This window comes from Mytilus galloprovincialis, chromosome 6, assembly GCF_965363235.1.
Source record: "Mytilus galloprovincialis chromosome 6, xbMytGall1.hap1.1, whole genome shotgun sequence".
Taxonomy (NCBI): domain Eukaryota; kingdom Metazoa; phylum Mollusca; class Bivalvia; order Mytilida; family Mytilidae; genus Mytilus; species Mytilus galloprovincialis.
Window position 1 is genome coordinate 72,641,850 of NC_134843.1, and position 144,179 is coordinate 72,786,028.

Consider the following 144,179-nt stretch of genomic DNA (forward strand, 5'->3'; position numbering starts at 1 on the left):
TTGGGTCCACAGTTAGTTTGGAAACACCCCTTTACGCCATATTTCCATGAGACTACAAATGGTTGGGATGGTACGTCCTCCTGGCCACGTCTTGTGTAAATGTGAAAAGCATTAACACAACGAGCTGTGCTGAAGAAATATATAAAAGAAAACTTTTGACACTTACTTATAATTCTAAGATTGCAAAACAAGTAGAATCCCATAAATAATGAACTTCAAGGAAAATTAAAAACGGACAGTTTCTAACCAAATTGCTCAAACACGCCAAACAAATGCATAACAACTGTAATAGACTTGATACAGGATTTATGTAACAAGTGATGGATTACACATGGTTTTATAGCTAGCTAAACAATTCACTTGTATGACAGTTGTTTCAAATTATGTTATTTTGTCAACGATGTGTGAACAAATATATATAAAAAAGCACAAAAAGACATACAGACAAAACACAGAAGCAAAAATGAAAGACCAGAATACAAATATTTACAATAGCACAATTACATAAGGACGGGATGTATAAAGCGTACTGTAAAAATTATTAATGTATGGACAAATCAGAAAATGTTTATATGTTATAAAATATTTAAAAATATCTTTTTCGTGACGTTCGAATGAAAAACAAAATCTAACTAAAGTACAAAGTAAGTATCAGAAATGATATAATTTACATACTCCATATTACTTTACACTTTATATTACAATAACAACTCTTCAGTAATATATTCACTCAAACCAATGATAACACATATTAAATGATGTAAAATACCTTAAGGGGCCTCCAGCAGTTGAATATTTATTCATAGTGGATGTGGCATCTGCACAAATACTTTCACAAGTCTTTCCACCAGAACAAGCACGTAGTATTGCTGATGGGTATACAGCATCCTGGGCCAAGCCCATGCAGGCAGATTGTGCCATCTGATGGTCTGAGCCAACGCTGACTTGTATGTTACCAAGAGCAACTATAAAAAAAAACCACATTTTTAAATAATACAAATAATCGTCATGTATTCAACTGGATTTGATATTTCGGGTATATTAAAAAAAAGGGACGAAAGATACCAAAGGGACAGTCAAACTCATAAATCTAAAACAAACTGACAACGCCATGGCTAAAAATGAAAAAGACAACAGCACACACGACACAACATAGAAAACTAAAGAATAAACAACACGAACCCCACCAAAAAACTAGGGGTGATCTCAGGTGCTCCGGAAGGGTAAGCAGATCCTGCTCCACATGCGGCACCCGTCGTGTTGCTTATGTGATAACATTCATGAAAGGGAAGGGGATTGTAGTTACGATGTAAGGAACATATTCGATATCATTTGTGAAACGGTTATTCCATAACGGTCAACCAACTCGTGATGGCGTCCGTAATATTTACGAAGGGATGATTTCAACTTCACCATTTAAACGACTCAAAAATAGAAGTGAATATTAATCGTTTTCAATAATCGCATTGGTGAAACCAAGGAAAACCATTGATAAGAACGAACTGACAATACATATAAATGTTTTACTCCCTTTCATATTTCATTTTTCAAGTTTTTAACTTTTTAAATTGATGGCATTATAAAATATATTTATTTTACTCATATTATATCAATGTCTATTAAAAACAGAATATGTTTTTACTTGTATTTATAAAATTAAATCACGAGGTGTACCAATAAATATGAATTTATATTAAAAAAAACTTACCAAAACAAAACAACAGACAAGAAAGTGCTACACTCTCCATTTTAGCAAGGTTCTATCTTTAAACGTATGTATCTATAAGCACTATAAGTTGTTTCATTTTCATATCACGATATTTATATACTTTACCCAAGTCGTGAATTTGTATGTTTAATCTCTGATTGGTAAAATGTGAAAATCAATTTAATTGGCCAATCAAAGTCTCAAGGTTTGAGTTTGATACGCCCTGATGCTACTCTAACGAACTGCAAACAGCATGATCGGTGGACAGTCTATAAATCTATTGGATATTGAAATATTTTGTACAAAGTCAGGAACAAGCCAATTGTGTATCGAGTTAGTTTATTGGTCGATTTATTCGAGCGATTGGTTTTGTAATGGTATTTGGACTGATCCGTTTTTTAAATTGTTTTTAGTTTCATTTTTTCGTCAGTATTTTTTTTTTGTAATTAATACATCATAACATAAAATGTATACATGTTAAGTTTTCCTGTTTCGCAATATGCTTACATAATCAATTTTTAAAACAATTGTTCCTCTGATTCCTCTTGTAGTTGATGTAATTCCCTCGGATTCAGTTTGTTACCCAGATTTGTTTTCCTCTCAATCGATTTATTACTTAATAACACCGGTATATACTGTTGCCTTTATTCAATACAAATATACAATTAGTCTCATTACGTGGAGTCTCATGTTATCAAAGGAACACGAAAACCACAATTGAAAACAGAGGCATCAGCAACAAACATAATTTTGATAATATAAGAAAGAATACAAATAGAAAAATCGGACACTTTTAAATTTCAATTTGTCAGAAAATGTGACTCAACAAAATTATGAATGTAAATATTGCTGTTGACATTAAATTTATATAATACCACAGCTTTGTGTAAATGAATAAGGAATTAAAAACTGAAAACAAACAAGGGTAGTTTGAAACTCTATGTCCCAAATTCACACAGTATGTCTAAATATAAGTTGATATAATATAATAAGAAATTTATTCATACAAGCAGCGAGAAGTTAGATAAATATCAAATGCACTAGTTTTTCGTGAACTTTATGGAATCATTTATTTTTTTTGAAATCACTTACAAAAGGTGATCCGAGATATTAGCAACTTCCGTTTGAAGTAATAACTTCATACATGAATTATTTACTTGTTATATGTTATTTTTCAATTTAAACTCAATTTAGCTTGATAAGCAAAATAAATGGTTTAAAGTTGTTTTCATTTAAGGCAGATGGGGTAAATAAATTATAATCCATAGAATTTTTTAATAATTTGCCAAAATGAAGTTTATATTATGCTTTTTAAAAAAAAGTAATAAAAAGAATGGGTCACCGGGCTTTTTTTCATGCTACACGGTGTTCAAAATTGTCAAATTTTGTATAGATTATGCATGGAACCCCAATTTTCTGCAATAAAGCGTAAACTACACCATAGAATTTTGAGATAACATATGAGAAGATAGCTTTAATAGTATGCTTTCAGTTAAGAAAAAGAAAAAATGGGGTCACCGGACCTGTTTTCTTGTTACATAATAAAATAGAGAAATTACTAACACATTCTATTGTAAAAATACCTTAATATGAATTATCTGCCCTTGCATTTGAGTTGCCTCCCCTTATGTGGCAAAGTTAGAAAAAAATTGTTCAAACAAAAACTTTCTGTTTTTTGTAAAATACAATCATAAATATGATAAAACATGTCATTTTCTATGTAGAAGTGGAATTTCTTACACATGAATTATCTACTTCTCTAAAAATTTGCACATTCTATTAAAGATCTAGACCTTGTTTTCTGGTATTTCCAAATCCAAGATGGAGGAAGACACCCTATCTACCTTAATATTATTTCTTTCATCATTCCCTTATCTTGCAATATTCATATGCATTAACCATATTATTCACAAGCAAAATCATGACAAAAAATAAATTAAAAAACAGACAAGCAACAGTGCATAACGACAATTTAACGGTTGATCCATACGAACCCTCCCTAAAACAAAAGTATAATATAGATGCATCGGAAGTTTCTGCAATTCCTGTTCCATTAATGGCACAACCTAAGTATTATCAAATACATTGATGTTTTTGATTTTTTAGATTTTATACCATAGTAATGAACTAGTAAATGTCGCCTGTCGAACTCTAACACAGGGCCTTGGTTGTTCATCAACATCAAACACTACCTTTTGAACACTAATTCTGTGAGTTTGAACCCAAAATATGACATATGTTTGTATCGTTTCTGGAAAACCGACTGCTTCAATCAATTTAACCTGACAAACACAAAATAACCAACAGTGATGAAATTACATCAATTTATCCAAAATCAATACTTTTGATTAATACATGCTTTATAGTCTTGAAAAAAGTAACATAAACATTAAAAGCAGAGTAAATATCTTAAAACCAATTCAACGTTATCATTATAGCAGAAGCATGTTAACATGTAGATTGATTTACATATATCATTGTTAAGTAAACTCTATGAAATCATTTGATAAGTGTATAAACGATCACGTCATGTATTTAAATTTATCACTAGGGGCATATAATTATCAGATTATCAGACTAATAATGGTATTAATCTAAAACAGTCCTTTTAATTCATAATCTGTGGTTTCATTACTTATTTTCTCTTTTTATAGTCTTAATAAGGGTCGCTATAGAAGTGTAAATATACTGCAGTATAACAGCCTGTCGTAAAAGAAGAGGGACGAAAGATACCAAAGGGACAGTCAAACTCATAAATCTAAAACAAACTGACAACGCCATGGCTAAAAATGAAAAAGACAAACAGAAAAACAATAGTACACATGACACAACATAGAAAACTAAAGAATAAACAACACGAACCCCACCAAAAACTAGGGGTGATCGCAGGTGCTCCGGAAGGGTAAGCAGATCCTGCTTCACATGTGGCACCCGTCGTGTTGCTTATTAACTTGATAAGATTATTTGGTCCCATTTTAAAATTATCCATTTATTACACTCTTTTTAAATCTCAATGCAAAGTAGACTTTATAGTGAGAGTGTTTCTGTTGTTCCGTTGTTTTCCTCGTATATTTGATATTTGCCCTCGGTTTTAGTTTTTAACGCGGGATGACTTTTTTCTCAATAAAGTTTTGACTTTTGAACAGTGGTAAACTACTGCCGTCTTTATTTACCAATTGAAGAATGTGCACAGTAAAAAAAAAGTGTAAATAATATCGATGTAGTTAAAAATAAATACATTACATCTTAAAAGAGTGACGAAAGATAGCAGAGGGATAGTCAAACTCATATATTGAACATAACCTGACAACGACATGGCTATAAATTAAAAAACTAACAGATAAATAATAGTTCAGAAGACACAACATATAAAACTTAACTATACTTTATGACGGTATAAACGGGTGTAACAGTATAAGGGAAACAGAAACAGATAGTTTCCTTGCGATAAAGTGTTAAAAATCTGTTTACTAATTTGAATGTGCAGTTTTATTATGCTTGTCAGCAAAATTACGTAGGACAAGAACAAACAGGCGTACACAATTAAATATCAATTTATTGAAGGTCTACGAGATGTTTTGTACGAAAGCGTCTAGCTATAAAAATTAACTAAATGATCAATAATATTGTTTTTAGTGTCCTTTGTTCAAATGGCGTTAAAATAGTTTTGTAATGATTTTGTTTAAGGAGGGGACAGGGGTTAAAATAAAAAAATTTTAAACAACTGTACTATAATGAATTATGACAACTATTTGTTTTAAATTACACACGCGTACGTTGTCGTCTTAAATTATACAATAGTTATCTGTGTATTAGTTTATGACGATTGACCTCATAACATCCTTATTCTTATCACAATGTTATATTTTATATAACTCATGTGGCAAACACTATGAATTGAATTGTAATAAAATTAACGGTACCAATTTTCTTGCACCAGATGCGCATTTCGACAATACACGTCTCTTCAGTGATGCTCGTGGCCAAGATATTTGAAATCCAAAGCTTATATAAAAGATGAAGAGCTATAATCCAAAAGGTCCAAAAAGTATAGCCAAATCCGTGAAAGGAATCAGAGCTTTGCATGAGGGAGATACATTCCTTTATTTATAATCATTTCTAATATTTTGTAACAGCAAATTTTAATAACACAAAAAATCCGTATGTTCATGCCAGTACCGAAGTACTGGATACTGGGCTGGTGATACCCTCGGGGACTAATAGTCCACCAGCAGAGGCATCGACCCAGTGGTAGTAATAAAATTAACGGTACCAATTTTCTTGCACCAGATGTAATTTATACTATCACTTAAAATGTCTACTAAAAACTTACTTTTAAGTATAAAAAACATGATATACAAAGACAAGAGCTGATTATATCAATGCACTATATACTGTGGAAGGTCAATAATAATTCTCACTTAAACAAATCACCAGTGGCGCAAAGATTCTATACAATCAATTAAAATGTATACTTAAAAGGATAAAAAAAACCAAGATATATACAGACACGAGCTGATCATATTAATGCACTATATACTGGGGAAGGTCAATAATAATTCATACTTAGACAAATCACCCGTGGCAAAACGATTTTATGCAATTAGTTCAAATGTCACTAAAACTGATTTATAAACATAAAAAAAACATGATATAAACAGACACGAGCTGATTATATTAATGCTCTATATACAAGGGAATGTCACTGTACTGAACAGATATTTTCCGGACGATGCAGTTATATCGTGTCCCACAATATCATCCTGTCAATTCAGAATGCCTTTTTGTATATTGCTAGCCATTAATATAAACAGATTTAACATTTCTTTAAATGAACCTATATCCAGTATACTGTTGATTTTTTACCATATAACTAAATTGACATTTTATAATAATTTTGTCACGAAACAAATAATTGGACCTGTGATTGTATATGTAATGTCAAATCCATGACCAAGCCCCATATTTAAGAACATAAACTATGTTAGCTACAATGTTTGTTATCGAATTATATAATGATTCACGTTTATAATTGTGATGGTTAGAATAATGTCCATGTAATTCACTATGGTTTGCTAGAACAGATATCATGTGTAATTGTAAAACTTCTTTTACAAATGTATGCTTATGACCTATCATATGTTCGTGAGAGTCACACGACTCGCGTCACAGTTAGAGATGGAACTAGTTTCCCTTCTTCTGTGGTTGTTGATTGGGTTCATTTCAATATATTTTTTTTTCGATCGGTATTGTATTTTTTTTTTTTTTTTTTATGTTTTTGGTACAGTATCTGTTTTCGACGGACACATTATTTTGATATATTCTCTCCCATATTGCTCTGTTATCATTTAGATTACTTTGTCTAATTCGCAAAACAACTCCATGAAACATGATAAATACAAAAGCTAAAATAAAAAAAATCATAAATCAAACATGCAGTACAGTATGACGCAATTATTACTACGCAAAAAATTAGCTAGATAATAAATTCTGGAAATATACAACAAATATATTTTGAACCAGATAATAGTACAGAACATCAGTGTTTATATATTCAAACATATATGATAAGAAGTACGATTAAGGATATTTTTGTTTAGATTAAAACTATTTATTCATAGTGGATTGGGAAACAAGTAATTGCAACTTAGTCTAATCTCTTAACATTTTGTAGGTGCGAGTGCTTACTTGTAGCAGCATAAGCCTGCTCTGCTTTGAATTCTACAGGGGTGCCTTTTACGTGAATGAGATATAACTTATTCTTAACACGGGTCAGCCATTTATCGTCCCCTTCTTACAGACTATAATTTGTTTGCTTAATACCATACTCGTAAATGATGTCAACGGAAAACAGAAAATTCAGTCCCTGAAATTTTCTCCCCGGAAATATTTTCGTGTACCTTTATACCATATCAAAATATTCACAGAAGTGGTAGAAAAATGAATAAAACTTCTTCAATATTTTACCAGTTCTCTTTGAATAAGAGCAAATTTAAAAAGACATGGTTGAACTAATTTGAGAAGGTGACACGTTAAGATGGTCTTGAATGCACTTTACGTTTTATCAACAGATCATTTCCTGTGATATTCTGTCTTTCTTTTATTTTATAACAAACGGTACCTGAGCACGTTAATTGATTAAGGCTGTGGGGCCATTGATAGAAATCAGAAATAAGAAACAATGGGTCTATCGATACCCATGCTACGTACATATTTAAAGACCCCAATGTTGCAAAAAACTTGTCCTATCTCCATGACTAATATGTTGTTGTCCCCTCAGATAAAGCGCTAAACAATATCGTATTTCATTACACAAACAGCTTGATAAATTAATAAGGTAATGACATTTCACTTGAACTTTAGTATTTACCCTCTTGCAATTACAAAAGAGGACATCCTAGATAATCATAGGTCTGTTTTTTGTTCCTTTTGAATTTCAACCGAAGATAAAGAATTGGATCTTCCATCACTTTAATGGATAACTTAACTACATGAATGTCTTCACAAACAATGGTATATTGCTCCAAGTACATCCTTATTGTAAAATTGCTTTTTCTAGAGATGGCGTGAAACTAATGCTCCAAGACTCTTTTGTCAATTGTATTAAAGCATTTGTCTTTTCTACACTATACACAAGTATTCCAAGGATAAAACGGATACAGTTATGTCGGCCTAATATCTTAACTTACATCTAGAAATTGACAATAAGGGTCGGTTGAAAACAAAACTTTACGACAAAAGAGATGATTTTCGCATTCCATTTCTATGTAGCAACCAACATTCCAGCATGGCCAGCATACGTAGTATATTTCTCCCAATTCATTTGATACTCTAGGGTTTGTATGTCTTATCTTGATATATTTGATAGAGGGCTGCTGCTCACACGGAAGCTCTTAAACAACGTGTTTCAATGGTGGAGTTGAAGTCATCCCTTCAAATTTACGGATACCATTACTGGCTGATAGTTATAGAAAAACGTCACACAGACGTCAAAGTGTTAACTTTACACTGATAAATATTGTAAGCAAATTATATTTCAAAACTTACAAAATAGTGAGACAATTTTAATGCAGTTTTGTACCACTTTGCTACGTGAAACATAGCTGTAAATAATTTGGACAATTTCGGAAATTAGATAAACGATTCGATAAACAGAATTTCGGAACTATGGCAGTTAATTTGTCGGACAAACGTTTTGCATATTTAAAAGTAAGAAAAATCAAAACTACCAATAAGATAGTGTTGTTTTGGATAGATAACTGAACATTACCTCTTGTTGAATGTTTAACAACAAATAGCACCACGATAAACAAATCTATAGGAGCAAAGTAAAATATAAGGCTTCTATCATAATTGTATATATCGAAATGCGATGTTCCATGTGTTGTGTCGTGTTTGGTGTTGTTTCCGTTTGTCTTTTTCTTTTTTAGCCATGGCGTTGTCGGTTTGTTTTGGATTTATGAGTTTGACTCTCCCTTTGGTATCTTTCTTCCCTCTTCTTTAATAACGAACTGATACGAACAAGTATAGTTCTATAATATATGTCACAAATTCACACAGTTTGTCTGGATATATGTGTTATAAAATAACGATAAATGTATTCATACAAGTATCGAGCAATTAAATAAATATCATTTGCACTAGTATCTCGTGAATCTTATGTACACATTTCATTTTTTGAAATCACGAATCAACAATTAGATTTGAGATACAAGCATTTTCCGTTTCAAATAACAAATTTCTACATCATGTACATGAATTATATAATATGCAGTTTTTCAATTTAACTCATTTTTGCAAGATAGGCAAACGGGCTTAAATTTGTTTTCATTTGAAATTATGCCTTTAATAATTCTCTATTGTTTATTGAAATGTACATTTATCAAATGTTTATAAAGCACAAAAATGTCAGTATTCACCGCAGAAACTAACAAAACCTTTAAATAGATTTATTAAGAAGGGATATAGTTACGATACTGTTGTCAGGTCATAAAAGATTGTATATTTTGGCGTAAATATTGATTCGTGTACGTCTTTGCATCGAAACTAAACACATTTTTTCAAAAACCAGTTGTTGGCATAGCACGGGTTATGTTCTTCTCATATATGTTATGATGGTATGATACTAAACCCCTAACGGGCAGGATTGTGCCTTATATTCATATGATGAAATCATAATATTTCAATCAGTTTAATTGAAGTCTGGAACTTGCATGTCAGTTAACTGATAGTAGTCTGTTGTTATTTATGTATAATTGTCAGTTTGTTTATTTTCTTTGGTTACATCTTCTCGGACTTCTCTTCAATTGAATTTTAAATTTAAATTAGCTAGAGGTATAGGGGGAGGGTTTAGATCTCATAAACATGTTTAACTCCGCCGTATTCCTGCGCCTGTCCCAAGTCAGGAGCCTCTGGCCTTTGTTAGTCTTGTATTATTTTAATTTTAGTTTCTTGTGTACAACTTGGAAATTAGTATGGCGTTCATTATCACTGAACTAGTATATATTTGTTTAGGGGCCAGCTGAAGGACGCCTCCGGGTGCGGGAATTTCTCGTTACATTGAAGACCTGTTGATGACCTTCTGCTGTTGTTTTTTCTATGGTCGGGTTGTTGTCTCTTTGAAACGTTCCCCATTTCCATTCTCAATTTCATATGCATAAACCATATTATTTACAAACAGGTACATGTACAGATAAAAAGATCCTCTGAGATACCGGTGGAGCAAGGATTGATGTATGTAAAAAAAACATAGGAATTGGCATGACACAATAGAAACAAAACACAGAAGAGCAACAGTGCATGACGACAACTTAACTGTTGATTCATACGAACCCTAACCAAACAAAAGTTAAATATATATGCGTCAGAAGTTTCTGCAACTCCTGTTCCATTAATGGCACCTCCTTAGTATTATCAGATACGTTGATGTGACAAATACTATTTAGATTTTATACCACATTAATGAACTAGTAAATGTCGCCTCTCGAACTCCAACACAGGGCCCTGTCAGTTCGTTTATAGCAATCACTACCCCTTCAACCCTAATCTTTAAAGTTCAAACCTTAAATATGACTTATGTTTTTGTTGTTTCCGGTACAACGAGAGCTTTCAACCAACTTAATATGACAAATACGATATAACCATGAGTGATGAAATTAAATTAATAAAGTGTTATTATTTCCGTCAATAATCCGTTTACAGATTTTAATGTGCAGTTTTATTATGCTTGTCAGCAAAATTACTCTGAACAAGGCCAAAAAGGCGTAGAAAATGAAATATTATTTTTTTAAAGGTCAAAGAAAAGAGGGACGACAGATACCAAAGGGACAGTCATACTCATAAATCTAAAACAAACTGACAATGCCATGACTAAAAATGAAAAAGACGAATAGACAAACAATAGTACACATGACACAACATAGAAAACTAAAGAATTAACAACACAAACCCCACCAAAAACTTGGGGTGATCGCAGGTGCTCTGGAAGGGTAAGCAGATCCTGCTCCACATGTGGCACCCGTCGTGTTGCTTATGTGATAACAAATCTGGTAAATAGTCTAATTCGGTAGGTCACATTCATGAAAGGGAAGGGGATTGTAGGTACGACGTAAGGAACATATCCGATATCATTTGTGAAACGGTTATTCCATAACGGTCAACCGACTCGTGATGGCGTCCGTAAAATTCACGAGGGGATGATTTCAACTTCACCATTTGGAACTCTTGGTTTGATAGCTTCCTTGTGAGCAGCAACCCTCTATTAAGAAAATCTTGATCGGAAATACAAGCACTGTAATATCGTATCAATTGGGTGATATTTCTCCGTAAGCAGGTGATGCTGGAATGTTGTTACTTAGAAATGGACAGTTCACAATTGGAAAGCTGAAATCATCACGTCAATGAGACGTTTTGTACGAAAGCGTCTAGCTATAAAATTTAACTTAATGATCAATAATATTGATTCCTTGAATTATGGTGTTCTTTGTTGAAATATCATTAAAATAGGTTTATCAATTTAAGAGGTATGAATATTTTTTTTGAATATTGAAATGGTTTGGGTTTTTTTTAACAACGATACCATAATTAATTAATAATGACAACCACAATTGTTTGGAAGTAGTCTCAATATATACAAGAGTTAACTATGTAGTAGTTTATGACCATTGACTTTATAAAATCCATTCTCTGATCACAAGGTTATCAGGAAAATAATATTTCATATAACCATGATAGCTCTTGTGGCAAATAATATTATTTGAATTGCAATTTTTATTTATACAAATCAACCGTGGCAAATCTATTTAAAAAAACAAGGATATACACAGACACGTGCACGAGCTGCTTCTATTAATGCACTATAAACCGGCAAATGTGACTGCACTGAAAATATGATAGATATTTTCAAGACGATAAATTTATTTTAGAATGCCTTTGTGTATATTGCTAGTCAGATTCAAAATCTATTTCAATGGACATATAACTGAATCGACATTTTATAATAATTTTGTCACGAAACAAATAAATTGACCTGTGATTATATATGTAATGTTCTATACATGATCAAGCCCCATATTTGAGCATATAAGCTATATTTTCTACCTACAATGAATGTTATCGTATTATATAACGATCCACTATTATGGTTGTGTTGGTTAGAAAATCTTCATTTAGTTTAATATGTTTTGCTATAAAACTATATTTGTTCCATACAACCGTTAGCATGTGTAATTTTAAAATTGATAGACAGATGGAAGCAAAATGACCTATCAATTATTTGTAAGGTTAAAATAAACTGCGTCACAGGAAGAGATACAATATTATCCCCTTCTTTTTTCTATTGTATTAAAGCGCATATGGTACACTCCTTGTAAAGTTATTTTATTGCAAATAGCTCAAGTCAGAATTATTAGTTAAGTTGTATGTTGTAAGCTGGAATCAAATCATCATGAGGAGTCAACTTGTCGGAATGATGAAGAACAAGTTGCATTAAAATGTCGACTTTCTAATATAAACAATGATGAATGTTTGAATTCAACTTGTTAAGTGATAAAGTCGACAAGTTGTTTATTTGATGATGAGGTAAAAGAACGTGAATATTTTGAAATAAACATAGGTCTATTTTTAAATCGATTTCAATCTATGGTTTGTTTAATGTGCTTCATATGAGTGTGGATATCCGATGAGCTCAATTTAAAATTAAAGTCCGAGTTGATGTTCAGAGTTATTTGGTATTAAAAGAGAGAACAGCAGTCAAATTTAAGAAAAAAGTACTAAAAAAGTCAATAAATTCTTGAAGGATTCCACACAACTCTCTGTCCCGCATGAGATATAATTAGCTGCTGTCAATGTAAAATTGTAATTGTAATTTACTTTGTCTGTATATTTTTTTTCTGGAGATAATTATCTTGATCTGAAAGATTTACTTCAATACCAGTTTTATAACAATTCATGAAGATTTATAAATTATCAGTTCAAAACAGTTTTACTAATGCAAAAATAAATTGTCCTGTTCCCTTTTATCTTTGTAGAATCGAAGTGAATCGTACATAAAGGAAGCGCACAGGAAGGGATCAGTTGGCTAATCATTACCGCAGAGTAAGCTATGAAAGAAACCGAAATGACATGTACCACAACAAGAAACCTAACTATCTTAATGACGAAGACGCCGACGCCTCTCCTTAATAAAGTAAGTAGATGTGGTGTTATTGTCAATGATACAGCTAGCCACCAGAGTGTAAATGAAAAGGATGTAAGCAATCATAGATAGACGTACAGCATTAAACAAATCGTATAGTCCGGAATAAAAGTCAATCAAGTAGAAATGAAAAACAATTTAAACGTGAAATGAAGCGGCCTAATGCCCTTATGTGTATGAATGAATAAATACTTTATTAAAATGCAACCTGAATTGCCATAATATCATGAATATAATACATATGTTATGAACATTGTTATTTTCAGACAGCCTTATAGGCTTACGAAGCATTGTCAATCTTAAACCGTATTATACATGTACCAATACATTTGATTTGATATCAACTATTAAATTTTACAGCTCTTACGAAATATTGTTTTGTTAAAGTAAAAGTGTTTATGTAACATCTTGTCTTATCCTTAAACAGTCGATGCTAAAGTTTGCCACAGTTTTCGGGATGCTCGTCAACAGTTCTTTTAGTGCTTCTTCACGGGAGATTAAATAACAGAGGTGAGTTCACGTCTGAGTTCGTTCATTCTAGCAGAGTAACGGTCACATAAAAGCAAAAATAATAAAAGAACTTTGCCTTTGTGCTTCAGTTAATACTCCACACTATAGAGTTACTTCAATATTCAAACACAGTTGTCAAAGATCACTATAATTGTAATATGCAAGTATTACACACTTTATCGCGCAATTAGGACGGTTTAACATTAGAGAGTCCCTTTCAAATTGTTGTATAACGATTTTCTATATATTTTTCATATGAATCGTCCAGAGTAGTGAAATAAGCCATAGAGGGGGTTGGGGAACTCGTGGGAACAATTTAGTTGATGATATAAAGAATCACTAAAGCATGACTTGATACTCCCTTTTGGTCAACTAGCGCTCCTACCAACTTATGAAAAGTTATGGATCCGCCACTGTAGCTAAACATATAGAGGGACGAAATAAATTATTACATTAATCTAACTTAAAAATTTGACTTTTCATATAAACCAATATATACAGACTGCATGTGTGTGAGTTTGATTTTGGAGATTAAATATATCAAGGTAGCACAATACAAAGATTTTATAACTCCAACTCCCAAGTTTTAAAAAGCTATAACATTCTTAATAATGCTTGAAAATTTATAAAAGTGGTAGTTATGGATAGCTAACATATTACTCTTTCAAATTAATGCAATGTTAGTATTCGGCAACACTTATGTAATCAATTATACTGTGTCTAAAATATCTTTCACCAAATTTCATCTTTCAATTGAAATTAGGTTCTACATATGTGTTCAGATTTTAGATAGAATGTATACATTTTACACCTTATTGAACATTATCTTCTTTTATGTGGTTAGAATGTTGCACTTATTAGAGATTTATGAGAGAATAGAATACTATAGGGACAATTTGAGACACCGTTATAAAGCCCATTATGTGTTGATTAAGATTTCGTTAAAATTTTCTGTATACTGTAGTTAAAAAGTTGATAGACCTAAATTCATTGGAGTGAACTGACCAAGATTTTGCCACTAATTACATAATAATTGATTTCATAATAATTGCATAATAACAATGTTGCATTCATTTGAAAGATTAATCTTTTATCTACAAAGCTTTTTTCGGATATGATTTTTCCTGGTAACAGAGAGATAACCAATGTTGACCTAAGCTATATTTCATGTTGCCCATAATGTATTATTAAAGTTATACATTCTGGATTGGTTTTTTTTTAACAATGAAAACATATGGCCATAATTTTTTTTTTTAAATGTCTAAAATGTGACTGTGTTTAGAACAATGGGTGACAGAATTAAAAACAAAAAAGATACAAGGTACATAATTGAGGTTCCAATCTGAATTCAGACACGCCTGTGTTATAGAGTAAGTCATATATTAAACAAGCTATTTCTGAAGTAATATTCCTTTATTATAACACATAATATAACACGATAAATATATCGGTAATGAATTGTAATTTTTACTAAATTGGTTTGATACTGTTTACTGTTTAAGCGGTTGAAATCAATTCATTACTTTACGTAAGTCGCTCAAACAGAAGGTGATATGTCATTTTCAATGATTGATTGACCAACTCAAACTTTGTAATTATCAAAAACGTTTTCAAAGGAATTTGGTCATACATGTAACTATGTACCTAAACATATGGTTACGTAAAGCAAGTTATACAAAAATGGAAACAACACATTTAAAAAGTTCTTCGATTTGCATTTATAATTTGGATAAATAAGGGTTTTTAACCCCTGTGCATTTGCCCTACTGTTTATCGCGTATAACACTATAAGACCGCAAAACGAGTGAGGTATGTATAAGGAATGATGAACAAGCGGGTGACATAATTGTATACACCAAATTCAAGCATTAAATGTCTTTACAAGTAGCAGGATGAATCATGTTTGAGATTATATGATGCATACTTCAACTTGAAACAGTGTATTCTTTGACAGTAGAACTAAACATGTGTTAATCACCGGTATAGTGTACCTCAAATTAATAGTAAAGAGAGAACTTTTTTTTAAATTATTATCAGAATATGGCTTTAAAAGAGATCAATTTCAATATTATTTGGAAGTAGATGCTTTTTATGTGATTTCAGAGAAGTTTGTCTCATCCCCACAAGAATGAATGAGGATGAGGGTAAATTTTACCTTGCCCGTCTATGACGTCCAGGCACGGACGGAATGTTCAAAAGTACCCTATAGTATTTATAAGATGATAAAATATTTTTTTATATTCAATTTTGTAAATGTTGATGTTAAACATTTCAAAACAAATAAATGAAATTATAGAAATACATCATTTTTTTTACATTAACCAAATAAAGCAATTAAAATAGTAAGATCTAGTACATTTAAAGATTTTGTATCAATTTTAATCTAAATAGAGTCCTCGGAAAAATGCACAAACTACTTGATTTTCATAGCTCATAATTAACGTGTTCACAAATTAATATGATATGGTTGTTAAACCTTATAACCATCTAACAGTTTAAGACACATGATACCTCGTGTGCTTGCATTTACTTACCCAAATAGATAAACACAAAATTAAATCATAAACATTTTGACATATTGTCGACATTTTATTCATGTTAGAATTATAATACTTTCGCAAATTTCGTTTAAGATTTGACTAAATACCGATATCCCGATATCGCCAGAAAAATATGCTACATTATTCAAATAGTCAATCGAAAACTCCCACAAAATCGGATAAAAGAATAAACTTGATTAACTATCATGTCAAGCGTGTATTTGTATCTGAAAGTCTGACTGTTAACTGCACTACGTTTATTGACTGAACTAGAAAGTTCAACCTTTTGATCATTCTCTTTTTTTGCCTAAATTTTCTAAAATCTGTTCGGTTCATGCATTTTTCGTTGCGCGAACGAACTACCATACCTTCCGTGGCGAACTTCGCCCGTTGCCAGATATATATGCGAGCTTTTATATATTTTACAACTTAAATATAAACTGGAATACAAAATATAGTAGTGAAAAATATTACCTTTTACAGCATAGAAGAATTAAGCTTTAAACTAAATTAAAACAAAATGGAATACCCCTCCTCCATTCAGACCATCATGGACTTATGGTAAAAGTCGGATATAAAACAGGTACTGCTGTTGCAGTTTTATTCATCATTTATGTCATATTTGACTAAATAAAGACAACAGTAGCAGACCGCTGTTCAAAACACAAAATCGATTAAGAGCTCGAGTAAACAATTCAGTGTTACAAAGAAAAACAGAAGGAAACACAACAAATATAGGAGGATTACAGTAGAACGACATAAGCAAACGCCAGTATGCATACAAACGGATTAATGGACAGCAATTGTCATTTTTCTGTCTTGATACAGGATATTACAAGGGCTAAAAGAACTGTATAGAAGGTTGAACTTACATGGATAGACTTTTAGAAAATTACAACCAATATTTATTTAAAGTTACTAAAGATAGATTCACCTTACTGATAAAGCATGTTAACTCAAATTATTGTAATTAGAGTTAGCGCACTTTGAGAATATTCAGGTACGTTTTTACATTGCCAGTAATGTATGTTAATTTGAATGAGGTACGGCCTTCTGATTAAACGGAAAGATCAAGCTTACAAAATACCCTGTATTGATTAATATATGAACCAGGAACTTATGATAATAATTCGGCGAAATCAATACCTATTCGTCCGAAATTCTCACTAGGAAGAACTTTGACAGGTAAAATCTACACTTCTGTTTCGATATAAAGTAAGATGTGTTACACTTAATCTTGCATTTACTATTTAAAAAAGTGCAAAAAAATATAACAAAACCAAAAAAGAAGAAAACGAGAGACAAATAAAAAAAAGCATAACAGGAAAACAAGTATTAACATGATTAGTTGGATGGTATAGGGCTAATAAAACGTGATAAAGGTAGAATGGCGTGTCCTTTTCTGCGTATACCCTTGTTTAGATATATTTTTTATCAAATTATTGTTCAATATAAAGCGGCACATCTCAACATTTTAAGATTAAACTACTTTTAGTATAAAAAAAAGTTTTTTAAAGTATATATATAACATTTTCAGAAAAACCTTTTTAAAATCAGTGACAGATCATTATATTGAATTGATTGGACGAATAATGTCTTTTAGATTTTCAAGACCAAAAGCAAGTGAATCCTATTGTCGTGTGTTTAAGTGAAGGTTTGGATATAGATTCTCTAGGTGTTCGACAACTGGAAGGTTTGTTTTTAATTTTCTCTAAAGTATCGTCTGTGAGACACACAACATTGACACCTCAATCTCTATATTAAGCCTGCAATTGATTGCGGAAACATATATAAACTAAATCACTGATATATCCCTTCCATAAAAGTTAAAAAAAAACGTGAAAAAGAATGTGGTAACGTTAAAATTTTATCTATTGGTAACAAAAGTACAGTGAAGATTATTATCATACAGCAATAATTTAATTTGGGATGTAAAGCGTCTTCTGATTTTTGTTTATCATATCATAAACACAACGTTTTTTCATGATTTCCACCGGTCTAAAATGGAATTTAGAACTAAATTATAAGAAATAACTGTAATACTTTGTCAGTCTATTCGAAATAACATAAAACATGTGGTGCACACTGTTAAATAATCCGCTATTCAGCTAGGTGCACACATTTTTTATTTCTACATAGAACAAGGTATTAAATAAAACTGGAAATCAACATCAATTCTAGAAAACCTCCATTTCTTCTTACCTCTTAATTTCATGGTGTTAGTTCAATTATTTTTTAATTTGATGTAATTACCTTTTTTTTCTGTTTAGTTGTTTTTTTTCATATTCAACCTATTAATTATGTTTTACATACATATTGTGCATTATAACTTACCTTAGGAAATAAATTGCAAAACTTGATAGTATGGCTTAACCTTTTCATGATTTGTAAACATGAAAACTTAGAAACTAAGCTTACTCCATGCATGCATGGACGAAGGTAACTTACGTTAACTTAGTCCATGCATGCATGGACTAACACAACAGACTTAGTCCATGCATGCATGCACTAAGGCAACTAACCCTAACTTAGTCCATGCTTGCATGGACTAACACAACAGACTTAGTCCATGCATGCATGGACGAAGGCAACCAAGGCTAACTTAGTCCATGATTGCATGGACGAAGGCAACTAAAATTAACTTTTTTAAAGTTTAAAAAATTTATAAATGCAAAATATTTCAAAAAAATCAAATTTTTCAAAAATTAAAAAAAAAAATATTTTAAAAAAAATTTCTTTTAAAATTTAATTCATATAAAAATAAATGAAAAAAACATGAAAAATTTACAAAATTATTTTTTTCCAAAATGCTGAAAAAAGTTTAAATTCCATTTTTTTTCATTCAAAATTACACAAAAAGAAGAAAAAAATTGTTAATTATCACCACCAGATATAGGTACCCTTGGATATAGGTATAAATACCACATGAGAATATTCACGTCTGCCAAAAGATTGGAATGTGTTCACATTTCATTTCAATGGTAAAAACTCTTCACTGAACAGATCAGTTGGAGACGGTCAGTTGGAGGTGATTTGTTTAACATAACCTGGACAGTAGCTGCAATTAGTTCCTGAAAGTTCCTAATCATTTAGTAGTGGTAAGTGTTATTTTAGTTTGTTGTTATTATATCTGTAATAAACATGTTTTGTTGCACTATGATTTTTGCCTTTGTCTCAATAGCAGCTAACTTTTTGTATATATTGTACATGTACATGCATTTAGTCGTCAAATCATCAAACCAACAATGTAAGATCTGTAAATTTGCTTTCACAAATTTTTTGTTCTTCCCATGCCGGGATTCTAATCCATGCTACTGAGATATTGTGACACCAAATCTGTACAATTTTTAAACACCAGAGAAGAGCAGATGATTTAAACACTTTTGTGTAATCCAGCATTATATAAGATGTTTTTGTGTCTAATGTTATTATTGCAGTTTGAGCATTCAAAAACATGTTCATTATGTCCACTGGTTGTGTTTGGTTGCTGTCTGCCATATTAAATGGATTTCCTTTTTTTGTTATTTGCTTAAATTTGTCTATTAGCTTTCTCTTTTGAAATTAAATAAAAACAGTTCACAAATTAAGTGTGCTGGGCTTATTTTAATTAACCTTCATAAGAAACATACTAACAAAAATTTGAAAGCAAAGGATGTAGATACCATTATCTTGGGACTTAATAAGCCCATGTATAACGATCTTTAAATTCAGGCTTTTGCTCATTGTTGAAGACTTCAGGTGAACTGTACTTGTTTACATCAGTGCCCTACTATGTAGGGCTAGTAGTTGTCTCAATTGCAATCATTCAATGTATCCTTGCTTTTGTATCATTTAAAGACTTCAATTCTTTAATCATTTCAGTTAACACATTTTAATTTCAAAACATTCAACAGATATTTCCAAATAACGAATTTTGTAAACAACAGATATAATTGGTAACTGGTAATTATTTTACATTCAATATGTTTTTATATTTATCAAGAGGCATCATAATCATGTTCATTTAATTCTTTCCTTGTCAGACTGTGACTGATCTCAATTAAAACCAGTGAAAATTGCAAGTAGCTTTTGGTTTCTAGTAGTACTATTTTGATAAGATGTGTAATTTGTCGTCATTTCTTTTGATGTTCTGTCATATCCAGTCAGACTATTTCACATGTTGAACTTTACTCACAATTATATTTCATCTGTAAATGCTAAATTATGCAACTTCTAATGCAGGGAGACATGAGGGTTTAATACTAATTTTTCAAATGTATAACTAGTTTTTATCTAATACAGTATATTTTTTATATCAAAATAAAAATAACTAAAACTGAGTATTTAATAACAATATTTATTTGCAATTTTTTTCGTTATCTAACTTCAGTTTGCCTCAACTAAATGTTATGAAACTTATAAATCTAGGAAATTTGTAGAACATATTGTTGTTAATTGACCATGTTGATTTGCCATAATTTATCACATTCACACATATTCATTGCAAAAACATCTTCTTTTTCATAAGTGTCTACAGGAGCTTGTGTTTCTGTATCTTTTCTTTAAAGAATCATCATGATAGCTTCTGTTCCCTTCACATTCGAGACATAAATGAGATCTTCAGGAAAATATCTACTCCTTATATCTTAATCTGAAAAAACAAAACAAAAAATATGCTTTGACATAGTTTGACATATTTTTACAAGATTGTACATACTGAATTCAGAAATGTCTTGCCTGCTTTATGGTCATGATTGAACTTTCTGTTGCATGTTTCAATCTGAAGAATATACCACAATTAGTTCCTAAAACATATACACATGACTAAATTGTTCTTCCAACATGATTTTTATTTATTTACTAATCAAGGTGAGAGTAGACAATGAAAAGTAGATAAACATATATAGATTACCGTAGCTTCTCAACTTTAATTTGATATCAACAAAATGTATTGTGGCAATTTCTCAAATATCAGTGGTGGATCCAAGGGGAGGGTTCCGGTGGTTGAAACCCCCTTTTTTTGAGACGATCAATGCACTTGAATGGAGACATATAGTTTGAACCCCCCCTTTAGAAATGTCTGGATTCACCCCTGAATATAATACAGGTTACCTAATCATCACAGTTGGTGTATTGTAATAAACGATTAAAACTCAATACTTTGCGTTGTGTTACTTTTATGCTCAAAATCTATATCGAAGGCGCCCATACAAAGGTACAAAGTAACGTCATAAACATAAGACGTAAATACGGGAAACATAACGTTAACGTTTGCATAATATTCTCAACATACTGGGGGGCCGCAAAAGTATATCTTTGTATAAATTTCAAATATTTCTTTAAATGTCCATATATGAAACGAAAAAATATGATGGGCAATTACTGTCTCTTGAAATCACTATGATAAAATTGAAAATTAACAGTCTCTATAACGATTTTCAAATCGAACACAACATTAATGTTTAAGAATTTGTATAAGTTTTAAGATGTTTTTCGCATAGGCACTGTTCTTCTGGTATCCACTTCATTCGTCTCATCTGCTGTATTTGGTAGGTCCTCTTTGTTGATCTCTAGCGGATAAAGTTTGACGATCTGGGAAAATTGCTTTTTTCCACCGAGTTCGTGGTTTTTCGTCATAAACTTGTACAATATCTCCGACACAGATGTTGATTCTGTTGTCCCTTCTATTTTCATGAAACTCTATAACGTGATCAGTTCTCTGTTTTGTAATAACATTTATTGGTAAGGTCTCATGGTCATGTTTCCATGGCAACTTCGGTACGTATCTATTTTCATGAAATTCTACTGATGATTTTCGGTACATATTTTCATCTTCATGTTTTGTGTCGACTTCTCCTAGTGACTCTATTTTAAACTCTTCCGGTTTAGGATTTGTCAAAATGTTGAACATTCCTACTAGTCCCGATTTACGATTCACATCTGGTGATGTCGGACCAGACAACAGGTAACCAAGTTTAGACTTAACAGCTGTCGGACCTATTCCTCTAATAACGGTATCCTCTACAAAATCCCAGTAAAAATCAGCTCCTATCAGTAAAGATATTCTAAAATTGTTGTCGTTCGTGATCGGGTGCGCTAATCTTAATCCTTTTAAATGTTTGCAATCTCGGGTTTTATTTGCACTATAATTTGTAATCGGATTTGCTATAGTTGGAACTACTAAAACTTCAATGGGTATTTTCTCTCCTTCTATTGGCTCAACGTATATAATTGCTTTCGGTAAGTGTTGGACTCTAGTGCTTGTATTTCCAAATGTAGAAAGATTGATCAATTCGGTACCTTCTGCCTTTATGTCTAGTTTTGAAGCTAATTCCTCGGTCATGAAAGAACGCTGTGCTCCTTCATCGAACAATATATTCGTGTTCATTCCTTGATGTTCACTCCAAACGGGTGCTACGGCGGTTTTCAATAATATGCTAGAACAGGATTGCATTGTGGACGAATGAAAACTTGTGGCAGTGGCAACACTTTCATTGTTGACTACGGCGTTAACTGACGTATCATATCTACTTACATTAGCGGTTTTATCAAAGTACGATCTGTCGGTATTTTGGGTACATATACTAGTATGGTGATTCTTGTTACAGAATCTGCAACGAAATTGAGATCTACATTCACATGCGCGGTGCGATCCCAAGCAATTAAAGCATAAGTGCTTGTGTTTAATAATTGTTATCCGGTGTTCATAATCTGGAACCTTTAAGCATTTTGCGGGGTCGTGCATATCGTTGCAATAAATACAAGGTTTCTGACGAATGTTTGTGCTTTGGCGGTAATCTAATCTATCTTGTGTTCGCGGGTAATCTCTCGTATCGGCGCTTGTCAATAATGACGCTATAGACGGTAAATTTGCATTTACTTCTTCGGTTTCAAATCTATCTTGTATTTGCGTGTAGTCTCTATTATTGGCGATAGTAAAAAATGACGCTGTAGACGGTAAGGTGTCAATAAATACATCGGTGCGTTTCTCTCCGGCTTCTAAAATTGTGATTTCTTTCAATATCCCATATCTTAATCCTTTTAATTCCCAATTATCGGTCCCGTTTTCTCTGGCTAAGTTTTGTCTTACAGCTGACGGTAGCTTATTCAAGATGATTGGGATGAGCAGTGCGCCATATGAATCTCCCGATCTGCCTAACGATTCTAGGCCTCTTATATATGCTTCTTGTTTGTCGTAATAATTACGGAGGCTAATAAGGTTGTATTGTGGTGCGGGAAGGTCTAACAGGGCTTGCATGTAGGCATTCGTGATTTTGTGTGGCTGACCAAAACGTTCTTTTAACAATTTTATAGCTTCCGTATAATTATTATTTGTGAGCGGTAGTCCATCAATGCATCTAACGGCTTCATTACTAAGTTGCGATTTCAAATATGTGAACTTCTGTATGTCAGTGAGTGTGGGATTATAGTGTACAGATGATTCGAACGAGTCCCAAAAAGTTTGCCACATGAGTGTTTCTCCTGTAAATGTAGGTAAGGTGAGTTTCGGAAGTTGGTGATTTTGTGTAACGTTGGGCGGAACATGGTACATTTGTTGTTGAACAGAGCTAAACGTATTTTCTACTGAACTATGCTGATTTGTATTTTCCGTTGATTGATTACTCAGATTAGGTAAGGTGGTACTATTTGAAGTTGGCGAATTTGAGTATTTTTTACGAATGTGTCTTATTTTTGTATTCAGAAAGAATTTATACTCATCTGTCTGTAGAATTTCATCCTCAACATCCTCATCCTTTGTTAAATTAAGAATTTCTTCATTCAAAGCACTAATAATCTTCTGTTTTTGCGAAAGTGTTTCTAATAATTCTGTACTTTCTTCTATCTCCAAATCCTGCTCTTCTTCCGTTTTTCTCAAAAGTCTTGTTACAGCACTTTTATGGCCTGCTCTCACCGCTTTCAGTTTACTTTCCATGGCGTCACGGCACCAAAATGTATTGTAATAAACGATTAAAACTCAATACTTTGCGTTGTGTTACTTTTATGCTCAAAATCTATATCGAAGGCGCCCATACAAAGGTACAAAGTAACGTCATAAACATAAGACGTAAATACGGGAAACATAACGTTAACGTTTGCATAATATTCTCAACAGTTGGTTGACCACTATGGATAAACCATTTCACAGATGATATCGGATGTTTCTTACTTCGTACCTACAATCCCCTTTCCTTTTCATGAATGTGACCTACCGAAATAGACTATATACCAAGTTTGTAATAACATGTGCAACACGAAGGGTGCCACATGTGGAGCAGGATCTGCTTACCCTTCAGGAGACCCTGAGATCAACCCCAGTTTTTGGTGGGGTTTGTGTGGCTCAGTTTTTAGTTTTTAATGTTGTTTCTAGTGTACTATTAATTGTCTGTTTGTCTTTTTCATTTTAAGCCATGGCGTTGTCAGTTTATTTTCGATTTATGAGTTTGAATGTTGCTATGGTATATTTCACCCCTCTTATTTTTAACAGGAGGTTTTAAAATAAGCTGTAATTAGCAATGGATGTTAGTAGCCTTTTTATTCTTTTAAATTAAAACTAGTCTGAAGTACTGAACCATGTTTGATTGAAATATTTGTAGATGCTATAATGACACACTTCTTCAAACATCAGTAACAGTTATAATCATACCTTTGCTGACTTCAGCATTTGGTTATGTCTTCAGTTTCTTTTCTCATCTGTCATAGTATCAATATTATATATGTAGCATACCACCATCTTGATGCATTCTGTATTACAAATAGTTACAGCAGTTTTATCGTAGCAATCTTTTGGTGTTTTTTTTTATCAGGAACTACATGTTCTATATTCTGGAAATCTTACAATGCATGGAAAAGCTGAAATTATAAATTAGGTAAATAAATTTTAATTAATATGAAACGACACAATCAGCTTTATTAATGATAAATGTGTACCAAGTTTCAAATTGATTGGACTTTAACTTCATCAAAAACTACCTTGACTAAAAAAACTTTAACCTGAAACTGAGGGAACACTTTTAATTTCTATGTTCAGTGAACCATAAAAATGGGGTCAAAAGTCTTTCATTTTGTTTGTTTTAAAATAAGAAAGATCATGTCATAAGGAACATTTGTAGTAAGTTTCAAGTTGATTGGACTTCAGCTTCATCAAAAACTATCTTGACCAAAAACATTAACCTGAAGTGGGAAGAATGGATGGACAGACAAACAAACAGACGAAAGGATGCACAGACTAGAAAAACATAATGCTTCTCTACTATTGTAGGTAGAGCATACAAATTCATAAAAGAACTAGCAAAAAAAGGCACCAACAAAAAGAAACATATCTAAAGTAATTGTCCATTAACAGGAAACCCTTGTTTTTCCCCCTTTGTTGCTCCTAATTCATAAACAGATTGAGTCATAACTCCAATATTCCAACCCTAACTATCCTTTGGAGTTTTGTGGTGTGGAAACTTCAGGCAATTCTATAAACTGTTCTACAAATTATTGTCTGGACAATAGAAAATTGATTATTTGGGCCCCTTTTATACCCCTTTTTCCTACACCAAAGGGACCATAAATTAACCCCCAAATCAATCCAAACCTTCCTTTTTGTGGTTTCAAACTTCAAAGATTTATATTTACTTATGCTAAAACTATTGGCATTTTTTTTAATTAAACTTAAGTTATTGGCAAATTTGCAATGGATTTTATTAATACCGAAGTTATATATGTTGGTAAATTTCAAAATCACATCTTTAAGGTGGTACCCAACACTTGAACTAAAATTAATTTGGCTCGTTTAATTTTCTTAAAATTTTGACAAAGTATTTACTTTGACCCTTTGACAAAAATATAAAAATTTAAATTTTTTTGAACCAACCGTTTTATCAGAAAAATTACACTGGTTATATAGCAGTTTGACAAACACTCATTTTGATCATTGAAAAGCTTAATATCCCTTTAACAACACAACGTAATTAAAACGTTTAGCTGACTTTACAGAGTTATCTCCCTGTAGTGTTAGGTACCACCTTAAAAGTTGTGTGAAATAATTCAAATATAACTTTTGGATTACCTCCCTTACACAGCTTTCAAATTGTCTTGACTATCCTTTAACCAGAAAAATAATTGTTTTTCATCTTTTTTGCCCCTTATTCATAAATGGTTTCATCCCATAGTAGTATAGAGCATTGGGGTATAATTTCAGAAAGATCATACACTTTTACACAAGTCATTAACTTAAAACTACAAAAATGCTTGTGTTTGGCCCATCATTCTTGACTGTTTGCCCCATAACCCTAAAAATAAATTCCAACCTTCTTCAAATCTTATAATATTTAACATTGTGGTACAATTTCAGAGGAATTGAAATACTTATACACAACTTATTGTCCTGAAACTAGATAAATGCTTGTTTTGGTCCCCTTATCCTAAACCTTAGGGACCATAACCCCAAATATCAATCCCAAGCTTCCTTTTGTTGTTTTAAACATTGTGTTAAAATTCTATTCATTTCTATTAACATGATTAACTTATACTAAAGTTATTATCTGGAAACCATCCGTCTTTGAACGATGCTCAGCTGACCACAAAGACGATGTGATACCAATATAATTATATGATTGCAAAAATTTTATGGTTGTATAAAAAGGTATTCTAGACTTTAAACTAGAGGCTCTAAAGAACCTGTGTCGCTCACCTTGGTCTACATGTATGTGAATATTAAAAAATTTGTAAGGGTTCCACGGAACCCAGTGTCTCGCCTACTTCTGCTGTTAATGGCAGACTCAACAAAAATGAGGAAAAACATCAATAAAAATTTCCCTCTCGATACTGTCTTTTGATTGAAAGAAGCTTCCAAGTTTGGTAAAAAATTCAGGATAGTTTATGAATCTAATAAATGTTTTATAAACTTTAACTGCAGACTGTATGTAATGTTAACTGGAAGAAAAACTAAGTCCATTTATAAGTAAAATACGGAAAAAGTGATTTTTTTTTTTACAAAATTTTCTTCTTGATACTATCTTATGATCATAAACAAGCTTCTGTCCAAGTTTGGTACAAATCAAGGATAGTTTATGAAAGTTATTAAAATTTTAAAAACTTTAACCACAGAGTGAATGTAATGTTTCCTCGCAGAAAAACTAAGTCCATTTATAAGTAAAATACGGAAAAAATGGAATTTTATTTTTACAAAATTTACTTCTGGATACTTTCTTATGATCATAAACAAGCTTCTGTCCAAGTTTGGTAGAAATTCAGTATAGTTTAAGAAAGTTATTAAAATTTCAAAAACTTTAACCACAGAGTGAATATTTGTGGACGCCGCCGACGACGACGACGACGGAATGTAGGATCGCTTAGTCTCGCTTTTTCGACAAAAGTCGAAGGCTCGACAACAAAGGAAGCAGATGGATTCATGACAAAATTGTGTTTTGGTGATGGTGATGTGTTTGTACATCTTACTTTACTGAACATTCTTGCTGCTTAAAATTATCTCTATATATATTAAACTTGACCCAGTAGTTTTAGTGGAAAATGTTAGTAAAAATTTAAAAATTTTATGAAAATTGTTAAAAATTGACTATAAAGGACAATAACTCCATAGGGGATTAATTGACCTTGTTGACCATTTCGGTCATGTTGACTTATTTGTAAATCTTTCTTTGCTGAACATTATTGCTGTTTACAGTTTATCTCTATCTATAATAATATTAAAGATAAAAACCAAAAACAGCAAAATTTCCTTAAAATTACTAATTCAGGGGCAGCAACCCAACAATGGGTTGTCTGATTCATCTGAAAATTTCAGGTCAGATAGATCTTCACCTGTTAAACAATTATACCAATTATACCCTTGTCAGATATATGTTCTAAATGCTTTGGTTTTTGAGTTATAAGCCAAAAACTGTATTTTACCCCTATGTTCTATTTTTAGCCATGGCGGCCATCTTGGCTGGATGGCCGGATCATCTGACATATTTTTTAAACAAGATACTACAATGATAATTGTGGCCAAGTTTGGTTTAATTTGGCCCAGTAGTTTCAGAGTTCTAGAAGATTTTTGTAAAGGTAACAACGCCGGATGCAAAGTGATGGGAAAAGCTCACTAGGCCCTTTGGGCTAGGTGAGCTAAACATTACTTTTTTCTAGTTTATAACTGAGTGAAGGCAATATCATATATACCCAATAAATCATCAAATTCGAAACATATTTCTATGTTGATTAAAATGAAGCTTTTTATTATTTGATGAAAATTTTATGTTCGGAGAGCATTTTCCAGTATTCATTTAGGAATTACTTGATCATCAAAAAAGCGGTGTTTAAAATATAATACAGGGGACTCATATTCATTTTAACTTTATTTCGTGCTGCTTCTTTTGATTTTACACAGTTAAGATGGCTCAGACTTATTCAAAGTCTCTATCAGTATCAGAATGCCGTATTATTTTAATCTTTACAAAGAGTACCTCAAATTTGTCGAAAAAAATAGGGGTTCCAGACCATTTAAGCTCAAAATTTTACTTTCAAAATAGGTACAAGCATGTTAAAGGGACCATTTTCAATAAAATGAAAATAGAGGTGCTGACATATTTTTATGGGATATCAAATAAAAACTGTCTGTGACACCTCAGGTGTGACCTGGTCCAAATCTGTAATGTACAAAGCTGAAATATAGCTTCAAATATTAAGCAAATACAAGGACTTATATACATGTATGCGTCCCTGGCAAATACAAGGGTCACCAATAAGGAAAAATAAAATTTTTGCCTTAAAACCCAAATTTTGGCGGGAAAATGGTGAAATTGGGTGAAATGTCAATTTGAGCCTTTAGCAGACCTGTACAGAAATTGCTAACAAAACCACATAGAAGCACATTTCAGAGATGCAAGTAAGAATTGTATAGCTTAAAATTTATAAAAAAAACATAAATATTTAAAAGTTTATAGGAAAGGTAATTCAGTTCAATAACATGTAAATTATTCTCACTGATTTTTGTGATAATTGTCTTTTGATCGATCAATAATAAAAAAACAAACTTTTTGTTTTGATTTATAAGCTAGTACAAATGTAGTAGGCTTGGAATTAATTAATAAAAACAATGATGTCATGGATGTACGAACTGTAAATCACGAAAACAGGAATTTAATACAAGGATTTACAAGTTCGTTTAAAATTACATTTTGTATATATTCTGAGACTTGTATTAAAAAACAAAATTATTTTGTTAAAAAATACCAATGAAGATAAATTAATACATTGTACTCCAGTGTTCTAGCTACTATCATGACAGTGACTAAGCAAATAGATAATAAATTGGTTGTGGCAATACAAAAATTCAGCAAATTTTTCAACAAACTTTAACATGTAATGTTCAAATAATTAATATTATGCAACTGGAGTACAAAAAAAAAATCAGAGCAAATTGATCCAGGGCGAACAAGTACAATTGTGAGTGATAAATTTGTCCTGGTAAAATATGTCAGGACGGACAAATATTACTATATAGTATAAAAAGTCCATGGTTACAGAATTTACTAGTATATACATGTATTTAGTCCGATATTAGTTATATATGTCCCCAGACAAATTTTCCTAGGTAATCATGTCCTATAAAATCCTATAAAAGATTCAATTACTTGCATTTGCAAATTTAAATCTTATGTTTTAGTAATGTTTAAGAGTCACATAGTTAAATTTTTGATAAAATTTATGTCCCCAGACTATTAATTTTCCCACAAAGTCATGTTCATGTCATTAGAAGTCCTAGGTTTAAATGTCTATGCCTTTAATTTTTAAAAGTGAATATGAATGTAATATGTTTTAACATTGTTGACAAAACGAAAGAGTTGTGTATCAATCTGTTACAGCTAATTTCCTAAAGCATGTAGAGCAAGACTTAAGTTAGCTTGCTTGCTTTGTATTTAAATTGTACACTCATTAGGATAATATCCAATTAAATTCAAATATTAAATATACAGGTTAAACTATGCCTACATGTATATATATATATTATATAAAGATGACCATCATGTCAATCTTATTAACAAAGCTTGTATAAACAATTATACAAACAAAGAAGGCAAGCCAACCAAAGTTTTGCATTACATGCATTAGGAAATTAGCTGTAAATAAAATTTGTCTCCAGACTAATTTTCCTAGGAAATCATGTCCATGTTATATTTTCCTAGAAAATCATGTCCATGTCATTAGTATTGAACTCCTAGGTAAAAATGTCCTAGTCCAAATAATTATGACAGCTTGAAAGGCTATTATATTTTTTGTCTTTGAAGCCTTACTTCGACGAACTAAGTAAGGCGTCAAAGAAAAAAAATCTAAAAGCCTTTCAACTTACAAGACGTCATAATTTGACGAAGTAAGGCGTCAAAGAAAAAAGATATAATAGCCTATCAAGACGTCATAATTATTTGGACTAAAAATGTCCATGTCTTTTATTATCAAAATGTTATAAGCATGATAAGCAAAGGAAACTGAATATTTATGTTTTTAATAATTAGGTTATTAATGAAATATTCTTAATTTTTATTGGAAAAAAAATTCTTCTATTTTCCAATCTTATCTATAAAAAAAAAATCTTCTATTTTAAATATATTTTATGATACAAAAAAACTATTAGAAAAACAAGTCTTGTGACATATTTTCCTAGGAAAACAAGTTTAATACAAACATAAATTACTAGCTATGGACTGATTTTCCTAGAAACATTTGTCCTGGGACATTAATTCCTAGTAAAATCATGGACATGGACTTAATTACATGTAACTAGGAAAAAAGTCTGGAGAACAAATTTTACAACCGGACCAAATTTACTGTTACACTATTCCAACTAATTATGACGTCTGGCAATTTAAGGCGTCCCATAAAAAAAATAAAAATAGCCTTGCCAGACGTCATAATTATTTGGACTACTGTTACACTAAGACCACAGGCACTAGATGTTCCCCCTTTTATTAATTTCTTGATTAGCTACTGTCACGGTGTATTTGTATATACAGAAGAATTCTAGAGTTTTGTATCACTTTGACAGTCAAATCCCGACACAGTTGTAGGATGGCGTCTCAGAAAAAAATTAAAATAGCCTTGCCAGACGTCATAATTATTTGGACTACTGAGTGACACAGCAGCCCAACCAGAGACATATATACATGTATATATATATATATGTCTCTGGCCCAACCGAGACCAGATACCATTTTTATTCATGAGTTATGATCATTATCAGATATAAATGAGGGGGAGGACAGGGATAAGGGAGACATGGAGAAAGGAGGTAGGAGAAAGGGGTGGGAGAAAGGAGAGGAAGGTTGGGAAAAAGGAGAAGTTGGAGAAAAAAATAAAATATGAAAAAATAAAATATCTCTTTTTTCCGGTAAATTAAAAAAAATAAAATAAGGAGAAGAGGGGTAGGAGAAAGGAGAAGAGGGGTAGGAGAAGAGGGGTGAGAGAAGGAAAAAGAGTACCCCCCTGTCCTCCCCCTCATAAATGCATTTTCAGATCCTTTTTTCGCTTGTTCTATTAAAATCTTACCACGTAAATTCCTTAACTCTCTTTTTTATTTAATTGAATGTTGATTTTGTTTGCCTCAAAACAAACTGTTTTTCCTGTGAATAATTTTCAATCTCCTTGCTTCTAGTATGAAAAATTTGCAAATCATCTTTGACAGACGACGCGAGCACGAATCGCAACCTGTCAACAATGTTCTAAATGCACATAAAAATAGTCCGCTGTCGAGTTTTAATTTGATTTAGAATGACAAGACATTTCATCGTTCTTTGTAGAACAAACCATGATATCAATACACGTTTGTATTTTATTGATCTTTCTAGGGATGTTGCGACTTTGATAATAAATATGCGTGTAGTAATATGCCCTAACTTTTCTGTACGAAAGGAGACCGTGGTAAAGACAGAGAAAACGAAACTTGAGGATGAAGATGAAGATGTGTTGATAAGATCTGATACGTAAAATGCATAAAACTTAAATTTGGATCCATTTGATTTTTATGGGGGGGGGGGGGGCTATAATAAAATTAAAACTAAAAAAAAAAAAGGCAGGACCAGAGACATATAAAGGATACAATGTATTATATGTCTCTGGCAGGACCGAACACAGTGAAAAATAAAAAAGCTGTACAGAGATTACAGCTAAAAAAAGGCAGGACAAAATTTACATCCTAGCCCCCCCCCTAAAAATCAAATGGTAGCTAAATGGAGCTACCATTTGATTTTTATGGGGGGGGGGGGGGCTAGAATGAAAAATTTTGTCCTGCCTTTTTTTTTTAGTTGTAATCTCTGTCCTGTCTTTTTATTTTTCAGTCTATTTGGTCCTGCCTTTTTTATTTCTTAGCTTATCCTGACTTTTTTACAATAATTGTCATCCTGCCATTTTTTTTATTTTTTTTTGCCAAGTTACTCATCCTGACTTTTTTTACTCAAAATCCTGTCCTGCCTTTTTTTTCAAATTTCATCCTAGCTCCCTTGGAAATAAATTAGGTAAAGCCCCTAATTATGATTGACTTATTGCAACTGTAAAAGAGAGTACAATAAATTGAAAAATAAATTAAAAAAGGATTTTTTTCATTCCTTAATAAAACAAATAAATGAGATAAACCCAAAGAACACCAAAAAATTTTGGGGAAGCATTAATAATTACAAAAAAATTAATTGTGAGCCTGCTATTTCTGCCAAAGAATGGGAGATTCACTATAGAAATTTGCTTGCTTCAAGTAATTATGATCATGATGATACAACTGATACAAATCAAAATATAGAGAACAAAAATCACAACTTTTCTAATACATCCCTTAATGTCCCTATTACACGTAAAGAAATCAAAGACTGTATTAAGAAGTTAAAAAAGGGAAAATCTGGAGGTCCTGATTTGATAATTAATGAATTTCTAAAGGTGTGGTCAAGCACTCTAGTTTTACTTTTGACAAAACTTTTTAATAAGATACTTAACTCAGAAAAATTCCCCAAAATTTGGAACATTTCTCTATTGACATCAATTTATAAATCTGGTGACCCATCTGATTGTGGGAACTATAGAGGTATAAGCATAACAAGCTGTCTTGGTAAAGTCTTTACATCCATTTTACAAAAACGACTTAGTGATTTTCTTGAAACACATAATTTATTATTTTCAAATCAAGGTGGTTTTAGAAAAAAATTACAGAACTGTAGATCATGTCTTTATTTTAAAAACAATAATAAACAAATATTTGTTTAAATTTAAAAAGAAACTATATGTGTGTTTTGTAGATTTTAAAAAGGCTTTTGACAGTGTCTGGAGATCAGCTCTGTTCTTAAAATTACAAAATAAAGAAATACAAGGCAAATTTTATAATATACTGCATGACATGTACTCTAATACCTTATATTCATGTAAATATCAAAATATGTTTACCAAGCCTTTTCTTGATAATCAGGGTGTCAAACAAGGTGACAGTTTAAGTCCAACTTTATTTACTGTAAATTCAGAAATTATTGGGAGGTTTTGATTATTGCGAAAAATGTGACAGACTTGTAAATGCAATAATTTTAACTCGCATTTTGAAATCATTGATATGAATTAAACAGGATTTTTCTCAAAATCATTATAATTAAAATCGCATTTAAGTCTAAAATGACAAAATCACAATAATAAATGCACGCAATAATTTCTGAATTTACAGTAATATATTTGTTGATGACATAGAAAAATACTTAGATACAAACTTAACTAGTGCAGTAAAGGAGTAGGTTCATTAAGACCCCTTTTTGGCCCCAAAATATAGCAGTTTTAGAAAGTTGTGAATATGTAATCGTTAAGATATTTATCGAAAAGTAGAATGCTTTTGCTACATAAATATGGGCTGTTTTTGACAATACAACGCACATAAATTGGGTACTAGCATCATCAAGTCATGCTAATTTACTGAAATCTTCACAATTTGATCATTTAAGTTAAATTTTAAACGGTTTCCGTCTTAAATGGAAGTGGTCGCATTCGTGTTCATCCATAATATTGAACTGTAAGTTGTATTTGATGATAACACATATTATATATAAAAGTTGAGGATGAACACGGATGCGGCCACTTTCATTTTAGACAAAAACCATATGAAAAGTGACTATTTTTGACATATTTGATAGATTTTTCATATTTAAGCTTGAATTGGAGCGTTTTTAATGATGTAATCAGTTAAACTTTCCTATAAACTAATTGAATCAATTGAAATAGACACTTGAGTGTTTAAAAAGTGTCTAAAATCTTTCGTTAGATGAACTTGAAAATTTAGGCCGAAATCAGACCTTACCGGACCTACTCCTTTAAATGGTCAAAAAGTGAACCATTTATTGTATGCTGATGATTTGTTATTGATATCGGAATATGCAGATGGTCTCCAAAACTCTCTTGATTCTTTACAAAAACATAGTACTGAATGGAAACTGGACTTGAACCTTAAGAAAACGAAAATTATAATTTTCTCTAAAACTAAAAGTAAATTAAAAAAACGTTTACTTTTATTACAGTTCTAATGCAATTGAAATTGTTGATTGTTATAAATACTTAGGAGTTGATTTTCATAGCTCTGGAAAATGTATACAAGCAGTGTCAAGCCTCTCAGATAAAGCTAAAACAGCATATTTTGCATTGAAGTCAAAACTTCCATATAGTGAAAATTTGTCTGTTAAGACTTATCTCCAGCTTTTTAATTCAATGATAACTCCTATTTTAACTTATGGATCAGAAGTATGGTTATCAGAATTCAAACCAAATTTTGAAGCATTTATAGACAAAAGTAAATTAGACAAAACACAAAACTCCATATTTAAAAACATACTTGTGGTTCATGGAAAGTCTTCCAATCTAGCAGTGCGGTGTGAATTGGGCACTTTACCCATTAGCATTAAATGTTATCAACTTATGTATAAATATTATGAGCGTCTCAGTAATATTGGTGAACAGTCTGGTGGTCCGCATGAAATTTTCAAGGCTGCTTTTGAAGTGGACAAAACTCTCACAAATAGAGAAAATTCATGGTCTTATAAACTATCTGAATTAATGAAATATATTGCAATACCATTTAAAAAGCATTGTAATAGTAATTTCAAACAGAAACTAGAAGATTTCTACAAAAATAAAATTATATTTGAACTTTCTAAAATAAAAGATGGACACTGTGGTAAACTTTTATTTTTTAGTAAAATTTAAACAACAAGAATATTTAAATTTTAATATTCCTAAATACCTTTAACCCTTTCCTCCATGATGACGCCTTTTGACGCCACCCCCCTTACTCAATAATGACGCCTTTTGACGCCTATGTAGTACCTCAGTTGAAACACTTTGACTACAAAGTGTCTGCAGTTGACTTAATAAAATTGGTATCCATTATGAAAAGGAATATCATAGGAATATATATATATCCGACTCAAATTTATTTGATGAAATAGTTGTTTTTCGCAATGCCTTAATACTTTAAAGCATATGTTCAGCATTTTATCAAAAAAATCCTATGCGAATCAAGTATGCAAAAAAAAAAAATTCAATGGAGGAAAGGGTTAATTGAAAAAAACTCACTAAATTAAGAATAATGCACACTCATTAGCAATAGAATAACTGGGAGGTATGCAAGACCAAAAATACCATCTAATGAGAGATTTTGTAAATTTTGCACAGGAAAAATTGAAAATGAGATTCATTTCTTGATTGAATGTCTGCAATATAACAAAATTAGATCTAAATATAAAATTAATGATATAAATTTAAATAATTTGGATGAAAATTTTACCAAAATGTTAAATCCTATGTCTGAAAAGGAATTAAAATCTATTTGTATGTACATGTATATTGAAGAAGCTCTTGATTTGAGAGACCCCCATACCGTTTCATCAGATAATAATCCTTGACAGTAGTTTGTCCATATACATATATATATAAATATCTTAATATATTGTGTGTTTTAAGTAAATATATGAAAATCTAGAATAATACTGAAATATAAGTCTATGGTATCAATATCAGTTTATAATGTATTTGTATACATAAAATTGGCTTGACTTGTTCCATGAATCTTTATTTCATTTGTGTGTTGTTTTAATATTATTAATTATCTGTATTTGGATCACGCCTCTATTGAGCTCTTTCCAATAAAATATTGAATTGAATTGAATAAACAGGAATCTCGGGAGGGGGCACTTCCTACACATATAAGGTGTCAGCTGGGAACAGTATATTTAATACATGTACACATGTTCCCAATGCATAGTCAGATCCTTGGCCCCCCCCCCCCCCCCTTTCGTGGGAAAAAATTGGTTTATCAGAGGCGGATTTATCATTTAGGAGGGGGCCTTCCCCCCCCCCCCCCTTTTTTAGGAAAAATTTGGTTGCTTATATAGGAAATCACTGAAGTGTGACTGGAGCGGCCCCCTCTTAGGTCAGTCAGTGGGCCCCCACTTATGAAAATTTTTGGATCCGCCACTGTTTATATATAGGGAATCATTGAAGCATGACCGTAGCTTAAATTTCACATTATTATACGGTTTTCCATCAGAAGCTTTATTTTGGCTAGCATACCAATTGCTAATATATTTAGTGTGAATTAATTTGCTAGATACAATGTATGTTCAAAAATTTATATTGTCCGAAATGTTTTACTTCTTGTTTAATTTCAAAAACTTTTTCTACTAGCAAATGAGAACTGGCAGAAGAAGTTATGTTAGATTTGTGAAGCTCTTGGCTGCATTTATAAGCATCTTTCAATAGACTGAATTCAGTTGTAAGATTTTCAAATCTATACCCGTATTTTACAATTGACTTTACAATATCATAACGTAAGGGGAAAAGACTGAAGTGGGGACCCCCTCTTAGGCAGTCTATGGGCCCCCTCTTATGAAAATTTCTAGATCCGCCATTGTTTTCTAGTTTAAAAATATGTGAATAGGTGTTGAAAATATTACGAAATATATTAAGTCAACAAATTAAAAAGAAAATGTGGTACACTGTATGATTGCCAATGAGACAACTCACTATTATGTTTCTAGATAGGCAGAATCAGGGGGCCCGGTCTGACAACACCTTTTGTTAGAAAAATTTAGTTGATTGTATAGGGAATGACTCGAGTAGGGACCCCCTCTTAGGCAGTAAAAGGTCCCCCTCTTATGAAAATTTCTAGATCCACCATTGATTTCTAGTTTAAAAATATGTGAATAGGTGTTGAAATATTCAGAATATTAAGTCAACAAATTAAAAGGAAAATATGGTATACTGTATGATTGCCAATGAGACAAATCTAGTCTCTAGACAATAGACACAATTACATTAGAAATTAACAACTTTAGGTCACTGTATGGCCTTCAACAATGATAAAACCAGAAACTACTATAAGTTACAATAAGGAGGCTCGAGGGTACATGTATTAAAATTTAAGAGAAAAATAAACATTTATTTTTTCATTACAAAGGAGTAGATTCAGTAAGACCCCTTTTTGGCCCCATAATATAGCAGTTTTACAAAATTGTGAAAATGTAATCCTTAAGCTATTTATTGGAAAGTAGCATGCTTCTGCTAAATAAATATAGGATGTTTTTGACAATACAATGCATATATCAGGTACTAGCATCATTAAGTAATGCTAAATTACTGAAATCTTCAAAATTTTAGATTTTTTGGTAAATTTTAGACGGTTTCTGTCTTAAATGAAAGTGTAAATTTTCCCCTTACATTATGATATTGTTATTATTCGTGTTCATTTATATAATATTGAAATGTTAATTATACCCCATGCAACGAGTTGCGGAGGGTATAATGTTTTTGACCCGTTCGTCTGTCCGTCAGTCCTGTTTCTTGTCATCACAACTCCTTTCAAACCATGCATCAGAATTTCATGAAACCTTTTCAGATTTAATAAGGACATACTATGTAGTTGTGCATATTGACGGGAAATTGCGATTCAATTTTTTTTCTAGGTGTTACGCCCCTTTGAACTTATTTACTTTAATGTACTACTGCAACAGTTTGTCATCGCAACTCCTCTCAAACCACACAACAGAATTTCACGAAACCTTTTCAGATAATAAGGACATACTATGTAGTTCTGCATATCGACGGGAAATTGTGATTCAATTTTTTTTCTAGGAGTTGCGCCCCTTTGAACTTATTTGCTTCAATGTACTTCTGCAACAGTTTGTCATCTCAACACCTCTGAATCCACACAACAGAATTTCATGAAATTTTGTAGATAATTTAAAGGACATACTATTTAGATGTGCATATTGGCAGGAAATTAATTTTTCTTATACAATTTTTTTCTTACACTAATTTAATTTCTCCAATGACAATGTGGGGACGTTGGGTATGTGAGTGTGCTCACTAAGGTTCTTTAACCCTTTCCTCCATGGATTTTTTTTCTTTCACATACTTGATTCGCATAGGATTTTTTCAATAAAAAAAAAACATAAGGTTTAAAGTTATAATACATTGTGAAAAACGAATATTTCATCAATGAAATTCAAGTCAGAAATTCTCATGAATATCCTTTTCATATTGGATACAAACTTTTTTAAGTCTGATGCAGACATTTTGTAGTCAAAGTGTTTCAACTGAGGTACTACACAGGCGTCAAAAGGCGTCATTATGGAGTAAAGGGGGTGGCGTCAAAAAGCGTCATTATGGAGGAAAGGGTTAATTGTATTTAATGATAATACATAATATATATATACATGTAAAGGTTGAGGATGCGGCCACTTTCATTTTTTGACAAAAACCATCAGAAAAGTGACATTTTTTGGCAAATTCAATAGATTTTTCATACGAAAGCTTGAATCTGAGCGTTTTTAATGACTAAGTCAGTCAAAATCTTTCACATTAACTAGATTGAATCAATTGAAATAGACAGTTAAGAGTTTAAAAAGTGTCCAAAATCTTTCGTTAGATGAATTTGAAATTTGAGGCCAAAATCGGAACTTTTCCTACTCCTTTTATTTGTTACCTTATCATATGGTACAAAAATAATTTAAAAAAATCAATTTTTGATGGCCTCAGACGAATTGTAAAATGTAGATATCATTAAAATTGCTCAAAATTATCTCCCTTTGGTATAAAAATGCCATTTTTGGAACTCATCCGTGACCTTTATTTTTTATTATTATTTTCAATTAAGCTGTTCTTAAACTAAACTATTGTAAAATTTGAGCGATTTCTGTAATTAAGTTCTCTTATTTCGGTATTACCTCTATTTCTGCTATTAGTTCAACAGAAAAAAGGTACCTTTACAATAATGTATGCTTCTTTCGAAGGCAGGTTGTGAACGGTGACCCCATTTTTTTTTATTAAGTATAAGATTTAAGTACGTTTATCATTTTTACAGAAACAATTTTTCCTTGTAGATGTTGCAGATACATTCATACAAATGATGTTGAAGAAACAAAGAGAAAAGGAACTTGGACTGTACCATTTTGTTTGCAGCTTCTAAGGTGAAGTATACTTATTTAAATGTTTTGTAAAAATAAGAAGATGTGGTATGATTGTAAATGAAACAACTCTCCATGAGAGACCAGTGAGACAAAAATTAACAACCAAAGGTAACTGTACATCCTTCAACAATGAGCTATACAACGTCAAGGACTTGAAATTACCAATGAACAACTTTGGGCCTGATTTATTAACAAAACATTGAACAATAAACTGTTATGATATACAGCAACAAACTACTGAATTACAAGCTCCTGAATTGAGATCGAGACAGACACATGGAGTTTGTAAAACATTAAAAATGGTTGCTGGCACAAAACTCTCCTTCTAACCTATGACAGTGGTGCAACATTTCAACTAGCAAACTATAAAAATCCATTGAAAAGGGCTTAATTCTAAGATCAATACAAAGTCAAAGCACAATAAAAAATCCTAAAACAAAAACACATGAAATACACATCTGAGATTTATAGCAGTTACTGAAAGCATGTTCTAATAATCAATATTTTATCCTTGTCCTTACACAATGGGCTGAATTTCTCTTAAGGGCATACCGTACAGTTTTGATCCTGTATTTACAAGTTCGTGAAAATTTGCATATAGGCTATTTTTTACCTGATTAAATCAAATATGTAATAAAAAATATACCTTCATGTGCTACTTTTTGAGAAAAATGAGGTCGAAATTTTGTATATTTGCTCAAAATTCAGATATGTGGCCGTATTTTCTTTTTTCGAAAAAAAGACATATTTTTTTTGTTATAAAAGATAAACACAAATTGTTTTTTGTTAAAGTCATATGAAACGAGTGAGTTGTGAAAAATAATGTTTGTCCAATTCTTGAACCAATGGATGTATACATTCATAAACTTAGTCCTATGTGCACGATTTTATCATTATTTTCGCAAATATATCATATAATCGCCAATTTTTTTCTCTCTCTGTTATGATTGAACAAATATGGCTGCTCATTAAATGCCATGATTTGAAGCCGAGTTTAACCGATTGTCACCTTATAGTAAACAAATCACAAAAAGCATGGGTATTGAGCACGTGTTTAACATGTATAATCAGATATTTGTTTATTTCAATGACAGATCCATGCGTATTGTGGTCACCTGATTTTTACGAGGAGGGTTACGCTCGGGTCACTATGCATACGGAAAATATGTCGGCAAATTGCTTGCTGGCAGCAAGCAATTAAAAATAAGTACTCTTCTTCTAAATGTGGACAAATTAAAGAATTTTCCTCAGAAAAAAGTATATATGTACATAAGTTGTTTAATGAAAACTAACCATTTAGTTATAAAAAACATATGCATATTTTTTTTTAATTTGAGGTTTCTTATGACTTTAATAATCGGTAATTTCTGTATTTTATAAGTATCCTATAAAATTATGCATTTTTTATTCCGAAATAACTCGTATTTATCAAATGTTCATGAATTGAGGAAAAATATGTCATTTTTGGCTTTATGTTTATCAAAATTAAAAAAAATCCTAAATTTGGGTCACATAATCTCCCTGCAAATTGAAAGTCAAACAAATTGCTGTTTTGAAAAATGGGGTTCCATGAACTCGTTTTCAAATAAATTCAGTTTGAATGATCAAAATCAGTCGAAAAATGCATTTTTCCCTGGTATGTTAAAGTTTGATGTCGTGAAAATAACATTTTACATTAGCAACGTCATTACCTCCTCTGTTGTCTGTAACTGTATCGTATGCCCTTAAAAGCTAACCTAGACCTATAAATGAATGATTATAGCCATCACTTGATGTCATCTAAACAAATAACATATAGATGGAGAGAAATTTTAGTTTAAGTCGCAAAAATGATCAACAAGAAAAGATCATCAAATAAGTATCATGAATGGTTGAAATTGTCAGTCAACTCCTAATTATTTAATAAATTAGCCACAGAGTTTTTTGTAAGGTCTAGTTTTAATTAGGATTTTATTGTAGATAAAGGAGATAAATTTCCTCTGTTGACAAAAAAATGTTTGAGGAGTCGGAAAGTTTGACTGAAGATTAAGGATATCAAATGAAGGTAAACATAAATTTAAAGTAATGTTTATATTTGTATTAATACATGTACCTCGAGTATGCATCAAAGATGTATTGGGTAAGATGGTAATAACTGTATGTGAAACAATCAAATTTGTTTAAAGTGGGCAGTACATGTATATTAAAACATACCATCAACATTTAAAAGCACAACTAAAAATGCAATCATAAAAGCATCTGCAAAGTTTCATAGAAATCTGTGAAAGTATGACAGAGTATCCATGGTATCAGTTATTTGATGTCCATGTCAATCAAGGTGGATATTGTGTCATTGGCAATAGACAAATTTCCTATTTACATGTACCCACTTTAATCGGAACAAATTTGAGGGAAGTTAACTGTTTAATGCATATGCCATTATGTTTTCTATACATGACTAAATCATCAGAAAACAGTAAACCTTCCCCCAAAATTGCACCATTTATATTTTTGAATTTACTTCTTTCGGGTGTTTGTAGTGACAGAGTACCAGAATGTCTTACCACAGAGAAGGTATTAAAACCTGTTGAAAAAACATAGAATCCGAGTCAAAAGTTGATAATGTGAAAATAGACTATTATACCACATCATCTTATTGTCGAGCCTGCAACTTTTGTTGCAGAAAGCTCGACATATATATAATGTTCTGGGGGCCAGCAGAGGAGTTAGCTGAATTCTTAAAAGCTTTATATTTTAGAAGGATGAAGACCTGGATGCTTCATACTTTGAATATATACCAAGATGCCTCAGGTTACCAAGTTTCTCTCAGTCACATGTCCAATGCCCTTGACCTAATTTTCATGGTTGAGTGTCTACTTGAAAAAACAGTTAAGATTTTTATACGACTGCAAAAATTCAAAATTTTGGTCGTATATTGGTATGAGGTTGGCGTCGTTGTCATCCGAAGACATTTGGTTTTCACACAATAACTAGTATAAGTAAATAGAAACCTATGAAATTTAAACACAAGGTTAAAGACTAGAAAAGGAAGTTTCAAATTGATTTTGGGAGTTTTGGTCCCAACAGATTAGGAGTTAAAGGGCCCAAATAAGCATTTTTCTTGGTTTTTGCACAATAACTTTAATAGTATAAGTGAATAGAAATCTATGAAATTTTAACACAAAGTTTATGACCACAAAAGGAAGGTTGTTATTGATTTTGGGAGTTTTGGTCCCAAACAGTTAAGGAATGAGGGTCCAAAGGGTCCAAAATTAAACTTTGTTTGATTTCATCAAAAAATGAATTATTTGGGTTCTTGTATATATGTCAAATCTAACTGTATATTTAGGGTGCAATCTGACAACAGTTTTTTTCTATGACATCATATTTTGAGGGACCATCTATAATTGACCCTTAGTGGTGTTAATGTTAATGAAGATACTTGTATAAAACTAGATATCATTAGAATCAGAATTTTCTTTAGTTTATAATGAAATAAAAATAAATTGTACTTTTAATAGTACCAAAAAGTTTTATCCAGAGAAAATGGGAAAAACATTGCCTAATCTATGCATAAAAAACATGAAATCAGGCCATGTGCACACCCATGCAGACATGATACATGCACATTTTTCATATTCAAAACAGTATGAATTTCATAGGTTTTTACCTGGTCTTTCTAAAAATTTATGCTTCAGGCTACGTTCGCCTGCTTCGAAAAGAGATACAGTGGGTGCAAATAAGTTCTGCACTTTTCACTGACAAAAAAACAGGATGTTTACAGTTTGTCTCCCCTTAAAACATGTGTATTTTTTTTAAAATTATTTTAATCATTCAACCTGTTTTAATTGAAGCTAATTAACTTAATTTTACAATTAAATATAAAAAACATGATACTTTTTTACCAATTATGTTGATAAAAAGGGACTTCCCTCCAAGTCTATTTTTAGTTGGGGGAATTACCCCTAGTTTTTTATACGAAACTGTTTATAGCACCCTTAGATTTTTAATTTTTGGTCCTGTTTTCAAATTGGTCTACATTAAGGTACAAATGGTCCGAAATTAAACTTTGTTTGATTTTAACAAAAGTTGAATTCTTGGACTTCTTTGATGCTGAATCTAAACATGTACTTAGATTTTTGATTATGGACTGTCGGTCCAAATCAGGGTTCAAATTAAACTTTGTTTGATTTCAACAAAAATGGGGTTCTTTAATATGCTGAATCTAACCGTGTATTTAGATTTTTAATATTTGGGCCCGGTTATCAAATTGATCCACATTGACATGCTTGAGGTCTAAAGGGTCTAAAATTGCACATTATTTGATTTCATCAAAAATTGAATTCTTGGGGTTCTATGATCATGATGATATGCTGAATCTAACCATGTATTTATATTTTGGATATTTGACCATAATAGGTAAATGTCCAATTTAAAATTTATAAGTTTTTTTCTCGCCTTGACGGAGTAAAAAAATGAGACATAGGTATGGTGTTCCCCGCAGCGGCAGCATCAACTATGTATTAGTTTGTGATTAGGTCAATTTATGGTGAACCACTAGTGGTAGGTGAATGATATTTGGTATGCAGTTGTATAAGCATTGGCATATCTCATTTTCATGGAGATTTTTTGACTCCGCCTCCTTAGTCATGGTCTATAGACTTTAATAATTTTGCTAAGTTAATATGTATTAGTTTGTGATAAGGTCAATTCAAGGGGAACCATTAGTGGTAGGCCAATGTTAATTGGTGTTCAGTTTTATAAACATAAGCACATCTCATTTCCATGGAGAATATTTGACCCTGCCCCCTCAGTCATGGTCTATTGACTTTGAAACTTTTGCTTAGTTTACATGTATTAGTTTGTGATAATATCAGTTTAAGATGAACTGCTAATGTTAAGTCAATGATATTTGGTATGCAAATTTATTGTCATTTGAAAGTGTTGTTTTCATGGAGATTATATAGCCCCACCCCTGATCATGGTTCATTGACTTTGAAACTTTTACATAGTTTAAAAGTTAATGTTTGTGTATAAAGGGAACTACTTATTATGAGTCAATGGAAATTGGTATGCAGTTGTATTATATTTATCATTGGCACATCTCATTCCATGGAGATTGTTTAGCCATGTACCTTCAGTCATTGTTCATAGCCCTGAGACTTTGAATATTTGCATAACTTACATGTTAAAATATAGCTATTTAATTTCAACATTGCTTTATCAAAATTACATGAATATTTGCATAACTTACATGTTAAAATATTGCTATTTAATTTCAACATTGCATAATCAAAATTACATGAATATTTGCATAACTTACATGTTCAAATATTGCTATTTAATTTCAACATTGCATTATCAAAATTACAAAAAGGCGATACATATCTCTGTGATAACAGTTTATTAAGTGTAAGTTCTTAGACCACATTCATTCTGTGTCAGAAACCTATCTTGTGTCAACTATTTAATCACAATCCAAATTCAGAGCTGTATCAAGCTTAAATGTTGTGTCCATACTTGCCCCAACTGTTCAGGGTTCAACCTATGTGGTCCTTTAAAGCTGTGCCCTGCGGAGCATCTGGTTTGTAAAGTGAAATTCTCTCTTATTATAAGTAATAGGATAACTATATTTGGTATGTGAGTACCTTGCAAGGTCCTCATGGCTGTCATACAGTTTTCACTTGACCTCGCCCTCCTTTCATGGATCAGTGAACAAGGTTAAGTTTTGGTGGTCAAGTCCATATCTCAGATACTAAAAGCAATATGTCTAGTATATTTGGTGTATGGAGGACTGTAAGGTGTACATGTCCAACTGGCAGGTGTCATCTGACCTTGACCTCATTTCCATGGTTCAGTGATTATAGTTGAGTTTTTGTGGGTTTTTTTCTGTTTTTCATATACTATTTGCAAAAGGTCTAATATATTTGGTGTATGGAAATAAAAACAGAATGATTGTTAGGTGTACATTTCTAGCTGGTATGTGTCATCTGCCCTTGACCTCATTTTCATGGTCAGTGGTCAAAGTTAAGTTTTTGAGTTTTTGTCTTTTTATCTAATACTATATGCAATAAGTCTACTGCTATAATAACTATATTAGGTGTATGGAAATATATTAGTTGTATGAAAGAATTATTAGCTGTATAGATGTGTGCCTTGTATGGTTCATTTCACCTTGCCTGTCCTTGGCCTCATTTTCATGGTTTAGTGGTAAATTTTTAGTTTTTTTGGTTAATGTTAAGGTTATGTTTCAATTGTAATAAAGCTTTATTTTAAGGACTACAAAAGAAGGCGAGACATTTCAGCGTGTGGTTTTATATTAAACATTAGAAAGAAGCTACAGATTAATGTTAACTGCAAAAATACTAAAATCCTTTATTAATTAGATCATGTAGATACAGGAAATGAAAATATTTTGAAATTTTTTATCATAAAAATGGTTATGCTCATATATTCAAGTTTCACTAAATTCCAAGAAGGGTTTCCACAAATAACAATGACTGATTTTCAAAATGATCATCATGTAAAAATGAAGAGATGTGCTAAGATTGCCCATGAAAACTATCTTTATGAACAATGACAGTTCAGTGGTTTGCTTTCAGCCTTTAGCAAAAATAATTACCATATATATTGTAATAAGCTATTAATAAAAGCCCCCCATTGTAAAATGTTAAACAATTAAAAAGTAAAAAACAGCGTCCTGATTTTTATAAGTTCGAAGAATAAAATTGAGTCATATTATGGTATGATGTTGTTGTTAGCGATGTATGTCGACACATATGGTTTCCGGATAATTATAAAGTTAAAGCGAATGGATATCCATGAAATTTTACACAAGGTTTAATACCAAAAAGGAAGGTTGGGTTGATTTTTGGGGTGATGGTACCAACAGTTTAGAAATTAGGGGCAAAAAAGAAGCATTTTGGTAGTTTCCAGACATTAACTTGTGTGCCAGTGTACTAATCTCTCTGAAATTGTTCTTCAAGGTTCCATATCACAAAGGGTAGACTGGAATTGTTTAAAGGGGTAATTGCCTCAAACGTTCAGGAAATAGGGGGTCAAAAACAAGCATTTTTCTAATTTCCAGACAATATTTTGTGTTCAAGTGTATGGATTTCTTTAAAATTGTACTGCAAAGTACCATACCACAAAGGAAAAGGCTGGGATTAAGTTTTGGGGTAATTACTGAAAGGGGGTTGAAAAAAATTGGGGGAGGGGGATTTTTTTCTCCTAAAAATTTTCAACAAAATCCAAATACAGACAGTCTATCAAGCTTAAATATTGTGTCCAAACATGCACCAACTGGTCAGTCAAATAACAAGGCTTCGCTGCACATCATTTTCTTCATCATATTAATCTGACATGTTAAAGTTTGTACATTATGAAGTTACTAAATTGTTGATTTTGTGTATTTCAGATTATTATTGAAAAAAGAGCACTATGAAGTACTAGGAGAATTTGATAACATCTTGGTGAAATAGTCTGACTGATTATGACAGAACATCAAAAGAAATGACGAAAAATTACACATCTTATCAAAATAGTACTACTAGAAACTAAAAGCTACTTGCAATTTTCACTGGTTTTGAGATCAGTAATAGTCTGACAAGGAAAGAATTTAATGAACATGATTATGATGCCTCTTGATAAATATAAAAACATATTGACTGTAAAATAATTACCAGTTACCAATTACATCTGTTGTTTACAAAATTTGTTATTTGGAAATATCTGTTGAATGTTTTGAAATTAAAATGTGTTAACTTAAATGATTTAAGAATTGAAGTCTTTAAATGATACAAAAGCAAGGATACATGGAATGATTGCAATTGAGACAACTACTAGCCCTACATAATAGGGCACTGATGTAAACAAGTACAGGTCACCTGAAGTCTTCAACAATAAGCAAAAGCCTTAATTTAAAGATTTACATGGGCTTATTAAGTCCCAAGATAATGGTATCTACATCATTTGCTGTAAAAATTTTGTTGTATGTTTCTGATGAAGGTTAATTAAAATAAGCCCAGCACACCTAATTTGTGAACTGTTTTCTTTTAATTTCAAAAGAGAAAGCTAATAGACAAATTTAAGCAAAAAACATAAAAAAGGAAATCCATTTAATATGGCAGACAGCAACCAAACACAAACAGTGGACATAATGAACATTTTTTTGAGTGCTCAAACTGCACTATAACATTAGACACAAAAACATCTTATATAATGCTGGATTACACAAAAGGGTTTAAAGTATCTGCTCTTCTCTGGTGTTTAAAAATTGTACAGATTTGGTGTCACAATATCTCAGTTACATGGGTTAGAATTCCTGCATGGGAAGAACAAAAAAATTGCGAAAGCAAACTTACAGATCTTACATTTTTGGGTTGATGTTTTGACGACTTGCATGTACATGTACAATATATACAAAAAGTTAGCTGCTATTGAGACAAAGGTAAAAAATCATAAGGCAACAAATAAAATTGAGAAAGGAAATGGTGAATATGTCAAAGCGACAACCACCCGACCATAGAGCAAACAACAGCCGAAGGCAACCAATGGGTCTTCAATGTAGCGAGAATTCCCGCACCCGTAGGTGTCCTTCAGCTGGCCCCTAAAATATGCATAATGGTACAGTGATAATGGATGTCATACTAAACTCCGAATTATACACAAGAAACTAATATTTAAAATCATACAAGACTAACAAAGGCCAGAGGCTCCTGACTTGGGACAGGTGCAAAATTGCGGCGGGGTTAAACATGTTTATGAGATCTCAACCCTCCCCCTATACCTCTAGCCAATGTAGAAAAGTAAAAGAATAACAATACGCACATTAAAATTCAGTTCAAGAGAAGTCCGAGTCCGATGTCAAAAGATGTAACAAAAGAAAATAAATAAAATGACAATAATACATAAATAACAACAGACTACTAGCAGTTAACTGACATGCCAGCTCCAGACCTCAATTAAACTCATTAACCATGTTTATTATAGATATAATAACAATAAACTAAAATAATACTTACCACTTCTAAATGATTAGGAACTTTCAGGAACTAATTGCAGCTACTGTCCAGGTTATGTTAAACAAATTTTCAGCTCCGACGTGAATATTCTCATGTGGCATTTATACCTATATGCAAGGGTACCTATATCTGGTGGTGATGATACACAGTGATAATTAACCATTTTTTTCTTCTTTTTGTTTAATTTTGAAAAAAAATGGAATTTGAACTTTTTTCAGCATTTTGGAAAAAAATAATTTTGAAAATTTTTCATGTTTTTTTCATTTATATTATAAGAATTAAATTTTAAAAGATTTTTTTTTTAAATCTTTAATTATTTTTTTTTTTAATTTTTGAAAAATTTAATTTTTTTGAAATATTTTGCATTTATAAATTTTTTAAATTTTAAAGAAGTTAATTTTAGTTGCCTTCGTCCATGCAAGCATGGACTAAGTTAGCCTTGGTTGCCTTCGTCCATGCATGCATGGACTAAGTTAGGGTTAGTTGCCTTAGTGCATGCATGCATGGACTAAGTCTGTTGTGTTAGTCCATGCATGCATGGACTAAGTTAACGTTAGTTACCTTCGTCCATGCATGCATGGAGTAAGCTTAGTTTCTAAGTTTTCATGTTTACAAATCATGAAAAGGTTTAGCCATACTATCAAGTTTTGCAATTTATTTCCTAAGGTAAGTTATAATGCACAATATGTATGTAAAACATAATTAATAGGTTGAATATGAAAAAAAACAACTAAACAGAAAAAAAAGGTAATTACATCAAATTAAAAAATAATTGAACTAACACCATGAAATTAAGAGGTAAGAAGAAATGGAGGTTTTCTAGAATTGATGTTGATTTCCAGTTTTATTTAATACCTTGTTATAGACAGAAAAAAAATTACAGTCATTTCTTAAATATTAAAGTTTCTCACATTGCTTAATATTATCAAGTGGCAAACCAAATATGAAATAATTCTCTTTTCTGAGAGACAAAAGAACAAGAAGAGATACGACATCAACATTTGAAAGTATGATTGAACATCACGTCTTTACCTTATAATAACATAGCATGTGTAAAGGTTTAACAAAAATACCGAATTCCAAGATGAATCAAAATAGGGGAGGTAAATAAAAACTGACAAATAATAAAAATATTAAATAAACGGAACGAGTGGACACAACTTTCATATATCAAAATTGGTAGAGTCATTTACCGTAAGCAATTCTGTGGTAAACCTGATAATGTGAGTAAATAATAATTTACATTACATTTGTATTTGTTAGTGAGATTTGTTTTGAAAAAATGGTAATTTTTTAAAATATGTTTCAAGTCATGAGAGGAAGTTATGTTCATTAAAACATGTAAAACTAAGATTTGACTACAATTGATAATGAGAATTTATCTCCATTTATCCTTTTTTTGACCTGCTATTTATTCCTATTTTTCTAATTTTAACTCGTTTTGTCCATTTTCATTATATGTATTTCTCTTATTCTTAATTGATTTCTCCCTGTACTAACATATTGATTATTTTTATTTAATCAACGTGTGGTTCGTTTGATCTCAATGGATTTTACAATGGATAAAAAATTGATTTCCCAGGCATTCCTATTGTGTTTTCATGAAAATATTTTAACATGCCTGATGACGTCACGTAGAAAGAACCGATCTTTTTGCAGGGCGCTCTAATAAAATGGATATTGTCCGCAAATCGTCTAAACTAAATCATTAGAGAACAAATTCTACCCTTTAATTTCGTGCAATACGATATTTATCCACTGTCGGCAGTTGGATTTTAAATATTTTAAACTAAAAGCGAGCATTGCCTTTTAAAATTGAAAATTTAACTGTCGAGAGCGGAGTAGCAAGTAAATAAATATTGTTTCACACTCTATGCAGGGGTAGTTTCTTATATCTAATAAAAGTGTGGTTCGTTTGAAAGGAACGATTAAAAATGTCTTAAAATTGGTAGAATAACAGATTTCACCATCAAATCTCGTGAAATACGATATTTATCCCCTCTCGACGGTTAAATTTTAAACATTTAGAAGGGTCAGCGAGCTGTTTCTTGTTGAAAAATATCGTAGGAAACACGATGCAGTGGTCGAATATATATACATAATACTTTAAGTTTTCGGTGGTTGCTCAGTTTTCAGTTTTGTGCTTTGTTAAACCTTCGTTTTTCTTTTTGTCTTTTTCTTCTTTTTTAGCCATGGCGTTGTAATATCGTTATTATGACTTATGAGTTTGAATGTCCTTCTGATATATTTTGCATCTCTTTCGTCGATTGTTTTTTTTTTACTGGAGTAGACAATATTTAGTAATTCAAAGACGTTGTCTGGGTATTCAATGATTTTTAATTAATAATATAGCACAAAATATATGTACACAATATACAGTTGATGCATATCTTTTGATACTTAGGTAGGAACACTTTATAAGAAATATTTAGGTGAACGATTCCTGAGCTCTTTGTGTAAGGACAGTTGAGAAGAGCTGATTCCTTTACAATACTTACCTTGTATATACATATGCTTTACACAACGGACATGTGTGTCAAATATTGACAACCTATGCTAAGGACATATGTGCCATACTGAACAATAAGCGTACATTTGTCCAAACAACCTTTGGCCGATTATATGTAGCGGTTTGAAGCACTGTTAAAAGGTCTCATTGTTACGTACCTACAATTCCATATATTCAAGTCAATGCAACTCTGTTGAATAGTTGTCTCAATGGAAATTATGCATATATCCTTATATAGAGAATCATGATTATCTTTACTAACTTTAAAATTCAACATAATTGATCGAGATTAATTTGCTCACAATTTACTTAATTCACAAGCATGGCCTAGATTGATGTTGATATTTCATTTATTTAAAGTAAATTCCTGTGTGTAAATGTTAGTTACTCCTATTATAAAACTCACATTCTCTAAAAAAATATTACATTTTAATTTACACATATATGAGAACAATTTAATCTTAACAAATGCAAAAATGATAATAAAGCCACAATTGTCAATTTATGATTAATCCGTTTAAACAACATATTTCTGATTAGTTTGTATGATCTATGGTAACTTGGAATATAAAGTATTTTAGATAACATACATCGATTCGAAATCAATAAAATTCTTCCTGGTTCAATCTTATAATTTGAAAACATATCTTGAATATGCCTCTTGGAGCTGTGATGTAAAGAAAGTTTTTATTGTCCACTTATTTGTCACTGTAAAGGTATGTTATTATTTTGGGTTTTTTTTTAAATAATAAACGAAAATTGTATTAATGGCTATATCAGTCAATACTGTCAAAAGAGATACGAAATGTCTATGTTACAAATCAGAAAGGTGTTGTTAATGAAAATATTATCAGATATTGTGCAGACATATTTGATTTTAAATATTTAAATGCCATGTAGTATGTCTGCCAATGAATCATAAGACATAAGACATAAGAAATTGTATTTCACTAAAGCCCCCATATAGAGTTTGTTAGTACCACATTTTTTTAAAAACAATAAAAGTGTGAACATATTTACATTAGAACAAAATGGTAAACAAAGGTGCAATAATAGTATATATAATTAATACTGATATGTGATCACCAATCCACATTGGATCAAATGACAAAGATGCAAACTCAAGCAGTAAAACCTATACCATATATACTATATAATATAGTAAGCTATTTAAGACCATGAAATCCCAAATTATGAAGTAACTTACACTTGGAAACTGAAGACGCAATTTGTCTGGCGTACTAAATTATAATCCTGGTACCTTTGATAACTAATTACACCACTGGGTCGATGCAACTGCTGGTGGAAGTTTCGTCCCCGAGGGTATCACAAGCCCAGTAGTCAACACTTCTGTGTTGACATGAATATCAATAATGTGGTCATTTTTATAAATTTCCTGTTTACAAAACTTTGAATTTTTCGAGAAAAAAAATACGGATTTTCTTATCCCAGGCATAGATTACCTTAGCCGTATTTGGCCCAATCTTTTTGGAATTTTGGATCCTCAGTGCTCTTCAACTTTGTACTTGTTTGGCTTCATAAATATTTTGATTTGAGCGTCACTAATGAGGATTAAGTAAACGAAACGCGCGTATGACGTACTAAATGATGATCCTGGTACCTTTGATAACTATTTGTATTTCAAATGCTGTTTATGGGATTAATAGTATTATGAGTGGCTGTATGATTTACGTATATAACTTATATATCCTTTCGCATGAACAGTATTTAAGTAAATAATAAAGTCACTAAAACTGTAGTGAACAATATAAGGCATATTCTGTTTTACAGTATCAAATGGATGACATTGAAGCATTACACTTATTACGTCAGCGAAAAGATGCACTTGAACAACTACCAACACCCAACGACCCCAACTTATCGTTTAAGAAATATGAAGAAATTGTGTCCAAAACTATGACAAAGACACAAACAGATATAGAAAAAGTGTCCAAGTATGCCAAAGAAATCATAGAAGAATTCGAGAAAGTCAGAGAACTGGTGAAAAACTGCAGCGTCAAAATTGGAGAACAACTACAAGATTTAATGAAAAAAAACTTGTTAAAAGATAGTAAGCGTTTTATATCTGCACAAATTCACTCAGAAATGATACTGATAACAAATAAAATCAAAATTGTTTTCCAAAAACATTATTTGATCTGGCGTGACAATGTTTCGTTCATGAATAACAAAACCTGTGTAGGAATATGTGATAGCACATGGTTTTTGTTACATTTTTATTTACCAGCGATGCAGAAATAATTGAATACGACACTTTATAAATTCAAGTTTCATAACTTAGACAATTGAAATACTATCAATGAAATTGTAGCCAAAATCATCTAAAGTTAATATTGCCTAAGGGAATTCAAACCTTATTTTCTAATTTATTCAAAATTACAAACCGCATAATTCTAAAAAAGGTTTATGCCAAATTATTAAACTAGTGATACCATAGCGGACTGATAATTCACCAGACGCGAGATCGACCAGTGCGTGTAAAACAAAAAACAACCATCAGTATATAATTTTTGTACATCTAAAGTACATTCCTTAATTTAACTCACTCAGGAAATTCAACTCCGAAATATTTGAAAACCAATGATAACTTATTACTTTTAATAATACATGTTATTTTGAAAGAATATCATAAGAAGGTTTTTGTATCAGCATACACCAATATTCTTTCAAAAAATATGGTTTTTAATAACACCCGATTATTTCATGTGTACTTTTGACCGTTATCGAAATTTTGAAAATTAGATAGAACTTAAATGTTTCGAACATGTTTAGTATATGTGTATGTTGATTTTAAGTTGTGAACCTTTTTCGGTTTTTTTTTGCAGAGGAATTCCTGTCTTTTGGATTGCTCCATACTAGGTGAAATATTGACATATAAGTAATTTATTTCAAATGAAAACAGAAAGAAAAAAACATAAAAAAGTGAAAACATCATTTAGACAGCAACCTATTAAAACATGTTCATACTACATGTAATAAAATGCAGTTGTCAATTATAAAAGCACATTTTTTAATATATCAAAACTGATTTAAAACAGACCACCGAAGCTGACACAATGATGTGTACTCACCAATGTTAATAACTGGTTGGGGGAATGTACAAATTTTGTCGTTTAAAAAAGATTTTATACTTTTTCAAGTTATCTTGCGATTATCAGAATGATCTCAATCACATTTTTTAATTGATGATTTGATAGTCAGTGGCAATTCCTAAATATTCGACAATTAAATAAATACATTGTGTATGTTTCAAATTAATGGGCTTGAAAGACCACCCATGGACACTTGTATGTTGAGCGAACAGGCATCTTCATTTTTGTCTTTACAAAATCCACTCTTTCCTAAGAAGAAACGATGATCACCTTCGGAATCATATGATATGCTCTTTTGGGGAAATTTTTAGAAAACATCTGTAAATGCTATTCCGGAATTTTTAAAGAGAATGGTTTTCAATATAATTCAATTTAATTGTTACTTATTTTAGTAATGGCCCTGTCTGAATACCTTGTTTTTCAGAAAATTCGTTTATAAACCAGCCATTACCAGTCTTATACACATTACATCTGTTATATCGTGTTTATCCTTTTGTGGAATAACATCGATGCATCATATAACCTGAATAAAAGAAACATAAATTCGTTTAAATATGATAATTTTTGTTCTTTGTCCTTTCATTTTTCTTACTGAAATGTTGACTGCAATATCTGCATTATTATCCTGTATACATTAGTAAAGGCCATGATGGATATATAAACAGGTAAGTTTCAACTTTGTTTATTTAAGTCACACGGAGATTATATAACACCTCTCATATGCCAGTAATTAGATAAAAGAGATACATAAATATTTTGTTAAAAGTTAATCCCCCGTGTAACAAAACCCAGCATAGTACCAGTATAAAAATTGTGAATTCCGGTGTAGTGCAAATGGAGGGGTTCGTCTTCAAAAGATAGAACAGTGAACTTGAATCATAAATGTTGGAAGGCCAAAGAAAGTACAAAATTGAAGAGCGTTGCAGTTCGTGTTCAAAGATTTCACAAATTATAAAAAACCTTAACTAGACATTGCTTTGTTTTAATCTTGATCTTGCTTATGTCAATGTTTTGGTAGAATTATTTTACGTTTTCTAACGTGACAAATAATGTATTGACTGATTGTTGATAAACTCAAATTGATAATTTTCAAATTGTGTGTCCGCAATTTTTTTCCAACATTGAACTGTTTATCAAATGTTATTAAGCTACACATTAATTTGGAGTGCATTCCTCTTTTGGCTACTACTTTATAACTAAAGAAAGCAGTCAACGATTTACTCTTATATCATAACGATAATTACATTTTTAAAAGGCAAATGAAATCTTAAAATGACAAATAACTTTAGTCGAGCAATTTTACCTTAATTGTTTTATGTAAGGAAAAAAGCAAAACGTTACGTAAAAATTATCGCTGTTGACACTTTGTCTAGTTCTGTGTTATCTATGTCAAATAGGAATTATATTGGTAAGGATGATATTGATATGAACGAGCTACAACAAGTCCAGACACAGCAGAGTCTCGCAAAACAACAACAAGAACTAATGGAGTTCATAGCAAAAACAGAAACCCTCTTATCGAATATTGAAAGAAACGCTGCATTGTCTCTATCCGATATAACTGATGTAACTGATCAAATGAAGCAATGGTGTAATGTTTTCGAAACATTGGAAGAAAAGGAAATAAGGAAACGAAAAGAAAAAGAGGCAGAAGAAGGAAAGAAAAGGGAAAGTGAAGAAGAAGAAAGACAGAAAAAGGAGAACGAAGAGAGGAAGAAGAGAGAAGAAAGGGAAGGAAAGAAGTGAGCCTCATTTTGTATCTCTGACATATTGAGGTTATTTATCAGAGACTCTTTACACATTATTTATATTTTCTTTGAACTGAAAAATGAAGTATTTATGGACCAAATGCTCAATATTTTATATAAAAAAAGTTTTCATTTAAAAAAGATAATTTAGACTCTTATAGTGGGCACGATGATCAATTTTAGTATTCAGGAGATTGGCTTTGCCAGTAAACTTAATTTGCGCCCATCAAATCCCCAATTGATGCCGTCGGAGCTTAAAATTCAATTTTGTTATCTCCATTCTAATGAAACTGATACAAAACAACGTTAAAACATGTATTTAAAATCTGTCCTATAGCATCAATTTTGAAATGATGCCATGTAAATAATTAAGTGACGTTATCCAATTAAAATGAACGTTCCAAATGGTGTTGTATTAGAATTTATGTTCTACATATTTAACACTCATTCTACACCAGTTAGTGACAATTTGAATTTGACTATTATCAAAAGTAGCATCACTCCAAACTTCCTAAACATAACCACACGCGTGCTGTCGATTATGTTTTAGATAATGCATATTTTAAGGTTTTTCTTGTCGTAGAACACACCGAGGGGTGTCAGGATTGATCAAATGAAAGACCGACCGGATGGAGGTCTTTCTTTAAACAGTCCTGACACCCTGATGTGTGTTCTACGACAAGAAAAACCTTAAAATATGCATTATCTGACTTATATACCGTCAAAATAAAAAATTATAAAGATTTGTAAAATTTAGTATACTATTTTACCGACAACACTAAAGTGGGATATTCCTTTCTAATGCGTTCAGGTTTTAATACGCAATGTGGCTCATTTAGAATGTGAAATAAAACTCACTAAATAATTTAGATTTAAACCTTATAAAAAATATTATCCATACACAATTTAAATATTACTTTAACTGCATGAAGTAAGACACAAATGTATTGTTACCAATAACGGTGTATGACAAATAAAGACACATTGTAAGTACTTTATTAACCACTTAGCTTTTGAAAAAGGGGGAGGGGTATGTTATTATTTGTTATGTTATTTCTATCGCGGAAAAGTGGTTATTTTGTTAACAATTGTACTTGAATCGAATGAAAAATTCAGAAAGATAGTCTTTTGAATAGCAATACATTTTATTAAAAGATAATCAGGATATAATTATACACCCTCCGCACCCGACCCTTTCGTGAGTTACGTTAATGTTATTCAATAGAATATAAGATTATCTTATTAGTTGATCATTTGATAGAGTAAAAGGTATACATAAATTTTAAAAAGTTAAGAACTGACACGAAGACGAATATAAATACATGTAGGTCATAGTATGATTTCCTATTCAGTGTGTATCGTTCTGAACATGCATGAAAAATCTGCCACTGGACGTTAATCAAGCAACCAAAAATCAATCAACCTATACAGTTTGACTCAATAATATTTTCAAAATCTTACACACGAATATGTTAAATCTGGATTTATTTTATGAAAGTCTACATTAAAATTCATCTGACATATATGATAATGTTTCTTCATTGTAGCGATAAATAAACAAAACTTCACATTATTTGTCTCTTAAATTAAAATGCGGGACTACAATGACGGTTTCTTTTACACCTATCATCGATTGAACTTAAAAAATAAATTTCCAAATAGGCAACAAAAAACTATGAGACGAATAAAGTTTTGAAGTAAATCATAGATTGCAGGTTTATCAAGGAAAATGATGACCTCACATAGGTCATTATTTTATGCCTTGGAGCATATATCATTGAAAGATGGTATCGTCCGGGTTTTATGTAAGGGAAAAAGCAAAATGTTACGTAAAAATTATAGCTAGCTATATATCTAATTCTGTGTTATCTATGTCAAATAGGAATTATATTGGTAAGGATGATATTGATCGGAACGAGCTACAAGTCCAGACACGGCAGAGACTCATAAAACAACAACAAGAACTAATGGAGTTCATAGCAAAATCAGACACCTGCTTAGCGAATATTGAAAGAAAGAAAAGGGAAAGTGATGAGGAAGAAAGACAGAAAAAGGAGAACGACGAGAGAAAGAATACAGAAGAAAAGGAACGAAAGAGGGGAGAAGAAAAGGAAGAAAAGGAAAAAAGAAAACGAGAAAAGGAAAAAGCAACACGGCAGAAAAAAGAAGAGGAAGACCGAAAAAAAATGAGAGATTGGAAAAACTGGAAACCATTCATGTAAGTGAGCCTCATTTTGTATCTCTTTTTGAAATATTGAAGTTATTTATCAGAGACTCTTTACACCTTATATATATTTTCTTTGAACTGAAAAATGAAGTATTTATGGACCAAATGCTCAATATTTTATATCAAGAAAGTTTTCATTTAAAATAGATAATTTAGACCCTTATAGTGGACACGATGATCAATTTTAGTATTCAGGAGATGACTGAATTGTATTTTAAGCTCCGACAGCATCAATTAGGGATTTGATGGTCGCAAATTAAGTTAACTGCCTAAGCGTTAGCGGAAACAGTAAGCGTGTATTCGCGACCCTCAAATCCCCAATTGATGCCGTCGGAGCTTGAAATACAATATTGTTATCTCCATTCTAATGAAACTGACAGAAAACAACGTTAAAACATGTATTCAAAATCTGTCATATGCTGTCTGCGCTTGCGCGTACGTCCCATAGCATTAATTTTCAAATGACGCCATGTAAATAAGTGACGTTATCTAATCCAAATGAACGTTACAAACGTTGTTGCATTAGAATTTATGTTCTACATATTTAACACTCATTCTACACCAGTTAGTGACAATTTTAAATAAAACTATTATCAAAAGTAGCGTCACTACAAACTTCCTAAACAGAACCACACTAGTGCTGTCGATTATTTAAAACTAACAACTAGTGATATAAGTTAACAAGTTTCAAATTTTATGGAAATCCCAACTTGCAGGATTAATTCTGAGTTTTCATTTAGAGATAATTTCATTTTTACAGTGTTTGCTGGTTGTATAATTGAAATGGTACAAATTTCAAAGTTTGAGGTCAACGTCCGGTAGTTAAGTTTTTAATCACAGTTAAAAATTATTAAGGGGTTATAAAAAGTCTGAAAATAATATCGGAATTGTATAATATGCAAATATTTACTCCTTTAGTGAAAACATAAACAAAAGCAGTTCATTTTCGAGTCAATTTGAAAAGGAACTGTATCATATGTTTAAGGAAAATGTAGTTGGCAACAAGAAAAAGACAAAGACGAAGCAGAACATGGCATTCGATTGAAATTTTACATTACATGTACATTTACGATATACTTCTGATATGCGCGCGGTTTTCCAGGCTACTGTGAATTCCTCTAAAACAGTTGTTACAACGGCCCTTTACATGCAAAATGTACAACATTTTCAGAACAACGGAATTTCTTTGTTCCTTCCTTGATTATAAGATTCTGTATATTCAAACCTGTATCGGCTTTCCATGAGTTCTATAACTTTACACACTTTGTTCATATATCGTTTTCATTGTCATTTTTCTTTTGATATTAATTAGCGGGTAAGGTGATTCCTTTATCACTCAGACCTTTCACACGATCAACTAATTATGCAAGTCGAACTCTGTATGTTGCATCATCGATTCCTTTATTGCTTTTCAATCAGACAATGCAGTCAATAAACGCCTTCCGTGTCTATTTGTTTTGTTGACACATCGTCGTCAATATAATGGAATTTTATGAGACTGTCATACATGTGAAAGGTATAGCTAGCATTAAAACCATGTCTTATCCACCATTTTCCACAAATATTATTTATACAAAATCAGGGATATGAGAGTTGCTATCCATTCTTTTAATATGGTTTGGCTTTTGGTTTTGTCATTGATTACGATCTTTATATTTTGACCTTTTTCCACAGCAATCCTAATCACTAATAAAAACAAACAAATATGTCACAATGAAGCACAAAATGACATCTGGACCAAGCATTTTAGCAAAAAATAAAGACAAAAATACTTTTAGTTACATAGTGTTTTAGTGACCTAATATAATATATATATATATACAGAGTCAGTAAATTTCATATGCTTGAACACCATTTGAAATTTACTGATCCCATTCATATCGTATTAGGTCACGAGCACACTATGTGACAAATTTATCTTACCGACTATCTTAATTTGTTAAATTTGACTAGAGTTGTCTTATTTGCAAGGATACCACATCTTCTTATTATATATTAAAGTATCAAGTGTTCAATTTTAAGAACCAACTTCCATTGGTCACACAAAATCTAATGTCAACAATAACAATTTAATATATACAAACCTTGGTATAACAATATTAAACAGAACTTTCAATAAATTTAAATAATCAAATAGTTCAAAAGTATTAACCAAACTACTAACCGTGTATTAAAATAATCCCCGCCTCCCTACTTACCTTATATGGAATATACACGGTCTCCATGCGGACACTTTTAACCAATTATATTCCTAGAAATGTATAGAAGGTTAGATAAACAAAGGAGTAGGGGCTATAATGGCCTAAAATGGCCCCAGATTTATAAGATATTAAGAATTCTAACACAGCAGATTTTTTCTACATAAATTATTAGAATATGAGTCAATGGTTTGAAAAATATGATTTTATCTAACAAAAAAAGGTTTGATGACGTCACAATGGTAGGTGCAAATGACGTCACAATTGGAAAATAAGCAAAAATACAGAAATTTTGATGGTTTTTCTAAATTTTGACCACCAATAAGAAATTTTAACATTGTGACAAGTTTGCATATCAAACTTCGGATAAAAATCTCTTTGATGCAAGATTGGTGCGATAGTTTATTTATATTTTTCATAGCCAAGCGAAGCAATAAAAAGCTGAAATTTGCCGTCCAAATTAGACCTATTCATCTGACAAAATTTAGTTTATACATTCTTATGCCTTTATGGAACTTTATTTTGTTTTTGTTTATGGATGTAACGTGTATTCCTAATATTATTTCGGTGAGTATATCTAGTTAAATTTCTTTTAAAAAATCCGAAAGCAATGAACTACATGTGTAAAGGAGTCAATAACAATGAGAACATTTTTTTTTTTAATTATGAAATTTTAGATTTTTAGATAGACCTTCAATACAACAAAATCTGTACATTATTGAGGTGTCTTACAATTATCAATTCAAAATCTAGTGTTTGAATGGGGCAATCATCTCTCTGGTATTAGGGTCTGAATCATGATTTATGTTAGGAAAAAAGGAGGGAACGAATTTAAAAGATTATTTTGCTTAAATTTACATAATCGGCGAGAAACACGAAATTCTGATTGAAAAGGAAACTACTTTTATTCCAATTGGATGTGTCTTTGTTGGTCATGAGGATAGAAAACAAGTTCTGTAAAATTTACGGTAAGGGAACGGAAACGGCATAAGGTAGACTATCCATATATCCGTATATATATATATATATATATATATATATATATATATATATATATATATATATATATATCTTTATAAGTACGTCTGAGTCAGTAACAACCCTACAACAGATGGATCCATCGGATCGCCATCAATGATGGTGATACATGGCTGTGTACATAATGTATATACAACTCGTTTAAACATCAACCCAACAATGTTAGATCTGTAAATTTGCTTTCGCAAATTTTTGGTTCTTCCCTCGCCGGGATTCGAACCCATGCTACTGTGATATCGTGACACCAAATCGCCTGCACTTCAGCCGTCCCGCTAGACCACACGACCACCTGGGCTCTTAAAAAAAGAGCTCTCGTTGGCCGTGTGTTACCTTTCCACGTCAGTTTTAATCTAACGGCGTACTGCAGTACATGATATATAAGGCATGAAGATGTTATTGTTACAGATCAGCTAAATTATCTATAGTAAAGGATCCTACAAATTAATGTAAGATACAGTCACAGAAAATAATTATATTTATAAGTACGTCTGAGTCAGTGACAACCCTACAACAGATGTATCCATCGGATCGCCATCAATGATGGTGATACATGGCTGTGTACATAATGTATATACAACTCGTCTAAACATCAACCCAACAATGTTAGATCTGTAAATTTGCTTTCGCAAATTTTTGGTTCTTCCCTCGCCGGGATTCGAACCCATGCTACTGTGATATCGTGACACCAAATCGCCTGCACTGCAGCCGTCCCGTTAGACCACACGACCACCTGGGCTCTTAAAAAAAGAGCTTTCGTTGGCCGTGTGTTACCTTTCCACGTCAGTTTTAATCTAACGGCGTACTGCAGTACATGATATATAAGGCATGAAGATGTTATTGTTACAGATCAGCTAAATTATCTATAGTAAAGGATCCTACAAATTAATGTAAGATACAGTCACAGAAAATAATTATATTTATAAGTACGTCTGAGTCAGTGACAACCCTACAACAGATGTATCAATCGGATCGCCTTCAATATATATATATATATATATATATATATGTATATATATATAAGTGCCTATAAATAGCAGCACATGACATACAAAGCTATGGGAGTGTGGATTAATCAGTACAGAGATTAATTCAATTACACAAATACAATTATAGATTGCCTAACAATGTAATTTTAACACACTATTTAGTATGTAAATATAAGAATGTTTAAATTATTTACAAAATGATGAACATAAAAGCAATATTTCGCTAGACCAACTAGCTTTATCAAGCGTGCATCTATCCAGGTGAAATCGGATGTAGATGATAAGAAACTTTTGCAGCTCAACGTCTATGTTGCACTGAACTGCCTTTAAAATAAGAACATTTTGCAGCTCAATGTCTATGAGCTCTTGCATTTAGCTGCTTTGAAAATAAGAAAATTTTGCTGCTCAATGTACATGTTGCACTTGGATTGGTAGTTGAAGTTAGCAACGTCCACTGGCCAATATTACGGGATAAAAAGGACGATGCTTTGTTTAAAATTATTCTTTATCTTTTCTGTGTCTTTTTTCGTCTTTTTCGTTAAGACCATCAGGTTCTAAAGTGTGGAGTTGGTGGATCCTAAAGTTTTCTCTTCTCCTTCTCGCCGTGGTGTCCCACTCTGATCCCTAGAAAAAGAAAATTTAAAAGACGGAAACAAAAAACTGAAAGCATTGTTGTAAATTTGTCATCTTAAAAACTTACACGTGCTGAGGAATCTCTTTTAGGTAAAGGTTTAAACTTCTGTCCTATCCCATCAACTGTAAATAACTTTCAGCTAGACGAAGACCTAGACCAATTCGCTAGACGTTTACGCTTGAAAGATTTTTTCTACAATAGGGGCAAGAAAAACATTGAAGAAGCCGGATTAACAGATTCATATACTGACACCAATGAAGAAGTCACGCCCATCCCAAAATTTAGGAAAAAAAGTTCATGGAAACCACCAAAGAGCAAAAATGATAACTTGGAGTCATTCATTAACTACGTAAGGTCTGATATATAGTCCTGTATAACAAATACAAGAAATTATAATTTATCCAAGTCAGAAAGTATAGCTTTGAAAGCGTTAAAAGATCAAGAGGATATTGTAATAAAACCTGCCGACAAAGGGGGCGCTGTGGTTGTCATGGATAAAACAGATTATATAGCAGAGGGGAATCGACAACTTTCTAACTCCATTTTTTATAAACAATTAACCACAGATCCAACGCTTAATACTATTCGAAGGATCAACAACATCCTTCAAGAGATGTTCGACAAAAAGCATATAGACAATGACATCTTTGATTATCTCCGACCTCTTGAGAACGAAGCAAAGGCCGGACGGTTCTATATGTTGCCTAAAATACATAAAACGGGCAATCCAGGTCGACCAATTGTGTCAGCGAATAGTCATCCAACTGAAAAGATATCAAAATTTGTAGACCATCATATAAGACCTCATGTGAAAGAACTACCCTCATTCATTCAAGATACAACTGATTATCTCAAGAAAATGGAAAGCCTCAAACCTTTACCAAGCAATACTATACTTGCATCCATGGACGTGTCTTCTTTATATACCAACATTCCACAAGACGAAGGAATAGCAGCGTGTGAAGAGGCATGGAACACTCGTAGTGAAAAAAATCCTCCTACTGAGTGCCTTGTTACACTTCTGAAACTAGTACTGGAGAATTAGAACTTCTCTTTCAATGAAAAACACTATCTCCAGATAGACGGTACTAGTATGGGCACAAAAAGGGCCCCGTCATATGCCAAGATATTTATGGGCCAACTTGAAAAACGCCTCTTGGCTAGTGCTCCATATCAGCCCTTATCATGGTTCCGATTCATTGACGATATTGATTTCAAATGGACAGATTCACAAGAACATCTTAATGAATTTCTAGAACACTTCAACTCTTTCCACCATTCAATAAAATTTACATATGAATCATCTATGGAGAAAATAAACTTCCTTGATACTACGAGTTACATCAAGAACGGAACCATTATAACGGACCTCCATACCAAAAAAACGGACAAACATCAATTCCTTTCGCCTAAAAGTTGCCATCCTAAACACTGCTCCCGTGGTATCCCATTCAGCCAGGCATTGCGAATCAAGAGAATCTCTACTGAAAATACGAAAATGCTAGACTTGGACAACTTCGTAAACATCTAGTTGTTCGAGGAAACAATAACAACATCATTGATAGCGCTTTCGAAAGAGCAAACAAAACTAGTCGCCAAGAACTTCTTGAGTACAAAGATAAGAATAAAGCAGCTAACAGAACACCCCTTGTACTCACTTACCATCCTGATTTAAAAAATGTGTCATCCATTGTTCAGAAGCATTTGAAAATTATAGAAAATGATTTAAATCTAATAAAAAGTATTTTCATCACCACCAGTCATGGCCTTCAGAAGACCTAAAAACATTCGTGACAAATTAGTGACATCTGTATTAGCAAAGCAGCCTAATCAATCGCCCGGTTGCTACAAACAATGTGGTCGAAGGAATTGTTTGTGTTGTAAAGCTGCCAATACAAGCAGTTCTTTCATCAGCTCCGTTACTAAACAAAATTATACCATCTACTCTAATTCCAACTGTAAAACGGAGAACTCAATTTATATATTAACATGTGACACTTGTGGCATTCAGTATGTGGGAGAAACAATGGACAAATTTAATATTCGGCTCAATAACCATCGTTCATCGTACAAAACCAACAAAAACTGTCCTCTCACAAGACATCTTCGTTCAACGAAACATCCTTTTGATAATGTCACTTTCCAAATTATAGAAGTCAACACAGAGTGGGACACCACGGCGAGAAGGAGAAGAGAAAACTTTTGGATCCACCAACTCCACACTTTAGAACCTGATGGTCTTAACGAAAAAGACGAAAAAAGATACAGAAAAGATAAAGAATAATTTTAAACAAAGCATCGTCCTTTTTATCCCGTAATATTGGCCAGTTGACGTTGCTAACTTCAACTACCAATCCAAGTGCAACATGTACATTGAGCAGCAAAATTTTCTTATTTTCAAAGCAGCTAAATGCAAGAGCTCATAGACATTGAGCTGCAAAATTTTCTTATTTTAAAGGCAGTTCAGTGCAACATAGACGTTGAGCTGCAAAAGTTTCTTATCATCTACATCCGATTTCACCTGGATAGATGCACGCTTGATAAAGCTAGTTGGTCTAGCGAAATATTGCGTTTATTTTCATCATTTTGTAAATAATTTAAACATTCTTATATTTACATACTAAATAGTGTGTTAAAATTACATTGTTAGGCAATCTATGTATATATATACAACTCGTCTAAACATCAACCCAACAATGTTAGATCTGTAAATTTGCTTTCGCAAAGTTTTGGTTCTTCCCTCGCCGGGATTCGAACCCATGCTACTGTGATATCGTGACACCAAATCGCCTGCACTGCAGCCGTCCCGCTAGACCACACGACCACCTGGGCTCTCAAAAAAAGAGCTTTCGCTGGCCTTTTTGAGAGCCCAGGTGGTCGTGTGGTCTAGCGGGACGGCTGCAGTGCAGGCGATTTGGTGTCACGATATCACAGTAGCATGGGTTCGAATCCCGGCGAGGGAAGAACCAAAAATTTGCGAAAGCAAATTTACAGATCTAACATTGTTGGGTTGATGTTTAGACGAGTTGTATATACATTATGTACACAGCCATGTATCACCATCATTGATGGCGATCCGATGGATACATCTGTTGTAGAGTTGTCACTGACTCAGACATACTTATATGTATATATATATATATATATATATATTCATTAAATAAAATAATAAAATAAGTAAAAAGTTAACAGTTCCATTCTATCGATTTCATCCTTCCATTGGGACTCTTCAGGATAACTGATGTAGTGTCGCTATAGGCGACGTCGTTAAGGAGGTTTATGACGTTCCGTCTTGACATTTGTGGTAAAAAGCATTTTCAAATAATGCCTATTTTTAAATGTAGACGGGATGAAGCATATAGAAAAGAGATGGAACGTTATTTCATAACAACGTTCCGATCAAAATTAAATCCCGAGAACTTTTAATAACGAACAATGACGGAACGTCATAAACCTCCTTAACGACGTCGCCTATAGCGACACTACATCAGTTATCCTGAAGAGTCCCAATGGAAGGATGAAATCGATAGAATGGAACTGTTAACTTTTTACTTATTTTATTATTTTATTTAATGAATATATATATCTGCACATGTGAAAATTATTTTTTACGCCTATATATATATATATATGGATATTTGACCTTCCCATGTAAAGAAACATGTGCCTGAAGTCTGTTAGCATCCTACATGTCTGTTACCTTTTTAAAGGTTATGTTTTGAATAGTTTTATAATCATGTGTAAGAATAAAGTGTAGTTTTAAAAATGTGACCTGGTGTTGTTGTTACGCCCCATTTGTGGGCATTATGTTTTGTCCGTGCGTATGTTGTCTGTTTGTCCGATCGTCTTTGTGTCCCACTTCAGATTTAAGTTTTCGGTCAAGGTAGTTTAATCTGACATCAGACTCAGACTTCTTTTGAAATAAGTTTAACTGTGCGTTTTGTTGTGTGTTTGATTTTTTTTTTCTACTTTGGCTAGAGGTAAAGGGAGAAGGGGTTTGAGATCTTCAAAATAACATGTTTGAGCTCGTCGATTTTTGCGCCTGTCTCATTTCAGGATTTTTGGCCTTTGTAAGTCTTGCGATTTGTGCATTCATGTACTAAAGAAACATTCTTGTTTTCAACTTTTTTGATGCATATATACTGCATGTACTGAGTGCCAATGAAAACGCAACACTTTTGTTTTTCCAAAAAATGTTATAATTTTTATTTTATTTATATTAGCATGATTAGAACTTTGTATAGTTGGTTGAATATGACTTTTAAGACAATTTTCGACAACTTTACGGTTGAGTGATTTTTGGAACAAATGCGAAGTTAGGGTTATTTTGAACGAACAAAAACCGAGTTCACCGCTTTTCAACATACGCACCATTTTCACGATTTTGTCATTTAAAGCTTGGCTAATGTCATGAATTTTCCCGCCCTTATTGTTAGGAAACTGCAATAAACATCTGAGTAAATGCCAGTACTTTCCGACAACCAGCGACATGCAGTTTTGGGCATGATCCAATGAAGCCTTTCACAGTATACAATTACGAGAAGACTGTAGTTGTAGCCTCTACAATAACCCAAATCATCCACAAATTCAACCAAAATGGATCATTTAATGATAAGCCACATCCCGGGGTACAAAAAGCAAGAAACGCTCAGCAAGACCGATACATTTGGCCTTTCACATATCCGATATCGACTATGATGGCTGTCCAAAGGTCAAAGAGTTCAATGGTGGTCACGGTAGAACCTTTGGAGCAATTCAGTTGAAAGCACCATTTGCGCAGAAATTGTTTAAGAGCACCACAGACTTTCCTTAGTGACATTTAAACGGCCGTCTGGCGTAAATATCGAATTCTGTAGACCAAAAATAATTCATTATGTACAAAAAACGTCAATGGTGGTTACATAGGCATTTGGCACCCGCCTTGGCTAAAAGTCATGCTTTTCGCCGGATTTTGGTCCGATCGACCAAATTTTGCATCAGATTTGACATGTTTTTAGACGATGAAAACCACCTCCAATAACATAAAGTCAGCTTGAGTTTGCTTTGCGGGACAAGTGGAATAACATTCCTCGGGATCACATTAAAGTCCGGGAAGATCAATTCCACGGCGCTGTCGAGATTGCGCTGCACCACGGGGTTGTAACATTTTTTGTTAGGACTGTTAGTTGATGATTCGACATTGGATGTTTCGTTTACCTATTGCGCCCGAAAGATGACAATAAAACATTTTTGTTTGATATCGATCTATTGTTAAAAAAGTTAATTTTCAAGAACAATTTATTTTGAGAGATTATCATTGCTTATATAAATTTTATTTTTGAAAAACCAAGTGTTGCGTTTTCATTGGCACTCAGTTTATAATATTGTCATGATAATCAAAGACCACGTCATACGGCACTAAGATTAGTGAAGGCGAAAGATAAACAAGTCACAGTGACAAGAACTACAATAAAACAAATAATATATTTATATATAATGAATATAGAAAAAAAATTAAGAATATAGATGTATTTGAGATAGTAGCATGTACCAGTTTTGTAAAGCTATAGAATGATATTGTTATAAATCTGGACGTTTGAAATAGATAATAAAACTAAGATGAATTTCGAAAAGTCAAGCCTAACGATTCTCTACATATATCTAGAGGGGGTTACTTCAATACTTAATTGATAGGGTTGCCGCTTTTTTGTTAACTCATCCTGTTTTACATTTAAAAATATATACCTTTTAATACATTGCAAAGAAAAAAAATTACCTTTTCCTATATTGATTTGGTTTCATGTGGTTTTATGTAAAAGAGGAATACTTAAGTGTCAAAAGAGAATAATTGGTTGATAAAGACACAGCGGGCCGGGAACACCAAACAAGTTGACAGTCAAAGAAGTTATGGGAACTTTATTGTCCTTATCATATACATCTGATAGTTTTCAATTTTCACTTATTTTAAGCTTAAAAAGGTGAACTATTCCAGAGGCACGTCCGATCACCTTGTAAATGGAAGTGCTCTCCAACCCCAACCCCTAGTCTACCTGAAACATAACTACTGTAATGAAAATACACGGACATTTAAAAACACCCTTTAATGCATGTGTCTGTATCTATTTATTTTAGATAATTAATATTAAGATTTCTTAGCGATAAATACTTGTTGTTGTCTTTATATTATTCTTCTTGTCGCTGATACACGTAAGTGAGACCCCACCCAGAACTAGATGTACAATCTGTATATATCAGCAATACCCGGTGTTTTGTTTTGTTTTTTATGTTTGAATATTGCTTTCCCCTTATCATTTACTTTGGAGTTACTTTTTATAACTTGCATCTTAAATTGCCTTGCTGTTGCAACATATTTAAAATTAAATCTTGTAAAATAGAAAACAAATTGCAGTTGCCTTGGGCACAGATGTATTGCTAGGGAAAAACAACAGTGCATTTGGCATAAATGTGCATTTAATTATGTGATATTTAAATAGTGTACAAGTGTAAAGTTCACTATATGCTAAACAGGTTTAATTTCAAATATAGATATATTAAAGCTGTATAATAATCATATTTGATGAGTTTAACTCCGCAATTTTAATTGGTTGCTAGGCAACAGAATTAACAAGCTAGACCCAAAATTCAATTATTTTCAAAAGGTCAATGGTATAGACTTACAACATGACAAATTAAATGAAATTTTGGGGTACGGCCAAAAATGACCCTTACAGCCCCTATTCCTTTACGTTAGTATATGATAACACAATAACAGGATGTATCAGTAAAAAGCCACAGCATATATGTAACAAAGAAACATAAAAAGGCATATAGACAAAGCACGAAGTAAAAATGAACGACAAGTAACAAACAATAATGGAATGACGGCCATATTTAAGATACTTAACCCTTCTTTTGTTTCTTCCGGCTTTTTCTCTCTCAGTATAATGAAATATTTCATAATGTTATTAAATCAACACTGCATTGCGTTCATTGTTTTCATATCATGAAGTAGGAAATAGCAGTGTAAAAAATATAACATAGAGTGTTTATCAACATGCAAGTCTTCAAGGTTGTCACCAATTAGGAATTGATATATATATATATACATATATTAGACTCAGATAGACGTCCAGTCTCTAACGGACGTCCGTTACACAAATCGTCCAAAGCTAACTTCACATTCTCAAATCGACGTCCAATATTTTTATACTCTAATCGACATCTAATGTGACGACATGATTTGTCAAAACAACGTCCGATTGATTGTAGTCGTCTTTAATCGATGTCCAATATTAATAAATAATAAATTACTGGACTTGATTTACACTTATACATGTACATGTCTTGTAGGGTTTTTATGACACCAAAATGTTTTAATAATTTATACATACTTTTCATATAGATTTTTTGAACCCGAAATAGGTAACATGTATATTAATGTTTATCTTGATTAAAAGTTAATACAATCGATCTACATAATAGTGTGTCATTCCTATTTATAATATCCACCAGAAAGCAACCAGACGCCAAAGAAAACCAAACGACCTATAGGAGCATTATTCAGTCTTCAACAATAGACAAAATTAGGAAGTAGACTGAGACAATTGTTTTGACAGTATATTTTGGACTCTGTAAGATATTTTTCAAGAAATTTCTGAGTTTTACACCTTGAGTGAAACGTCTACGCAAACAAAATTGGCATCATGTTTTTATGTTGTGCTGTTTACACCACTGTTTTAGTTTAAGTATTTACGCACATGTTTAATCCCAACGTATTTTTTATAGGCCTGTAGTGTAGCGGTGTTCGATGGTTTATGTCTGTCATATTTGATTTTTTGCTTTTTTGGTAAATTAGACCGTTAATTTTCCAATTTAAATGGGTTTTTTTTATCATTGTTGAAAGCCGTACGGTTTATAATTTTTTTTTTAAATAGATCTTATTCTTCACACATAATATGTTTGAAGGTCTAAAGTTTTCAGTTGCTATCGGTTCAGTTGCTATCGGTTCAGTTCAATTTTGTTTTCTTTGTCCAAAATGGATGTTGATTAAGGAAGCTTAAAAACGGACGTCGATTAGAGAAGCAAAAAAAATGGATGTTGATTTGGTACGCACAACGTTGGCCGTCGATTTGGAATGTCATTGCATTGAAACGTCACATTTGGACGTCAATTTGAGGAACGGACGTCGATTAGAGACCGGACGTCGATCTGAGTCTTAAATATATAAATATGTGTATCAGTTGTTCGAACTGGTAGTCAAATGCGTTTGGTAAAAATACACTTTTTAACATTGTTGGTCTTTTGGAAAATGTTCTTTGTGCTGTATTTAGACCCTTCTATAACGAAATTATTTTTACATGCATACGTATAAAAATTGCGGTTTTTATCCAACGCAATCATAGATTTGAACGTTGTTTTCAATTTAGACTTGTTTATAAAAAAATTTCGTTTGGACTTGTATCATATTTTACATTCGTTTTATATGATCCGTTCACCCTATTTTGACTCTTTGAATTCAAGAGTCTATCCTAAATTGAGGTAAATTATATAGCTTTCCAAATACTGTCTCGATCTCTAACATCACTGAAGAGACATTTATTGTAGAAATCCGGATCTGATGTACAAATTTGTTGCATGTCAGATTTGTGGTATAACATCATTGCCGCGAGTTCATTGATTTCTGTTTAGTATTAAATCAATATTAAGATCCATTTTGTTACATCTTGTGATCATTTTTTTTTGGCAATCGCAATTGGCAGTCAGCAGGGTTTAAGAACATCAGTTGTTCGACCTGTTAGTCAAATGCGTTTTGTTAAAATATTCATTTGCTCATTTTTGGTCTTTTAGAAAATGTTGTTTATGCTGTATTTAGACCCTTCTACAACAGAATTTGTTTTTAACGCACATGTATAAACATTGCGGTTTTTATCCAACACCAATCATAGGTGTGAACGTAGTTTTCAATGTAGACTTGATATTTCCATCCGGTTTATATGATCCGTTTATCCTATTTTGACTCTTTATATTCAACAGTCTATCCTAAATTGAGGTAAGTTATATGGCTTTCCAAATGCTGTTTCGATCCCTAACCAATGTTCAATAAACCCGTCATACAAAAATATCTTTACTCATATAATTGACTGGTACAATCATGAAACATGGTCTGATGCAGATCTGAAACTATTTGTCAACAAAAATTAAAGAAAAGATACGTTGTATCTTTAAGAGAAACAAGTCTTGAAATTTGTAACTTTTTCCTGAAAATAAAACAGAGTGCATATTCTCAAAACTGAACGAAACCGAACAAACATATGACAGAATAGAAGAAGTTATAGTTTTACAATATGAATTGCACTTCATAAAATGCCGCATCAAGTGTTTGAGAACTATATAATTGTACAAAAATGAAATAGTTTGTGGAGTTGCATATGGATTATTTTTTTTCAAACTTTTAACAAACTGCATCGTTAGCAATAGCTACGAGTTGGCAAATAAGTTAGAGTTAGGTTTTGACTTTTAAATAAAAAAAATGTTTTAGCCTACCAGTACAAAAAATGTGTGAAGTCATAGAGTAAGCTCCTTTTTTTGCTCGATTTGTCACACTACTGTGTGACAACATACAATACAGCTACATTAAAAATACATGCATATATTTATAATATAATTAATTTGTATTAATAAAAAAGATCGGAATATTAGTCGATGAGAACACTTCTAATGCCAATTATACGACTTGTATCTACTCTAATACTTTTCTCTTTGATTATCACATCACACCTCTTAAATTTACATCGGCATCTACATATGTTTTGTTTTACACGTAGATCAGGATCTGTTTACCCATCCGGAGCACCTGTGATCACCCCCAGTTTTTGGTCTGGTTCGTGTTGCTTAGTTTTTAGTTTTCTTTATTTGTTTTGTGTACTTTTATTTGTCTGTTTGTCTATTTCAGTTTTACCAATGGCGTTGCCAGTATATTTTCGATTTACGACTTTGACTGTCCCTTTGGTATCTTTTGTCACTTTTTGCACCATCCAAAATTGTCTTCAAATGTTGAGAATAAAAATCAATATCATACTTTTTAATGTCTTTTATTGCATGTGTTTATCATTATTTGTTATCTAGATATTACAATTCAAAACAGAACCATTTCCGTCAAAAAATCTGCTGTGTTATATATACAATGCCAGATGGAACTCAGGAGAGTGATTTTGTCTGCCAAGGCTCTGACACAGTTGAAGATCTATATACATGTTTAGAATCGAACGAAGAACAAATTATTTCATCTGCTATCGAGATACAATCCAGGAAAGGCAAATCGATATTTGACAAGCTAGAGGTATAACTTGAATGTATATAGTATGTAGTATATTGTAAATGAAATACAATCTATCTTCTGCAATTATAATGTAACAAATAAGTCCGATCATTTGTTCTTAGTATCACCATAGCTTTTCAGTATTAGACGAACTACAATTATTGTACATCATATCTAAACGAATAAACACATATTTCGTGTATCTTTACTAAAACTTACAACACCATCAGCGATGCCACACAGTCAGTTTGCATAGATTGCAATTGGTTAAATTTGAAAGGTTGAAAAAATATTGATCAATATGTTAATATTTAATTTATAACATAATTATGATAAACATTCTTAAAAAGTAATGTATTTCAACTATATTTCAGTTGCCAATGAGAGTTTATGTGCCAGTTGTCTCTCATGATGAGAGCCTGTTACCTACACTAAAGTTTTCAAATGGTGGTAAAAAATGGAGATCCGGAAAATCCCTTCCAGAAATACACCTTCCTAAATTGAAAGTAAGTGAAATCATACCTGGACGTTGGGATGTTTGCAAGAAGAAAAACATAGGAACAAGTAAGCAAGGAAATCATGTAAAGGTCAAAATATTCCCCACTTTGAGACGATTGTTGTGAAAAGGATATCCCATTCGTTTGTATATTGAGAGAACTTTCAAAATGTCATTATGTTAAGCCTGATTATGTTTTAATTTCAATTACTATGTGGCTATATTATGTATATGTTTCCAACCGTTTCGATGTTGGAATTTTGTGGTAACTCTGTGTCCCGATTGTGATAGTTTAAACGAAACATGAGTAACACAAATATAAAATGTATATCGAGTTTAATTTTCACACTCGTTATGAATTACAAGCATAATGAAAGACGAAAGTAAAATAACAAAATGACTGTACTCCCCAAAATAAAAGTCCGAAATCAAATGGCAAAATCATAAGCCAAAATACATTAAGCAAATGGATAACAACTGTCATATTCCTAACTTGGTACAGGCATTTTAATTTCTTATGTAGAAAATGGTGGATTAAATCTGGTTTTGAAGCTAGCTAAACTCACTTGTATGACAGTCGTATCAATTCTATTACATTAACAACGATTTATGAATAAAACAAACAGACACAATAGGTACAAATCTCGCACAAATGGGCAAAAACAACAACACGAACCCAATCAAAACCTGGGGGTGATCTCAGGTGGTCCAGAATGGTAAGCAGACCCTGCTTAATATGTGGCACCCGTCGTATTGCACATGTTATTACAAAACCATTAATAGTCTAACTCTGTAGGTCATATTCGTGAAAAGCAAACGGGATTTTACCTTCAACATAAGGAACATATCCGAAATGTATGTTTGTTATTAATTGTACTAGCTAAAGATACAGATTATGGTTAAACATTTCCAAGAGGAAAGCGTTATTAAAGTGCAATTAAACCTAACATTTACATCATACTCATTTTTTGAATATTTTGTCATTTTTATTCGATCATAGTATTTATGTTTTATTATATGTCTAAAAGTTGGCATTCACATGTAGTTATCAATATTTGACATTATGACAAAAAATCATGTAATGAGATATATTATTGTCAATTTTAATAAAGCAATTAACGGTACATTTTGTACAAAGTAGTAAAACAAAAAGTCACAGTCGAAGCGTTTTGTGTCAGAATTACAAATGAAGTTTCTGCACCTTATTTGTAATTACTTTTTATGATGTTAAATCCAGATTTGTTCGACGGTCCAGCGAACTTCGCCCAGTCTGACATCGTTTCAAGTATAGAAATTAATCATTGCCATCCAGAATAAATCCCTGTATCAGTACCAATTTTTAGAGCACGATGGATATATTTCTGGACGCTTTGCAGCTAATAAGATAGCTTGTTTTCTTATCAAATCTAGGCATTGTAAATAAGAGTAAAATGCATGAGATATTATTTCATCGATTTATCTTGAATAGATAAGATTCATATTTTACTGTGAAAGAAAACAAATACATGATAAGAATGTATCTATATGGCAGAATATTGAATTACTGAAATAACACGGAATTCGGCACAATATTGAAAACAACATCCCTGTGTGCTCAAACAAAAGCCTCAAAGAGAGTGAGCTCGAGGTATGGATGATTGTATAAACCTGTAAAAAAAACACGTTCAAGGTTTAAAACATACATTTATTATAAGAAAACTTGTATACAATTAAAAACCAATTGTTCAGAGAATCTCAGTGTTTTCCTTTTTTCACTAAGGTAAGGTGGGTGTTTTAAAAAAATAACTTGCAACCGGGTGGGTTTTTTTAAATGTCCAACCTTTTTTAATTTACTGTGGGTGCACGTGGGGGTCACAGAAATAAAGATGAGTATAATATTCACATTTAATGGAGTTGAACAAACATAAATAGAAGTAGTCATATTAATTGTCAAATATTCTTTGATTTTATTTTTTAAAAAATTATATCTTTTGTCTCTTCTTTCATTTACAAATTTATGCATCAGCATGGATTTAAGGCCTTTCGGTCCAGGTTTCCGTCCTGTTTCTTGCTTTTGTGCCGTATTTTTGGCAAACAGAACAGTAGTATCCTTCCTCTGTGACTATAAGTCATTTGAAGTGTTGCTCATATTTGTCTTCACTTGCGTGTCTTTTCTGTTGTTTGGTTGATTTTTGTTCAATTTCCACAACTTCAACATAACTATCAATTTTATTTAACTTATTTGGTCTAGTATTTTCTTTATCATCATCGTCATCTGCCTTTCTTTTCCCCCGATTGATTAATGAAAACATTGAAATTTGGAGCTCGAAATTTGACAATTGGACGCCATCTTTGTCAATGAAAACAAGGCGGGATTAGTATTCAAATTTTAACGGTACGGAACCGAAAAAAATCCGGATTTTGAAAAAAAAGCCGACCACCTCCTAAAATCGAAAGGTGGTCGGCTTTCAAAAGAAGGTGGTCGGCACACCCGGCTTAAATGCCGAATGGAAAACACTGGAACAATTGAAGGTCTTTCCACCAGTTAATATCTATTTTGATATTAAAATATTAAAAATCAGTCTAAAATGTCAGTTCATATAGCTTTATGATGTATAGATATGAATTTTAAGCAAAGGTCAAAATCTAGAACGTCAAATTAACCTATGACCTTGACCTAAATTTCAAGGTCACAAACTGAGGATCTCAAATCAAAAGACCCTAGGTCTCTAATATGTATGGTTAATAAGTTATATCAATTTACACATTATTTTAGATATGATAGGGGCAAAAACTCCCGTTCATTGTCTACGCACCCTTTCAACTAAAATTATTAAGTTACGACATGTCGCAACTAACAATTTAGTCAAAATAATTTGTCGATATCTTATACGGTTTCTGGAAATGAGTGGAAATAAGCCTAATTCAAAAAATTAGAATATGACCTTGACATTTGACCTTGACCTAATTTTCATATTTTTGGACCAAGGACCTCAAATCAAAAGATCCTAGGTCTCTATCACTTATGGTGTTCCAGTTTAAAATACATTTCAAAATTTCAAATACAAAAGGGGAAATAACTCTCACATGGAACGTTCATATTGCTTCGGTCGAAATTGAACAAATCATGCGAAGGATATAATGAGCAATTTTATAAAATAAATTTGTCGTAATCTTTTACGTTTGCGAAGTAGTCGTGGACACATGGAAAACAGTGTTGGGGGAGATAACTCCTACAAAGTAAAGTATTCGGTTACACAGAGTAAATTTCAAAAGCGCATAAACTTTACGATATCATATACCAAATATCTAAGCGACATATTGAGAAACAAATGTTTATTGCAAGAACAAAATTTGGCGGAAGAAAAAAAAATAATCAGAAGAAAAACAATAATTATAGGTCTTTCCACAGAAAAGTGGAAAGACCTAATTACAGTTACGTAAAAAAAAAGAGATTGATCCGTAGTATTGTGGTTGCCTAAGGTGCAGGAGATCGTGGGTTCAAACTTAGTCCGGATCAAATCAAAATTCAAATATGTCACTTTTCACTTTTGTTAAACAGCATTTAGTATTTAGGATGAATAATATTAGCTGATCGACACAAAATCAAAATGGTGTGCCAGGGAAGGTTAATATATTTTCCTGAGGATTGTTACCTTGTGAACAAGAATTTATTTCATATAAAATTAAAATGCTATCATCCTTACGTTGCATATAATGTACCACTGGACATTATACAGCCGTGAATCGTCATAAATCAAACATAATGGTTTTTTTTTTTGTTATTTTATATTACTATGGATCTTGTCTATATACCAGCTTTGATTATTTGGAATATCTACTAGTTTTCACTTCTTCGTACTGCATTTGTATGAACATCAAGATTATTATCCTTAAATCTGTACAGGGAAGTTTTAGCTAGCTCTAATTCTATAGTTTTATTGTTGATATTTACCCCAATTTGTATCTCGTGTTATATTATGTATTAATATGACCGAACTGTCTTTGTATTTCTAATTATTGGATAAATTGTTTACACATAAATAGTATACCAAAAATTACAACGTTATTTTTCATTTACCATGTTTACCTGTAGATATTATTAAAACCGTTTTTTTTTCAAAAGTGATTATTTTCGAAGGGTTAAATATTTCGCGATTAGTGTCTTGTCATGACTTTGTTTGTACTTGTTTGTTTACTTTTTGGCCTTAAATGTCTGTCCCTAATATTTTATTAACTGTGCATTTGCTTTCAGGTATCGCAGATCTAATTTATTCGTTCATAGTGTGTTAATGTACGTTTTGTTGATTGAGTTATCCAATTGATATTTTATTTGTGGTTTTCTTTGTTGTGATGTTATGCTATTGTTTCAGAAAAAAGGAGAAGGGTTGGTACCATTAAAACGTTAAATCCCGCTGCAAACGATTGCACCTGTCCTAAGTCAGGAATCTTATGTACAGTAGTTGTCGTTTGTTTATGTAATTTATACGTGTTTCCTGTTTCTCGTTTTTTATATAGATTAGACCGTTGGTTTTCCCGTTTGAATGGTTTTACACTAGTAATGGTGGGGTCCTTTATAACGTTTTGTTCTGTTTCAGCCAAGGCTGCGTGTTGAAAGCCGTACTTTGACCTATAATGGTATACTTTTATAAATTGTTATTTGGATGGAGTGTTATCTCATTGGCACTCACACCACATCTTCCTATATCTAAGTATATTTGTAAAGATATTTGCATTTATTAGAGACTGTATTTTCAATTATTGTTTGTACCATTTTAAACTAGGGCGTTCCCTTTGTTGGAGTTGAAATACCCATTGAACAATTCGAGAACCTTCAGTGTGTTGCTGTTGCTAGACACCATCGTCACGAAATCGAAGTTGATGAAGGCGGGAAAGTTTTTGAACCGGAAATTGATAGAAATATTAAAGTTCGGTTTCCACAGAAGGCGTTTGCTGGAAAAACTGTTGTTGCTACAAAGGTATTTATTGTTAATAAATGAGGAAGCTGGTGTTGTCAATATAACATAGGTGGTAAAGCTGTCACTTGTGAATATATATATATTTATCTTACCTCCTATAGATGTATAGAGATATGATTGGTTAAACTCAAAAGACTTCACATGGTCCGAGACCACAATTGTCGTCCCTTGATTTTCGTTGTTCACGAATATAGTCCCTAGTGTTGACATTGGGTAACTTGCCATTAATTTTTATACCCCTTCCAAATTTCTTTCTCCATGTTTAATGCCTCAAATTGCGAGTAGGGGGTGAAATTACACTGTAAAAAAATTTGGGTCCAGAATTTTAAAGGAAAGTAGTGATTTGGTCCAGGTGAAAAAGGTTTAAAATAAATTAGCACTTCGGAAGCTGTCAAATGATTTCAAGACGCCCTAAACATAAAATTGTCCATATTTTGAGTTAGAGCCGATGAAGTTTTCTATAATTGTGATATAATTTGTCCCAAAAGTAGTACAACACACCGTAAAAGTTTCTTTGAGAAAGCGCAGGTGGGATTTTTTTTATTTTCATTTATGTTCTAAAAGAAATGCACTACATGTACGAAATAATTGTGGTCTCGGACCCAAGAGGTGAAATCTGTAAATATAGAATCTGTACTTTGGCAACTTCCCTAAATGATTTGATGGTTTCAATTTGTCAAATAGCATAAAACTAAAGGATTTGAACTTTTATTTTATAGAATTTCTGCAAAAATGACCAATTTAGGCATTTTATGGTCAAAATCGGCATTTATAGCTTTTTCAATATTGATGCATAAATGGCATCCTGACTTTCTATCTGACAGGTTTTCATGTGTCAATATTTGTGTTTCTATGCCTTTATCTAGTTCTTTTACTTATTTATGAACTCTGAATCTACATAAAAGAAGATTATCTCAGACAATATGTGCAAAATGTGTTGTATAAATGACCCTTGTCTAACGCCCTGTTTGGATGAAGTCAAAAGTGGGGAGCTTGGTACATAAAATTTGAATTCCATAATAAAGACCTCACTAAATTTGTATCAAAAGCACTTTACAATGTCTATTGTACCTGTTCCATTTCACATAATATCTTTCTTTTCTTCTGTAGGATATCAAGTGGTTTAAATATAAGCCTGTTGAGAATAAATTGCATGCAAGTTTTTCCCTAAAAAGGCAAAAATCTTTGTATCAGACCATACTGTTTGTAAGAAAAGTTAATTGCAAGAGTCTTCGTGTGCTCAGATCTGTTGTATCATGTGACATGAGTATAGAAATGATAAAAAAAAGACACAAATTTTATTACTTATAGCCTCAATTTGCATTTTTTAATGTAAATATGTGGCACGGCCAACATTGACCCTAATTTTTTACAGTCTTACTTGGCCTAAGACCCTTTTAAACTAATATGATATGTTATTTGTAACTTTTCTTTCCATTTAAAGTACTTTCAATACATATGTAAGGATTGTTTATAACCAAAACGCTTCACAAATTTAAAATTGCTGGAAAATATTACATCTTCATGTAAGGCCCCCCCTTCATTGAAAAACCTCAATTTTTAGGCGCAGGCTCATATAAATTTGATTTTTGAATAATTATGCTAAGTCTGATGAATCAAATGGGTACTCTATTGCTTTTAGTACATGATAAGTTATTTATTAAGGCACTTAAAATGTATTTTTTTGCAATATTTTAACTTTTAAAGCCCCAAAAGTTGATAGTTGAAATTTTTCAATTTTAACGTCAAAATTTTACACGCAAAGATGAGTATAGAACTTAACTTATTGTCTATAATATAAATCCTATTTTCATGAAACTTTGTAAGCAGTCTTACAATTTATTAAGCTTAGGTCATACTAAGTTGTTTTAAGATTTGTCAACTCTTTCTATCCTATTAGGTCCGAGACCACAATTGTCGTCCCTTGATTTTCGTTGTTCACGAATATAGTCCCTAGTGTTGACAGTGGGTTACTTGCTGTCGAGATTACCGCGGGATTACGACGTTCCTAAGTTTGTACATTACCATTGGCGACGTTGGCGACTTCAGTGACGTCGCCGTGGGCTCTTTGAGTTGTTATTAAAAGTTATGGCTGAACAGACGTGTTTGTTTAAATTAGTGAAAATATCATACTTTTAACCTCCAAATTTATGGTACCGTGACCAATGGATTTAAAGAAGCTCAAGTCGATACGATCCGGGAACAGAAGTGCTGTTACCAAACTCATTCGAAAGATAGATGCAGCGAAGCATGATATAGATTTCGATCCAGAAGAATTAACCGCAACATTTGACAACCTTATCCAGAAGCAAAAGTTATTGAACAACTTGAACGAACAGATACTTAACCTAACGGAAGCAGAAGATATAGAAGATGAAATCCTAGACTCAGATGAGTATTGTATAAATTTAGAAACAAAAATCAGACACATACGAAATTTTATTCAAGATACGCATACCACATCACAGTCACGTCAGAGCGAAACTTCATCACAAATACTAATTGTTGAACATCAACCGTTCGTCACAGCAAACCTCACAGAAAATTCATGCACGCAGCCGTTCCAAAATCCGTTCTCTCAAGCGAGTAACACAGTGAGTACTAATATAAATCCGTATACATCCGCAAGCAGTCAGAATCATTACTTACCCAAACTCACACTTCCGATATTCACAGGGAACATATTAGAGTGGCAAACTTTCTGGGATTCGTATGAATGCGCTATACATTTAAACCCTTCATTGACCAATGTCCAGAAATTTAATTACCTCAAAGCACAATTACAGAATGAAGCATTACGCACCATAGCAGGTTTTGCGCTTACTAATGCAAACTACGCAGACGCCATTATTTTGTTGAAGGAGAGATTTGGGCAAACACACAAAATTACACAAGCGTACATGCAAGCTTTATTAGAAATTACACCGCCAAGAAACAATCTTGTCAGTTTGAGGCAATTCTATGATCAAATTGAAACTTATGTAAGAGGGCTAGAATCTTTAGGCCAATCCCAAGACTCGTACGGAACACTACTTGTACCAATTATTTTGAATAAATTACCGGGAGAAATTAAAAAAAACCTTGCCCGTGAACATGGAACAGAAAACTGGTTATTACGAGACCTCCGGAAAAGTATTTGCAATGAAATAAACATAATTGATGCGGGACAAGACACTGAAACTTCTAACAATTTACCAAGTACATCATCTTTCTTTACCGGAACTAAATCAACAAAACCCCGCCAAAATCAAGCTCTGAATACAAGAAATATACGCCAGAATTTAGACACGAAACCTTGTGTATTTTGCCACGATGTACACGCACCAGCGCATTGCGCGAACGTATCTGATCCAGCGTCACGCATGAACATTGTCTTAGAACACATCGTATACATGAATGTAAGTCAAAACACTTATGCCGAAATTGCAACAAAAGACACCACACAAGTCTGTGTACTGTACGCCAATTTAACAACAAGAACCACGATAATGACAAGAGTAAACAAAGCGTGCAAAATACAAATTACAGCCAACAGCATATGAATTTTCATGGTAACAATGGACAAGCAAATCAGACATCTGTACATTTGGTAAATGACACGAATCAGAAGGAAGAGGACACGTCAATTTTATACTCATCGTCAGTCGAGATACGTACAAATGTTCTTTTAAAAACTGCAGTAGCACCCGTATGGTCAGACCACTCATGTAGAGACACCCATATACTTTTTGACGAGGGAGCACATAGATCATTTGTAACTGAAGATTTAGCTTGAAAACTTAATTTACATTCAGAGGGAACTGAAATTCTACAGTTATCATCATTTGGAGATAGAAACAAAAACGTTAGACATTTAGATAAGTCGACAGTGTTCGTAGAAACAGATGCAGGACAGAAAATACCGATACACGTTCTAATTGTACCAATGATTGCCGTACCTTTGCAGAACAATATTCGCCACATCAACAGAGGACTGAATTATTTACGGGGACTTAAGTTAGCACATCCGGTAACACAGGAAGAGTCTTTCGAAATATCGTTATTGATCGGAGCTGACTACTACTGGGACTTAGTCGAGGATGAAGTCATACGGGGAAATGGTCCAACCGTCGTGAGGTCAAAGTTAGGTTTCTTACTTTCCGGTCCAGTAAGCGACAAGAGGGATAACTCGTTGATGGGTACTAGCATTTTTAATATTCTTGTTTCTCATAAAACGGAGGAGCATGATATAGAAGCATTTTGGAGATTGGAATCGATTGGCATTAACTCGAAGGAAACAGACGAAGACGATACGGAAACATATCAAGACACTTCGATTGAACTCAGAGGTAATAAATACTTTGCAAAATTGCCATGGAAACAGGAACATGACGAACTACCATCAAACTATACAGTCACAAGAAGAAGAACAGAGAACGTTATTAAGAAACTTAGTCAAGATCCTAAACTACTAAAGAAGTATGGAGATATAATCACCGAACAGGAACGCAGAGGATTTGTTGAGACAGTAGATGAAAAAGAACAAAAAGGCGGGAAAATTCATTACATTCCACACCACCCTATACACAAGGAATCTAGCACAACTCCTATACGAATAGTATACGACTGCAGTTGTCGTCAATCACCAAGTCATCCAAGTTTAAATGATTGTCTGATGGACACACCACCAAAATTAAATGATTTGACAAAACTCAGCCAACCAGTTTGCTACATGTACTGATATTGAGAAAGCTTTCTTACATGTTGGATTGAGTGAAGAAGATAGAGATGTTACCCGATTTTTATGGCTTAGTGACCCTACAAATCCAGGAGGTCAGCTGAAAACTTATAGGTTCAAAGCAGTGTTATTTGGAGCGACGTCTTCGCCATTTATACTCAACGCCACAATACAGAAACATTTGAAACAATTCGGAAACAGTGAAACAGCTAAAATTCTAGAAAGAGACATTTACGTTGATAACATATTGTCTAGTATGAACAAAGAGGAAGATTTACTTACGTATTTCAAAGAAGCAAGGAGCTTGATGGCAGGAGCTGGATTCAACTTGAGATCATGGAGTTCAAACAGTGCTAAATTACTAAAATTAGCTAAAGAGGAAAATGTCTTAGATACGGATAAGTATACAAAAATACTTGGAATGTTGTGGAACAGTCGAAGCGACGAGATTTTTTACCCTAAGCGTGAAATTCCTACACCGGAACTACTTCAACATGTTACTAAACGAGAAGTTTTGAAATATTCTTCAAAGATTTATGATCCACTCGGCTTACTTAGTCCGGTTACAATTAGAGCGAAAATCCTGACACAAGAGTTATGGAAATGTGGATTAGATTGGGACGAACTTATACCAGATAATTTAAAGACTACGTGGATAGATTTGACCAAAGATTTGGAAAAGGCAATACAATTCACTATTCCTCGATATTATTTTAGCAAGCCATCAGCATCAACAGAATTAGTACTTCATGTATTTACAGACGCAAGTCCAAAGGCGTACGGCGCAGCAGCTTATTTGTGTAACGAAAACGAAACAACTTTAGTAATGGCGAAAACCAGAGTAGCACCAGTCAAATGTTTAACCCTCCCACAACTTGAACTTATGGCAGCAATCATCGGCGCACGACTAGCTGCACATCTTCATTCAACACTTAATTATCCAAAAATTGTATTTTGGTCAGATAGCAGCATTGTTCTTCATTGGCTAACATCTACAAAGACTTTGAAACGTTTTATAGCTAATCGAGTGAAGGAAATAACAGACTTGACGCATCCATACAAATGGCGGTATTGCCCTACTGATAACAACCCGGCAGATCTTCTTACAAGAGGACTAACAATTGAACAATTTGACCAGAGTATACTTTGGCGGAAAGGACCAAATTGGTTAACAGATAGTACAAAATGGCCAGAACTAAACAGCGCAAAAAACACCGTTTTGACCTCGCTAGTAGATGACAGCGAAAGTGAAGAGGAAATAGACAACTTGGATATGACGCACCAAAATAGTCTAGGCAGTATAACAAATATATTGGATATTTCGAACCATGGATCTTACATGAAATTACTACGTATTACCGCCGATGTCATCCGTTTTATCCGCAACTGTAGACGGGATAGGATTTCCAGAAAAAGCGGACCACTGGAGGTCAATGAAATTCAAACAGCAGTAAATACTTGGATTCTAGATTGTCAAGAGTCGACGTATACAGATGAAATGTCATATTTGAGAGGAGCACAACACAGACACACAAAAGTACCCAGAGTCCGAAAATTGGGACTTTTCTTAGACGAATCCGGTCTTATCAGATGTAACGGGAGAATATACATCGCACCAATACCAGAATCAGCGAAATTTCCGTACCTTATACCGGCAAACCATCCGTTAACTAGACTAATTGTATTGGACGCACACGAAAAATTACTTCATAGTGGAATGAATGCTACAGTCGCCTATATTAGACAAACGTTTTGGATACCAACTATTCGACAGTATGCAAAGAAATTACTCCGCAAATGCGTTATTTGCCGCAAAGTGAATGGAAAATCGTACGTTGCACCAGACCCACCACCTTTACCAAAAATCAGATTACAGGAAGCACCCCCCTTTACAGTCACTGGAGTGGACTTTACAAGAGCATTACTTGTAAGAGACGAACATAGAATTTTAACAAAAGCATATATATGCCTGTTTACCTGCGCTTCTACCAGAGCCGTTCATCTAGAGGTGGTACCGAACCTAACCGAACATTCGTTTGTTCAAGATTTTAGGCGTTTCGTAAGCCGCAAATCAATACCTAAGACACTTATATCAGATAATACAACTACTTTCATTGCAGGAGCAGAGGAACTAAAAAGATTATGTGAATCGGCAACACTAAAAGAAACGTTGTCTATACGAGGAATAGAATGGAAGTTCATACCAAAACGCGCACCTTGGTATGGTGGATTCTGGGAGAGACTTATTGCGCTAACCAAAATAAGCTTAAAAAAGACACTTGGACGAACTCAAGTTAGTATGGAAACTCTACAGACTGTCGTGACAGAAATAGAAAGAATTTTAAATGACAGGCCACTTACATATTTTTCATCAGATATCAGAGATTGCGAGACGTTAACCCCCGCTCATCTTTTGTATGGTAGAAGAATATCAGCGCTGCCATATCCGCAAATAGACATAGAGGAATTCAACGATCCAACCTATATGAATCATAAAGAACTCAACAAATGTGCACACAGACAAACTTTATTAATACAACACTACTTGACCAGATGGAAGTCCGAATACTTAACTTCATTGCGCGAATTTCACAAAACTTTAGGAAAAAACGAACAATCTATTCAAATTGGGGACATAGTTCAAATACACAATGAATCGCCTAGAGTTAATTGGAAACTAGGTATAGTAAATGAACTTATTAGAGGCAATGATGGATATGTACGAGCAGCACGGATACAGACAAGCAGTGGTGAGACATCCCGACCGATCGTTAAACTATTTCCGTTGGAGGTATCGGGGACACATTCGAATGCTACAAGCGATCACACTAACGAGCAACATGAAGACACAACGCAAAGAAGTACTAGACCGAAACGAAATACGAGCATCAAGGCCCGGGGGAAAATGCGAAAGTGGATAACCAATGTAGACGAAAATGATGAAGAAGACTAGAACTTTAACAATTTTAAAAAGGACTTTCGAAGTTAATTCAATTTTTCATTTATGTGAACAAGAACTTAGTTAATTCGATTTAGTTCATTCATGGAGATAGAGACTTTTTTGATTTGATTTATTTACAAATATGGACAGTTAATGTGAAATTTAAGATAATTTGCACTTTTTGCGGCCCCCAGTATGTCGAGATTACCGCGGGATTACGACGTTCCTAAGTTTGTACATTACCATTGACGACGTTGGCGACTTCAGTGACGTCGCCGTGGGCTCTTTGAGTTGTTATTAAAAGTTATGGCTGAACAGACGTGTTTGTTTATATTAATTTTTATACCCCTTCCAAATTTCTTTCTCCATGTTTAATGCCTCAAATTGCGAGTAGGGGGGTGAAATTACACTGTAAAAAAATTTGGGTCCTGAATTTTAAAGGAAAGTAGTGATTTGGTCCAGGTGAAAAAGGTTGAAAATAAATTAGCACTTCGGAAGCTGTCAAAAGATTTCAAGACGCCCTTAACATAAAATTGTCCGTATTTTGAGTTAGAGCCGATGAAGTTTTCTATAATTTTGATATAATTTGTCCCAAAAGTAGTTCAACACACTGTAAAAGTTTCTTTGAGAAAGCGCAGGTGGGATTTTTTTTTATTTTCATTTATGTTCTAAAAGAAATGCACTACGAAATAATTGTGGTCTCGGACCACATGGTGATTATGTATATTTGATAAAGGGTGTTCTACAAAATATCGGGTAAGCAACCATACATGTAAGGAGTTACTTCCCTTTCAAAACAATAAAGATGCCACAACCCTTTATAAAAACAACACGGTGTTGAGGAATATTTGAAAGGATTAAATAACATTAACAGTACCAATTTTCCTGCACCAGATGCGCATTTCGACAATACATGTCTCTTCAGCAGACGACGAAATGACGATGAAAGGTTGAAATAAGTTCATTAAACTTAAGTAAAGCTAACAAGTTGTTACTGTTGGCATAACTGAGTTATTTAACTTTCAAAACAAACAAATAAAAATCTGAAAGGATTCAGCAGTGGAAAAAATAAATACATGTAATACACGACTGAAATCAATTTATATAATAAATTTAAAGTTAAAATGAAGTTATAGTTGGCATCTTTTAGGTATAGACAAATGAATGTATAGGAAATTAATACTACATATTGAAGACTTGATCACTTTGATAGGCCGCTAGTAAAAATGCCACATGTGTAGATAGTCGGTAAGATTAATTCGTTACACGGCGTGCTAGTGGCCTAATACAAGACACTGGGTCAGTAACACACCCTATTACTAACAGTATATGAATCATTACCCAAAATGAAGGGGCCGTAATCTGTTTGGGAATCAATGAATATGGATCAAGCCATGTATATACAACTATAACACACATGTGACGAACTAAATAATACCAAAACTACGACCAACAACATTGCTGTTTGTTTAATTACAACTGAAATCCTTTTAATATGATTGAAAAATGAATCACAAAAGACAAACATATTTGTTTGTTTTTTTTTGTTTTTTTTTTGTTCATTCTTTGTACATTTATTCGGCCATTTTTTTTTTCTCGCCGTCATGATGTTTAGTTTATGATGTTGTTTTTACACGGTTGTGTTTACGTACATGGAGACGTAATCTATGCAGGTTTTTAAACTTGGACGCCGGAACGGTTTTTGTACGTCAAATGTTTAAGGGTCTATTGAAACTAACAATATTACTTTAAAACTGTTTAGAATTTTAATTGGTTAACTGTGAAACATTTAAAGCGTGACCAACATTAATTTTTATCTTCAACAAAATGTGGCAAAAAGGAAAAAACTGTTTTGACTTTGTTCAACTTTGTTCTACGTGGTTCAATCGTTGAATAAAATATTTGTTTAATTTGAAATTTAGTGACGTTCATAAACATAGCTGGGTAAAATATCAGAATTATCATAAGGATGTATGCACTGATTGATATTAGAGTCTGGGAGATTCGTAGAAACTCAGTATATCAAACTATAAAAAATGTAAAGATGAAAAAAGACTTTTATACGTTTACACGATACATCAACTTTGAAATTGCTGTTGTGTTGAAATTAGTTTTAAAGATGAAATACATAGATAAAAAACTTAATAATATGGTGTCATATTATTCTTAGTTTTGACATCCACAGTTTTTGTAATGTGTTGTAATTAATGAAATGCTTATTGCGTGATTAAGTATAAACTCTAATTCAAAGGCAGTACCATGGACTCATGCTGACATCGAAAATGCATCAAAGAAGCACAAAGATTTGCACAATATTAAAACAGCTGGTTCGTATATTGATATATCCTGTGAAAAAACAACTAAGGAGGATTCTGATTTAGAGATGTATGATTTTGGATGGGTTGGTAAGTTTACTTGTATAGACATGATATATATTTACAGATTGCTTTAAATAACTTGCATCAACATCCTAGTCACCAGCATTATCATCATCATCTACCTCTCTGTTATCTATTCTTATTTTCAGTTTTCTTCTTTTCCTTTTTACAACTAAAATGTTTAAAGATATGAATATCCACAGGTCCAATAAAAAAAAAATATTTATATCTTCTTTTTATATTTTAGTTGACAAAACTTTACATCAAAATCAGTCAGTCAACCAAGAAACTCTTAACAGATGTAGCAGATGGATAGTGAACAATTTAAACCCTGACGAAAATGAATTGCAATTAAATGATGTCTTCGATAGCGATTTCCTAGAAGAACTGAAGGTTTAATTAAACTTGTTTTACATGAATCATTCCTAACTATTTCGTTCCATTCAGAAAAACAAACTGTTCAGAAATCAGAATGTAATTTTTAATCAGTTTAAAACTATTTACAATCATATTAAATAGGAAACAAAACCAAGAGACAGAGGTTGTCAATGGTCAATACAATCACACATCGAAGATCAATATAATAATAATAATACAAAGTGAAAAGTGACTAATACAATACACCTGAAACTGAAGACCTAACAAGACAGAAAAATGCATTGTTCCACTCACTTAGGACTAATATATTGATTATCATTAAAGATATAGTAAGCTGATTGATCGTTTATAGAAAATTCTTCAATATAGAAATTTAAGTTTTTTGGCCGTAAGGGTAAAAAGGAAGATGTGATATTTTTGCCTATGAGACAACTCTCCACAAGATACGAAAATGACACGGAAATTAAAAACTATAGGTCACGGTACGGCTTTCAAAAATGAACAAAGCCCATACCGCATAGTCAACTATAAAAGGTCCCGAAATGACAACGTAAAACAATTCAAACGAGAAAACTAACGGCCTTATTAATATACAAAAATGAACGAAAAACGAATATGTAACACATAAACAAACGACAACTACTTATTTACAGGGTCCCTACTTGAGACAGGCACATACATACTTAATGTGGCGGGGTTAAACATGTTAGCGGGATCCCAACCCTTCCCTAACCTGGGACAGGGGTATAACAGTACAACATAAGAACAAAGTATAAAAAAAGTTGAAAAAGGCTTAACTCATCATATGGACAAAAATACAAGTGGACGTGGCAGGATACTTGTACATCCCAACAACAAAAAGACAGTAGGAACAGATCTGAGAGTACTTCCAGTTGACTGACAGCTAGTTCAAAGCCATTTACAATTTATAACAAAAATCACGCATCTAAGACTGAATTATCAATCCGTACACATCCAACATCCATTGGATTTAGTGAAAAGACGTCATAAACAGTCAGAGAAAAACATGACCTTGTGCAATGCCAAGATATAGGTATCGACAGATTGTATATTGTTTTGTAAGGGTTAGGTGAAAAGTACTTCCATCAAATCCTGTTAGATATACACAATTTCAATTTGTTTCAAATTGGTTTTACATATTTATTCTTGTGTATTAAAATTTAATTTGCAGACAAAAGAGACAGAAGGTGACAAAAGTCGTTTGATTATACGTCATTTGCATGAGACGAATTCAGATAGTGACTTCGATAAATTTTTAGTCCAGTTAACATCTTCCCAACCAAATGTGGCAACAAGAATAAATTCTGTAAAACATCAAGTGGTGTTGTCTAGAAGTCATAAAGACACGGACTCGGAGAACAACTTTGCCAGTGACTTTGATCCAGGTATTAAGGTTTATTACAACTGTTCAATATGTTTTGCACATTCATATATATTACTTTCAAGAAACAGCGGACTCGTATGGTTGTTTATTAAATATTCTCATGATTCTGTTATTCGCATCTGCTTATGTTCACTAAAATAATATTTCAATCTGTGTCATAACTTGTGATCTGAAATCCACAAATAGCGTGATGCTCTAAAGTTTAAACTCACTCAGTCAAAGTTGGCCTTGATGCATTTGTTTATTTGTTAGGTTCTGTTCGGTCATAAAGCTCTTGAATTATTTCGGTTCTTATGAAGCTTTGGCTTTCAAATATTTCACTTATCATGAATTTCGTTGATATACCTCTCTGCAATAAAGGTATGGTGGTAAAGTGATTTGCATCTGTGCCTCAGTCTTTGTGATCGCAAATTAAGACATTGTAATCATTTTTGTAGAATCCTTAAAAAAATGACGATGATTATTTCACACACCAAATTCATCTATTGGATTGATATCAAAGACACTTAAAAATTGGTAATTTTGGTTGTAGGCTTAAATTCCCTATATAAAATCCCATATAATTTCTTGCCGTCATGTTACGATCTGTATATTCTATTATCCAAGTTTTAAAGCTTGCACATATAACATCTTTGGACAAGATTAAAATAAAAACAGAAATCAATGAAAAGAGAGCATTTATTGACAGTGATAAAATACTGGTTAGAATAACAAACATTATTTTTCTTGTCGCCGGCGCATGGCTTTAAACATGTTAAATATCAATGAAGTTGATTGTATTATACCGTATCCTGATTGATCATTACATATTTATAGTTATAATGTACACCCATTAAATTCCGCAATTTATATTGGTATTAATTAATCCATTCAATATATTACAATCTATTACATGTATTAGACTATCTGTTGATACACCGGTTATCTGATAACAGAGTAAGAATATATCATCCGCTGTATCTGATAATATCATTGCTTTGTTCCATACCTGTTTTCAATAAACTTGTACATTGTATACTACAATTCGAAAACAATTCATAATGGGATCGATGAACATCACTTTTTCAACAGATTTTGAAAAGAAACAGGGTACGATTTGTGTAGTTTCAAGGGTGACAGGAAAGAGTTGGGAAGTTGTACCAGTAGAGGAATCAGAAGCACATCCTAATGCAAGGTTCTTAAAACTTCCGTCCGGCAGTGACAAATATCAGTACGTACACAATCACTTAATATAAACAAATATTTCAAAAATCAATAGTTTGTAAATAAATAGAAGTCCGAGCAATATGTGTTGATATTCATTTCTAATTAAACATTGTCCTATTTTTTCTTAAGCATTGCATTTTTGTCGCTTTTGTCTAAAGTGTTACTTAATATAGATAGATTATAATGTGATAATAAAATAAAGCAATAACATGAGTTTTTTTGGTTATGTTCTTTTAATCTGTTTGTAGAGTATTTGGGCTAGTTGTTCCGGACAACATGTCAGACGAAGATATTTGCAAAGCAGCTGAAATACTGGAAGGATTAAACTGTGTCACTACTGTGTCAATAATATGTCGTCAAAAGCATTCGAATCCGCATGAAGTCATTATTGAATGTGTCAAATCTGAAAATGTAGACACCACTATGAAACACTTGGATTCTATTGGTTATAATGATGGACCGGCTGAGAGTGCAGAGTTTGGTGTTGTTGATGGAGAAGAGATCGAAATAAAGTTTGAATCAAATCTTTATTTACAGCGTCTAAAACGTTCGCCACTGAGGATGACATTTTATAAGCATCTCAAGTCAGAGAGATATTCTGAGCATCTAGTAGTTGTTAACAAGGCTGAGCAAGGAGAAGACATATCATATCATGGATATCTTGAGTACAGCGTATCTTCAGCTCGTTTGTCCTTGAAAAGATCAGGGTCACTTGCTGTATACGTGCCAAAGGTAAATAAATCAACTACGTGTTCGCGTGTAATGCAAAACAGTGTTTAAACAACAGAAATAAAATGTTTACAAACATTTATTGAAAAGATCTCATTTAATATTGACGAAAGCATGGCAAACACATAAATAGTTAGATGTTGCAATCTTAATTTAAAGTTATACACTACAGTTTATACGAGTATATTTTCTTGGTATGTTTTTATTACAGTGAGTGGATCTCGTGTTGATTTATCATTTAAAACATGGACATGTTGCTCGATTGGCAATGAAACAACTATCCAAATTTTAAAGATAAAAGTTATAGTCTATTTATGAACTATGTATATTAGAACAGTTTTAACTTGTTTTGTTTTTCATTTATGAACATTGATGTATATCGTACATATTGTTGTTATCATTTAGCCTCTGGAGGAACTAATTGGCAACTTTCCATACACCATTGATGTTCCAGGTATTTACATTTACTTATAAATATCTGTTCACCCTTGAATGCATTCTCACTCCGAGGAAGTTGGAACTCGGAATTAGTGACTTAATATGTGATTTCTTTAAATGCTAGTTTCATTTTCTAGCTTTAAACTTATATAAGAAGTTTTCATTTATTAAACATTATATTCGTAAACAATGCATTAATCAATAATATTCCCAATGAAACCATACTGTATTTATGTGTCACTGAAAGTTATGTATATATACGTGCATAGTCAAAAGAGACCGTTTTGCTTTGAAAATTTGTTTTTGTCGTCTTGTTTTGTCGTTTCATTTTTTTGTTTGTTTTTGTTTAATAATGATGTTTTATTGTGATGTACATATCCATAAATGTGTATTCATATATGTCTAACCAACTTGTTGGTCTTGTGGTATCGTGCTCATATTATTGACAATATGCAGTTTCTGATCCTGAATATGCATATTCAAAGCCTATACACTGTATGCAATGAACACTTATCTTATATTTGGCATTACACATTTATTTCAATTATCATGTAGAAAAATATATTTGGTGAGCTCAATTAATGTAATGAATTAATTATTATACTTTGATGTCCTTCAAGTGCTATCAAGTATTTTGCCTGGAATTTTGTTTTGTTTTCTTTGTCAATTGTGTTCTCCTATTTATTTATATTGTAGTCCTGTAATGTTGTGTTGTCATTTTAATGTTATATTTCACATGGCCATACAAGAGGGAGGTTTGGCATGCCACAAAACCAGGTTCAACCGACCATTTTTTCCTTTAAAATGTCCTGTACCAAATCAGAAATATGGCCATTGTTATATTATAGTTTGCTTCTGTGAGTGTTACATTTTAACGTTGTGTTTCCGTTGTTTCGTTTGTTTTCTCTTATTTTTGAGTGTGAATTCACATTACTATAAGACGTGTCACGGTACTTATCTATCCCAAATTCATGTATTTGGTTTTGATGTTATATTTGTTATTCTCATAGGATTTTGTCTAATGCTTAGTCCGTTTCTGTGTCGTTGTTCTCTTCTTATAGTTTTAGTTTGTTACCTCGATTTTGTTTTTTGTCCGTGTATTTATGAGTTTTGAACAGCGGTATACTACTGTTGCCTTTATTTTGTACATGTTTTATACTTTTTTAATTCATGTATTGCAGTGAAAGCAATGGCTAAATTCATCGCTTGGCAGCTGACGTGTACAAATTTTAATTCCACAAAATGGGTAGGACTTGGTGGCTATCTTACCGACGGCGACTCTCATCTGTATCGTCAAATCTGTAAAAATGTCGACAAACAAGCAGCAAATGCACCTCAACGAGAGAGATGCGAACAGTACATTTTGTATTGGGCAAATCATCACGCACCATTAGAATCAGATAAGGTTATATAAATACACTTCTTGATATAAATACAAGTATGTCTTTATTCATATACAGTAACACATAAAGTGAAAAGTTTTAAAATCTGTACTATTAAATGAGTAGACCTCATTTTGTGTGTAGATTTTCTTCCTTCCACAATTAATTAATCATCGTGCATCTGTGTTCTATGCATAGTCGCATTTGTATTCCTGGCTTATCATTATTCCGTATGGTTTTTTGTGTGAGGAAAACGAAAATAAGGCGTCCGGATATTGTTTACGTCTTAGAAAGGAATTTTTAGTCTGACTAGACTTCCTGTTAGCGGTTTCTATACATTGAATATACATATACTATGAATAAAGTGTATTTGTTATCTGCTATCATTTTCAAGGTTGGTATCCACGGCAGTCACATAGTTTATTAAATAGAGGGGGTCTATATAATTTACCAATGACCGCTGTGGATTGATTAGTAAGCTGAGAATTGATAGTAAAAAGCAAATACACTTTATTTATAGCAATGAATGTTCATAATATACAGTTAAACGCTAACATTATTAATGTGTTATTGAAATTAATAGAAAACAAACAAATGACAATTTTGGTTAAAAAAAAAAGGAGAAGCCGGGCTAAAAAGCAATTGTCCTGTCCCAAAGTATCTATGACTTTTGATACCTTTTCTGTAATCCTCCAGTTATAAAAGCTTTTACAAAAATTCATCGGGTCACTAAGAATATTAACTAGAGAGGGTCTGTATGATATATTAATGACCGCCGTGGATTGATTAGTAAACTGAGATTAGATAGTACTAAGAATGTGTCTCTAGTACACGGATGCCCCATCCGCATTATCAATTTCTATGTTCAGTGAACCATGAAAATGGGGTAAAAACTCTCATTTGGAATAAAAGTTAGAAATATCATATTATAGGACACATGTGTACTAAGTTTCACGTTGATTGGACTTCAACTTCATCAAAGCTCTAATTCGGCATTAAAATAAAAAAGAGCATATCAAAGGGAACATGTGTACTAAGTGTCACGTTGATTGGACTTCAACCTCATCAAAAACTACCTCGACAAAATCTTTAACCTGGAGAGGGACAGACGAACGAACGGACGATCAGACAAAAGGACGTAAAGACCAGAAAACATAATGCCTATAAAAAGCAAATACATATAAGCTGTGGTATGATTACCAATGAGACAACTCTCCACAATAGACCAAAATGACACAGAAATTAAAAGCTATAAGTCACTGTACGGACTTCAACAATGAGCAAAGCCCATACCGCAAAGTCAGCTACAAAAGGTCCCGAAATAACAATGTAAGCCGATTCAAACGAGAAAACTAACCGCCTTACTTATATAAAAATGAACGAAAACAAATATGTAACACATAAACAAACGACAACCACTGAATTTCAGGCTCCTGATCTAGGACAGGCACACACATACTCTTTATGTATAGTAATGAATGTTCATAACATACTAAATGTATCTTCATATTTAAATTAATAGAAAACTAAAATTTGTGAATTTCGGAAAAAAGGAGGGTAGAAAAACAATTGTTCTGTCCCCAAGTATCTATGACTTTTCATACTATTCCTGAAATTGTTCCGTCATTAAATTTTTTACAAAATTTCTCTCTATAACACTTTACATACTTTCAACTACGCTCTTAATGTCCCCAATTTCGCGTGTTCTAGTGCATAATTATATATCAGTAAAACGAAATGTGACAAGTGTATGTATTGATGATAACGTACTATTAGCCTTTTGTTCAGAGGTTATCCTTTTTTTTTGTGTATACCATAGGTGTTTATTGTTTTTAGCTCACTATGTGAGTTAATGTCATCACTTGGAGTCCGTCAACGTCCGTCGTCTGTTGTCGTCTGTCGTCGTAAACTATTTTAAAAGTATTCTCCTGTTAAACTACTAGGTCAAATACCTTCAAACTTTAACTAAATGTTCCTTATGGTATCTTGTTTATAAATTGTTTCCATTTGTTACACCTATTCATTTTATGGTCAACACTCTTATTGTGTTAAATCCAAAACTTCAAAACTTTGATCCAGTCTTTTACATATACAAATATGACTTCCTATGTCCATTTCTGGCGTCAAACTTTAACGTCAGACATTTTAAAAACTTTTTGTGCGCTTCAAGATGTAAATTTTGTTAACCAAAAAAATGATATCCGGGTGAAAATGTGAGTGTTTTATATTGTGTTGGAGAAATAAATTGTGTCCGTTGTCATTGATGAAATGTACATCGTACTATCCTTTGAAATGAACAATATAAATGTCGTAAACAAAGACAATAGTAATATAACACTGTTCATGAGTCATAAATCGATTTAACTGAAACAAATCCGTGTCTCTGACCAACCACATCAACCAAAAGAGGAAACCAACGTTACAACAGAAGTACTGAACTGCTACAAAAATAAAAGTCCACATTCAAAGAGAAGGACTATTAGTACTGCAACCAGAGTTCATTTTTTAAAACTTTAATGGTCCGGAAGAACACACACCTAAATTATATTTCGATGGAAAGAGGACAACGTGTACAATAAGAAAAGTTGGGTCGTAAAAATCCAGAGTGGTCACAATTTTGTGAAATTGAGGTCAAAGGTCAGACCTAAAAATATCAATATTTCAAACACAAGAACAAAAAGGAGAAATATTCTGATATTTATTCAATAGAATGCTACAAAAACGATTCAATCATAAGCATATGCTATAAACGATGTTAAAACGACAAATTTGACTAATGATATGAAGAGCTGCCATTACAAAATGGCGTTGATTTGGAACCTTCTGATTTTTTCCATTTAAGACATAGCAAAAGAAGAAGTGGCCTTGACCTTTTCACATCCATAAACTTTCATATTGTGTATAGTTTTTCACTATAGTATATTACAGAATTATTTTCTAAAGTATAAAACACCAGTTTATCAAATTATTTCAATATTTTTTCTATCTTTGAAAAAAACAAAATTCAAGCGCTGAAACAGTGTATTTAATTTTGCATCTTAAAGGTTGTGTATTTTGTGAAAATTAGTATCTAGTTATAGATAAATACATATTGTGTATTTGCAAAGTCTGGACAGAGCAGTAATAACACAAAATATACTATAGTCACTCGAGGCGAATGCGAGGTTTAAAAAAAAAAATTGAGAGTAAAACAAAGTCAGTTTGGTGCATGAACATTTTTTTAGTAGGATAATCCTGGTAAAAAAGTTAACTCATTGATTTTTTAAGGGAAGGATGAAAAATTATACAATGCAATGCCAATTTTCTAATGTTGTAATTCAAATTCAGTCATGATCCTTATATAACTTTTAAAAGCGACACACAATAGCTCAAGTATTCATAAAATAGGGACATGAATCAATCTCTTAGTCATCATATGCGGATTCAGTACGCGTATTAGCATTACAAGACACTTCCTTTTTTTTTATAAGAACAAGTTCGGCGCAGGACAGAGTTTGTTCAAAGCAAATACAGTTTTTTTTAGTACAAATGCTATCTGGAGCGTAAATACCGTCATGATTTGGTCAAACTCGTCAGATATAGTCTTCCCTTTGCATAGGAAACACAAAAGAAATGTGAGTACAAAGTTTCGATCAATGTTCGTGACCCATATTCCCATATGCATATGCATGATGTATCTGCACTGCCAGTCCCAAATGTAAAGGGGCGAATGTTGCTATAGAAACGATTGATTTTGTAATAGCCATACATTTACGAATTTTTGTTATCTTTAGGGACAATATACGGTTCAGAAGCGCCTTTGTGTTGTTTTTCATCGATAAACTATCAAATGAACTTTTGAGCCTAGGCTCTGTGTTGAAGATCGGACCGTGACCTATAATGGTTTACTTTTATAAATTGAGACTTGGTGTGTTGTATCATTGGCACTCATTCCACATTTTCCTATATCTATTAACAAGCTATGCGGGCATCATTTCCATAGAAATACCAAAACGAGGACATAGCTCATAAGACCACTGGTGGCAGGATAAAGTAATTGTTCTTCTTTTGAAGTATGGACTTCAATTTTCCGGCAGCAGATATGGCATTCCCTAAATTGAGTTCAGAGCTAAACTCTGTAATTCATATCCCTTGGCCCCACTGTGTCTGAATTGTAAGGTGTCACAATATCTAGTTAGTTCTGGAGTTTGGCAGATTGGTAAGCATCAGAGACAATCTTGGGTAAAATTGATCGGTATATATAGAGGATGTGCTACATGAGAAAGGCTTTTTCTTATGGAAAAACAAATCACATGACTAACAATCGTTATTAATGAACTGACAGCAAGTTCAAATTCTATTTTTCAGTGACTGTTTTACTTAATTGCACAGGTGTTGACTTCAATAAGTACTTGGTTATGCATGGATAAATGATTACTCACATTAATAAGCACAACTTAAAAGACTGTTAACACGTTTAGAGGACTCAGTTTTGCGTAGTTTTCTGTTTTTTTTTAAGTTTTTCTTTTACACAAAAACCCTGTTTTCATATCCAAACTACAAGGAAGAAACTGAGCGCGAGATCGTATAAAAGTGTCAGGTTGTGAGGTTACATGTCGATCAGTTTGATCACATATATGGATTTCTGTTGTTTCTAATTTAAAGTTCCCCAAGGGTGACTGGGGAAACGAAATATGGTCACTTGGTCTTCCCCCGACCGGCAGTAAAACGAAGTTGGGAGTCCGTTTGGCTGTGCGGGATGTATCAAGTTCGCAGTCACGTCCGGTCAGAATGGGGACGTTAAATCCGCTGCCTCGTGTAAAGGGAAAGTCACGTTCTTTGCACGTTAAAAACCTTTGCATCAAGTCTTTAAGGGGTCCGTAGGTGGCATGTTGCAATGGAAAATTTCTGTCCCAATCCAATATCCCATCATTTTCCAGTGGCAGTCTAAATTTTCCCGATCATCATCCCGAATGGCCTCTATTATGACAAAACCTACCTATTGTTTTTATTGTTAGCTTGTTCTCGTCCTGAACATGCATGAAATATTTGCCACTGGACTTTAAGCAAGCAACAATCAATCAATCAATGTAATTTAAAGACGCACCAATGTTGCCTTCTGGTGCAAGTCTCATAACATCACTGATGATTCGCCCACGGAAAGCAGAATATCAAGAGAAGTTGGTTTTAGCATTACCTTGTCACACACCAAATCTCTGCGAAACTTCAATAGTACTTTTCCCCCGACCACTTGCATGCATATTAATTGCTCTGGGGTTAAACATTGACATGTATACAATGTATTTTCACACAATGTCAACTATAGTCATTATCCGGAAAAACCTCTTATCCGAAGGATTTGGTTAACTTTTATATAAAGTCAAAATTTTATTAACAAAAATATAACTTATTTACAGAAAATACACGAAAGAACTACTATATATATTCAAATCACTCAAAAATAAATTAACTTCTCCTACAAAATCTACATAATCACATCGAAACTATCAAATTGATTGTGAATGAAAAAATAAATGGTGGAGCTGATTGACGGATAGGAAATTTCCGTAATTAAAAAAGGTACAAATGATGTTTTTATTTTTGAGTTTTTGACAAAATTGTTTGGAACTTGCCCAACACAATTTGCATGCAGTATCGCAATAATATGTTGTGTCCTCTCAAATGTCAAATTCTGTTTTTGAATCATATGTTTTCTCGTTTTCAAAGAAAAACGCGTTAAATTTCTATCTAAAAAACAGCCAACTTTAAGTTTGAAAGTTTTACTTGGAGATGGTATAATATTTATGTCTTCATCATTCCGATGATCCTTGATGATATGTGCATAGAAAATATTTATGAAAATAGCGGGAAATTTAACCAAAAAATATATTTTTGGATTTTAAGGTAACTACCCAAAACCGTAAATTGAGGGGTAACCCCATTAAAGGGATAAAATACAAAAATGTGACCATAGAAACTTTTTACGACCCGACGGAAATTAAAATATAGATATTATTCTATCATTTAAAACAATTTGCAGCCGTGTGTTATTCCGGACCATTAAACTCGTTAACTAAGCGTCTTTTTCGATGTCAGTTGCAGTACTATATGTGATAACAACTGCCATATTCCTGACTTGGTACAGGACATTTAAAGAATAAATGGCGGGTGTACCTGGTTTTATAGCTAGTAATACATAACCAATAAACGATAAATGCAGTGATAACGGTCACAAAAAAGTCAGCATATTTCCACCGATGTATCAACTTCTGCCTTATGATCATACTGGTCAAAGTTTGTTATTTGTTCCAATAATTCGAGAATGTCTGCTATTATATTTCTCTGAACCCACATAGACACTTTTGAATTTAAAACGTGAGACTTATGTAACTTTTCTATGTTTAAAATTCTACTGTAGAAACTGGAGGCATATCGTATTGCAGGGAAACGATGTCAAAATGTAACTTTATACTTAAGTAGAATATATAGAATATTCACATGTAGGGTAACATTAAATTCCTTTTCAATGATCTCCATCAATAGTGTGTTCTTATTATTTGACTAATACAAGTATGGCGTATCAATAGAACAATAAAAATAATCGAAAAACAATTGAGGTAAATTATATTTAATGAACAACTGATCAAGTCAAGATCCAGAAACGATGTATATTATTATGTATAATTTACAAGTAAAGGTGCTTTTCTGTAGAAAAGCTAATATTAACATCAAATGTGTCTGTATCATACACTACAATCATTCGAATGTTGTTTAGTGCATACATCATTGGTTTTGAAGGTTGAGAAGATAATCAAGTCCCATCATAATGACAAAATGGAATCAGAGGCGCACCAGTTCATCAAACCATACCTTCCTGGAAAAGGTAGTCATATAATTTTAAAATTTATTCACTGTTTTAAGACGTAAAAAATTAACTGTAGCTATTTGGAAATCATTTTTAATTCCTTGCAACATTTTTGTCAAAATCTGAATCGTTTCGGTTATTTCGATTTCAGTGATCCTTCTTGTATATGCATGTTCAAGTATCCATATGCAATTATCTATGCAGAGCATTCATAATGGCTAACTTTTAATCACAGTTGTTTACTATCGATACAAACTGTTTTTATCACAAAATGTATGATCACACTACAGAAATGAGGCTAATCATGCTTGTAGCAAGACGCACTTCTTTACACTAGACTTGAACGACGCATAGGAGTAATTACTAAAATGTTAACTAAATAAGATAAATGCTCGAGCGGTTGGATTAGCTACCAACAATATGTAAAAAAAAAATGTTGTTATTTTTTAACGATATCGTGTTGTTTGTGTTTTGAGTACAAACCCATTTTTTATAACTTGCACTAAACAATTATTTTGTTTTTAATTGCAGGAATTTTTTCAAACGACAGCTTAGAGAAAATGGCATTCGCCATCGCTGCTGAATGGGAATCAATGGCGACAAAACTTGGTTTTGAAAAGGATGAAATAAACCAAATCAAAAGTAGTCAGCCAAGCACTGTTAAACAAACACTTAGAATGTTAGATGTGTGGCGACTGTCGGATAGCGCGATACAGAAAGGAACAGATCTTGTGAAGAGTTTCCATGAAACAGCCAAGTCAGCGAAATGTGGAGCAAAATTGCAAACTATTATATCTAAAAATATAAATTGAGCACGTGCACAAAACGCATCAACTCCTATTAAGCAGAAATTTATAGACGTTATAGTTATATAAAATTTGACTGTTGCGTATAAATGTAGATTTTAATTTATTTTTGTAAGCGTTTCAGTAGATATGTGAAGTTTCGTATCAGAAGTAACAGTTATGATATAACTTTGAATGGATTATTTTAAAATAAAGGATGTAGAAACAGATAATCGGTGTGAACTGTCCTACCGTACATGTATTCTTACGCATAAACATACAGATGTAGAGAATTGCAAATATTGTACCATTTTTGTTTTTGTCACCTTTATGTAAAAAGACAAACATTCTGTTACGTGGTTATCACTTGCACAAACTGTAATAGACTAATTAACGGTGAATTAGTAACAATAAAATAATTGTTTGGGGAGTTGGTGGTGTTCGGCGGTGAGAAGACCAACCGATTATCAAGATAACAGAAGATGGATTAATTTTATCCATATATTTGCGGGAGAAAAGTCTTTGTTATGAGTAGCACATCTAGCAATTGTTCAAAAGATACTTCTGAGCTTTAGATTTTTTTCATTTCATAAGGAGCTTTCCGTTTGAATTTTCCTCGCGGAGTTTTTGTTATTTTAATTTTTTCCTATTGTCTGTCGCTTGAAAATGTGTTTGTCAAACAACCGTTTCTGTCGAAAATATCTTCATTCCATGAAATGCAGATTGAAAGAGTCATATATTTGAGTGGTTTAATTTTTGTTTCATTTGTTTCATTTGTTTCATTCGTGAGTGAACTGATCAGGTCGTATGCCAGTTTAGGCTTTATATAAAAGAGGAACGAAAGATACCGGAGGAACAGTCAAACTCGTATATCGAAAATAACTGACAACGCCATGGCTAAAAATGAAAAAGAAAAACAGACAAATAATAGTACACAAGAAACAACATACTAGAAGACTAAACACTGAGTAACACGAACACCATCAAAAACTGGGGGTTTAGATAATATTAACCTTAGGCTATTTAATTCATTATTTCAGAATCAATTATTACTGTTTACCTTCCGGTGCACATGTGTTTACATTCTTTTACCACGGTTCTTAAAAAAAATATCGGCGAATTAGAAAACATTTTTGATAGCTTAAAGGGAAAATTCAATTAATCTTTATGTTCTGTATTGACAAATATTGTACACCAGGAACTAAAATGACAACGTTTCAAATTCTTCAGTTCTGGTCATGCGAAATTCTAATTAAGATGCTAATATTGTTATAGTTTTGGTATGCAATGAAATTTGTCACTTTTCGGTAGAAACAAGGTAAGCTGGGTACATTTTATCATACATTTGTTTAATCATGGTACAAAAAAAAATCAAAATAAAACATAAACGGTATTTAAAAAATTCTACTGAAAACAGACGTATTTTTCTTTTGTGTATGTCATTTAAATACCAAAAGTTTCAATGTCAGCTTACAGATGAGAAAACTTCGTTCGTTATTTGATAAATTATCATTTTTATAATACGCCGGGTATCTTAAAAAAAATGGTTACAGTAGTAAATTTTAAAGTACGTCCTTTTATCATTCTTTCAAAATTCAATAATCAATAATTCATTGTTCATTATTACCGTCTTAGGTCTGAACAATGACTTATGTAATAGTGTATCTTTCAGTATTCCCGCTAACCGGTCATGCCGGTGACATTGAAACAATAATTTGTTCAAAGTTCATTGATAGAGAAAGACTCGATGTCAATGTCTCCTTTATATATATGTCAGATATTAAAGATCATATGTCTTACGAGAAAGTGATATATGGGGGAAAGTTGAAGAATAAACGTTAATTTTGAACAGATAAAGCAGAAATGTGAATGGCAAAAACAATCAGCAGGATAAGAGCTATCAATTAATTATCATAGTCGAAACTATAAATCGACTCATTGATAGAACTGTATATAAAATGACTTTCAATTGGGATCTTGGTATTAATTTTGGGGGTTGCACTCCTTGTTGTATACGAAAGGTATGACCAACCAACATGCAGTTTTTTGCGTCATAACTAATGAACCGTATAGATTGCATTTCTGTGAATATAATCGACAATGCAATTTCCAATAGGAACTCCTTTTACGGCTAAAACTGTACCACTTTTACTAAGAAGTTTTGAAAAATATCATATCATAGAATGGAAAGTTCATATGCACTACCATATTTTTCAAGAGTAAACATATAGGGCTGTGCTGCATATTTTCAACGTTTATATGCCCCGAGCTTCTAAGAGTTTAAAATAAACTATCCCTATCTTGACTGTAGGATTACCACAGATTTCAATATAAACAATATGCATATGTATATTGACTTGTAACATTTCCAAGTTTTGTCTCTATCAGATGAAACCTAGAGATCATAACTGGGAACCAGTAAGTAAAAAACATAATTATCTATGAATATTCTTTATCTCCCAAAAAAAGGCGTGGTTTGAGAAACAGTTGTATTTACAAAGTGCATTCTACAACCGATTCGTTTAACTGATACTAAAATGTGTGTACTTTCAAATTTCAATGATCCGATATGTCGTTTCCGTAAAATAACGTATGAACTATTAGACCAATGATTTAAAAATTTAATATAAAATTGTTACTGATGACAAAATGACAAAATATTGACGACTTTTCAAGTTCCCAATCAGGAGTTATGACACCGGCTTCATTTCTTAAACAATTACACCAGTCAATGTCATAAAGACCTGTTTCCAAATATTTTAACATCCTCTTTTTCAACATTATGTGACTTTGTGCGGAAAAAGAGACAAAATGATTGAATTGTTTTACATTTTTCATTTCGATGTCTTTTATAGCTGACAATGTGGTATGGAATTTTCTCGTTGTTGAAGGTCGTACTATGACCTATAGTTGTTTTAATGTCTGTGTCATTTGGTCTCTTATGAAGAGTTGTCTCATTTAAAATCATACCACATCTTGTTTTTTAGTATTTACATAATCTTTTTCTAACGAAGGTCGGTGGTTTTCTCCAGGCACTCAGGCTTCCTCAACCAATAAAAACTGACCGCTATGATATAGCCTAAATGCGGTGCTTAAAAGTGGCTTGAATTCAACAAAAATAACTAAATATAGATATCAATTTTACATAATATAAATGGAAAACAAATCTGGTTCAGATCAATGAATAAGTAAAATTATGGCTAAAATTGTCATTCGATTACTTAAAGGACTTAATATGTTCCCAAACTACGATTTTACCCGTTTTGTATTACATTTATTTGTAGAACCTAAAATTTAAAAAAAAAAAAAAAAAGACAAAGGTGGTGTAGGATTCTAAAATACAAATGACAGAATTTGTTCATACTTTGCCGACACGTAGTATCTATTGATTTATGTTCAAAAATATTTTCAAAATGATACGTCACCGTGCATTTTCTCAAGCTACAGGTTGTGACAAAATGACACATTTTGTATGGATTATATACAGGAAAAAACATCATTTTTTTATTTGAAACTAAACAAAATGATAGAATTGTAAAATAAATTGTAGGAAAAGATAGCTTTCAGACAATGAAAAGATAGGGTCACCGTACGATTTGTCTGGCTAAAATACAAAATAGGAAAATTCCATGTATATTCCTTCAGAAAATGCAATGTTTTAGAGTTACCTCCCCTTAAAATGCCAATTTAAAAAACCATTTATAAACAATCAAAGATAAGCTGCACTTGTAAAAATATTAATGTTTAAGATAAGAAAATAAGTTATATTCTTATAAATTGGTTCTTTTAAATGAAAATCCACATTAAAAATCTACACCTGCATCAGATTTAGCTGACTGAATAGAAAATCTGGATAAGGTTCTCTGATTTTTACAATCCAAGATGGCGAAAGACACCCATACCACCTTAACTATAGTTAGGGTTTGCAGATGAAGTAACGCATATTCTAATTTTTTCCCCTCATTTCTAACAAATGTGCCCGTTTTTCACCACTCCCGGTCAATTTGCCTGAAATACCATGGTATTTTACCATTTTGGATATTCCTTTTTTTACCCTCACGAGCATCTTCCCGCCAAATAATTTCGGATATGAAGTTCCATAAAGAAAGCGAGCTGACGCGTATAAGTACATGTAGTATAATATCCACGCTTTTATGATGATATATATCCACTTAAATTCAAAATTGCATGAAAGTATGCATAAATATGTTTATGAATTACAGCATGTACAGAGAGTTTCAATCCAAATCTATTCGGTGTAATTAAACAGATATATCATGTTATGGAGGGGTATTTGCGAAAAATTCCAGTCTTGAGACAGAATTCACTCGCCTAGCGGCTCGGGAAATTTCACAGTCCCTTGGCTGGTATTTTTCACAAATACCCCTCGATAACATGATATATATTTGTTCAATATCCTGACCAAATGTTATATTGACGTCACCTATTTTCTGTCTATTCATGAACAATGATGAAATCACCAAAACACATCGTTTAAAGTAAAATGTATACTCCATATTTATTGCCTTTATAAATGTTAACAGAAGGAAGTCATAATCAAAGCAACTTATTAGAAATTCATGAGATAATTGAAAAGTAAACTAAATAAAACCATAATGCAGTTGTGATTTAAATTTTATGTTTTTATGTATAATAGTTAAATTATAATAAATCTTTTTTATTGAAGCATTTATGGAAACAAATATTCAATATTTAAGTAGAACAAAAGAACTATAATGCCAAATGAGAAAATCAAACTTTAAGGCTTCTAGTATATGTCTATAACATTCTTCCTACACTGGGAAGTTATAATTTTTCATCTTAAACCTAACATGACAGCGAGTTTATTACTTATATTCAAACAATATCGTTTATATTTATCTTTAATAATAAAGAAAGTGTTTGCAAATACTTATACTATTCCATTTTATCTATTCAGCATGTCACAAAAACGTCCGTACATTAATATAATAACTGTTTGTATTCTAAATTGAAAAATACGAATAAGATATACTTAAATGAAACAACATCCTCAAGAACCATCAAATCTAAAATTGATTCTAATCAAATGACGAAAGTCTTAGATGCATGAATATTTTTTATTAGTTGTTTGTTAGTGGCTTCAGTAGATGCGTACTTACTCTCAGATCTGTATTTAGTGTCTTTTTGTTGTTGAGAAATACAAGTTCCTGGTCACGTCGACTCTGTGTTTTTGTTTTATGTATTTCTATTTGTATCCATCTGATGAGTTAAGCCTTTTTCTACTGATTTTATATAGATCTTTCTTATATTGTACTGTTACACCACTGTTCCAGGTTAGGGGAGGGTTGAGATCCCGCTAACATGTTTAACCCCGCCACATTATGTATGCATGTGCCTGTCCCGAGTCTTTGTTTTTGTACATAAATTAGGCCGTTAGTTTTTCTCGTTTGAATTGTTTTACATTTGTCATTCGTCATTTTGGGGCCTTTAAAAGCTAACTACAGTATGGGCTGTGCACATATGTCAAGGTCGTACAAGTATGATGACCAATTTTATAGTTGTCAATTTCTGTTTCATTTGGTCTCTTGAAGAGAGCTGTCTCATTGACAATCATACCGCATCTTCTTTTTTATAATTGCCTTTCAATAAAACGTTTCACACCGCGAATTAAAAACAATGACATTCATGACAATTTACAAGAAAACATTATTAGGTGAAGCACCTGAAGAATGCACTTGACGTATTGCAAAATTTCAAATGAACAATTATAGCATGACGTAAAATTCAATCAGTGGTAATTTAAAACAATGCCAAAACATTAAGTCAAAAGATATATATCTTGAAATGTTTTAAATTCTTAAATCTTTCATATTATCAATCTAATCTTACATTTACATAAAACACAGGTTGTTTACATGTTTACTGGTCGACTTGGAAAACAGCATCAGGAAGTTTTCAATATAAAAATATTTTTTTTTAAATAGTTTTGCCAAGCGTTTAAATATCTGATTTTCAAATATAAATATACATGGACATGGACTTGATTAACTAGGGAAAACGTCTAGCGGACACATTTTACTTCCGAAACAAATTTACTCTTACAGTTACACTATTTCGTCCGATAGTGCGAATGATGTTACCTATTAAAAAAACGCTTAAATGCGCTGCATTTGTTTGAGCCTAAAGTATCCTAAGTCAGGAATCTGTAGTGCAGTAGTTGTCGTTTGTTTATTTGATCATAAGTGTTTTTCGATTCTCGTTTTTATATAGAAGAAACCGTTGGTTTTCCTGTTTAAATGGTTTACACATGTCATTTTGTGGCCCTTTGTAGCTTGCTGTTCGGTGGGAGCCAAGGCTCTGTGTTGAAGACCATACTTTGACCTTTAATGGTTTACTTTTACAAATTGTGGCTTGGATGAGAGAAAGTTCTATTATTTCCTGACATAATCATATAATAGACAGTCAAAACAGTAGATGAAAATCAAAGTAAATAAAATATTTGTTTAAGTGTTCAGTCAATGAGCAATTTGCAAAAGATTAACTACATTTAAATATACATAATAATTATTAAGAGATTTAAATTGGAAACTTACATTATAATACTAGTATACACGATCTTGTCTTCCTGTACGGTTTACATTGAATCGTTTATGAAGTTGATTGGTTGTTGTTTGCTTTACGTCCAGTGCCAAATATTTCATGCATAAAAAAAATATGCATGACGAGAGTAATTACGTTTTAAATAAAATAGGTAGGTCTTTGACAATATAAATGTATATGAGATACTTTTAGCTCCCTTTAGTATCTGCGAGAGTTCTATGAAACTACGGTTTATTGCACTCTTTTTTTTTTGTGTATGATATTCTTTTCCACCTACTCTATGCGTAAGTGCAGGAGTTAATTTCTTCTAGTTCTTACCGGCCAAAAAAAATATTGACATCTTGAAATTCTCAAGCCCGACAGTTGAATTAAATCCTTGAGAAAGGCGTGCGTCCGTTTGATTTCTACTGAGCGAGATAGGATATGGTATTTATAGATTATCGTTGATCATCTCAACAAGATTGTTTTTGTCGCTTGAGCCGGTACGGCGAAAGCGAGAAAAGCAATCGAGTTGACATGACCAATGATAATCTGTTTACCGCTATTTTACCTATGACGACGTTGTCAATTTCGTGTCAATTTCATTAGCAACGCCATGTGCGTCCTTAGTTTCTAGCGATAATTTTCGCTCTCAAGCGAGTAGCATGATATGAAAAATTACCACAAAACTAGATCAAAGGAAAAATGCACAAAATAGCGATGAAATTTAATATACCAGAAACATAACGTTAAGAAAATGTATGACTTTGAAGAAATGAAATGTTTAAACAGTTACTCATCTGAAGAAACATTTTCTTTTGTATAATATAGATTGAAATGCAATATTAAACCTGTATATATCCTACGCACCTTAATATTTTAATTATATGTAATATATACATTGTATTTCTTATTTAAAAGGAATACCATGCCTAGTGCGATACATAATAAGCCAGCTACATAATTGTGTGTATTCCCTTTAAACTTAAGATAATGTTTATAACTTATTAGTTTATATGACGTATTAGTCTGTCTGTAATTAACCTAACCCGGAAGAATAAGTATTCCATTAAAAAGAATTTCAAAATATTTTTAATCATTTAGAAACAAGTTTCCATATGTCGTGAAACTCTGTGATATAGCTCTTAATATTGAAGGCGGAATCTTTCAATTGGTGGTCATTATTAAGGTTTGTTGTTAACGTTTTTTTATCATGAATGAAACTGGATATATTTTATCTGAACAAGGAATTCCTAAAATTAAGAAATAAAAAAGCTAAACGAAAGCAAAATATCTTCAGAACATGTCAGATTACATGCGTTTCATATTACATTTTACAAACCTGTAATTAATGGTGTTAAGTGAGGTGACAATTACTAGTTGGAGAAGAAAGTATGATGAGGGCGCTTTATGGCCCTTAGATTTCATTGAATATAAAACACGTTCAATACAATGTATTAGAGTAGATATTTAAAATCTTTTAAACAAATGCATAAACAGCTGCGCCATAATTGCATGACGCTTCCATCTACTTTACGACTTTTTGCATGTTTGCCTTATATTTAAAAAAAAAAAGTATAATAGATCATAGATAAAAACTTAATTAAGCAAAAATTATCATTAAGACACGATCTACTACAATGTATAAAGTCACATTTTGCTGATGTAGGTAGTAGTTTGTTACTTTATACGAGTAATTGGCCAGTCCCTCAAATAAGGATTATCTTTACCCTGTATTGTATTTTGGGGGAAAACTGTAGAAGATAGAAATAAACTAAACAGATTAAATTATCAGCAATACAAAATCAGCAAAACCGCGTTTTTTGTCATGAATTATATTCTCGTATTCAATGTTGGAGAGTGTCATTCGTTGAAAATGCACATAGACCATGGTGAACATCACATGCTCTTTAGAGCCTCTAGTTTGTCATGACATTATCAGTTTGTTTCGACTTGTGAGTTTGAATGCCTCTTTAATAGCTTTTGCCTCTCTTTTAATGGCTCCAGAACATACAAATTATGTAACATCAGACATTCGGTATGTCTCACTCTAGCTATAGGTCAGAAGCATCGGTAAGGGTTTTTTGGTATTTTTTTATTGTTTTTTTTTGCCTATTGATAACGTCTGTCGGTTAAAAAAACATAAGTTGAAATTAATCTGAAATTGTATAGTATACGTTAATTGGGGGTTCTCCCTTGATGTGTACATTTTTTCCACACAGTTGATTACAAAATCATATGAGTCACTTAGATAGTAAAGAATTATAAAACAGATTCTTTTTACAGTATCAAAATGGTCGAAATCGAAGCGTTAAACTTATTACGGCAGCGAAAAGAGGCGCTTAAAAAATTACCAAATCCCGCCGACCAAAACATATCATTTGAAAAGTATGAAGAAACCGTATCAAGGACTATGACAAAGACACAGACAGATATAGAAACAGTATCCAAGTATGCAACAGAAATTATAGAAGAACTGGAAAATGTCAGAGAACTGGTGAAAAATTGCAGCATCAAAATTGGCGAACATCTACAAGAATTGATGAAAAAGAATTTGATAAAAAGTACGTTAAAGTACAAAAATGTACGAAGTTGATTGTTTTTAAGGTGAAGGTTCATTACAATAAGAATAAAAGTTGGATATTATCACGGTTGATATATTTTACTGTCAAAATTTTGTTTTGGAATAAACCGGGCAATATTCATAAGTGCCAACCATGTTTTTAGAGTCAAATATCTTATTTTGCAAGATATGTAGATTTGAACAATTCAGGATGTCAATTGAAAGCAAATTTAAACGCAAACGAGTGATAATTTTGTTTTGGTTAACTCAAGATTCACATTTTTTGTCGATAGCTTTATTTTTAGGGTGGGTGGTTGGTTGGGATTGGGGTGTTCTGCAGAATTTTTTATGATAGAGTTGAATTTGCAATTTCAGAACGAAACTTCTGCCGTTTTAAATATCCACTACTGCGGGTATTTGCAAGTAAACAATGTACCCGAATTGATGAATTTGGTGCCAAAACAAAACCTACTATACACCTGTTATTGTACTTATCCCATGATACTAGTTCACACTTTGCTTTGATAAATTATGTTATACACGTGTATTTTCTTTAATTCTTTATGCACATTTAAGAGAACATTATTACACTTGTTTTATGAAACACTTATGATATACAATTACAAAAGCAATGCATCACATGCAGTTCTTTTTTATTTCTCTGATAATCCTATCTTGATGATAAACTATACTAAATGATTTGAATTGTTTATACGCTACCACTAACGTGATGTTTTTTTTTTTAATTTTGAATCAATCTGTATTTATTTTTATTTTATTTTGCAGTTTAATTTATTACATTCTTTTGCAGTTGAGTTTTCACCAGAAGGAAGGCCGCTGAATAGGTAAACTTTAAACCATAAAATGACATATCAGAGTAGTGCTAGTATAAAGATAGGTGACAAACGTCATTAAGACAGCAACTTATTAAAACACACAATTTCACATTTAATAGAACATCGTTGGCCAAATTAGCAATGCATAGATACAAGCTTAGAAAACGCTAGGCGGTATGATGGTCAATGTGATAACTATCTATCAGTGTCCGAATAACCTGAATAAAAGATACCATACGGCCTTCTAATTACACTTTATACATGAGGCTTAGTATTTAATACATCCTGCAAAGTCGCCTCTGAGATCTGAACAAGTAGTAGCGCTCAATATAAGTTTGGGAGATCGACGGTGCGATCCCAGTCCAAACCAAAACTTTCACTTCGGCGAATTTTCGCTCAGCAGGCAGCATGTTAGGGTAAAAGCAAAGACTGGTTAAATTGGTGTCCAGTTAAAGTGGAATGCCTTCCTGTGGACTGTAACCTTTTAAACTAGCACGTTGAAAGTCCTGTACAGCGTGTAAGTCTTGTACAAATCAGGGTTCATTTGCTCACCACAGGTTCTTTTCCTAAATATAGGTATTTAATTTGCTGCGTAAAGTTAAACGGCGGTCCATCATCATAATTAATTTAAAAAAAGTATTTTAAAATGCCAATGTAAAGTAAAACTATTTTTATTCTGTGCTTGAGATATCATACCCTAATTGTGCATGTTTTATTCCAAATAGGGATGATATTGATATGAAAAAACTAGAACAAGTTCAAACCTTGCAGAGACTTGCAAAACAACAACAAGAACTTATGGAGTTCATAGCGAAAACAGAACAACTAGTTTTGAAGATTGAAAGTAATGCAGCTTTGTCATTTTCCGATTGCACTGGTGTGTCAAGTCAAATGAAACAATGGTGTGATGGATTAGAAACATTGGAAGAACAGAAGAAAAGAAAAAGGGAAGAAAAGGAAGAAGAAGAAACCCGCAAAAGAGTAAAGGAAGACGCAGAACGGAGAAAAGTAGAAGAGGAAGAACGAAAAAAGAAAGAGCAGGAGGAAGCTGAGAAACAAAGAAAAGAACAAGAAGAACGGGAAGCTGAGGAGAAAAGAAGAAAGCAAGAAGAAGAAAAGAAAAAGAGAGATTGGAAGAACTGGCCACCATTCATGTAAATTTGCTTCATTAATTTTATTACTTTGTTTAAATGTAAAGGTGTATAAAAAAAGCAGTTCATTTAAAGTCTTCCTTCCTGCAGTTATTTCATACATGGGAATAAAGGTCAATTAGTTTGTACTAAGAGAAACAAAAACAAAACGTCGAATACCATAGATTTAAATATTATGAATTCAACAATATTCAAGGGTACAAACAAATAATGAAATCATGATCTTTAAATCAGTTTAATTGAGGTATGGAGCTGGCATTTCAGTAACTGCTAGTAGTCCTTTGTTAATTTATGATCATTGCCATTTTACGTAGTTTCTTTTGTTACCTATTCTGAAATCGAACTTGGACTTCTTTTAAGATGAGTTGTTTTGCTGTGCGTATTTCTGTGTGTTTGTTTATTCTACATTGGATAGAGGTATAAAAGGAGGGTTTAGATCTCACAAAACATGTTGAAACCCGCCGTATTTTTGTCGGAGCTTCTGGCCTAGTTTGTTTTGTATGATTTTTAGCTTTAGTTCATTTATGTGTTTTAAAGTTTAGTGTGCTGTCCATTTTCATTGAATCAGTACACATACATTTTTGGCCAGTTGAACCCCTTCTCCGGGTGTGAGATTTTCTCGCTGTCTAGAAGACTTATTGGAGGCATTTACTATAGTTGTGTTCTGCTCTTTGGTCGGGTTATTGTCACTTTAAAACAAGTTTTATTAAATTGGCAAGCTATCAACAGCTTCGATTTATATTCTTTACAAATTGTGACTAAATTTAACTAATACTATCAATATGTATGCTTGTGTGCTTATTCTTTGTTATTCTTAATATTAATCATATGCACATTTCATCCATTTATTTAGATATTACAATCCAAGAAAAAACAAGTTTAGTCAGGATATCTGCTGTGTCATTTATACAATGCCTGATGGAACTGACGCTAGTGATTTTAGCTGTCAAGGCTCAGATGCTGTCGAAGATCTAGATAAATGTTTGGAAACCAATGACGAACAAGTTATATCCTCTATAATCACAATTCAACCGCAAAAGGTCAAAAAGACGTTTGAGGTATAATCCATCAGTAACTGTTTCATACTCTATATAAAATGTAATTCAAACTGTGTAGTTATAATGACACTTCGCCGATTTTTGGTTCAAAGTCTTTACCAACATTTTTGCCATGTCTCCACAAAATCACTACATACCCTGATGGAAGAATATGCACATATGTAATATGTCTGTTACCCTCGTTGAAATAATAAATGCTCTTTAATCAAAGTCAAGGTTAAAATCGATTGAATGTTCAAAAATTAATAAATACACATCTCTATATTTAACTTAAAAAATATTAATACTAAAACTATTGTACTGACAAGGTTTTTTTTTACATTTTAGTTACCAATGCGTGTGTATGTGCCAATTGTATCGCATGATCAGACCCTATTACCAACACTGAAGTTATCAATTGATGGTCAGAAATGGAGATCAGGAAAATCACTCCCAGAAATCCAACTGCCAAAAGTGACAGTAAGTGAAACAAAGAATTTGACTACTTGTGTAATTAGAATAATACATTGAAATCAATGTAAATCTAAACATTCCAAAACGACTAATTGTTCACCATTTGAAACAGCTATTGTTTTATTAATCTCGAGTGCTTCGAAATTTTTTACAAATACTAGTCTTTTTTGTACAATGTGGTTATATTCAAGTGTTATTAAGAGAAGCCAAGTTCACTTAGCTTTTCCTTTTTTAAGTTTATACCCCCTTCTTTCATATCTAGTGTAGAATTACGTAGTACGTAACGGAACGGATATTAGCTATGCGCCGAACATTATAAAATACCAATAATTTTAATAACAAAAAAATCATGTTATCTTCAAATTGAACAAATTAAGCAAGAACTGCATGTAATAGTGTTATTTAATTAACAATCATTTAAACACTATAATATGAAAAATAGTGAAACATTTTAATGTATTCAACATGTTTAGTTCCTTAATGCAGAATCTCTCTGTATGAAAGTGTCAGTTCACTAAAATATATTGCTATTTTGTAATATTGCTACTACAAACAAACACAAATATTGATTGAGACTGCAGGTGCGAGGTTGATGGTGTAGTAAATAACATAAACGATACTGGACATCAAAATCTTCAAACTGTATATAACAATCGAACTTTTCCATGTTACAATTGCAAAATATATTCAGTCATTTTAAATGAAATTTCCTTTAAACTTTGATAAATGGTGCAACTGTGGTCATTTTTTTTTGTCGTTGCCTTTTCTAGACGTACAACTTGTCTTAAGCTATGAAATATATCTTTGATTGTTCGTAATTTGTTTCCGAAAGACATCGACGGTGTTTCTCATAGATGATTGGTAAGTGAGAATAAATGCGATAATTGTATTCAGGATGTTTAGTTTTCTGCTCCTTTAAAACAATCAACCAGCCCATAATAGTATCACTATAGCACATGGTTGCATACTATATCAATAAGTGTCTACCTTTTTAAATCGCCTTTGGTATATGTCATAACTAAGACGCATATATATCTTATCCGTATGTTATAATATAACAATGCCATCAAAGTGCGAGGTTTGGCATGCCACAAAACCAGGTTCAACCCACCATATTTTTTTAAATGTCCTGTACCAAGTCAGGAAAATGGCCATTGTTATATCATAGTTCGTTTCTGTGTGTGTAATATTTTTAAGTTGTGTTTCCATTGTATCGTTTGTTTTCTCCTATATTTGCGTGTGAATTCGCATTACTATAAGACGTGTCACGGTACTTTTCTATCCCAAATTCATGTATTTGGTTTTGATGTTATATTGGTTATTCTCATCGGATTTTGGCTGATGCTTAGTCCGTTGCTGTGTGTGTTACATTTCAATGTTGTGTCGTTGTTCTCCTTTGATATTTAATGAGTTTCCCTCAGTTTTAGTTTGTTACCCCGATTGTGCTTTTTGTCCATAGATTTATGAGTTTTGAATAGCGGTATACTACTGTTGCCATTTTTTATAGAAATTAACTGTTATTAGTTTTATCATTAAAAAAAACTAGGGTGTTTCCTTTGTTGGAGTTGAAATACCAGTCAAACAATTTGAGAACATTCAGTGTGTTGCTGTTGCTCGACAAAAACGTCATGAAATCGAAGTCGACGAAAAAGGGAAAGTATTTGAACCAGAAGTTGACAGAAATATCAAAGTAAAGTTTCCACAGAGAGCGTTTCCTGGGAAAACTGTTGTTGCTACAAAGGTAATATTATAAATAAAGATCATACTTGAAAAGGAAAACATTGTTTGAAACACAAAATTGATGGCAGCGCAATGATACTTTAATGGTAAATATATTCATACAAGTCTTGACACAATAATAAAATGGAATAATAAAAACGGATAAGAATCATCATGGCTTGTAAAAAAACATCTTTTGCCACAAGATTTCTTGAAGAAATGATAAGATAGCCAGGACAATTTTTGTATCAACAGAGAGCTGTTTTAGAAATACTTTAATCCTGCTAAAAAAGATATACCAAAAAAGACCTACAAGCTTTAGTGAAAATGAAGATTCTACTGACGACCCAAGTATCACACCCTTCACAATTAATATAGATGGTGTAGATACCGATGGCCTGAAGACATATATTACCGAACTGTTAAATGCTTTAGGATTAGAATTTAGTGTAGTCAACGCTCAACGGATCGGTAATCCTAATAACGGGACAGTTAACGCGGGCAATACATCACGTCCGAAACCAGTCATTGTCACATTCGCAGACGAAAAGCAACGCATAGACGTCCTGAAGAACAAACGAAAATTAAAAGACATTGATGGGTACAAAAACATCTATATAGAAACAGACCGCTCGCGACAAGAAAGAATGCATGAAGCAAACATGAGACAAATAATTAAATCTATTCCAGCGCTCCAATTCAAGGGCGGACGTGTAACTCAGAAAACAAATTAACATTTAAGCCAGTCAAATAGTAACGATGCTAAATTAAACATAGCTAGTTGGAATTGTAATGGTTGGTATATGACACGACAAAATGATGATAGTCGAAATTTAAGGGAAAATATTTTAACGGCAATGAACTATGATATAGTTGGAATTTGCGAAAGTCATTTGAGAAATGATCAAAGTTTAATTCTAGAAGGTTTTAAATGGATTGGAAATAATAGAAAACTAATTTCAAACAAGGCATGGCGTGGAAGTGGGGGAATCGGATTTTTAGTAAATAACTCAGTTTATGACAATTTTGAAGTTGATATTCTAGATGATAGTAGAGATGACATCTTATGGATTTATTTAAAAGGGAAGCATGACCCAGATCTATGTATATATTTATGCGTGTGCTATTTACAACCCGAACGATCATGTAGAGGTAACATTGCACAGGAGTTTTATGACTATCTTCTTTCTCAAATGTACCTGTATAGTTCTGAGAATCCGATTTTTATATGCGGTGACTTTAATGGGCGAGTTGGAGGTCTTCAGGATTTTAATGACTCCCTAGATCATCTACCTTCACGCCAACCTATAGACGACACACGGAATGCATTTGGTGATTTCTTATTAGACTTTTTGAAGGACTCAAAATGTTGCATGTTAAATGGGCGTGGGGATCCCTCAAAGGACGATTTTACGTATGTTTCACCAATCGGGAAATCAGTAGTTGACTATATGATTGTTCCATACACAGTACTTCCGAATGTTTATAACTTTGAAGTAAAACTGATTTCTTCCTTGTTAATTGATTATGACATCCAACTAGCAACGAACTCACGAATACCGGATCACTCAATATTAACTTGTACACTAAATATCTCGGAATATGAAAGAATCCGCAACGAAAGGCTTAATAGATGTGAAACTAGCTCTAAAGGTATGAAATATCAATCTACACGTAAATATAATGTTTCCGCAATACCACAAGGTTTATTCGCGAGTGAGCGATGCACAAGGTGTCTTGAACATGTGGTTGACTCAATACTTGATGTTCGTAACATTGGCGGAAGAATAAACACTATTTATGAAACCCTCATTGACGCTCTTCACAATGAAATGGACGACAACATGGACTACATAGACTTCACACCAAGCTCTAACAAACGCAAACGACGAAACGCAAAGCCATACTGGAACAACGAATTACGAGACTTATTAATAATTACGAACAAAGCAGAGAAAAACTATTTACATTTTAAAGGAGACAGGCGACTGAAAAACAATTTGAAAAACACATTTAAAGAAAAAAGGCGACAATTTGACAAACGTTTACGCCAGGAAGAACGGAAATATAAAGCTCAGAGACTTAATAATATTAAAACACTTAACCGTACTAATCCAAAAGAGTTCTGGCGGGAAGTAAATAAACTTGGTCCGGGAAAAGCTAATACAAATATCGATAGCGTGATAATGGATGATGGAAGTGTCTCTAGTAACCCAAATGATATTTTGTCTAGATGGAAGTCGGAATATTCAAAACTCTTTTCCAGCGAGATCCAGCAAGCCGACTCTGGATTTATTGAGCAAATACAGCAACTAAACGAACAGTTAGAACATGAATATGAAGCTCTCAATCCTTCTACCGAAACAATTGATACGGATTTACAACTCATGAACGATCCGATCTTACTGGAAGAAACAAAACGTGCATTGCAAAGTTTAAAGAATGGCAAAGCAGTTGGAATCGACAACATCCCCAATGAAATTTTAAAAAGTAACAATTTGACTTCCATTCTTCATGAGTTATATAACGTTTGCTTCTTACATGGTGTAGTACCTGATATGTGGTGTCAAAGCATTATTTGTCCGATATTAAAGAACGGAAAGGATTATCGTGACCCGTTGGGATATAGAGGCATAAGTCTAATGTCAACTGTGGCTAAAGTTTTTAGTCAAATAATGAATGAAAGACTTGTAAGATATCTCGAGAACAACAATTTACTGAGCGAAGAACAAAATGGATTTAGGCGTCTAAGGTCATGTCTTGATCATATTTATTCTTTGTGCACAATTCTGCGAAATAGAAAACTGATGAATTTGGATACATTCTTATGTTTTGTCGACTTTAGTAAAGCGTTTGACTCGGTCAACCACACTATCTTGTGGAATAAACTTTTAAGTTCAGGAATATCTGGGAATATGTTCAAAACGATCAGATGTCTTTATTCAAAACTAAAAGTTGCTGTCCGATTATCGCCTGGTATACTCACGGAATGGTTCTCAATAGATTCTGGTGTTCGTCAAGGTGACAACCTCGCTCCGACACTTTTCGCTTTATTCATAGACAGCTTAGTGCCAGAGATTAACAGTCTATCTTATGGAGTTCCAATTGGAAATGATATGGTCAGTTGCTTACTGTATGCAGATGATATTGTGTTTATATCTGAAAGTGTTCATGGTTTACAAACTCAGCTGGAAACTCTACATAAATGGACAAAGTTAAATTGTTTACATGTCAATATTGATAAAACGAAGATCATGCATATTCGGAAAGCTTCCGCCACTAGATGTGATTCAGAATTTATGCTTGGAAATACCCGGATTGATTTTGCAAATAAATACCGCTATCTAGGCTTAATGATATCCGAAGATATGGACTACGCTGTTTCTGTGAAAGAGCTCTCAACAGCAGCTAGTAGAGCGCTTGGATCACTTACCTCAAAATACATTCATATGGGTAATATGGACTTTGCTACATATACAAAGATATTCGAAAATACGGTTATCCCTGTAATGGACTATGCGTCAGGGGTGTGGGGATCAAAGCGTTTTGATGTACTTGAAAGACTCCAGTATAGAGCAATCCGAACTTTCTTGGGTGTTGGAAAAACCTCGCCGATTCCAGCAATAACAGGTGATATGGGATGGACTTCTATATTTGTAAACAATCAATGTAATATAGTTCGTTTATGGTGTAGACTTATGAAATTGCCTGATTTCAGGATCAGTCGTAAAGTATTCCTTTGGGATATCGACCTTTCCACACGCTACAAGAACACCTGGTTCAACAGTGTTAAAACAATATTGAACAATAGTGGTCTATCAGCCTTAATTAACTGTACAAACAACCACGATACGATCTCAACAAAATACGTAATTGAATCCGTTAAAACTAAACTGGTAGATACTTTTAAAAGTGAATGGATTATTAATGTTCAGAACATGCCAAAACTAAGAACATACAAGTTACTTAAGACCGAATTTTGTACTGAACCGTATGTTAAAAAGTTCTTGTCCAGAAAACAGCGATCGAGTATAGCTAGAATTCGATGCGGTACACTACCTTTAGAAGTCGAACGTGGTCGATATCGAAATATTCCAGCCGACCGGAGAATCTGTAAAGTGTGCAACTCCAATGTGACTGAAGATGAAATCCACTTTTTGTTTTTGTGTAACCGTTACTCTGTTAGAAGGAACGAACTCAGACGAGAACTCATCTCAGTTGACTTTGACTCCCCAGAAGAAACACTAAAAGAACTGTTAATCAGCAACCCGAAAACGTTGGCAAACTTTATCATAGACTGTTTAAGGATAAGACAAGATGTTATATAAACATTTTTACTTTAACAAAACTACACGACGTAAAAACTGTAAAACTTAATATTTTATATCAAATCAAATGTAGCTATACATGTATAATAATGTTTTAAAATGACAGTGCTTCGTAAGCCTATAAGGCTGGCTGAAAATAACAATGTTCATATCATATGTATTATATAATGGCAATTCAGGTTGCACTTTAATAAATTATTTATTCATTCATTCATTCATATAGTTAGTTGGTCGAGTATTTATACTATGGCTAATACATTATTCTTTCAATGACTTCGTTTAATGACAACCTTGTGAGTCTTTGTTATACATTAGAAAATGAATGGTTATAGCTTTAATGATAGTTATCTATCGAATTACTATGACACCATACCTAAGACAGTACTTTTCAGTTCATTTGTACATCATGACAGTAGTTGCTCGGATACTTTCTATTTCACATATACACCAGGGATGATTCTTAGCGCTTCTACTCATTGGTTCATTTTCTTTTAACAATTGATATGGTTTTGAAGAGCATTTTGAAAACTATATAAAATAAAGAATCTATTCAGTATGTTTACCAAAATATTTTAGTATTATAGATTTATATTTTCCGGGTATAATATATCAGTTGTCTTTATGTGTTATCAATGATCCAGACATTAATCAAGTATAACTATGTGTTGTATTTTTCAAGGCAGTACCATGGACTCATGCGGACATTAAAAATGCTTCAAAGAAGCACAAAGAGTTGCAAAATGTTAAAACAGCTGGTTCTTATATAGATATATCCTGTGAAAATACAACTAAGGAAGATTCAGATTTAGAGATGTATGATTTTGGATGGGTTGGTAAGTGTGCCCAGACGCTTTAACAACAATTCCTCATCCTACTGATCTTGTACTTGTTCTTCTTGTTCTTGCTCTTGTTCTTTTTCTTGTTGTTGTTCTTCCTGTTCTTGTTCTTGTTGTGTGTCTTCTTCTTCTTCTTCTTCTTCTTCTTCTTCTTCTTCTCTTCTTCTTCTTTTTCTTCTTCTTCTTCTTCTTCTTCTTCTTCTTCTTCTTCTTCTTCTTCTTCTTCTTTTTCTTCTTCTTTCACAAGTGCTAGTTATATCACAAATGCATACAGAAACATTATAAAGAAAGTAATAATAATATCTTTCTATTATCCAGTTGACAAAAATATAAACAAGAATCAGTCAGTCAACCAAGAAACTCTGAACAGATGTAGCAGATGGGTAGTCAACAATTTAAACCCTGATGAAAATGAATTGCAATTAAATGATGTCTTTGATAGTGACTTTGTTGATGACCTGAAGGTTTGTTGAAAAATGTATTCATGAACTACAGTTCAATAATATATATATATATATAATGCAATTCACTTATGCAATAATTAATAAATAAACGGAGTATGAAAAATATTAATCAGTGTATATAAATAGTGAAGATGCTGATGTTCAATATTTGTCGTTTGCTGATGTATTTTCTTATTCCTCGTTTTTTATATACATTCGACCGTCGTTTTTCCTGTTTGAATGGTTTTACACTAGTCATTTTGATTCCCTTTCTAGTTTGCGTTTCGGTGTAAACCTAGGCTCCGTGTTGAAGGTCGTACTTTGACCTATAATTATTTACTTTTTACAAGTTGTGACTTAGATTCAGAGTTATCATATTGGCACTCATACCATTATTCTTACACGAATGAACTAAATACAGAATTGAAAACAAGTATAATACACAAATGGAGAAACAACGCTAATTATATAATTCAAATCTTCAAAAAAACTATACACACAATAAAATATATACAAACGATTTCTTGTTGTATGACACACATATATAGTTATGTGTTTTAAAGAATGACAGTTTTCTGTATATGCTGACAATAATATGCCTATGTATATACTACTCTCATGTATAAACAAGTAAATGATATTCTAATTTGTAGACAAAGGAGACAGACGGGGACAAGAATCGTTTGATTCTACGTCATTTGCACGATTCTGATGCTGATAGCGATTTCGATAACTTTTTAGTCGGATTGAAATCTACTCAACCAAATGTGGCAAATAGAATAATTTCTGTAAAAAATCAAGTCAAGCTGTCTAGAAAAACTAAGGACACGGACGCCGAGGACAACTTTGCTAGTGATTTTGATCCAGGTATGATGATTTAAAATCCAACAGTTTCAGACAGTAGATTATATAAGCTCAAGTTATAAAATTTCTTTATTCGTTTTATTGAAAAATGACTAGACAAGAAAAACTGTACAAAAATCGCATTTATCTCAATATCAATGCATGAAATTGGGTTCATTATTTAACCCTTAAGCATTGAGGGTGAGCATGCATTTTATTTCATCCGCCTACATGTATTAGTCCGTCCATCCATTTTTTGCCCCAAAGACATAGACTTATTATTTGTAGACTTTTAAATCTTTATGTAGATTTTCACATACCAAACCAAAGGATTTGTTTGATGTAAAAGATATATAAAATGGGGATCATTTTCAGCTTGATTTAAATTAATATAATACAATGTACAATATGACATCAACATGACATCTTCATATTTTTTATCCAAGCTTAAAGGCGCCTTCTTGTAATGTATTTTAGTGAGTTCGATGTACATTAAAAAGTATGAAAAAGGGAACATTCAGGACAACACCGAATGGTTAAGTAATGGTTGCAACCGTTATATGGTTTTTATATATTTATGCATGTTAGACCCTCTACAAATGTGTATAAATATATTCGTTCATTAATTTTCATTAGTTCAAAATAACTTATAACCATTTTTGGGAATAGCAATTGTATATGTTATTAGATCATTTGAATTGATTTCTGCTGTTCCGATCACACCAAAACGTTGAATGGGTTTGTACACAACTGACAATATTTCTGATGAGTCTTTACCAGGGATTTCATTCGAAGCACGATCTATACCAGCTCAAAGCAACTGCGGAATAATTGTAACTTAGAAAGTGATTTAGCGTCTATTTGAGTTCCCTTTATTTACCAAGCATTATTTTAAATTTTATTTATTTAGTAGTAAAATTCTTTTTTTTTATAGTTTTCTATACGTGTAATATTTTCATTAGAAAGTGTAAATATAACTAAAACAATTTAAACAGAAAGATTTTAATTTGTTTTGTTGTTGTTATATGTCAGTTTCATTGGGTGTTACATTATATGTTTTGATGCTTTAAGTTGCAATCACAGCAATTATTCCTGGTAAATAATAACGCTCACATATAACTATACAGGGACATGTTGTTCATTTTTTAACGACATTTCAAGTACAAGAAAATGTAGAAATAAATTGCATTTGAATAATGTGATGTTCGATGTTTCTATTTTGATAGATTTTGAAAAGAAGGAGGGTACCATTTGTATAGTTTCAAAGTTGACCGGAAAGAGTTGGGAAATTGTACCTATAGAGGCATCTGAAGAACATCCAAAAGCAAGGTTCCTCAAACTGCCGTCCGGAAATGATAAATATCAGTGAGTGCTACATCAGCTTTTCAAAAAAGGTTTTTAATACGACAAATAACAGATCACACATAGATATAAATCGTTAGTCAAATAATTAATGAGCGGTATTTAGTTACTCTAATCGAATTGGTTAATCCGTTTTAACTCATAAATATATTTTTTTGTGATATCTTAATTGTGACATACCATATAAGAACGTATGAAGATATTACTGTAAGGAATAAAAAGAAATAGCAATTTTGAATGACAAAGATTTAATATTTACTTCTTTTTAAACTCTCTAAAGAGTTTTAGGTCTAGTTGTTCCAGATAACATGTCAGACGAAGATATTTGCAGAGCAGCTGAAATACTGGAAGGATTAAACTGTGTCACCAATGTGTCAGTAATATGTCGACAAAAGCATTCAAATCCTCATGAAGTAATTATTGAATGTGTTAAATCTGAAAATGTAGCAACCACAATGCAGCACTTGGATTCTATTGGTTATAATGATGGACCGGCTGAGAGTGCAGAGTTTGGTGTTGTTGATGGAGAAGAGATCGAAATAAAGTTTGAATCAAATCTTTATCTAGAGCGTCTAAAACATGCACTTCTCAAGATAAAATTTTATAAGCACCTCCCTTCTAGCAGATATTCCGAACACCTAGTAGTCGTCAGCAAGGCAGAGCAAGGAGAAGACAGCAACTACCATGGATATATGAAGTACTGTGTACATCCCGGTCGTTTGTCCTTACCAAGGTCAGGGTCACTTGTTTTGTATGTTCCAAAGGTAAGCTATATGTTATGCCATGTCTATTCAAATTAATTTATTAAACAACAACTGTTACAGTATTAATAAATGAAAAACTTTACTGAAATTTAAGAAATGTTAAAATTCAATATTGTTGTAGAAAACACAGTGATACTTTTAATGATCTCAGAGATTGATTTGTGGAACAAATTATTTAACAGGATTATTTCGCTTAAGGTGGTTTGGGAGTCTAAAATAAAAATGATAGAATTTGTTCATACTTTGACAAAACGTAGTATCTATTGATATATGTTCAAAAATATTATAAAATTGATAGGTCACCGCGCATTTTCTCAAGCTACAGGTTGTGACAAAATGACATATTTTGTATGGATTATACAGGAAAAAACACCATTTTGTGATAAGAAACTAAACAAAATGATAGAATTGTAAAATAAATTAGGAAAAGACAACTTTCAGGCAATGCTTTGAGAATATGTAAAAGATAAGATAGGGTCACCGTACGTTTTTTCTGGCTAAAATACAAAATAGGAAAATTCCATGTCGATTCCTTCAGAAAATACACTGTTTTTGAGTTACCTCTTCTTAAAATTGCATTTTGAAACATTTAAAAAACAACAAAAAAAATCTACACTTGTAACACTATTAATATTTTTAAGTTATATTCTTATAAATTGGTTCTTTTAAACGAAAATTCACATTAAATATCTGCATTGCTGCATCAAATTTTGCTAACTTGATAGAAAATCTGGACCTTAGATTTTCTGTTTTTTACAATCCAAGATGGCGAAAGACACCCATACCACCTTAATACAGACATACATGAAATATGCTACGTTTTACTTGACAGCCTAATTGTTTAAGTGCATTTGAAGATGTTCAGTCTTGAATGACAGCACTATATCCTTAGTGCATTCTTTATCATAGTATAAACGATAAAATGTTATGTTATGAGTGCTTGTCATGTTGAGTTATCAGCAGCATTGATAGGTTTGAAATATTTATATTTTAATACTATATTTTCTATGTTTCACTATGTTTTTAATGTATATTGTATTTATTATTTATGTGTTAGCCTCTGGATGAAATAATTGGTAATTTTCCATATACTATTGATGTACCAGGTATGTATATATATATATAAATTAAAACACTTATATCTGTTTACATTAGAAAGCAGACTTACTCCGAGGCTGAGGAAATTTGATACTACATGTATTGTCTCAATGAGCAATTTATTGACAAGTCAAATATATTTTGTTTTAACGATTAAGTTGCGCAATGTTTAAATGTTAAATCGATAACGGAAATGGGGAGTTGTCAAAGAGACGTACAACAACCCGATCAAAGAGCAGAAAACCATTGAAAGACACCAATGGGTCTTCAACAGAACGAGAAAATCCCACAACAGAATGCAGGTTTCAGCTGGCCTCTAAAAAAATGTGTATTAGTTCAGCGTGTTCATTGAAAACTGAAATCATACCAATTCCAAAGTATATAAATGAACTAAAATAAAACAATTATACAAGACTAAAAAGGTATGATGGTCGGGAATTTGGATAGTCGGGTTAAAACATCTTATGTCAGAATATCTAGCAAAAAGATTCTACTCAAAATGACAATGATGCATACATTAACAAATGACTACTACTATCATGCCAGCTTCAGTTCTCAATTAAACTAATTGAATGATTATGTCTCCATCATATGAAAATCAAGCACAATCCTTCCTATTAGAAGAACATAACTCGTATTTTGTCTGTTATTTCCGACATATACATACTTGTTTTTGTGTCTTCAAAACAAAATGTATTATTCAATAAATACTTCAATAATACCGGTTATTAAAATCTGGTTTTTATATAACACATATTCTCAACACTGAATTTATAAAGCTTACAGTTGTTGTTGGTTGTCTTTTTTATTTATATTTTGACGTCTTGTATGCTTGGATTTTTTTTATTGGTGATGGGGTTTTTTCCTGGACTTATGATGTATCCCATTTTACATTATCACTCCTCTTTTCAAAAATGTGAAATTGAAATGCCGAAATTAATGTTTTTTGGTCTGCATAAAAAAAAGTCGTTAAAATAGCTTGCCTGTATGACGCATAAAACATCTGAAATGATCAATTTATGTTTCGAAGTTAAGGCACTGGCTAAGTTCATCGCTTGGCAGTTGACACGTACAAATTTTAATTCCACAAAATGGGTACGACTTGGTGGATTTTTAACTAATTGTGACTCCCATCTGTATCATCAAATCATTAAGAATATTGACGAAGAAGCAACAAAAGCACCACAACGAGAGAGATGCGAGCACTTCATTTTGTATTGGGCAAATCATCATGCATCTTTAGAATCAGATAGGGTAAGATAGATAGATTTTCTATATATCAATAAGTCTATATTAATACATAGTTGCATATTATGACAAGAGTGTAAAATGTTTAATTATGTATCTTTTATGAAAATTTGACAAATATATGTATCGATCATAATATTACATACTCAGAATTTTAATATTTACATATTTTCTTGCATCCTTTTGGTACTAAAATAAAAAAAAAGGTATGGTCACTTTCAGTTATCACAGTTAATGAAAATTATTAACATTTCCTTCCCTTTTTTGCATACTGCATAATATTATTGATTTTGTTAACGCCAATTCCTACACAACTTACTATATCATAGCGATCTTTTTCTTTTGGAGGAAGCGAGATGTAAACCAAGATAAAACACCGAGCATAGGCATAAAGACTTGCAATAAATGTCATTAAAAATCAGAGTCGAACACACTTTGCTCGAGCACTGGATCTTTGTCACACAACACAACAAAGACATACCCATATTACAAGCTAGAAAACGTTAAGACTAGAGCTTTAATTAAAACATAGTCAAATTCGTAGAGCGATAAAATACAACACCTGAAAGAGTAATCATAGTTTATCCCAATAAAGTATTTTTATGAACGGTATCTTCCTTTTTGAGGATCAACACACATAGTGTGTTGTGTGTATGTGATGTCATCAGAAATGATTGTATTTTTCACAATAGCAATATCAGAGAACAGTAAAAACAATTAAAATATTATTTTGATCTAGCAAGGACATGTACATTGATCAAGCAATAAAACATAAGTATTCAAAAAAAAGAAAAATGTGTCGAAAAATAAAAGAACTATTCAATATGTTATAGTATGTTGAACACTGTAGTTACTATAACTGTTACTTTGTTTTTAGGTTGAGGAAATAATAGCGTCTCATCATGATCCAAATTTGGAATCAGAAGCGCATCAGTTTATAAAACCATACCTTCCTGGAAAAGGTATTCATATAATTTAACCTTATCACCCTGAAAGAAAACTAAGTATCTTTGTGCATATTAAGATTTTAAATTTTAAATTGTTTGTCTTATAATTGGTATCGTTACAATTTTGAATTACATTGATTCTTCATGTTATTATTGTGAATGCATTTTCAAATATCCACATGCAATCACAACAGAACTCAAACTGTTGATTTGAGGTGGTATGGTTGTTTTTCGCCATCTTGGATTGTAAAAAATAGAGGACCTTAGTTCGGAAATTGCATTTTCTGAAGGAATCTACATGGAACTTTCCTGTTTTGAATTTTATCCGGAAAAACGTACGGTGACCCTATTTTGTCTTTTCAATTTCTCTTCTCTTATTTAATTTTAATCATTTAGTGTAGCTTCTAGTCACAAACAATTTACCTGTATAATCAATACAAAATGCGTCATTTTGTCACAACCTTTAGCTTGACAAAATGCGCGGTGACCTATCATTTTTACTATATTTTTGAACATATATATACATATATATACAACGTGTTGGCGAAGAAGGAACAAATTCGATCATTTTCATTTTAGACTCCCATACCACCTTAAATTGAATATGTATTCGACTTAAAGCTTCAACAGAGTGATTAACTTTGCAATAGAATATAAGTTGCTATGTTCAATGTATTTTATTCATTAAATTCTTGGTACACACTATACTTTTTTGCTAGTAAAAACTTATTTCCAATTTTCAGGAATGTTTTCAAACGACAGCTTAGAGAAAATGTCATTTGCAATAGCTGGAGAATGGGAATCAATGGCGAAAAATCTTGGTTTTCCAAATGATGAAATAAATAAAATCAAAAATAGTCAACCAGGAGCCGTTAAACAGACACTAAGAATGTTAGATTTGTGGCGATTGTCGGATAGCGCAATACAGAAAGGCACGGATCTTGTGAAAAATTTCCATGAAACAGCCAAGTCAGCACAATGTGGTGCGAAATTGCTAAACATAATATCTAAAAATGTAAATTGAAGGCAGGACGCATACAGCCCAATTACCCCTAGAATATATATTGCATATTTATATAACATGAAACTGCTGCATACGAATGTACATTATAACTGTTTTTAACTTTTATTTCAATTATACATATGTCTTAGTTACAGTGACAGTGACAATATCAATTACTCTTCATAAAACTTTATATTTATAAAATACTAAGGCTTTCAGGAATTATAATAGATACACTTAAGCTGTATTTTGCCGAAACTTTCAAGAATGATTGGTCCTCAAGGCTCTGTAACGTCATACTTTTTATGCCTTTTTAACTTTTTATTTCATTCGAGCGTCACTGATAAGTCTTTAGTAAACGAAGCGTGCATCTGCAACATTTCAATCCTGGTATCTATGATAAGTTTATAGTATTATGTAAGCTAAAGTAAACATTAAAAGGAAAATAAAATCATCACGACGCTTTCAGAAACTCGCTTTCGGTCAACCTTCTTCATACTTTAGTAATAATGATAAACCTGTTATGAAAAAAAATAAAATCACAAAAATACTGAACTCCGAGGAAAATTCAATCGGAAAATCCTTATCACATGGCAAAATCAAATGACAAAACACATCAAACGAATGGACAACAACTGTTATATTCTTGACCTGGTACATGCATTTTCAAATGTAGAAAATGGTGGATTGAGCCTGGTTTTATAGCACTAAACCTCTCACTTTTACGACAGTCTCATCAAATTCCGTAATATTGATACCGATGCATAAACAAAACAGATAGTTAAAACACATTCAATGCTTCGCGAATCTGACGTCAGAAAATTTATACCTCACATAGGAAGAAATTTTGTCGTTCAATATGAACGATTGTAAACTTTCATACTTATTCATCTTTGAAAATTCTGATGGAATTTAGGACAATAAAGTATGCGCAATTGCGTATGGTAAGCATTAACATTTCTGGACAAGTAAGATATCGGTAATTGTTCGACTCACTTAGATTTAGACTGTTTTTACAAGAATTCAAAAGAAAGAAAAGGGTTCTACCATGAAAAACATACAGACAGAGAAGCAAGGCAAGCTCAGTTGAGATGAGATTCATGATCTACTGTTTTGATATTTCTAACATACATACAGTACATCTGTAAGTCGATTGCTAATTTTTGAATAAGTGTCATTTTAGAACTATATGCCTCATAATGCATATTGAGGACTCCCAGTATTGGTAAAGTTATTATATTGATTCAGAAGCACAATAAAAGGCCCTTTCCCAATTTGAAGAAAAGCAGGGGGGGGGACAATATTCTCAATTTTGCCTTAAGTTTGGACTAATATATTTTTATTAATGAAGAACCTCTGATAAAGATATGACTAATGGTAAGCACATAGCATTACTAAAAGGTATTAATAAATAAAACAATAATATTGAGAATAAAAAAGTATATTGGCCAAAATATAATATCCATATGCAGTTTTCTTTGAATAACCCATATATTACTACCAGTCCAATTTGAGCTTAAAATTAGTAAAATAGTATTTGGACTTAAGCTTTATATGTTTTTTATTGCTTGAAATAGGTCATAGAATAAAATAAAGTAATGCTCAAGTCAATATAACAAGTTTGATTCTGTTATAGGTGTAACACCACTAATTCGGGCCCGGCCAGAAAGTACATACCAGAAAGTAGTACATATTTAACACAAAGTAGTTCCTACGCATGAGTGTAACTTTCAAAATATGTAGGATATTTAGGTATTTTTGGCATCAAATGAAAGCCGAAGGACTGGTGATCATTGTAGAACACTTTTGGACTTTTAATTTTAATTATTAAAAAAAACTGCACAAAATTTTAAAAAGAGGGTACATTTTGTCTGTTTGTCAGATCTGAAGAACCTGTTTTGGTACATCCGAAATTCCGGGAACCAGATCTTTCTTAAATGCCATTAAAGGTATTGAAATTTTTCAGTACTAGACACTATAAAGTGTTGCTTTGACATGTAATGATTGCCACTTTATTTGAACTTAAAATAAAAGATGTGTGCCTACTTGAAATGGAGGAATTTAACATAGAAAGCAATGGGACCATGAATTAGTGGTGTACTTCCAAGAGCAACAATAATCACACCAAATTTCTGATAACATACACACATGAACAGCAGTCTTTTCTACCATGACAACTAGCGATTTCAAAACTTGAATGTGTAACAAAAACAACCATATCAATTTCAGCATGCATGTTTAGTGAATGTCGAGTCTGAAGCGTAGGACAACTCGTACACTCCTGTTTTAAATTTTACAATGATTCGTTATTTGTTTTTTCTGTTGAAATTAGTTATGTTAAAAAAGATAATTATTCACCTTGAGCGATGTATTATTGTTGACCATTCGAGATTTGCGAACCCGTCTTTAGCTGAATGTGTGATTACTGTGTCGTATTACTACACGGGCCTCAAGGGATTTCGAAAATATGTGTTTTTGTGTCTTTCAAAACACAAATAATATACAGAATTAATTGCAGGATAAATACAATAACTGGTTAGTGTCTTTAAATATCAGCTGTATTCCTACGTTTCCTAGCCTCGTACAGCTGATATTTAAAGACCCTTAACAGTTATTGTCGATATATAATGTCGGTAATGTGCAAATGGCAGTATTTAATCAAACTAGCGTTCACTCAAAGGTTTAATTCTAAATGTTGATTTGAGAGTAAATATAAAAAAAAGATTTAGTATGATTAGATGAGACAACTCTCCCCATTAGACCAAATAACACAGAAATTAACAACTACAGGTTACTGTATGGCCTTCGACAGTGAGCAAAGCCCATACTGCATAGTCGACTATGAAAAGCCACGAAATGACAAATGCAAAACAATTCAAACGAGAAAACTAACAGGCCAATTTATGTACAATACAATGAACGAAAAACAATTATATAATACAGCAAGCATTAATTTAATCTATGCTGTAGAATTATGTTTGTTAACGTGGGCTCTGCGATTTATATTTTGTGAATATCAATGCAGAAAACGAGTATACGGGCGGTTTATACAAAATTTTAGTGAAGCGCTTATGTGCAGCTTAAACCTTTTAAATATAAGTACGTTTCTGTCAATAAAGTTTATAAAAAAACAATATATATGGACGAGATTAAAGGAATATTTTGATAAAAGATTCTTGTGTTGAAATGATTTAAAAATTACTAGAACGTAAACGTTAGAAAACAATTTTGACGTTACGCGCAAAGGGCTAAAAATCCATTGTACCTTTGTCTTTTTTTACGCCCTGGAAAATTATACAAACACAGCTACCAGTCTAATTGTCATCATTTTATAAACTACACTAGTAAGTGATCATTCTGCAGTAATTCTTAAGGGCATACGATACAATTACAGGAAAGGTAATGACGTTGCCAAAGTAAAATGTTATTTTCGCGACGTCAAACAAGTGACTTATCGGGAAAAGATTCAGGTTTCGGCTAATTTTTATCATTCAAACTAATTTTACTTGAAAACGAGTTCATGGACCCCTCTTTTTTAAAAAAGACATTTTGTTTCATTTTCCAGGAAGATTATGTGGACCAAATTTTATAAAACTGTAAATAGTGCAATTTTTTTAATTTTGATAAATATACGGCAAAAAAATACGTTTTTTTCTCAATTGATGACAATTTGATAAATATGACTCATTTTTGAGTAAAAAAGACATAACTTTTTAGGATACTTATAAAATACAGAAATTACAAATTATTTAACAAAAACAATTTGTGTTTATCTTTTAAAACAAAAAAGTTATGGATTTCTTTCGAAAGCGAAAATGCGGCCAGAAATCCGAATTTTTAGCAAATATACAAAATTTCGACCTCATTTAACTCAAAAAGTAGCACATGAAGGTATATTTTTTATTACATATTTGATTTAATCAGGCAAAAATTAGCCTATATAGAAATTTTCATCAAACTGTAAATACGGGATCAAAACTGTATCGTATGCCCTTAAGTGTCTGAGACAGGGCAGTTTTTAATCCTTCAGAGTCATACTCATTTACCCTATTTTTTAAACTGAACTAACAACCTGAGTCGAAATATAAACGTGTTGGTGAATATCGTTGTTAGCCTATGGTTTCATCTGAATAAGGTTTTAAACCTGGACCTCTCAAACACGAGGCGATCAACTTTGTTCTTGTTTGGCTTTATAAATATTTTGATATGAGCCTCACTGATGATTCTTATGTAGACGAAACGCGCGTCTGGCGTACTAAATTATAATCCTGGTACCTTTAGTAACTATTTCATGATTTTACTGAGACTCTTCAGTTTCTATTAAATTTTAGCAATCTGGTAAAGGAATGTAAAATGGAATTAAGAAAAAAAAGATTTACTATATTTTATAATAATTGTTTATCCTCGTTAAACCTATTAGCAGAGTTGATTACCTAAGCGGATCACATTGTCCAACTAATACCTGTATCAACCTTGGCTGTAAACGAACACATTTCAACGATTCTATCCAAAACGTGTTCCATAATTTGTATGGACTATTGTTTAACTTTTAACTGATATTGAGCAAATACCTGTAGCTACCTTGGCTTTTACCGAACACATTTCATTTTTACTGTCTAACATATGTGTCATATAATTATATTTCTTCATAGAAGTCTAAGCTGTATTGTGTATTTTATTATAGTTTTAGTTTATAAATGTACCGATATATGTGTGATGCAGTATAAATACAATTTTACTGAAATAACCCAACTTTATTTAGTGCATAAACCTTTTCAGGAAATATGAAACGTGTGTTGTTCGTTATTTGATGTAACTGTTCATATGTGAGCCTATTGTCTAATGTTGGTTTGAGATTTTGTCTATGTACTACATGTCATGTTTTGTGATTCATGATTTTTATGTTGCATGTGAGATTAAAAAAAAGATATATTCAAGAATCCTGAAACATTTTGTATATAGACTGTCTCTTCTTGTAGTAAAAAGGAATACACACGAAACACCGATAAATACATGTCAAATAAACACATTGTTTATTGTATCTTCACATTTTTTTCTCAACGAAATCGTTTTGGCTAATGAATACTTATAACACTTTACTATCAAATTATTAAGATAAGAATAACTATTCGAGAAGCTAACTTTACAAATATATAAAGTCATGGTTTGTTACATCAGTCAAATCTTGAAATAAACATCAAATAATGAAACCTTTTATTTATTCCTCTGTTGTTTATTTGCTACATTTAAGAGTTCCAAATGAAACAAGTACAAGCATTGGGTCCAAGAATTACTTTATTGGTTTTCTTTTTAAAAAAAAAATTGGAAAACACAAATGTTTTTGTTTAACTTATACAACAGCAAAAATTTGGTCCACAGTGTATGTAGAAGCATCCAGCAACTTCATATCTCCATGTCACCACAAAGGTTTGTATGGTATATTTTCGTCTCCACGTGTTTTGTAAAAGTGAAAAGCATTATTTACACAACGAGCTGTACTGAAAAATATGCAATGGTATTTTATAACTTTCAATTATTCGGCTGTATGCGTTAGTAAATCCAGAAATGCACTTCGGATGCATGAAAATAATAACACGTTGTTTCATTTTTTAACTAATCAAAGTTATTTATTATTGTAAAGTCTGACAGATATTGTACTTTGAATATAATTGGTCACTTGAAGATATGTAAGAAGATGATACCAAATGGTTAAATTTTATGAAATAACAGATCAAAAAATATATGCGATTTATACCTAATCATATTTATTAAAGTTAAGTTTCAAAAAATTATAATAATACCAAATACCTCAATGGTCCTCCTGTATCTGAAAACCTATCCATTGTAGCTGTGGCATCGGCACATATGTTTCAAAAGTCTTTCTCCCATGACAATCACGTGGTACTGCATACATATATTAGTCCAGCGGATATCAGAATAATTGATCACTTTATGGTAAAAGCATGAAACTTAGCATAGTGAAAGATTAAGGGGTATAGACAAAATTCAGATATGGAGCCACGAAAAAAAAAATCCAATATGGCCGCCAAATTCAAGATGGCCGACATTAGTATGACATAATTCACTTGATGAAGTCTTCCAATTTTAATGAGTTCAGAAGATGTCACAAACTTAAGGAAATACAATTAAGATATGTCAATTATTATTTTCTTAAACCTTATAATACAGAAATCATCAAAATGGCGTCCAAATTCAAAATGGCGCGTAAAAATGTCTAAGTGTGACAGTATTCGTATATGTACACCATTATTGTGTGATAGAAAGTTACCAAATCCGTGAAACTGATCATTTGATATCGACAAAGGCCTACAATGTATTATTAATGCCTGGGTGCATAGATAATATTTTCAAAATGGCGGCAATATTCAAAATGGCGCCGTTTAACAAGTCAAAATTTGACGTATGTTTTTAAATATGGTATAAAAATTATCAAAAAATAATGAATCATTTATTTCAATACAAGCACGTAAATGCAAACATATTAGTATTTAATGTAACAGGTGACATTAACTATGAAATAAAAATGGCCGATACAGTTCAAAATGGCGTCTTTGACGAGTTTTTACTTTTCACAGTTACAAGTTATGACCTTAGAAAATTTCACAATTGTCCTGAAATGAAAAAAAAACCATATGCAGTATTGAATCAGTGCAAAGAGTATTTCTTTTTTAGAAATGAGATAAGAAATTAAAAAAAAACTCACAAGTTACTATTTAACATAACAACAGATTAAAATTACAATTAAAATATGATCCAAATGCAGGAAAATCAAAAGAAAGCACACTCACAATCAGTTTCTCTTTCACGGTCCGGTTAGCAGTTGCATAATGCTGCTTTCAAGAATTTACATGCTCCTCGACATCCTTTCTTACATCCACAGTGGATGAGCTCTTGGCATGATATTGAAGCTTCAGCAAGCACAGACCAGAATGGTACCCAAGTACCATCAAGTTTTTGCCAAGCAAATAAATCTGGTGATGGCATACTTGAATTTGCAACTAAACAATTGCCCCAAATAACACTACCTTGGTAAGCTGCACGTTTCGTATATTCAATGAAGAAGTGCATCTCGTGTTGGAGGAATATTGTCAATTGTTCTTGTCTTCTGCGTTTATAACTGTTTTCTTAACTCATTCACCCTATTAGCTGTACTAGACCGATCATACAAAAGCACAACATATAGTTCTATTACTTTTAACACTTTTATATTTCTACTTCATTTAGATTTTCAATAACCTGCAGAAATGCTTCTGACAACTCCTCATATACGGACAATGGATCCCAAGCTAATTTCGTACCTTTTCCAGAAAAAGCTGAGACTGTGTCACAACCGATAAATGAATGGAACAGTGGAAAAACTTTCAATTTCAATGGTCCTAGAGCAAGGCACAATCCATGAATTGAAAGTTCTTTCCAGTGCATAACCTATCCTCAGCTGTTCAGCCATTTGAATTCCCCTTTTAATGCAGCTGGGAATGAGGACATATCAATTGAAAGTTCTCCTTCAACTAATGGGATATCTGGTTCGCTGAATCTTAGTACAGCTGGTGGAAGATTTGAATAACTCTCTGGTAAAAGAGACACTCTCTTTGACTGGCATTTCAGCATAGGTTCAGATTGGTCACATGTTTGAACAACGCCTTGCACATCTTCTGAAATATGTTGGAATAAAGATGTACCTGTACCATGGAATGAATCTTTTAACGAGATACTGCTTGAATTGTGATCAATGTTGTCTACAGCAGATGAAGTAAATACATTTTGTAGTGGATTGGTAGGGCAAACAATACCTTCTTGGACATAACGACGACAAGCATCATTGGCCATGGAAGTAGAAATTTCTAACACTCGGTCGTAGGAGACAGACAGTCCAAGTTTGAAGAAAGTATCTACTAGATCACGTTTGCTAGTCTTACATGGATCATGATTCCCAAATAAGCACAAACTGGAGGTTCATGATCTTTCATGTGACGGTTGGATAGTTTCTTTGAACAACTATACATCAGAGGATGTGCAATTGTTAATGTCGACTGAGAATATGAACGATCCTGAATGTTGGGTCAAAACTGAATCATGCTGACCAAAGTAAGCAATGACTTTGGTACAGATAAAATTGAGAATGGAAATGGGGAATGTGTCAAAGAGACAACAACCCGACCAAATAAAAAACAACCGCAGAGGGTCACCAACAGGTCTTCAATGTAGCGAGAAATTCCCGCACCCGGAGGCGTCCTTCAGCTGGCCCCTAAACAAATATATACTAGTCCAGTGATATGAACGCCATACTAATTTCCAAACTGTACACAAGAAACTAAAATTAAAATAATACAAGACTAACAAAGGCCAGAGGCTCCTGACTTGGGACAGGCGCAAAAATGTGGCGGGGTTAAACATGTTTGTGAGATCTCAACCCTCCCCCTATACCTCTAACCAATGTAGAAAAGTAAACGCATAACAATACGCACATTAAAATTCAGTTCAAGAGAAGTCCGAGTCTGATGTCAGAAGATGTAACCAAAGAAAATAAACAAAATGACAATAATACATAAATAACAACAGACTACTAGCAGTTAACTGACATGCCAGCTCCAGACTTCAATTAAACTGACTGAAAGATTATGATTTCATCATATGAACATCAGGCACAATCCTTCCCGTTAGGGGTTTAGTATCATACCATCATAACATATATGAGAAGAACATAACCCGTGTCATGCCAACAACTGTTTTTAGAATAAATGTGTTTAGTTCCGATGCAAAGACCTTATCAGTGACTCAATATTAACGCCAAAATATGCAATCTTTAATGACTTGACAACAGTATCGTAATTATATCCCTTCTTAATAAGTCTATTCAAAGGTTTTGTAAGTTTCTGAGGTGAATACTGACACCTTTGTGCTTTATAAAGAATATTTCCATAAAAAAATGGATGTGAAATACCTGAACGTATTAGAAGTCTGCATGTTGAGCTATATTTACGAATGATGTCTTTATACCGATGATAAAATTTAGTAAATGTTTTGACTAGTTTGTGATATCGAAAACCCTGGTGTAATAATTTTTCAGTAATACATAAATTTCTCTTGTTAAAATCTAAAACATTGTTACATACACGAGCGAATCGTACAAGTTGAGATATATAAACACCGTAAGATGGTGACAAGGGAACGTCACCATCTAAAAACGGATAATTAACGATAGGAAATGAAAAATCATCCCTATTATTATAAATTTTAGTTTTCAGCTTTCCATTAGTGATATAGATATCAAGATCGAGAAAAGAGCAGTGGTCATTGTTAGTATTAGCTTTATTTAAAGTAAGTTCAACAGGATAAATTTCATTAATATACATACTGAAGTCGTCATTATTGAGAGCCAAAATATCATCCAAGTATCTAAAAGTATTATTAAATTTGTTTATCAGATGTTGTTTCGATGGGTCTTTGCGAAGCTTCCTGGTATCCCTTTGGGAAGTTTCCTTTAAATTCTGAATTTGATGCAAAAATATCTTTACTATCAAAGTCTTCTAAGCAAACTCTCTTCAATGCAGGACCAATGTCATCTTTGAAAGCAAGTATGTTTTCAAGACCTTGTTAGTAAGCATCTAAGTTAGGGAAATTACAATTCTGTGTTTTAGTCGTGTACTATTAACTCGAGATGATACATCTGCACCTAGACATTTATGGTCTCATCGCATGACCTTGTTTCATTTATATAAGAGACTAGTTCTGAAAATGCAATACCATGGATTTTACTTTCCTTCTTAGATTCGACATTATCATTTTTCATTTCAATTCGAGATGTACGATTATATAAGGAAACAAAAAATTTAGAGTCGTACTTTGCTTCCTGTGCAATTAGATCACCAGCACTTAACTTTGCAAGTAACAACGTGTCATTTAACGATATTCCCGTGCTTGCATTTCCTGTCATGATTTTCTTGATAGAGGTTTGCTGCTCACAAGGAAGCTATTAAACCAAGAGTTCCAAATGGTGAAGTTGAAATCATCCCTTCGTAAATTTTACGGACGCCATCACGAGTTGGTTGACCGTTATGGAATAACCGTTTCACAAATGATATCGGATATGTTCCTTACGTCGTAACTACAATCCCCTTCCCTTTCATGAATATGACCTACCGAATTAGACTATTTACCGGATTTGTAATCACTTAAGCAATACGACGGGTGCCACATGTGGAGCAGGATCTGCTTACCCTTCCGGAGCACCTGAGATCACCCCTAGTTTTTGGTGGGGTTCGTGTTGTTTATTCTTTAGTTTTCTATGTTGTGTCGTGTGTACTATTGTTTTTCTGTTTGTCTTTTTTATTTTTAGCCATGGCGTTGTCAGTTTGTTTTAGATTTATGAGTTTGACTGTCCCTTTGGTATCTTTCGTCCCTCTTTTAATTTTACTGCACATTCTCTCACACGTGTATCTTGCCCAAACGTTGAAGACTCATGAAGGGCTTCTTGGCCATTTGCATTACAGAAAAAGCACACTGACGGGTTACTGGTGGACTGAACGGAAAAGCTATGTCTAGTTTTCTTTTTAGATGTGGTTGCTTTATTATCTATTCTCTCATGTGAGGTTGGTTTTTCTGCTCTATCCAACTTTGTCCTGTTCAATTTAAGTTGCAAGATTTGTGCCAACATGCCTTTTGGTCAATGAAAGACTGTGCTATTCCAGATCCCTCATCTAAGTTTTCAATGCACACATTAATGCCTTCAGGCATCAATCGTAATTCATGAAACTTCTTAATATTGTCAGTTAAAGATTGATAACCAGCACCAACATTGAGACGTTTATAATCAAATGGGCATATACGTTTTTCATCTATTATTTCTTGGCATAGGATGCAATTTGCCCAATCAATATTATTTAATTTAGTCGGTTTGTCATGTTCTACACTTTATACCCTGAACGTCTTTTCAGTAGCCATGTTGTAAGAAATATGATCGTAAGTTAGTGTATATATTCCTTGTGGATAACTTCTGTATGCTAGACGCGTGTTTCGTCTACAAATTACGTATCAGTGACGCTTAAATCGAAAAAGTAAAAAAGACAAACAAAAAGTATGTTATTCAATATTTGATGACCTGAAATCCTGAAAGTTTTGCAAAGCACAAATATTTGTTGATTATTAATAGCTTTCTAGATATACACGATATAGTTTCTGATAATAAGACTTTTGACGGCCATTTCGAATTTGTCGGCCATAAAGGAATTATTTTTTATTGTTCCATTTTCAGAAAAGATTAATTAGCATCATAACTACCAATATGCAAAGTTTTGTGCTTTTATTATCAAATGATCATTTATACCATTTTTTTGGGGACTCTGCCTCATGACTGTTGGCAGCCATTTTGAATTTGTCGGCCATTATGGAATTATTTTGATTGTTCCATATTCAGAAAAGATTAATAAGCACCATTACTAGCAATATGCAAAGTGTTGTGCTTTTATTTTCAAATGATAAATTATACCATATTTTTGGACTCTGCCTCATGACTGTTGGCGGCCATTTTGAAATTGGCGGCCATTATGGATTTTTTTTTATTGTTCCATATTCAGAAAAGATTAATAATCATCATAACTAGCAATATGCAAAGTTTTGTGCTTTTATTTTCAAATGTTAAATTATACTATATTTTTGGACCCTGCTTCATGACGGTTGGCGGCCATTGTGGATTTTTTTGTATGGCTCCATATCCAAAAATGTTTATAAACATCATAACTAACACTGTGCAAAGTTTCATGCTTTTACCATAAAGTGATCAATTGTCCCAAAATATTGGACTTAGCTGCTGGACTATATGAATTATCTTGGGATTCACCAATGCAAGCCGACTGTGCCATCTGGTGATCTGTACTAACAATGACATTTAGGTGCCTAAGTGCTATTACATATAGTAAGACAAATTTTAGTTATTATTAAATTCGTTTGGTGTATACATAACTTACATTGTGGACACATTAGGTGATTTGTATTATATATCCTTGATACTGGTATATATTTTTTTTACTATTTTATACCAGATGCTTGTATAGGTATTGATGACGATTTTCTTTTATTGATTATGTATTTTACAATTAAATCCTCAAACCATCAAACAAGCTTTAAGCACTGACGAAAATGAAAGCAAAAATACTTTATGCGATATTATTTTTATTATTATTGTTTTATTGAAAGGTTTTTCTTGGAATTCTATTCTCTCACTTGTTATTGATCTTTAAATCATTCATAAGAAGACAATACATCAAACGTGTAGAAGTACCCTATTTAGACAGAGAAGCAATTCACAATCCACAAGGCCAACTGATTAATAAGCATACTATTACTATTTCTAGACTGAAGCTAAATGTTAGACTGCCCGGTACAAATAATTCACGACCTGCTTGATAAAATCCCTTCGGCAGACAAACATAAATTTCTACGTAATATGAAAAACACACATATTATATAATTATGTCGTCAAACACTGAATATGTAATGATGTTTTTTTTTTAATTGAACAAATGAAAAACTAAAGGATACCATATATAAATTATACAATTTACCAAAAGCAAAACGCAGACAAGAAAGAGCCAAACTCTCCATTCCATCAAATGCAAAAGCTATTTATTTCTGTATTTGTTCAGAAAACCCGTTAAATGCGTTTAATTTATCAAGTTATTAAATGATGGGTCAAATTGGAAAATCAATCTTATTAGCCATCAATGTCACATGATTTATTTTGTTTGCATTCCCATGTCAAATATAACAATAGGGAAACACTCCGTTTATCTGCGTCTTGAATATTACTGTGGATTCATTATTATTCGTTGGATACCAATTTCTGTGGGTTTCGTGGGTATAGGTCAACCACGAATTCAAATGTTCACTAAACAACGTAATTTCAATATGTTTTGTATACAGATATTGCCAAAACCACGAAATCAAATATCCAAGAAGATGCAATTTTTCAATAATCCACATAAATTGATTCCTACGAAAATAAATGAATCCAAAATAATTTACTACATGGATTTCACAACATGAAAATCATTTCTGTCGCATTATTTTGCTCATATTTTAAGTAAATCAATGTATCTAAACCATTCAACTGTTTTTATCCGGTCATTCATTTAAATGTAATGACCTCAACATCAACTCCAAAAAATGTCCAAACATGCACAATAACCAGACGACACACAACTGTGTCCTTGATCTAAATGGACAAAAACCATCAACCTTCTGGAGTATAACATTTTTATTATTAAGAACAATCATTAAATAAACAAACAGTTTTGATGTATAACTATGTAATACTATTCTTTTATAATCATTTAATTTGTTCTTTGCTCCGTTTTTCTATTTTCATATAATTAGATCCTCTGATTAAAATAATCCAGGAGACATACTATGACAAGAAATCATGAGAGCAGACAAATTGTAATCCATTTACACCTAACTTAAATCTAAGGACTGACCTACACTATTCATACTTGTAACTGAAGGCTCGTCTAGGTTTTAAGTCACTTTCTGTAGTTACTGTAGAGCCCTGTTACCACTTCAATACAGGCAATTGCGCAATGCAGCGTGTGTGTCCCAGTCAACGTTAAGCAAACATTTACAGCCAATTAACCTGAAAAAGAGGGGCGAAATATACCAGAGAGGCATTCAAACTCATAGATCGAAAATAAACTGACAACGCCATGGCAAAAGAGAAAAAGACAATCAGACAAATAATAGCAACCATGACATACCATAGAGAGGTTAAGACAAAGCAAGACGTACCCAAAACAAAACTGGGAAGGATGATTCGTGTGCTTCACATGTGGCACCCATCGTGTTGCTCATGTTATAACAAACCCTGTACAACGTTTATTAGGTAGGTCACATTCGTGAAAAAAGGAACAGGATTGTAGTTACGACAAAATGATTATCTCATCTGTGAAACGGATATTTCATAACGGTCAATCAACTAGTGATGGTGTACGTAAATTTTATGCAGGAATGTTATTGTTACAAGATAAGTACGTAGTACATTTGTTTTGTACTATAAAGGTATATAAGACATATTCAACTTTAATCTAAAATTGGCGTATTATATTACTTTATTGTATTTCACAATTCACAGCGAAAGGGTAGACAAAGATATGTCTATTGAGGTTTATATATTAAGTTGATTAACTATTATAGCTATTTATTAAATTTGTTTTTAAAGAGTGATTTTAAACAATGGAATAGTTGATTGGACAGTCTGTTATCAATAGTAATTATAGTTTTAACAGGAAAATTTTATTTAAAAAATCATTAAATCTACTAACAAATAAAATGTAGAGTTAAAATTCGTGCTCATTGTGAAAATACTTCGGGAATATACAAGTGAAAGATCGATAAATATTGGTGGTAAGATATTTCATTACACAACCCAGATGAAACATTAAATAAGGTAGCATTATTTAATAGTTTAAAGGAAACTAAGAAATTAATTAATTGATAAGTAGTGATAGATATATTTATTTATAACTAAAACTGTACCGCTTTAGATAATTATAATTATTAATCCGAAATTCCGATTAAGATGCCTTTATTATGTTACTTTGTCACGTAGTAAAATTTTCCAAAATCTGTTTAGACATATGGTTACCTTCATGGTT

At 32.4% G+C, this 144,179-nt stretch overlaps 3 protein-coding genes and 2 long non-coding RNA genes across 9 annotated transcripts; 4 read left to right on the forward strand and 1 right to left on the reverse strand.

The window, feature by feature from the left end:
- Positions 1 to 19,369: 19,369 nt before the first annotated feature.
- LOC143080259 (uncharacterized) lies at positions 19,370 to 47,639 on the forward strand. Of its 3 annotated transcripts, none has more exons than XR_012979671.1 (4): positions 19,370 to 19,551; positions 39,805 to 39,891; positions 41,851 to 41,935; positions 47,288 to 47,639. It is a non-coding gene; the product is annotated as an uncharacterized LOC143080259 (long non-coding RNA). The 3 variants fall into 3 exon arrangements; XR_012979670.1 differs by lacking the exon at positions 19,370 to 19,551 and adding an exon at positions 32,349 to 32,394; XR_012979669.1 differs by lacking the exon at positions 19,370 to 19,551 and having other exon boundaries at positions 39,172 to 39,891.
- On the reverse strand, positions 20,776 to 48,956 carry LOC143080260 (uncharacterized). Of its 3 annotated transcripts, none has more exons than XR_012979674.1 (3): positions 48,894 to 48,956; positions 25,077 to 25,282; positions 20,776 to 21,083 (listed from the first exon to the last, which is right to left on the reverse strand). It is a non-coding gene; the product is annotated as an uncharacterized LOC143080260 (long non-coding RNA). The 3 variants fall into 3 exon arrangements; XR_012979673.1 differs by lacking the exon at positions 48,894 to 48,956 and adding an exon at positions 43,541 to 43,666; XR_012979672.1 differs by lacking the exon at positions 48,894 to 48,956 and adding an exon at positions 31,961 to 32,114.
- A 3,062-nt stretch (positions 48,957 to 52,018) lies between these two features.
- LOC143081019 (uncharacterized) lies at positions 52,019 to 56,261 on the forward strand. Its single transcript, XM_076257253.1, has 5 exons — positions 52,019 to 52,118; positions 53,194 to 53,473; positions 54,249 to 54,282; positions 55,154 to 55,180; positions 55,913 to 56,261. Exons 2-5 carry the CDS (start codon positions 53,200 to 53,202, stop codon positions 56,259 to 56,261), a joined length of 684 nt encoding a protein of 227 aa, XP_076113368.1. The 5' UTR covers positions 52,019 to 52,118; positions 53,194 to 53,199.
- A 1,969-nt stretch (positions 56,262 to 58,230) lies between these two features.
- Positions 58,231 to 102,652, forward strand: LOC143081020 (uncharacterized). The gene is made up of 13 exons (XM_076257254.1): positions 58,231 to 58,481; positions 73,451 to 73,664; positions 74,018 to 74,149; positions 78,903 to 79,097; positions 89,007 to 89,160; positions 89,381 to 89,526; positions 90,704 to 90,917; positions 91,988 to 92,126; positions 92,371 to 92,854; positions 93,257 to 93,305; positions 94,471 to 94,694; positions 101,449 to 101,533; positions 102,047 to 102,652. The coding sequence occupies exons 1-13, from the start codon at positions 58,231 to 58,233 to the stop codon at positions 102,325 to 102,327; spliced, it is 2,568 nt and encodes an 855-aa protein (XP_076113369.1). The 3' UTR covers positions 102,328 to 102,652.
- Positions 102,653 to 109,941: 7,289 nt separating this feature from the next.
- LOC143080256 (uncharacterized) lies at positions 109,942 to 129,795 on the forward strand. Its single transcript, XM_076255996.1, has 16 exons — positions 109,942 to 110,050; positions 111,148 to 111,425; positions 112,236 to 112,269; positions 112,986 to 113,414; positions 114,265 to 114,469; positions 114,797 to 114,928; positions 116,469 to 116,663; positions 121,649 to 121,802; positions 122,124 to 122,269; positions 122,902 to 123,115; positions 124,318 to 124,456; positions 124,734 to 125,217; positions 126,275 to 126,323; positions 127,346 to 127,569; positions 128,441 to 128,525; positions 129,254 to 129,795. The coding sequence occupies exons 2-16, from the start codon at positions 111,155 to 111,157 to the stop codon at positions 129,532 to 129,534; spliced, it is 3,042 nt and encodes a 1,013-aa protein (XP_076112111.1). The 5' UTR covers positions 109,942 to 110,050; positions 111,148 to 111,154; the 3' UTR covers positions 129,535 to 129,795.
- The last annotated feature ends 14,384 nt before the right edge of the window (positions 129,796 to 144,179 follow it).

Bases quoted from the DNA above. Each gene is read 5' to 3' on its own strand.
- LOC143081019 (XM_076257253.1), top strand. From the start codon at position 53,200: ATGGATGACATTGAAGCATTACACTTATTACGTCAGCGAAAAGATGCA. The intron at 53,474-54,248 runs GTAAGCGTTTTA...TTTTTTTTGCAG, and splicing joins AAAAAACTTGTTAAAAGATA to AGGAATTCCTGTCTTTTGGA. The intron at 54,283-55,153 runs GTGAAATATTGA...TGTATACATTAG, and splicing joins TTTGGATTGCTCCATACTAG to TAAAGGCCATGATGGATATA.
- LOC143081020 (XM_076257254.1), top strand. From the start codon at position 58,231: ATGGAGTTCATAGCAAAATCAGACACCTGCTTAGCGAATATTGAAAGA. The intron at 92,855-93,256 runs GTAAATAAATCA...GTTATCATTTAG, and splicing joins TTGCTGTATACGTGCCAAAG to CCTCTGGAGGAACTAATTGG. The intron at 94,695-101,448 runs GTTATATAAATA...TTGGTTTTGAAG, and splicing joins CACCATTAGAATCAGATAAG to GTTGAGAAGATAATCAAGTC.
- LOC143080256 (XM_076255996.1), top strand. From the start codon at position 111,155: ATGGTCGAAATCGAAGCGTTAAACTTATTACGGCAGCGAAAAGAGGCG. The intron at 124,457-124,733 runs GTGAGTGCTACA...AACTCTCTAAAG, and splicing joins TCCGGAAATGATAAATATCA to AGTTTTAGGTCTAGTTGTTC. The intron at 128,526-129,253 runs GTATTCATATAA...TCCAATTTTCAG, and splicing joins ACCATACCTTCCTGGAAAAG to GAATGTTTTCAAACGACAGC.